Source organism: Mytilus californianus, unplaced genomic scaffold, assembly GCF_021869535.1.
Source record: "Mytilus californianus isolate M0D057914Y unplaced genomic scaffold, xbMytCali1.0.p SCAF_3, whole genome shotgun sequence".
In the NCBI taxonomy this organism is placed as follows: domain Eukaryota; kingdom Metazoa; phylum Mollusca; class Bivalvia; order Mytilida; family Mytilidae; genus Mytilus; species Mytilus californianus.
Genome location: NW_026262679.1, coordinates 41,092,867 through 41,237,045, shown reverse-complemented (window position 1 = coordinate 41,237,045; position 144,179 = coordinate 41,092,867). Strand labels below are relative to the sequence as shown.

Sequence of the window (144,179 nt, the reverse complement as noted above, 5' to 3'; positions counted from 1 at the left end):
GATAAAAAAAGTCAAATGTAATGTGTAATTTAATTGAAGATTTTGTAATTGTAATTGAATGTAATTAATCACTTTCAAAAGTAATTGACCCCCTGTCTGATGTGCTCTGTATCAAAAATTCAAAGTATCATACCTTATATACCTGTGTATCTTACATACTAAGAAACCGTGACATTTGATCTAAACATTCAGTTTATAATCTCTTGTATAGACATGCCTGTAGTGCATGTGTGTATCTTACAATGCTTTTAATTTCCATCATGATGCCTTTGACTTCAATCGTGATGCTTTTAACTTCCATCGCGATGCTTTTGTTAAATCAATTGCATCGTGATGCTTTAAGCAAGTATCATGATACTTAAGACTTGTATCATGATACTTTTAATAAGTATCACGATGCTTTTGACAAGTATCATGACATGAACGGCCACTCATACTTACAAGCCAGGATTATGATAGTTGTATTCCATTTGTTCCGTTAATTGATAAAGTCTAATGTTTGATTTTGTGAGTTTTAATGTACTTCCCCTTTTTGAATATATCTTAGAGTTCGGTATTTTTGTCATACTTTTTTTTACATGTTTTGCCACTTATAATAAAAACAAATATGCCATGTTGCCATCATGTAATTTCTCCTCATGTGAACATACAAGTGACCTGTCAGAATATAACACGTGATTTCGTATCTTACCATTTGGACAGACAGGACAACATTTGTCAGGGTGTTGTACAGAATCCACACATTCAACTATAAAGCAGTCAGCAATAAGACACTGTGGTTGTCCACTCACACAGTCACACCATTCACACGGAGACGGCTTCCAGTGACTGCCTTCTGGATGCAACTTTCCATCCCTGAAACACCCGGATGGTGGGGTCGCCAGATGAGGAATAGTTAAAGAGTTAACTACCGTAACATATACGATTACAATTACACTCTGAAGTAATTTCTGTGCATACATTATAGAAGATTATTGTGAAAAAAGAAGGCGTGTAGAATCCTTATCAGCACGTCGTCAGGTCAAGTGTTACAGAAATGATCCAACTTGTGTATGGCCCTTGTATTGATTAACTAAACGAATTTTAGAAAATACCAGTAATAAACATAGTACTTTTGTAAGATGTAGGATCGACTTGCGCTAAATTTATTTAACGCTGATGCCATTTTCAAAACGTTCCTCAAACTTAATTGAATTTTACAGTATACCAGTTGCATATTATTATGTACTTTGAGGTTACACTATTTGTCTTCTAGTTATAAATGCCTGAAGCGAGGACTAAAAATTACAAAGTTTAAAGATTTGGTCAAATCTGAGTTTGTTTGAATAGGAATGATATTCTTAACCAAAATCGAAATTATATCGTAGCTATGAATTGTTCTTCGAATACAAACTAATTCATTTTGGTAGGGAAGTACTTCGCTGCAAACTATTAAAAAAAATAAAAAAAACCTGTTAAATTTTCACTATTTTGTTGGTTTTTATTTAGAAAAAGCAAATTTATAGGAATTATGAAAAATACGTAGTTATATTATTGTTCCATTTAATAAACAATTACTTTTTGTGTAATAATAAGAGACCATTCACATATCGTTTCGTCCAGCCCTTTTCACAACCTTGCTGTATGAAATCTACTCCGAAATAAATTATCTAATTTCAAAGTGTAGTTTTTAAGATGATTTTCATTATTTTAAATACTGTTTTAACTTTTACATGGGTACCTATGTTTATGCTGTATCTTAAGTGTTTTTCTAAACTTATTTTAATTGTATGTTCTTTTTTATACCATTTCTTATTCAAATTACCAAGATTAAAAAATTGAGGATTGCGCGCTCATAAAACTGGTGATATCCACCACATATTCATATACTTGAGGCGGTTTATAGCTTGACATATGGTATATACTTTTGTTATGGTTAAGGACCGTATGTAGTTCTCTATATGTTTATTTGCTTTAATGACGTTGAATGTTATTGTAAATTTTTGCATTGGAGGACAACCATTTTGTTTCGGTATTGGTAAAAAAATACTCCTTCATAAATACTAAAAATCTGCCCCAATCTTTTAAAGTTGCCCTTTCCACATTTCTGTATGCATCTATAATTTTAGTTACATGTTCAAAATTATACGAGATATATTGTTACACACATAGAGTCGTGTTATCGTAAATTGTAGTAAAGATTGAAGATCATTTTGAAATGTTCCTTGTGTGAAATACATTCAGGGGAAACATCTATTTATTAGCCCGGTTTCACGAAGTTCAAGACAGGCTTATAATAAGTACGTTGATGACTTTAAAAAATATATGTGCCTACTAATATAATTAGTGTAATCAACTCCTCCCTAAATTTTCAACCAATTCTCTTAAAACTTCATCTTTCTGCAATCATATTGGTTGATTGCTTTTTGCTTTAAGTCCAGTGGAAAATATTGTATGCATGTTCAAGGCGAGCAACCATATTGAAGTGTAATGTGTAATGAATGCAATTATCTACAAAAAAAAAACGAACGACAAGGATGTCAACAATTACATGTCACCATAGGCCTTCAACAATCACCAATGAGTAAAAACCAAAGCATAAAGTACGCTATAACTCCGACACCCTATTAGTCCTACAAAGGCAACCAGCTGTGGTAATAGAAAATATAGGTTTCGAGGCTGATGTTGTATTTGGGCAAATAATTCATGTGATTATGTTAACGCAACGGGTAATATCATATTATCTATCTGCTACTACATATAAAAAAATATATTGATGAAGAAAAATCACTAAAGAAGATGTAACAGCACCAAATCGGGCCCGGTCAAAAAAGAACAAAGTAGATATTTTTAAAAACAAAATAGTTCCGACGCATGCACAGGTGTAAATATCAAACTTTGTAGAATAAATTTTAGTAATTAAGGTATCAAATGAAAGGTGAAGGACACTGGTGATCCTTGTAGTACACATGTTGACTGATAATTTTGATTAATCCAAAACCTTAGGAATGAATTTTAAAATTGAGGGCATATATATTGCCTGTTTCTCAGATATGAAGTACCTGCTTTGGTGTATCCAGTACGGTCTGATGTGTAAATAATGGTATATTGATCCCGCTTCCCCCTACATGTTTGGAAGTGAAAAATTTAACGTGGATAGGAATATGGTGGCCAAGAATTCTGTTGTTTGCATTTGTATTGGTCCTAAAACAGCTTAAATGTTGTTTTCAATGCACATACATTTTGCTTACAAAACCTTAGACTGAACTGATATTGTTTCAATGGACTGACTGGGTATATAAATAGATCCGGCTCAATGAGGTACCTTTTTGAATGTGCTGGGTATATAAATATTCGGTCAGAATTTGGACTTTAAATTCAATGCATCGTGTTCAGAGAGTACCACACGCTGCATGTAAGGGATTCCTTACAACAATTACTTAAATGACATGAAGGTAATTGTCTAAGGGAGCTACCATTTGATTTTTTTTGGGAGGGGGGGGGGGGGGGGGGTAGGATGAAATTTGAAAAAAAAGGCAGGACAGGAGTTTTGAGTAAAAAAAAAGGCAGGATGACAATTTATGTAAAAAAAGTCAGGATAAACTAATAAAAAAAAGGCAGGAACGAATAGAGTGAAAAATAAAAAGGCAGGACAGAGATTACAACTAAAAAAAATGCAGGACAACATTGGTAGCTCCCTAAAGATAAATTTCTGCACCATATCCTATTAATCTAGTGGTAGTCCAAATTTTCGACCCTTCATCCCGTCGCACACTTTGCACAAGCTGCTTTTTTATATTTTTAATTTGTACTCGCCCTGAGACATATTCTCAACTAAACGTGGATAAAACGACAAACAGTCAATCATTCAAAATTCCTTTCCAACTGTCTTGTTTTGGGGGCAAAATTTGGTGCTTTTGGTGTTTGTTTTTGTGTGTGTATGTGTAAAGTAGGACTGGAGAATTCGAAATGGTGCCAGTTAGTGACTACATTGTTTTGCCCTGTAATAAAACCCTCAGGTAAGTTCAATTGTAATTATGAAAATACCTGCTTATAGACTTTATCGCTATTTGTCCGCAATTACTCGACATCACTGCCGTAAAAAGTAAATGTCTGACGCAATAAAAAAAGTGAAACATTTCGCATATTCTCGGATCAAGTATCGCAGATTTCCAAAAAAGCGATAAGGTCTATTTATTAAAATATCTTTCAAACCAACTACATCACACTATCATGTCATCTTCAATTCCCGGACCAACTGACATAAACTAGAAAATATTAAATATTGGCCACAGCAGTTAAAATCAGTATATGAACATTAAGTCATATTTATTTTCCCGATTTCTGTAATGAACGCCCATATAACCAAATTGACAAAAGATGAGACCACGAACAACTAGTCTTTAATTTATATCACTTGAGTAAATGATGAAATAATATGGATGGCGAGAAGGCAACATTGTGTAGCGTGTACTTAGAATTTAACACACTCTAAATGTGTATATTTGACAAGTATGTATTTTGTAGTGGCTGTCTGATTGACGTGTTTCCCATATCTATTTTTTGACACGTATGGCAGTATTATAATCACGGAGTCTTCCATCTTCCAAGCAAGGACCAACGCTTCATTGACGCAGGACTTCGGGAAAGTTCGGAGAGCCGACGACTTTGCTTCGGAGGTTGGGAGTCGTTCGTTTCTTGATGCACTCCGGCCTTATTCGTGGCTAAATACAGGAGTGTTGTTTGCTTACTATGTAACGTGATTGAAACAGAATAAATATTGATAAAGCTCAGTTATTTTAATCAGTTTACAACTTTTACAACTTTAGTAGTCACACTGTTGACCTTGATTACACACACAGCTCTCAAAGCGGTCATTCCAAATCCAAATCTGGTCGGACAGTGACATGTAGTATGATCATTTATTTCCACAGGCTTATCTCCCTGGATAACTGTGTTTCCTGCGTAGCAATTTCTACCTGCAATCACAAGAGTAAAGCTTGAGTAAAGACATTGCGTAATCGTAAATGATATAGAAATTTACCGAGAAATGACATACAGTCGAAATTCCATAAATTCAAACGGAAACATCATTGGTTCATGACTGTGTAGTCGCTGCAAATGTAACCAGAGGAACAAGGAAAAGCAATATAACTTGTCGAAGAACTCACTAAGGGGAAAGACTTTTTTTCTTTAAAAAGCATGCACACCATGAATAACTGGGTTTTTATAGAAAGAATGGTCTAATGAATTGTTGCATTTATTTATATGAGTAAGGTGCTTTATTTTTTGAAATAATAAGCATATCATCTTATATTTTTGAACTTAAACGATCGAAGTAGCTCAGAAATTTGTAAGTACGACACATTTATTACTACATTTCTGTAATCCTACAGTGTTAATTCGCTAACAAAAGTCATAAACGTGTTTTGAAAAAAAGTTAAAATAGTGAAATGAATAAAATAGGACGTAATTGTAAAGACATGAGACAGCAATCTTGAAAAAAAATGTGGACTTCTAGATTAATTGATTTAGTGCTGCTGCCTCGTCGACGTTGATCCTACATTTGAGACGAGTCTTTACACAAAAGTGGACACAAAATCGCCCCTATCGAGACAAATTACAAACTATTGATACTGCCAAGAGCCATCATTAAGTCAATTTCAATATAACTTTTTTCAAAATGTACGAATTACTTTAAAGCATTAAAAGAAATTCCTATCAAGTAATTTTCACTCTTTTGTAACACCAAAAGAACATTAAATGGGAAAGCTAAGCAAGTTATGCTAATGATTCGGAATGCCAATGTCAATTTCGCAAAGTGAATAGAAATTGATGAAGTTTAAATATTCAAGGGCGTAAACGATAAATTTTGCTTTTCCCCCACAAATATTCAAATAATCTAAATGTTATTTAGCGCTAAAAACTTTGTAAAATTTTGCATGGAAAGAAAGCATCTTGAACAAAAATGAAAAGATTTTTTGTCTTTCTATTGAAAAGATTCCCAGATATTTATAATAATTACCCTGCTAGAAAATTTTCGATAACGCTTTAAAATACAGTCTAGTCTAATACTCTCAAGAGAAAGAAATCGTAAAAGAAAAAAAATGAGCATGTATGTTTTGCAATGGTCACTTCAACTACTCGTTAAAATGCATTTCAGATGTAGTATGATATATGTAACTTACCATTTGGACAAACAGAGCAACATTTTGTGGGATCATGTACAGCGTCCACGCACATTGGCATGAAACAGTCTGCAATCGCGCATATTACTTTGCCTCCATTACAAAAGCAATGCTCACACGGTGTTGGCTGGAAAGATGCGCCTTCTTTGTAAAGTTTACCATCCTTACTGCATCCAGACACTACACTAATGGACGGTAAAGGATCAACAGCATAAACAAGTGGAAGAATAAGGACACTGAACGACAGGAAGTTCAGCATGTTCTCGATAGGTTCCGATGTTATGTAATTGTGGAGTACGTATAATCTTATCAGTTGGATTTGATCCACAGTTAAACTTCTCTTGATAATGTTATATTAAATAGTAAAATTATGAATTGCCAAAGACAAAATTCTGATATTACAATAATATCTTTGTGTTCCATTTGTTCAATCGGATATAGATATTTATTGTAATCTACAAATTTGCTGAAATGTCTAATGTTTTAAAAGGAGTTCGTTGCGGGTTAAAGTTCGATTATTTATTTTGAAATTTGAAATAATTTCGCAAATTTTCTAAGGGGTTTTTGGAATACAGAAAAGTGTAATTACGAACAATACCTGGTATATAGACCTTATCGCTATTTTCCCACAATTACTACACGTGACAGCCGTTCCCGTAAATACTGACGTCACAAGAGAAAATGTATGACGCCAGAGAAGAAATGTGAAAGTTGTATATGACATCAAAAGATCAAATGTCGCAAATTCTCGGTTAATGTACCGTAGATTCCCAAAACAGCGATAAGGTCTATTCATTATGCACGGTTTTTAAAAATATTTTGATATCACGTTTACCATCTTTTCTGTAACAACGTTGAAGAATAAAAACAGAAGAAAAATCGTATAAAGGGACGATACAATTAAGAACTTCATTTTCCAAGAACAAAACTTTGAAAAGTAGTCCAAATTAATGATTATAGATATGTTTAGATACTTTATTTTTTTCATAATATGTAAACAGGAATAAGTGTAATTTTAGTAAGGCAACACAGAAATAAGGAGATGTCAATAACGAGTATTAAGTAAACTTTAAAAGTAACTATTTTACCTATTGAATACAACGTTTATAATTGACAATTAAATTTCCCCAGTCAAACAGATGGCAGAAAACGGATATTTGAATCGATCAGTTTGATAGAAAAAAATTCATCTAGTAGGTAAACATTATCTAGCAAACCAACTACATCACGCTATCATGTCTTCATCAATTCCCTGGCCAACTGAAACAAACTAGAAACATTACATATTGGCCACAACATTTTGAATCAATATAGGTATATTACGACATATTTATTTCACCACTTTCTGTAATAAACACCAATACAATGAAACTGATATAAGATAAGACCACGAACAAATAGTCTTACATCTCTATAAGTTGAGTAATTAATGAAATGGTATGGATGGCGAGTAGGCAACATTGTGTACTAAGTAGCTTGTAGTTAGAATTTAACACACTCTAAATGTGTATATTTGACAAGAATGTGTTTTGTGGTGAATGTCTGATTGACGTGTCTCCCATATCTAATTATTTACACGTAACATGAAATGACGTGTAAGTAGTATCATCAAGGAGTCTTCCAACTTCCAAGCAAGGACCGAAGCTTCATAAACTCGGCAATCAAAATGTATGCGTGCGTAACGGATGACTCTTGCATTGTGAGTGCGGCTGATTGCAAGGGTGTTAAACGCATGATTTCGGGAAAGTTTGGAAAGTCGACGAACGTTTCTTGATGCACTCCGTAGTTAAATACAGCTGTGTTGTTTACTTACTATGCAAATGAATGAAAAATAATAATTATTGATAAATCTCAGTTATTTAATCAGTTTACAACTTTAACAGTTACACTATCGACCCTAGTTGCACACACAGCTCTCAGTGCTGTCATTCCAAATCCAAATCTGGTCGGACAGCTGCATGTAGTATGATCATTTATTTCTACAGATTTTCCTGCCTGGATTATTGTGTTTCCTGCGTAGCAATTTCTACCTGCAATTACAAGCCTGAGTAAAGAAATTGCGTAAACTTAAATGATATGCGGCAATCGAACAAGAAATGACATACAAAACAAGTAAACAGATGACTTTCCATCAATTCAAGAAACAATATCATTCATTTGTGATTGTGTAGTCCCTACAATTGTAACCAAAAGAGCACGGAAAAGCACTAAAACAAGTCGAATAACGCACTGAGGGAACATAACTGTTTTTTCTTCAAAAAGCATGCATACCATTAACGACTGAATTTTTATAAAAAAAAGCACAGTCTAATGAATTGTTGCTTTTATCTAAATAAGTAGTAAGGTGCTTTATTTATTGACATTTTACACACATAATCTTAAATTTGTTCTTAAATTTTCATTGTAGTAGCTCAGCAATATGTAAATAAGACGTATGTACAGTTCTGTAATCCTTTTGTGTAAATTCGTTTAATAAATCATATACGTGCTTTGAAAAAAGTAAAATCCGTGAAATGAATAAAAGGACCCGTTAATTGTACAGAAATGCATCTTCGCTAGCCAAGGGTTACGATCCAGTCCCCTTACTAAATATTTGATGCTGCGTAAACCCATTATTTAGTCAATATCAATATAACTCTTTCCAAAATGTACAAATTACTTTAAAAGTGTTCTAATAAATTTCTATCAAGTAATTTTCATTACATTGGAGCTAAAGTATCTCATTCCTCAAGTAATCGTCCCCTATAACCTAATTATTATCTTAAAACTGTTGTATATTTGACTTCAATAATCACTTTTTTACTGATTTAAGTATTCTTATGGTTAAAATTCGAAAGGCAAATGTCAATATAGCAAAATGATAGAACCAAACGAAGTTTGAATATTCAAGGTTTTGTCCCACTACTTTTCTACAAGTATCTAAATATAGAAATGTTATTTAGCCCTAATGTTTAAAACGGTTTGGTAGAAGTGCATGTCTTTTGCATTAAAGGAAAGCTGGAACAAAAAATTAAAACTCTTTTTTTTTCATTTGATTAGATTCCCAGATAGTTAAAACAGATTTCCCGGATTTGTACTTCCACGAGTAACACGACGGGTGCACATGTGGCACAAAAACTGCTTACCCTTCAGGAACACATGAGTTTTTGGTGGGGTTTGTGTTACTCAATCTTTAATTCTCTATGTCGTGCCTTATGGATTTGTCCGTCTTTTTGTCGTTTTTCGTTTTTGCCATGACGTTGTCAGTTTTTCTTTGACTTGTGAGATTTGAATGTCCCCTTGGTATCTCCAGCCTCTTTTTTACTCCGTGAGAAAATTTTCGATACAGATTCGAATACAGGCTAAAGTGATGGATATATTGTAAAAGGAAAGAAATGCATATGCAGATGTAATATGATGTTTGTAACTTACCATGTGGACAAACAGAGCAACATTTTGTGGGATCACGAACAGCGTCCACGCACATTGGCATGAAACAGTCTGTAATCGCACATAATACTTTGCCTCCATTACAGAAGCAATGCTCGCACGGTGTGGGCTGGAAAGATTCGCCTTCTTTGTACAATTTACCATCCTTACTGCATCCAGACACTACGGATATGGACGGTAAAGGATCGACACAATCAACAAGTGGAAGAATAAGGACACTGAGTAATAGGAAGTTCATCATGTTCTCTCGATAGGTTTCGATGTTCGTCTATGTATTTTTGGAGTACGTTAAGTCTTATCAGTTGAACGTGATCCACAGTAAAGTTCTCTTGATATTATCTTTGTGTTCCCCATTAAACAGTTTCATCGGATATAAATATTAATTGTAATCTACAAATTGGCTGAATTGGCTAATGTTTGATAAAGAGTTCATTGCAGGTTAAAGTGCGAGAAGTTTATTAGAAATTTGAAATTACTACGCAAATTTCCCAATGGAGTTTTTGAAATACAGAAACCCGTATAATGGGAAAAATAGTGAGGAAAAATGCTACACATTTTTTTTTGTAAAATGATTATATTCTCGGTCCTTACTCATAACAATTACAAGACAAATCTTCTGAATATTTGTCAAAATACGAATTAATTATGAAATTGAAACATACAATCAGATTTTATATATGCACATGTGCACACAAATTGTACCTTTACTTCAACCAAGTTTAAAGTTTTCACTATAAAGTGTCATGATTCTAGCAACAATGCCAAGTCTGTATGCACAACCGTGTACGCAAAGTGCACATTTACTTCAACCAAGTACGGAGTTTTCACTATATAGTGTCATGATTCTAACAACACTGTCAAGTATATGTGCACAACCGTGCACACAAAGTGTACATATACGTCAACCAAGTACGGAGTTTTCACTATATAGTGTCATGATTCTAACAACAATGTCAAGTCTATATGCACAACCGTGCACACAAAGTGTATATATACGTCAACCAAGTACCGAGTTTTCACTATATAGTGTCATGATTCTAACAACAATGTCAAGTCTATGTGCACAACCGTGAACACAAAGTCTACATATACGTCAACTAAGTACGGAGTTTTCACTATATAGTGTAATGATTCTAACAACAATGTCAAGTCTATGTGCACAACCGTGCACACAAAGTGTACATGTTATACGTCAACCAAGTACGGAGTTTTCACTATATAGTGTCATGATTCTAACAACAATGTAAAGTCTATATGCACAACCGTGCACACAAAGTGTACATTTACGTCAACCAAGTACGGAGACTTCACTATATAGTGTCATGATTCTAATAGCAATGTCAAGTCTATATGTCAACCAAGTAGGAAGACTTAAGGATGTTCGCTACTATGTTTCCAAATAACAAGCTTTTTAAGAGACTGTTATAAATTGATAGTATATTAAAAAAGGAAATAAAAAAGCAGAAAAAAATTAAGGGTCCGTGTGCTTGTTTTCGAGATATAAGCCATTGAAAATTTGGCGGGAAATGATTCTCTCTAGATTTTTCGTACATTTAACATTGACCTCCTTTTTTTCAAAAACAATGACAAAAATAACAAGGATTTTTCAAGATTTTCAGATATGGCTTTTTAAACTATATGAAATAAAATTATGAAAAGAAAAGTAGGGGTTAGCGGGCCAAATTTTTAATGGCACTACATGGAAAAAACCCGGGACTTCCGAATATCTGGCAAAAATTCAAAACAGGAGGAGCGAACATCCTTAAATATATGTCATGATTATGTCTTCACTGTATAATCATGATTATAACAACAATATCAAGTCTATATGCAAAAATGTGCACACAAGGTATACAAGTGTAGAATCTTCACTGTATAGTGACAAGTTTCAAACAGCAATGTCATTTCTATATGCACAACCGTGCACACAAAGTGTACATTTACGTCAACCAAGTATAGGCTTCACTATATAGTGTCATGATTCTAACAGCAATGCTTGATCTATACGTCAACCAAGTAGGAAGTCTGAACTATATAGTGTCATGTTTCAAACAGTTTATACACAAAGTGTACATGTATATATGCTATCACTTCTATGTTCACCAAAAGAAACTTCTGTTTATAAATACGATTACCTAGGAGTAAAATGTCAGAGATTTAGACAGTTTTCTAAAACTTAATTCTATTGACACCAATTATCCGTTTTCCATAAATCAGTACATTCAGCATTTTAATCATAACTATATGCTTTGTTTTGCATAATGTCAAATTTAATGAAAATAATTTGTTTAAAAGTATTATGGTTAGTTAAGTTTGAGCGTTCCTGATGAAGGTAAATAAAGAAAAGCGATTCGGACGCAAAGTGTTTTTTTTTATAATTTTTTACAGCACTGGGTCGATACCGCTGCTGGTGGGCTATCAGTCCCAATGGTATCATCAGCTCAGTAGTCAGCGCTTCGATATTGAAATGATTTACAACAAATCGTTCTTAAATTGTCCGTTTATAAATTTATAAATTATTAAGAAACTACGGTTTCAACTACCTCGGGCAAAGTTGACTTACATCTAGATGGATTTGTTATTATCTTCAGATCCTTTGTGGTCATATAACTCTTCAGCTGTATCGATTCTTATAAATCCTCGGCTTTCACACATTCGGCTTTAGGCGTTACTGATGCAGTTAATCCAGAAAAGCGCTTCGGACGCATGAATTTTATAAAGTGTTGTTTTCATTTTTATAGTGACTCAGGCTATTTCAATCAGAATATTCTTTGAAAGAAAAGAAGATATATGGTCATTAATTCATTAAACAAAATCCTTACAACCACTTAATTGACAAAATAAAAAGAAAACAAAAACGTTGTTATTGCTGTCCTCCATCTAAAATTCACAGTGCTTAATGCTAGTTTAAGACGGTTTGGAGTTGAACATTCGATTTCGAGTTTTGTCAACACTTTGGTGAAAATATGCATCTTGTCTAAATGCTATGATTATGATAATTGTATATCCCCTATAACTTATCACAGCATTTTGAGCTTTTGAGAAAATGTATAAATACAAAAAGGGAAATATAATACCAATAAATTTTCAGATTATGAAACAGCAAAGGAAGTAGGAACAGTTTGATTTATATAGAGTCGTTTATATTCTAATTCAAGTAAGTTTTGAGTACTTTCGAATTTTGACACTATTAGTGATTTAAATTCAGAAGAAGCAGGCCCTCTTTGATCTACGTTTGTTTGATACAGTATAATATATTATTGTTTTAGCTGTACTCACGTTTTGTTGTCCGTCATACCGATATAAAAGAACAGTGCTTATCTGAACTCATTTTTAATTAACGTATTTTACGTGCACTTTGCTATTCCACTGATCGAAGTAAAACAGAAAAGCTAGAATTCTTTAAAAAAAAAATCTCAACAAAGATGAATATGTATTGTTCTAATCTAAAATAGGCCATGAGCGTTAACATGACACTGACACTAAATATGACCAAATAAAGCAGTTATACAATATGCAACCATAAGCTGTCGTGAGAATTATTGATAAAACAAATTTACCAAGACCTATAACTTCAGTTTTTATTTTTATTTTCCAACAACCTTGTGAATAGGAAGACTGTCTACAGTTTGATAACACGTTGCCACCAATACTGTCATGTCGAGAGTTATTCTGTCCGGACACTGACAGACTGTATGCTGATTCAGGTAAACTTTTCTACCGGCTGGTATAATTCTATCTCGTGCCAAACAATTACGTCCTGGAATTAAAGATACATACCAGTCAACAACTTAATAGTTTACAGAATCCAAAAGAATTTGTTGACAAAACTATTTATATGAAAAGTATTTTTTTATTTTTTTTACAAAGCACTGGCCATATATTGAAAATTAGATAAATAAAACCAACTTAAATCCCTCAATGATACTGAACCGCACTAAAATCTGTGTTTTATCAACCTATCACCAAGTTTGTACTTGGATGAGCATCGCGGTCGGTGCCACATGTGGAGCAGGATCTGTTTACCTTCCGGAGCACATCAATCGCTCCTGGTTTATGGTGGGGTTCGTGTTGATCATGTTGTGTTTTGCAGAATGAAGTTTGTCTATTGGTCGTTTTGTGTTTTTTGACATGGCGCTGTCAGTTTGTCTCGGACATGTGAGTTTCAACATCCATTACAAAGAAAGTCTTGAAGTAAGAAAACAATCCGTTCGCTTCTTTATATTATACGGGAACATTTATTGAAACCTCAGGAGCTAATTTTGTACTTTCATTCATTCATTCAGTTAAATTAAAAGTTATCTTACTTGCCATGCTATTTTTTTTACGTTTATAGATTTGTTTGAACTGCCAAGGCACTACATTAACATATGTACGTTGACACACCTTAGGTATAAACTTACCGTTCGGACAAATAGGACAGCACTTGTTTGGGTCATAAATTGGATCAACGCAAAGTGTCACCAAACAATCATCTATGGTACAACTAAAATTTCCTTGGTTACAGCTACAGTGTTCACATGGTCTGGGCTGAAATTTTGATCCTTCTTGGTAATATTTTCCATTCTTATAACATCCTTGACTTTGTGGGATAGCATTCACAAATAATCCAAGAGGTATACAAAAAGACGTTAGAATACAGAGAAACTTCAACATTTTGTCTAAGTGTGGTTCAATAGATATAGGTAACGAAAGATAAGAGTAACCAATAATTGTATAACACTTCTGTTGACTTATTATGAAGAATTTATCCTAACTTTTGAACAAACGGAAGTAAACAAAATGATCTGTTGTTCTTAAGTAAAAAGTTTATGTATGATGCATATGGATAATAATACCACACCCGTCCATACCAACAAGATTAATGGTTGGTTGCAGCTCGACAAAACAAACTGTTCGAAATGAACATAACTTTTTTAAAAACCAAAAGACATCTATAGAAGTAAACATACGGTCTTCCATAATACACAATATATCCAGCTCCAAATCGCAAAAAAAAAAAAAAAAAGGGAGAAAAGTGAACATATTTAACAGAGATTGTTAAAGATTTGTTGTCCACAACAAATGACTCAAAATGGCCATAAACATAAAGATATGACAAAAGATAAGTTCTGACGAGATTCCTGACTTGGGATATGCCAATTATCATGTGGCGGTGTTAAAGTAAATTTTTTTAGACCATCTGCTTCGGGCGCATGCAATTATAAAGTGTTGTCTTCATATTTTACTGTCAACCAGTGGACTAACCAAAAGGTTAGCAAAAGAACATCTATACTACTAAAGGAAGAGACCGATTTCATTGAGCCGCAACTCATCTGAAACCATACAAAGTCGGAAATATTTGTGATATGACGTATAAATGTAGTGTTTTGTACTTCCTAAATTTGTCTTTGAAACTATCTTTTTTCCACAGAGAAAATATCCAGATTCGGAGACCGTTATCGATCCGTGTTTTATACGCTTTCGCGCATGCTCAGTCGACGCGTACTGCCCGACAACTCGGCCCACGGCCAACTCGCACCACTCAAACACTCTCACTAATGATTACAACTTGCATCACTTTATCAAACTCGCACCACTAAAAAAAAAAAGAAATATAACAAACTCGAAGAAATGTGTTTAATCATTAGATTGTTTTCTTCTTATCTTAGTAAATTCCTCCTTTCTCGGAGCACGCGTGTCACACAGAGACAGAACTCGCACCACTGAATAAATGTTTTAAATCATCAGAGAGTTCTACATTGTCTTCTTCTTCTCTGAGTTATTTCCTCAACATAATGCATCAGTGCATAAAAACTGTTTGAGAAACACGAACCCAAGCTGTGCATCACCATAAACATTTCAAGTAGTCTTCAAGCCGCGCACGCGCGGGTTTTTTCTTGTATAATAAAAATCGCTGCAGGAAAAGTACTTAGCCTTGAAATGTCAGTATAATAGTTAATCTTACCGTATAAAAAAATGCTCGCAGTTAGTGAAAGCAAGCTCAAAGTATATAACCGGGCTGATGTGAAATCATGCCACCCTACGCTTTAATATCGTTATCTGTATTTCACTGAAGATTTCACAAGTAAACGTCATAAACAGTAACAGATGACCTGATTGAATGTCCAGACCGAATTGCAATGCAGATGAATAAAAGAAACAGTGTTTCAAACTATCGATAAGCGAATTGATGTTAATTCAAAGACATTAATAAATACCAGATTCAAAGATTGAACAACAACAGTATAATTATAACCTTTATGAATAGGTCTATCAAGGGGAAAAAAAGATTTGATGGACAATTCCTTAACTTGTTGGCTTTATAAATAATATCATGTGACGAAGTTAATTCAACATATTGAAATGTTCAAAGTATCGGCAAACAGGAAGTTGGTGTCTGACAGATCCGGAAAGCGCATGCACGTTACAACTCATTACTGACAAGCTGCCGACAAAATTTGAAGTAATTTTGTTCAAGAATAGAACATGAGAAAAGTGTGAAGACAATATTTTTTTGACGAACGGACGGGCAAGGGGACTCGTAGTGAGGATATAATAAACTCAAGTATTTACAGTCAATACAAAATTTTCTAAGTGAAGGATAATACATTGTTGAACGTCATTCATCATTGGTCATGAGTAATTGAATAAATATTTACAATTGTAAAAAAACTTGAAAAACAAATACTTTTCACATTTTAATAAAATAAAAGGAAGAAATAAATATAACATAACAATAATGAAAACATTTAAGTACATAAAGTTTACATGTAAGAGTTTATGTAGATTATGTACACATACTATAATGATTTGGTTCCGACTGCCTGTTATCCTGTAACAGTAGGTAAGAATTCCCGGTACCATCCTGATTGGCATTAACACTTCTAACTGGAAGCATTACATTGTCTGTTGTCAATTCTAAAATTTCTTTGACTTTGGTATTGTCACTGATCATTGTAGTGTCAATAGTGGTGCTATTTATTGTCTTTTCTCTTCTGTTTTCCACGTCTCGGTTTGTATTGATTGAAACATTTTTATCAATAAGTTCATAAGCATCTATTCGGTCGTCGTTATTTTCGTCGTTGTAATTGTTTGACATCATAAGACAATATTTTCCCGTATGAAACCTTCTTGTAACACAAAGATGTATTACTGTTGCAATGAAAATCACCAAAAGAATTACACTTATCGAAGTCACATATGACAAAATCGTTCCAAGTGTTATATCTAAAAATAAAAGTATCGAGAAACATTACAGTGAAAAATGGTTCAAACATGTAAATTTTGCAAATATCGTAAGTCTCAGAGAAAAAAAAAGATTCTTCTAGTCTTTTTTCTCTCGTAGATAAGACAGAAACAAAAAATGTTAAAGTTAATGATTAATATAAAAACGAGGAGGTGTGGAATGATTGCCAATGAAACAACTATAAAAAAACGGACAAACTATACGTCACCGTACGTAACATTTAGTACAACCGATACCGTAGAGTAAGTTATAAAGGCTTTTATGTATTAAGTCTGATTCACTCATTCGTTATTCTTTCGTCACAATCTTGTACATTTTTAGGATATTTTACAGATTTTGGTAAAATAATGTTTTAGAATATGCTCTTAAAATTGCCCAGGTTTACCGTTACAGACACATTCCAATTTATAATCTATCAAACATAATTTAGTTTTGAAAAACACGCCCTATTTATAAAACCTACATCACCAAAAAGGATGTAATTACCTGCATCAATATTGGTTTCTGCTAATGTTGTTTCTGTGACAATATAAACTGTACTATTGTCTGTTATACCATCAATGCTATCTATTAAAAATAATGGTAATATAATCATTATAGAATAATTATAATTTTCATTTTCCACAACAGCTGATATCACTCCCAGTTTTTATTGGTGGTCGTGTTGCTAAGTCTTTATTTCTATGTAGTGTCTTGTGAAGTTGTATATACATCTTTTCGTCGTCTTTCATTGTTTTGCCATAAATTTGTCAGTTTCTCTCGACTTATGAGTTTGGAATGTCCCAATTATATCTTCTTCCTCTCTTTTTTTTTTGTTATTTTACTCTGTACCTGGGAGTTAAAATTTGAAACAATAAAGATGACTTCAAGTTCCATTGTAATTTTCTACGTTTGTGTAAAATCATTCCAACAGCAGAAACTTCACAGAGTTCATTTTCCCATGGAGTGGATACAACACTCCATTTAAGAATTTCTTCAAAAAGATAGACTCGTAAATAACTAGGATATGTCACTCCAAATGCTGGGATTTATGTTTGTGATATATAAAACAAGGTCACGTTTTAGATTTTGACCTTTAGTTAGTTATTGATACTCCCCAGATACTTAAAGACATATCAGCAAAAGTTTTTTTTAATGATATAATGCATTGTCACATGTCGCATCTCCAATACACTTGTGTCGAAGAAGTCCATTGCCTCCATATAGGTTTCTCTCCATAAGCATTTGAAATAAGCCATAGGCAATAGCATGTTACTCTTAAACCTTACACCATAGAAACCTGATTTTTTTTCATTTGCAATTCATGGCATATGACCTTGAAATTAAGATTCATGTTAAAGGTCAACAGAAAGGTCTGTGTTTTAACACTAATTCTTCAAACCGAAATTAGGACTCATAATTTTTTCAGGACTTCTTTGGTTGAAACGAAATATAACAACAGTCATAAGTATTTTCTTTGTGTGTGAGAAAATTTAAAAGTAGGGCATAATTGGGACATTAATCTCTCAGCTCCGTTTTTAATCTCATCAGAATCACATGTAGATCCTTCGCAGAGTAACCTTTCCTACATCATTCATAACACTTCGTATTGGATATGCAGTTGAAAGAAAATAATGAAAACATTGTCCGTTGGATTTCAATGGAAACTATGTGCCACGAATGTCACTATATATGCCAGCCGATCGATCGAATGAAAAGGGTCACTCCTCGTCATCATTCGTGTTAATTCAAAAACATTTCGTCTTTTACTACCGAAAAGAAGAATGTTGAAAATTGGACAATCAGAATCAAAAATCAATTTGCCTCTGGTAGACATGTTGTTCGTCCAATTAGAAACAAACGAGGATCATTTGTAGAGGACCTCGCATACATCAATCCTTTAATTGACCAAGTGTGTTCATATAGTTTTAGAAACAGTGATCAGAATGATTTCTTCTGACACCGTTTTTTGACGGCTTAGAAAATAAAATTGTAAACTTTAGATAAGAAACAATTGTGAATTTGAGGGTAGTGATATCTTCACTTGTTCTATAAACAATTACATTTGAAATCGTAATAATCGTCAAAATACTAACTGCATTCAAATGAGTTATATGCGTCAATATAAACTTTAAAAAAAACTATAGATTTTGGCATGAAATGTTAAATTGATATGTAAGGGAAGAAATGAATGAAAATCGGCTAAAAAAAAAGCTTCAGATTTAACGCCTCCTTTCCGATTGAACGTGACTGAGTATTTAAACACCATGCACAGTCAAACGAATGCCCCCTTAGTATGTAATAAGTCTAATTCAAAATATGTCTATACCAAAGTCAACATAGGGGTTCAAAATAGAAGGAAAACATGGCAATGGGAGAAGCGAGCACCCTTGATTTTAAACAAAATATTTATGATTAATTGGCGAAGACCTTATGGGTTTATTACTTACTGTATCGGCGTTAGTTGTGGTCACTTATGTGGACAATTAAAACTTATCATGGGATTAATCATAATAGGCCTCAGTCAAAACATAAGAAAGTAGTACCTTGTAACCATTGATAGTCGTACAATTCTAAAGGACACATTAAATTATTATCATAATGTACCTAAGACTAACAGTTTCTGAGATTAGAAGAATGGAAAACGAACCAAAGTTGTAACTTGATGTCTCAAACTTTTCTAAAAATAAATATTTTCTCTAAAAAAAAACGGTCTCCAATCTTCAGCATTTTAAGGTTGGCGGAAAAAAAATCTGAGAATTATGAGGTCAGCAGTAGGAAGTAAAACATCAACAACTACACAAAGTTGAGAAGTGACTAATTCAATGCTTAAACAAAAATAAGGTTCACATTCAAGAAGATCATTTTCGCACAAAGATGCAAGACTCGCTGAGTACTATTATATTTTATTCTACCAGTACAATAATATCTTTTATAGTAAGGAGTTGGCAATATTTTTGAAGGTAAGAAATTTAGGATTTTAACAATAATTTATAATTTGTTTATTTACAACTTATGTCGACAACAACATTTTTTAGGCATTTATACGTTTAGTAAAACATACCATTAATTATGACGTGCATTTATCAGATATAGACTGACATAGATTGACATGAATTCAAGTGCAATGTAATTGTTCAATGCATTTATATATATATATATATATATATAAGTTTTACTAAAATAATAATTTTGAACTTTCAATCAAAACAAATCAAAGTATGCATATACAAACCAACGATATTCAAAAGGACTTCAGTAGTATTAACTTTTCTATCTATAGTTTTGATACACCTGTATACTCCAGCGTCTGCTCTTGAAACAATCTCTATCTGCAAATTGTATTCTCCCCTTTGTATGTTTCCCACTATCTTTAACTTGTCTTTGTTATGTAAATTGATATTAATATTCCTTCGATCACCGTAAACAGTATTCTCCCGTATCCATTGACTTTGATTCCCGAATGTCTGACATTGTAAGATAACCGTTTCTCCAACTCGTCCTACGATTTCTGTCCTTGCATATACTAGTAACAAGAAACCTGAAAGATTTCCAATATGTGTGAAATATACAACTCGTGCCATACATGACGAGAAAATGACAATTTGGCACCCAAATGTTTAAGATATTGGTCTGTAATGTTAGAATTTTCAATAAAGGAGAAGTCCATATCATAAAAATTTTGCTGCAAAACGTCTAACACAAAGTTGTTATTGTTGGTTAATTATTGGATAAACCTTGGCTCATATATCAGTATACCAAACACTATAAGTAAAAAGGCCATTTTAGGTCATATATAAAACTTTCTGTATTTTTATGACATCATAAGTGACATTTTAAACCCAACTAAATTTTCCAGATAGTTTCTTCCCATTTATAATTCTGCAGAGATTGATTTTCATTCAGCTTTGGGAATTAGTGATCTTAGCTAACAATGGAGACGTTTTTGCATTTCATCATCTAATACGTTACAAAATAACAGTATAAAAAAAGGAGATGTGGTATGATTGCAAAAGAGACAACTATCCATCAAAGTTCAAAGGAAGTAGACGTAAGCAATTATACTTTTATAGGCAACCGTACGGCCTTCAACAATGAGAAAAAACCCATACCGTATAGTCGGCTATAAAAGGCCCCGACAAGAAAAATATGAAACAATTTAATTGAGAAAACTAACGGCCTAATTTATAACAAAACAATTTACGAAAAACAAATATGACAGACATGAACCAACGACAACCACTGAACTACAGGCTCCCGACATTGGACAGGCACATAAAGAATGTGGCTGGGTTAAACATGTTTGTGAGCGTTCAACCCTCCCCTAACCTGGGACAGTTGTGTTACAACACAACATAAGAACAAACCATAAAAATCAGTTGAAAAGGGCTTTCGAGCATATTGTTTTTCTTATATTGTTTAACATTTCATACCGATATAACATGTTACTTTTATCATTCTTCCCTTAGTTTATTTATTTTGTATTTACATTGTATCATAGGTCAAATTTATTTGTTCAGTGTATGTTCCTTGGTGTTAATATGTCCTCTGATTGAGTTAAGCTAATTCAGTTGATATCTTATAGTGTGTCTTTCTATGTTGTGATGTTACACTATTGTTTCAGAAAAAGGGTGAAGGTTTGGTACCATTAAAACGTTTAAACCCGCTGCATTTGTTTGCACCTGTCCTAAGTCAGGAATCTGATGTTCAGTAGTTGTCGTTTGTTGATGTGGTTCTTAAATGTTTCTCGTTTCTCGTTTTTTATATAGATTAGACCGTTGGTTTTCCCGTTTGAATGGTTTTACACTAGTAATTTTTGGGGCCCTTTATAGCTTACTGTTCGGTGTGAGCCAAGGCTCCGTGTTGAAGACCGTACTTTGACCTATAATGGTTTACTTTTATAAATTTTGACTTGGATGGAGAGTTGTCTCATTGGCACTCATACCACATCTTCTTATATCTATTAACTCATCAGATGCTCATTGAAATCCAAAACGCCACTACAGACACGGGCATAGCGAACGAGTTGGGATATATATACTGTCCAAAAAAGGAAAATTAACAATAGGGAAAGAAAAATTATCCCTATTGTCGTAAATTTTAGTGTAGAGTTTCTGGTGTAAAACTGAAATATCTAAATCTAGGAAAGGACAGTTATTGCTGTTAATATTTGATTTATTAAAAGTAAGTTCCTTTGGATAAATTTCGGCAATATATTTAGAGAATTCTTGATTATTTAACGAAAATATATCATCAAGATAACGGTATGTGTTGTTGAAATTATCAATTAAATGGAATTTAGACGGGTCTTAACTGAGTTTGGTCATAAACTGTGATTCATAACAGTATAGGAACAAGTCTGCTATTAAAGGGGCACAGTTGGTGCCCATAGGAATACCTACAATCTGTCGATAAACTTTATTGCCGAAACGTACATAAATGTTGTCAGGAGAAAATATACGGCTTTAATCATCTCATCACACCTCCAGTAAGTATATCTATCATATTTACCTTTCTCATTTGAGAAAGAGGCTTTATATGAGTTGCAGCAAATAAATTTGCAACCAGATAGGAGAACTTTTGTTTGATAAGATTGTGTGGAAGTGTAGTATAAAGAGTGGAAAAGTCAAAACTGCCAACCGAATCAAAAGGACCATCAAAAGCACGTAATTTATTTAAAACATCCAAAGAATTTTTTACACTCCAAAAATGGTTAATTCCACTATTTTCAAATGTTTTATTACAAAAGTTAATGATAAGATCTTTGATAGTAGTTAAGGAACTCGTTAAAAGCACTGAAAGATTAGTAGTAGAACACTTACTAGAGGCCGAGATCAAACGATATTCTACGTTCTTTTTTGGTGTAGTTTAGGTAACCAATACATAGTGGGGACCTTCAAATGTTCAGAGGAGGCCTTTAGCTGAGATGTGGTAGTGACATGATTATTTACTATATGACTCTCTGTGGAGCGTACGGCCTTGAATGTAGTTGCATGTATAATTTCATTCTTAAGGACTTCCGTATAGTATTTACGTCATACCACCATCACATTGTTGAGTGCTTTGTCGGTCGGTACGAACACAAAACGCTTTGCGAGTACTTTTGTTTTTAATCCTAGAAATGGGCGTACTACTTACTTTTTTTTTTTTATTTCTAAATTATTTTTGAAATGTGATATTCGAATATCAACAATATTCAATCATTTATTTAAATAGGAATTAAGTGACTTTTTTTGTCAGATTTCTCCGTTTACATCAAGTTCTTTAGGCCTCTAGGACTTTTTTTTAATATCTGCCTAATTCTTATTCTAAATTGTGATCACGTATACGGAACTTTGTAAGTAACTAACGAGTTTGAAAGTTTTTCAAAATTCTTAGGTGATCTTCTAATCTAGTTTATGTTTCAGTTTACTACAAAGAAATAGTTTTGAACTGTTATCCATGTTGAAACAAATCGTCTTTTGTTATATTTTCCTACTGATTTTTTAGTTCTCTTGAAGGAACTTTTTAAAGAAGTTTTGAAAAGTATGAATGGTTATCAAAATCTACTTAAGTTTCTTTATCGAATTTTAATTAAGAAAATACATCAGTAGCAAAAGTATATATTCATTTCAAATAAGCTTATCTGTATTAAACTTCCTTTACTTTATCAATTTCCAGCTAAATAACCAGTACTTCGGTACTTAAATAAAACAATATCCGCATTTTTATGGCAATACCGAAGTACTGGCTTCTTGGCTCGAAATTTATAATATATCGGTAAAATACGTTCTTACGTGCACCATACTACCGTATTCGAAAAAATTTTTCTCGAAAAGAACATATGCCACTCCAACTTATAACGATTTCGAATAAAAATTACCCAACACCCCGCATGTGGGGTTCTGCACGGTGTTATTTAAATTTTATTTTATTATTAAATTTTAAACCTTTGGACCCCCCCCCCCCCCCAAAAAAAAAAAAAACAAAAACAAAAACAAAGAAACAAATTATCAATATGAATATTTATATAGATAGATACCACTCTGGGATTATTCATCCTTCCCCTAAAAAGTTTTTTCAAAATATATTCAAGGAGGCATTTGCTTTTAGCGTTTATATTGCTGTGATCAAATTAAGCAAAACAAGCCTTATATGCCATGTATACTACTTACCTTGATAAGATAATGCCATAAACAACAATACGGTTTTAGCTAGTTTGTACATTTCTATAAAAAGGTGTAAAATAAAAATTTATGTACCAACTTTACTCAATATTCCTATAAATAATATAAAAATCGTGTCAAGGAAATAATTTAAGTTGCGTTAAGTACATAACATAATTAAAGCAAATAATGACACATATAAAAACAGAAACACTTATTATGCATTCAATAAACCTATAAAAGACAAATCCAGAAATATGAACAAGTTCAAGTACATTTTGCGTTTAGATAACGGTGTCTTCCTGGAATACGTACATTTGATAAAATATCTATTCCTCGAATGTCAACAAAATAAATTGAATAGCTATTGTTTAGTGAATGGGTGTTGTTTAAGAACAAAATTCAATTATTAGGAAAAAGGTAGTTTAAAGATATACATTATTTTGCACCTTCAAAATATCATTTCTTTCAATAAAAAAATAAATAGAAATGGAATGGAATAGCAAGGAAAATGTTATGAAAACTTGAAATTAAGGGGGAAAATAGCTTAGTCTTCCTATTAAAACTCAAGATTATATTACCATCGTTTTTGCAATGAATGAATATCTTCTTTTTTTCTGCTGTTTGTTTTAAATGAGAAAATCTTTCTATTTTCTACCTATGAGTTTGAATGTTCCTCTGGTATCTTTCGCCTCTCTTTTAAAATTTTTATCATCATCTACCAAATACTAGTATCGAACAAAATGAGCGAGCATACACACCTTGCTTTATAAAATAAATAGATGTGATATGATTGCTAATGAGACAACTATCCAACAGCGTCCAACATGAAGCGGATCCAGAAACTATAGGTCATCGTACTGCCTTCAACAATGAGCAAAAACCACACCGTGTGGTTAGTCATAAAAGGCGCAGACATGACAAAACATGGAATGTTACTGGTTAGCTCTTTGTAGGAGAAATAAATGTTGAATCATCTATTTGTTCAAGACATGTTGAGAAATCTGCTCTTTAAACATTAGCCAGCCTTAACTTGACAGTTTCTTCTTTTCCTCACTAAAAAGACTAAAGACACAAAATACAGACCTTAGAGGACTCGCAGTTCAAAGCCAATTACAACTAATAAATAAATCATTACACAGCAAATGTTTTTCGTGTAAAGACGTCATAAACAGTGTGTGCAAAACATAACCTTTTGCAATGCCAAAATATAAGTATCGACAGGATGTAGGACCACACGTGTTCATTATTGTGTAGAAATACATATTCAGTTATGTTTTATCAAGTTAGTTACTGATTTAGGTTTTGGTTTGAACTCAACTGATGAGTCTTATATGGACAAAACACGTGTCGGACATACTTGATTATAAACCTAGTATCTCACTGTGTATCATCGCCACCGGAAATTGGGTACCAACGAGCGGAGAGAAAGAAAGAAATAAATAAACAAGGTAAGAATTCCTTTAACTTTAACCATTTCTACAGTCCCGTTGGCCAGATATTCAACTGTTTTCTGTACGGCGTCTTGCAATATACTGTTATGTAAAGATGATATTAATCACTATATAGATAATAACAAGGGGTAATATGGTGAACATATCAATGCGTTACCAGCTTACAGATATACGAAATAAACTACATAGCAAAACATGTTAAAAAATATTTAATTTCTCATTCAGATGTCATCAAAAATGGTTTCTTCGACCTAATTATCCTAAATATATCATGATGTCGTTATATGTAACGAACAACTGTTGCTTTTTTTTATTATAAGGAAACATTTTCGAAAGTTCAATGCAACACCTACCATTCATCTTTTGTGGGCTGTTTTTTTTTAAATACATAGTTTGATTTAAAATGTCTTGAATACATATTTTAATTAATTCCTTGTTTAGGAGGAAAGTGAACAAAATACTTTGTTACCAGTGAAAATTTGGGGGAAATAAATAATACATTGTGTTTCGAACTAAATTTCTAGTTTCTGTATGTTATTGAAAATTTAAATTTTTTTTTTTATTTTAATCAAGAAAAAGTTTCCATGAGAGCAAACTCATGCCCCCTCAAAAGATGAACGGTCAGTGCCTAAAATATATGATTCTATTAAAAAAATCCGCAAAGAAACCGCCGGCTGAGGGGATTTAGTTCTTTTGTAGAACGTTAAACATCCAAACAACTAAAATAAACTAGAAACAGACAATACGCAATAATTGCCGTCCTTTTTATATTTGATTCATACATTTTTTCATTATTCAAAATTATTAGTCAAAAGGTGTTCTACAAGGAGCAGCAGTCCTTTGCCTTTCATTTGATACCTAAATTACCAATATATTCTATATAGTTTGATATTTACAATTATGGGTAGGAACAATTTTATTTTAAATATGTACTGCCCCTGTTAATTTCAAATGGACTGATGACTCTCAACTTAAATTTCAGCAAGCACTTTTGTCACCAGATACCCAGCTGAAAATTTCATTTTTCCTTATTAATGATAGCAATTGTTCTTCAGAAGACATTAACAAAAAGGCACAGGATTTATTTGATATTTTTCTATCAGCAGCCAAAATTTCCCTGGTAACCCCTAAAAAGATTAAGAAGGGCTCCAGACCCCAGAAAAAATGGTTTGATAACGATCTTTTTCAAATGCGCAAAAATGTTATATCTTTAGGTAACATTTATTCAAGATATCATAAGGATCCTGCTATAAAAGGCAATATGATCTGAAGTTCTGTCATTCTAAATTACATTGGTGTCGAGTAATGAACGAGACAAGCTCTCATTTAGTTATCTATGGCATGACATTCTCCTATTTTACAAAATATTTACAGATTGATAATAAATTGATGAAAAGTCGACCTACCCTATCTATATTTTTTGATATTTTGTACCAGAAAAGCTCAACAGGAAGTGCCAGTAAACTTTTTTCTCGCTTAACCATTTGGTTGAGATTTGATGGTTTACCAGGCGTGAAATTGCTTATATAAATTGTTTAATTTATGCCTCAAGAACAGTGTGTACCCAACGATTTGGGCTGATGGTTATATTATATTTCGCCAATTTTCAAATCTGATGATCCTTGTGATCCATCTAACTATAGAGGTAATACTATAACAATTACTAGTGCCATTGGTAAACCTTTTAACAATATTTTAAATACAAGAATTGACAAATGTTTGTACCAAAATAATTTAATTCATAATTCTCAGATTGGCTTTACAAAAAATGCCAGAACTTCAGATCATACATTTATACTAAAAACACTGATAGACAAATACTGTCACAGTAAAGAGGGTAGATTATATACTTGTTTTTGTAGACTTTCATAAAGCATTCGACAGTGTAATTCATATAGGTCTAAAACTGAAGCTTATCAATATGAAAGTTGGTACTTGTTTTATAATATTATATCAGATACGTATAAGAATCGTAAAGCATGTGTAAGAGTTGGGGCTTCTCTCACTGACCCATTTAGCATTAAATTAGGTGTAAGGCAAGGGGATAACCTGCGTCCTTCTTGATAAAATTTTTTATAAATGACTTTCCATCTTATCTTTACTCCTGTCTGAATGCAGTTTCTTCACTTAGAGAAATTGAATTGTTTGATGTATACAGATGATATTGTGATTATCAACATCAGCCACAGGTCTCCAAAGTAGACTAAATCAGCTAGAAAAATATTGTGCTGACTGGTGCCTGAAAGTTAATATAAGAAAAACTAAAGTTATCATTTTTAATTAGGCTGGAAGAAAAATTCAGGCTGATTTCCTGCTACAGAATAACTTGATTGATTGTGTCTCTCATTACAAATACTTAAGTGTTCACTTCACTGCATCTGAAGTTTTCATCTAGCTAAAACTTAATTATATAATAAGGCTCTTAAGACCTATTATAAACTAAGAAAGGATTTTATAAATATGTCTCCTGGAATAAAAGCCTGTGTTCATATTTTTGATCATACCCTTAAACCCATTCTGTTATATAATTCAGAGGTATGGGGAGGTTATAATGTTTCTTGTAATAAATTACAACCTTTCTTATTTAAGGTAGTTCAGGGGTATAGAAAAAAAATGACAGAATTTTCTTATACTTTGTGAACTTAAATTTTGTAGCATGGTAATTGAAAAAATCCAAAAAAAATTGGGGGTCACCGGCCATCTAAGAGATTTTTTGACCTCTGAAAATGAGTGCAAATAGGCTATATGGATATATAGGGAAAATGGACATAAAACCTCTTTGATTGAATTTTCACAGCAAACAAAATGACAGAAGTTGCTCATTTTTTCATACTGAAAAGCTTGATGTCCCTATTTTATGAAATTGGAATAAAATTTGGGGGTCACCGGCCATCCAAGAGATTTTTTGACCTCTAAAAATGAGTGCAAAAAGGCTAAATATAGGGAAAATGGACATAAAACCTCTTTGATTGAATTTTAACAGCAAACAAAATGACAGAAGTTACTCATTTTTTCATTCTGAAAAGCTTGATGTCCCTATTTTATGAAATTGGAATAAAATTTGGGGGTCACCGGCCATCCAAGAGATTTTTTGACCTCTAAAAATGAGCGCAAAAAGGCTAAATATAGGGAAAATGAACATAAAACCTCTTTGATTGAATTTTCACAGCAATCAAAATGACAAAAGTTGCTCATTTTTTCATACTGAAAAGCTTATTGTCTCTATTTTATGAAATTGGAATAAAATTTGGGGGTCACCGGCCATCCAAGAGATTTTTTGACCTCTAAAAATGAGTGCAAAAAGGCTAAATTTAGGGAAAATGGACATAAAAACCTCTTTGATTGAATTTTCACAGCAAACAAAATGACAGAAGTTGCTCATTTTTTCATACTGAAAAGCTTGATGTCTCTATTTTATGAAATTGGAATAAAATTTGGGGGTCACCGGCCATCCAAGAGATTTTTTGACCTCTAAAAATGAGTGCAAAAAGGCTAAATATAGGGAAAATGGACATAAAACCTCTTCGATTGAATTTTAACAGCAAACAAAATGACAAAAGTTGCTCATTTTTTCATACTGAAAAGCTTGATGTCTCTATTTTATGAAATTGGAATAAAATTTGTGGGTCACCGGCCATCCAAGAGATTTTTTGACCTCTAAAAATGAGTGCAAAAAGGCTAAATATAGGGAAAATGGACATAAAAACCTCTTTGATTGAATTTTCACAGCAATCAAAATGACAGAAGTTGCTCATTTTTTCATACTGAAAAGCTTGATGTCTCTATTTTATGAAATTGGAATAAAATTTGGGGGTCACCGGCCATCCAAGAGATTTTTTGACCTCTAAAAATGAGTGCAAAAAGGCTAAATATAGGGAAAATGGACATAAAACCTCTTTGATTGAATTTTCACAGCAAACAAAATGACAGAAGTTGCTCATTTTTTCATACTGAAAAGTTTGATGTCTCTATTTTATGAAATTGGAATAATATTTGGGGGTCACGGGCCATCCAAGAGATTTTTTGACCTCTAAAAATGAGTGCAAAAAGGCTAAATATAGGGAAAATGGACATAAAACCTCTTCGATTGAATTTTCACAGCAAACAAAATGACAAAAGTTGCTCATTTTTTCAAACTGAAAAGCTTGATGTCTCTATTTTATGAAATTGGAATAAAATTTGGGGGTCACCGGCCATCCAAGAGATTTTTTGACCTCTAAAAATGAGTGCAAAAAGGCTAAATTTAGGGAAAATGGACATAAAAACCTCTTTGATTGAATTTTCACAGCAATCAAAATGACAGAAGTTGCTCATTTTTTCATACGGAAAGCTTGATGTCTCTAGTTTATGAAATTGGAATAAAATTTGGGGGTCACAAGAGATTTTTTGACCTGTGAAAATGAGTGCAAAAAGGCTAGATATAGGGAAAATGGACATAAAACCTCTTTCATTAAAATTTCACAGCAAACAAAACGACAGAAGTTGCTCATTTTTTCATACTGAAAAGCTTGAAGTCTCTATTTTATAAAATTGGAATCAAATTTGGGGGTCACCGGCCATTCAAGAGATTTTTTGGCCTCTGAAAATGGGTGCAGTAGGCTAATTTCTGAATGGATATAGGGGAAATTGGAAAAAAACCTTTCTTTTTGAATATTCACAGGAAAAAAATGACAGAAGTTGCTAATTTGTATGCCCCATCGTAGCTGAGGGGGCATTGAATTTTACCCTTGTCCGTATGTAAGTCTGTTCGTCCGTATGTACGTCCCAGATTTGATTTCCGTTCTCCAGCTTTTATTTGCCTCAACCAAATGTTATGAAACTTTATCACAATGTTTTTACCACACAACACACACCAAGTTTTAATTTTGTTGGTGTCACTTTAACCGTTCTAGAGTTATGCCCCTTTACAAATTGAAAAATTGCTGAATTTTTCCTTTCCTTTCTCTAACTTTAGTTTGCTTTTACCAAATATTATGATTGATATCTTGCAGTTTCCTTTGCATTTTCTTATCAAACTTTGAAGTATTATTAAGTATCATGTGCAGATTTCGGTGTAAATAGGCTGTGTTTGCTTTATATATAAGACTCATTTCTAAAGGAGCACCAACATAAAATATTATGTAAAGGAAACATGGCATTTTCTGTTTATTTTCTTATTATGTTATGAGTTAGAATGTCCCATTAGTATGGTTAATCTTTCTTTTATCACACATTAAAGATTCAGATAAATGTGAGCATTTGTTCTCGTTTTCTTTTCATTTCTTTTTAATATTAAAAAAATACATTCCGAATAAATTTGACAAAAAATAGACTTACCATCACTACCACACATAATCAGCACAGTAAGTGCCCCTCTTTTTCCACTCCATTTGATTATCCAGTATTATGTGGTGATGTGCAAGTTATAATTGTTTTTTTTGTGTGTTACCGAGTTGATTTAGGGAATTAACATGACTAAACATATTTCTTGATAGAAGTGAAACAACAACATGTGATCTAATACATTTATTTTATTTTCAATGGATATCTATTCTTACGTTTGTTTGTACATATATAATTAAATAAAGATGCCAAATAAATTACATGTTTTTCTCAGTTAGAAATACTGTTTGTAGTAACTAGGTTAAATAATTTCACTGAATAAAATTTGCAAAGGCCTTGCTAATAATATAAATTTTTAAAAACATATTAAGACATTTTGCTTTGGACTTCAACATGACAAATTCTAGATTTAACCCTAATTTGGTTTATTATACAATTATTTGCAAAATGTAGATCATAATGAATATGTGTAAAATTTCATTAACTATGTTCAGCGCAAACATTGACCTGACCAATACCTGAATACATGTATCATCATGTAAACATCAAATAGTCATGATTGAAGTCATCAAAATACTGTTTGTTTGAATATATTTGCCGTAACTTGTATAAGTCTTTCTGATATCATTTTATCCCATATTCAATCTTTTAAAGATGGAATTCTCCTTCTTTCCCATCCACAGAGGTAGGAGTATAATTATGCCAGACATCTCATTCAAAATTTTACTTTTTGAATATACAGTATTTTGATACTTCTGTACAAATAGATGAAAGTATGTTATCTATAGATAGCTTTTTAAAGTTTCAACAGCAATAACATTTCTAAATAACCTTGGATGTCTTTTTACTAATATAAACACCTGAGAGAAAAGACTACAATTGTTCCTGCAGCTTTTTTATAATTGTTAAGCTATTTTCCAAAAATTTCTATATACTTGTTCTAATTGCCTGTACAAGCAATACAAATAATCCACCAAAATATATATAAAAAAACACAGAAAAGACTAAGATTTATAGAACTGTTAATTCAACATATTTTAAAACTCTTATCACAAGTTGAACTTTTTTTCAAGAAAGTGTACAGTCAAAATTTACCATACTATGTTCATACAGTCTATCTTTATGAACAAAATTTGGGTTATAGCCGGATAAATTACTTCACTGGATTATGTATGCATTAAAAACTCAAATGCATCTCATCCAGTAAGTAATGGTTTTCCAATCAACAATAAATTATTACACAAACTTAAAAAAATTGATATCTAAAAAAATTCAAGGTTCATATAAAGTTGTATAACTATCAAAACAATTTGGTTTATATCATGAAGATATGTCTACAATACATATACAAATATTACAGCAGGGCTCACGCTACCATTTACAGTAATTTACAGTACACATTAATGTATATCTCTGGTCATGAATTTCAACAAAAGGTTAGTTAAGGTAAAGTTCTGCATAACAACGATCAATTTTCTAATTCTTATCATACAGGAGGAATAATATTTTATGTTAAAACTTCATGACCTCCCCTGTAACTGTATCATATGCTCTTAAAGTATTACCACTGACTGACTACCTTATATAACAAAACATATTTTTCCTTTACTTTTGACTAATTAGATACTCATATACTCTTTGTATAATTTTTTTGTTTGATGTCACTCTAACTACCCCAGTTGAAGACTTTTCTGTCATTAAAGCTTTGAGTCCTGCCATGTCATTTCGTTGTACTGCTAATTGGAAATGTTGAAACCTTAGGTTAGACCTCGCTGTCTTTAGTGCCATAGCTTTTGACAGACATTTTGATTGAACTAGCTTTTCAAAAGTTTTCAAGTTGGCCAATTGCATCTGGTATAACTGAGGGTAGCTAGGTGAAAAAGCAAGTTCACTAATAAATTGAGAAACATTACCTTTCTCAGTGACTAAATTAAAAAGTAATTTTGTGTCATACACAGCATTATGAGATTCATACTGTTGACCTAATAGTTTGTCAACAAGAAAAGACTGGCTATAAGATGACAAGCCAGGTGAAACAAGTTTAAACAAATTCAAAGAGTCTAAAAATGCAACAGTACTTGCACATAGTTCACTGTACATATTCATACATTTTAAGGTATGAAATAAAACATGGCAGTCAAATCGTTTTATATTATGTCCTACCAATACAGGTTTATCTGTGAAACTTGACAAATAAGTTAAATAAAATGCTTCGCTGGGCGCAGCTTGATACGACCGCAGAGGTCGAACCCTGAACAGTTGGGGCAAGTATGGACACAACATTCAAGCTTGATACAGCTCTGAATTTGGATTGTGATTAAATATTTGACACAGCATAGGTTTCTGACACAGAAAGAATGTGGTCTAAGAACTTCAATTTTTTTAATTTACCTATTATGGTCCAATGTCCAAAATCAAAATACATGGTTAGATTCAGCATATCAAAGAACCCCATATATTCAATTTTTGTTGAAATCAAACAGAGTTTAATTTTGGACCCCAACTTGGACAAACTTGAAAACTGGTCCCATAATCAAAAATCTAAACACATGTTTAGATTCAGCATATCAAAGTACCCCAAGAATTCAATTTTTGTTAAAATCAAACTAAGTTTAATTTTGGACCCTTTGGACCTTAATGGAGACCAATTTAAAAAACGGGACCCAAAATTAAAAATCTAAAAACACGGTTAGATTTGGCATATCAAAGAACCCCAATAATTCAATTTTTGATGAAAGTTTAATTTTGGACCCTTTTGACCTCAATATGAACCAATTTGATAGCGGGCCCACAAAATAAAAAATCTAAATACATGGTAAGATTCAGCATATCAAAGAACCCCATATATTCAATTTTTGTTGAAATCAAACAAAGTTTAATTTTGGACCCCAATTTGGACCAACTTGAAAACTGGGCCAAAAATCTAAAATCTAAATACATGTTTAGATTCAGCATATCAAAGAACCCCATATATTCAATTTTTGTTGAAATCAAACAAAGTTTAATTTTGGACCCCAACTTGGACCAACTTGAAAACTGGGCCCATAATCAAAAATCTAAACACATGTTTAGATTCAGCATATCAAAGAACCCCAAAAATTCAATTTTTGTTAAAATCAAACGTGTTTAATTTTGGACCCTTTGGACCTTAATGTAGACCAATTTAAAAAACGGGACCCAAAATTAAAAATCTAAATACACGGTTAGATTTGGCATATCAAAGAACCCCAATAATTAAATTTTTGATGAAATCAAACAAAGTTTAATTTTGGACCCTTTTGACCTCAATATGAACCAATTTGATAGCGGGCCCACAAATAAAAAATCTAAATACATGGTAAGATTCAGCATATCAAAGAACCCCATATATTCAATTTTTGTTGAAATCAAACAAAGTTTAATTTTGGACCCCAATTTGGACCAACTTGAAAACTGGGCCAAAAATCTAAAATCTAAATACATGTTTAGATTCAGCATATTAAAGAACCCCATATATTCAATTTTTGTTGAAATCAAACAAAGTTTAATTTTGGACCCCAACTTGGACAAACTTGAAAACTGGGCCCATAATCAAAAATCTAAACACATGATTAGATTCAGCATATCAAAGAACCCCAAGAATTCAATTTTTGTTAAAATCAAACTAAGTTTAATTTTGGACCCTTTGGACCTTAATGTAGACCAATTTAAAAACGGGACCCAAAATTAAAAATCTAAATACACGGTTAGATTTGGCATATCAAAGAACCCCAATAATTCAATTTTTGATGAAATCAAACAAAGTTTAATTTTGGACCCTTTTGACCTCAATATGAACCAATTTGATAGCGGGTCCACAAATAAAAAATCTAAATACATGGTTAGATTCAGCATATGAAAGAACCCCAAGAATTCAATTTTTGATGAAATCAAACAAAGTTTAATTTTGGACCCTTTTGACCTCAATGTGGACAAAGTTGATAACGGGGCCCAAAAATCAAAAATCTAAATACATGGTTAGATTCAGCATATCAAAGAACCCCTATATTCAATTTTTGTTGAAATCAAACAAAGTTTAATTTTGGACCCCGATTTGGACCAACTTGAAAACTGGGCCCATAATCAAAAATCTAAATACATGTTTAGATTCAGCATATCAAAGAACCCTAAAAATTCAATTTTTGTTAAAATCAAACTAAGTTTAATTTTGGACCCTTTTGACCTTAATGTAGACCAATTTGAAAACGGAACCAAAAATTAAGAATCTAAATACACGGTTAGATTCGGCATATCAAAGAACCCCAATAATTCAATTTTTGATGAAATCAAACAAAGTTAAATTTTGGACCCTTTGGACCTCAATGTGGACCAATTTAAAAACGGGGCCCAAAATCCAAAAACTTAATACACGGTTAGATTCAGCATATTAAAGAACCCCAAGAATTCAAGAATAAAACCCCATTGAAATTGATCAAGAAATAAGCAATTTATACGAAGTATCTTCTTTTGCACAATACTGTGCAATTGAATATTTCTTGCTATTGTGCAATACTGTACAATTGACAATTTCTTGCTATTGCGCAATATTGTGCTATTGGATATTTCTTGCTATTGCGCAATACTGTGCAATTGAAGATTTCTTGCTATTGCGCAATACTGTGCAATTGAAGATTTCTTGCAATTGTGCAATACTGTGCAATTGAAAATTTCTTGCTATTGCACAATACTTATTATATAATAATTTACACATCCTGTTTGGTGTGTATCTCCTACCATATCATTATTATTTGCTTTTAAATATTAATCAGAAATAACCAACTTAAAATGGAAAATTTTAAAAGAAAAAAAAAAGGAAAAAAAGAAAAAAAAATTTAAAAAAAAAATCCCCCCCCCAAATTTTTTTAACCTCCTTATGATTCATCACCCCCAAACTCAATCCCAGCCTTCCCTTTGTGGTATGGTACCTTGCAGTACAATTTCAGAGAGATCCATACACTTGAACACAAGTTATTGTCTGAAAACTAGAAAAATGCTTATTTTTGGCCCCTTTTTGGCCCCCTTTTCCTAAACGTTTCAGGCAATTACCCACAAACTCAATTCCAGCTTTCCCTTTGTGATATGGAACCTTGTAGTACAATTTCAGAAATATCCAAACACTTACACACAAGTTATTGTCATGAAACTAGAAAAATGCTTGTTTTTTGCCCCTTTTTTGGCCCCTAATTCCTAAAATTTTGAGGTAATTACCCCCAAAATCAATTACAGCCTTCCCTTTGTGATATGGAACCTTGTGGTACAATGTCAGAGAGATCCATACACTTACACACAAGTTATTGTCTGGAAGTTACAAAAATGCTTATTTTTGGCCCCTTTTTGGCCCCTAATTCCTTAACTGTTAGTACCATAACCCCCAAAATCAATCCCAACCTTCCTTTCGTGGTATTGAACCTTATGGTAAAATTTCATGGAGATCCATTCACTTAAACTAAAGTTAGAGTGCGAAAACCAATGTGTCTTCGGACGACGCCAGACGACGACGACGACGACGACGACGACGACGACGACGACGACAACGACGACGACGACGACGACGACGACGCCAACGTCATACCAATATACGACCAAAAAATTTTCAATTTTTGCGGTCGTATAAAAATCAGTCATTCCTTCATGTTTATGCTTATAAACAACAGCATTACCATTGTAATACATTTTTTGTCCTACAATAGTGATTTTTGTTATTTCTGATGCTTCTCTTGAAATTTGTTGGTCTGGAAATATATATCGACTGAAGGAACTGTCTTTGGTGCATGCAGCTATCTGGGTTATATCAGAATATCTACCTGAAGTTAAACATTTTGTTTATTATTGTGCATCTAAACTGTAAAAGGTATTTCGAAAAAGCAATTAATTGTCAAAAAATTATCAACAGGACTTAGTCTTCTATCCCCCTTATTTGAACTTTAGTTGATGGTCTTATTGGCAATTATACCACATCTCCTTATTTAATATCTCTCTTCATTGAAATAACTAAAAAAAATTAGTTTTGCTCCACTGGTCTGTAAATATTTTTCTAAAATTATCATCTTTGTATTTTATCTCACCTCCAAAATAAGGTAGATGCAAAGTGTAAATTGCTAAAAAAAAAATGAAAGAGTTATTGCCCCTTAAATGTATTGTTTCAGCAATTTTCAGTTTTTGGTTTTATTTCAACTAAAAGAAAAAAAGAACATTAGAATAATCATCAAAATCAAGCTAAATTATCAAGGTGAGTCATTCATGATCCTCTTAATATACTTTATTCATAACGCAGCCTAATATGCATTGACTTTAAAATTTGGCTTAACACAGTATATACAGACATTGATAATGTGTTTCTGTAGATATTGTTATATCTTTGATGTCATGAAAAAATGCAGTTCTTTCAATTTTAACGTTATCCACTGAAATATTTTTTTATAATTGAGGTAACTCATTTCTGAAGTTTAATTATGTATAACTTACTTAAACCAGTTGTCTCTAAATCAAAACAAACTATTGGTGCATCATCTATGTTTGTAAAGGTTTCAGCTTCAGGAATTGCAGGTATTTCTTCTATGTCTATTGTTGCAAAATCTTCTAACCCTTATTAAAATAAAATATACCAAGTCTTTGAAAGAAAATAATTTCAACTTTATAAAATATCAAAATTTACTAAAATTCATTAATATTTTGTGACTAAATTGTCCCAAAAATTACAATACTTCAGAAGTCTGGTAAATTTCATGATTACATCTTCATGTTAATTATATAACTTTAATGTCTGGCTGAAATCTCACGCATTTTCACAGTTGGTGATTAATTGCACAGTCACTTTATAATTTGAAAACTTTTTTGACTTGGGGACATAAAAATATATACATGAATATTACATATGCATGGACCTGATGGTGTAGCATTCTCCTATTTGGATATAATGATCACATGTATCAAAGGTTATTTTATATATCCAAAGCCTTGTTTCTATTTTAAAGTATATTGATGCTATGTTTCTATTATAATAATAATTATGTATATTGACCTCTTCAAAAGTAAAAAGCACATCATACTTTCTGTCAATATAAGAATTATTACCGATTGAACTGTGGTATGTTCTCCCTTCTTTGACTTCAGCCACTGTTGTTTTTTGGAGGCGTTTCTTTTTGAGAACTTTACGTTGTCTTTTTCCCTGTTTGCTTTTGAATCTGTTTTTGTTGCCCTCTCTCTTCTTGTTTAATTTATTACCCCTGCTTAGGGTCTCATTTCCAGGTGACAGGCCTATAGATGTGTTTAACTGAAAAATCAATTCATTTAAAATCATGCAAGTCTTTATCATCTTTATAATAATTCCTTAAAAAAAATCATATTTTGTATGTTTTTGCAATGAAAGTTGAAGGCATTTTGTAGTATGAATATTACATTTTGAGCAGCAATAATCAATCATTGAATAGAATTCGGCAAAATTGAGATTAATCTTGACCTGATGTAGAATAATCAGAATATTTACCCAGGAATCTTTAACAGTTGATATCATAATGTATTGTTTTTTTTGCTCATTTTTAAAGGCTGTAAAAGTAAGGGCTTTTCCAGAATTAATGGTATTTGAGGGAGGAAGGCACTTTTATTAAAATTTGATGGGTGGTGGTTATTTAAGAAAGATTGCCTGAACATTTATATGAAATATCCAATTTAAAATGTATGCATGGTGGGGTCAAATAAAAAGTGCCTTCCTACCCACCCACCCCCCATGATACATTTATTTTTGGAAAAGCCCTAACATAGTTGCTTAGATATGTCTTTTTGTCTTGGGTAAATAGATGTCTCATTTGCAATCATACCGTATTTTCTTATTTTTATATTTTTTTAGTTTATTTTTTTTTAATAGAGAAGTATATATATATATGAAGTAAGATTGCATTTATTACACATTCATTGTGATTATTAAAGCCTTAATGTTAGTTGCTAATTTCTGTTCAATTGTCTTAATTGCAATTAAGTATAGGATGTTTATCAAATAATACCTCAGCAATGTAATTATAACCCTCATTCTTTTGGAGTACAGCTGAGCTGACTCTGTAATTTAAAGATGCTGATGTGGAGAAATGTTTGGTTTTTGGAGCTTTGAGAGCAATTAAGTTATTAAAGCTTTCATTTGCCTGTGATGAGCCCAAGTTAGATAGCTTTTTAGACTGTGGAACCATTTTTTGAATAAACAGTTTCTAAAGATCTGATCTGAGTTCAGACGAACATAGGTCTTTTCCACGGGGAAGATTTGAATGGATATAAGAATCCTTGTCTTTAAGGTATCCGCACCAAGTTTCATTGCAGTTATCATGTTCGCCAAATATGTGTTTTATTGATGCATGTAGGCCGTCCTCAATACCACTCGGATTACCCACATTCTGGTTGACAACGTATGTAAAGTTTTTAACAATTGCGTCACAAACCATTCCAGTTAACTCTTTGTGTTTTGGCTTTAGTTCATTTATCTTTGAAATAATGTTATGTTTGATATGATTTCTATCACTTATTTTTTCCATTTTTGAATTGGGCATTAATTGCTTGGCTCGGTCAAACCCTGTGGAATCATCATCTCCTACTACTTCTAATATATCCACTCCTTTTTCATCTAATTCCTTTAACATTTCGACTACCATATCTGGTTCCATACCCTGAAATAGTTTTTAAAATAATGTGTATTCAGTAAACATTTAGATGATACCACAACCCCATATTTGATTATCAAAAGCCTTAAACTTTGCATTGACAAAATTTTGTAAAAATTCCTCAAAAATGAAAGCTTACACGGTTTGATTAATTCAACAGTTGTATCTAACAATTCTAATAATCTGTCAATTATTTGAAATTGAAATGTTTTGGAAACACGAAAGAATGAATGGTCCTCACATTCACTTTTATCAACTAAACATTGAATATGCCAATTCAAAATTACAACTTATTGTCAAAGTAAATATTGAAGTGTTGTTTGTTTTCACAATGCAAAGATTACGGGACGTATTATGGGATATCGTTATCCGTCTGTTCTTCTGTTGTCAACATGTAGGACATTAAATTAACTCAAAAACGCTTTAACTAATTTGCATAAAACTTTGATGAATTGTTATGTATATTGATGTGAGATCCCTTTGGTTTTTTATAAATTTTAGATTTTACATTTCCGAGTTATGGGGTTTTATTCATTAAAAAAGGGGTGATTTTCCAGTTTTGGACAATGACTCAAAAATGCTTTCAGCAATTCTCATGAAACTTTAGTGAATTGTTTATATCTATTGATGTAAGCTCCCTTTTGATTTTTATACATTTGAAATATGACATTGAGAAGTAATTGAACTTTTTCTTTGAAAATGTGACGGGCGTATCATGTGCTCATGGCGCAGCTGTTTATTACCATTGTTATTGCTTTCATATGGTAAATACCTTTGCCGAACCACTCCAATTCTTTCTACACTTATGTTGTCGTGGTAAGACACCTCTGCTCTTTGCCCTTTCACAAATTCTACAGCTTGATATGCGAACCTTATGGTTTACAACTTTGCCTGTGGTTTTTCCAATCAGTGTTGAAACTCCTTCAAAATGCAACATATTGAAGTTTTATATCTAAATCACAATGTTCAAGCCAAGATTTGAAAAGAACAGGTTTATATTGAGCATATCAAAGAACCCCATATACTAAAATGTTGTTGAAATAAAACAAAATTTAATTTTGGACCCCAATTTCGACCAACTTGAAAACAAGGCCAAACAAATCAAAAATCTAAATACACGATAAGATTCACCATATCAAAGAACCCCAAGATCTCAACTTTTGAAGAATCAAAAAAAAAATTTGACTCCTTTACACCTTAATGTGAAATTATTTATTTGAAAATTGGTACCAAATTCAATAAAATGCTCCACTGGGCGTAGCTTGATACGACTGCAGAGGTTGAACCCTAAACAGTTGGGGCAAGTATGGACACAACATTCAAGCTTGATACAGCTCTGAATTTGGATTGTGATTAAATATTTGACACAGCATAGGTTTCTGACACAGAATGAATGTGGTCTAAGAACTTAAAAAATTTTAATTTACCTATTATGGTCCAATATCCAAAATCTAAATACATGGTTAGATTCAGCATATCAAAGAATCCAAAGAATTTAATTTTTGATGAAATCTATATATAAATCAGAAATAACCAACTTAAAATGGAAAATTTTAAAGAAAAACAAAAAGGAAAAAAAAAAGGAACAAAAAAATCCCCCCCCCATTTTTTGAATCCCCTTATGATTCATCACCCCCAAACTCAATCCCAGCCTTCCCTTTGTGGTATGGTACCTTGCAGTACAATTTCAGAGAGATCCATACACTTGAACAAAAGTTATTGTCTGGAAGTTACAAAAATTGCCCCTAATTCCTGAACTGTTGGTACCATAACCCCCAAAATTAATCCCAACTTTCCTTTTGTGGTATTGAACCTTATGGTAAAATTTCATAGAGATCTATCCACTTAAACTAAAGTTATTGTGCGAAAACCAATTTGTCTTCGGACGACGACGACAACCACGACGACACCAACGTCATACCAATATACGACCGCGGTCGTATAAAAATCTAAATACATGGTTGTATTCGATATACCAAAGAACCCAATAATTTAATTTTTGAATTTTTGAAAAATTTTAAGATTTTAAAAAATTTTGACAGCTTTGGATATTTTATGTGGACTTATCTATTTGAAAATTGGGACCAAATTAAAAATCCAAATATATTGTAAGATTGGGCATATCAAAGAATCCAAAAAATGCAACTATGAATAAAGTTTTATTTCAGACCCTTTGGATCTCAATATGCACCAATTAAAATACAGGGTCCAAAATCCAATAGATTCAACATATTAAAGAACCCCATAAATTCAAGCCTGTGAATTAATCATAATGAAATCGGTCAAGAAAAAAGAAGTTTATACAAAGTATTAGAAGTATTGTTTTTAGCCTGGTGAGCATTTTTAATTTCCTATGGAAATTCATATTGGAAGGGGAGATAACTCCGCCAAAAAAAAAAGAGTCTTTTTTTTGTCAGTTTTTGGTTGATTTTCTTAAAATTTATGTAAAGTAAACTGTATGATACTTAGATGTGGTTATAAGTTCATATTTGACTATATTATATAATCTTCAGCTCATGAAATGTACAAAACCAAAGAGTTATGGGTATTTTTATTATGCCCCCATCGTAGGGGAGGGGGCATTAAGTTTTACCCTTGTCCGTCTGTACGTACGTTCTCTAACTTTAGTTTGTCTCAACCAAATGTTATAAAACTTATACACAACCGTTCTAGAGTTATGCGTGTTTACAAATAGAAAAACTGCTGAATTTTTAGTTTCTGTTCTCTACTTAAGTTAGCCTGAACCAAATGTTATGAGACTTACACACAATGCTTATTACCACAAAACTGAGATCAAGTTCAAATTTGGGTAGCGTCACTTTTACCGTTCTTCAGTTATGTTTCTTTATAACTATATGATATGCAAGCAGGGTCATCATCTGTGTCCACATGTGGACACTATCCACATTTTTTTTGTTTTTTTCATTTAACAAATTGCAAATTTGTGGCTTTGTGACCATTTTGAAAAAATAATGTGAAAATTTGGTTTAGTTTATATCTGTATATTATATATTTGTTCAGCATCTACCTTGTTTAAAGAAACTTTAAACCACAAAAAGAAGAATATATAAATAAATGGTCAACTAATGAATGACGAAATCTAGAATGTAGCTTGATAAAAGATAGGGAAACACCTTAAGAGTTGTTTGTTATACTCTAAAGAAGGCTAAAATATCAACAATCAATACATTCTATTGAATAGAAGCGGTAAAGTTATAATTTTGTATCAATTTTAATTGATATTTCTGCCTTTTTTGCAGAGTTATCTCCCTTTTTCAATGCAAATCTCCATAGGAATTTTAAATCATGATTTTTTAGTCTTCCTCAAGTAAGAATATATGGAACTTTTTGCTGTGTATATTTGGGGTATAATGCTAAAGATTAAAACTTAAAAATCTTCTGTTGCAATTACTTTAAGGTTATGGTCAAATTTATGCTAGATTGACTGGACTAATGGGTATGACTGTGCGGTATGGGCTTTGCTCATTGTTGAAGGCCGTACGGTGACCTATAGTTGTTAATTTCTGTGTCATTTTGGTCTCTTGTGGAGAGTTGTCTCATTGGCAATCATACCACATCTTCTTTTTTTATAATGGGGTATATTCCAAAAAGAAAGCAACTAATATTTAACAAGCAAAATGCATTTCTATAGATCCACCCCACCAGGTGATCACACTGAATGGACATGAAATAAGCACTGTCATTTTTACCTGATAAGCTGTTGTACGATCGGCCAGATCCTTTTTTCTGCCAGCATGTATCAGTACTTATGCATATTCCACTTCTACTGTCTGTTTGATCTTCTAATTTAATAGGAAAAAAATGCACATATAATATATATATATATATATATATAGAAATAAGCAGTAATAATAGATCACTTCTGTACTCCACTTTGGTCTTGACTGTCCTTAATTAGTGTGATTAATTAATATCAATCTTGGTATAGTCTGTATAATTGATTCGACAAATGCTCCTCTAGTCTTGACTCTGTCTCGACCTGTGTCTACAATCATGATTTTCAAATTTAGTCTAAACTGGTCTGAATGAGCCTATCTAACTATATAATGAATTTTATATTAATCTTACAAAATTTCAGGTTATTTGGTAGTTTGTTCATTGCTGTCAAATTAAAGGCTTTGATTAATAGGTAGAAAAAAATAGAATTTTCAGTTCTGATTAAATTAATATAGTGACCTTTAATTATAACTTTAAATTTTTCCAATTAACTTAGATTTTCATAAAACTTTGCAGCTATCTCAATTATATATTGATCTTACAGAATGCCATATTGTTTGGTAGCTTGGTGTATTGCTGTCAAATTGAAGGATTTCATTAATAGGTAAAAACAGCAAGAATTTTCAGTTTGGACTAAATTCTGATTGTCACCTTTAAATTTTTATAAAACTTTTCCAAATCAACTTGGATTTTCATTAAACTTTATAGCTATCTGAATTATATGATGGTGTTACAGAATGCAAGGTTGTTTGGTAGTTTAGAGTGTAGCTATCAAATTTAAGGACCTAATTAATTGGTTAAAAAAAGCTAGAATTTTCAGTTTGGAGTAAATTCTGATAGTCACTTTTAAATATTTTCATAACTTTTTCAAGTTATAATTTTGATTTTTCATCAACATCTTTAGCTATCTCAATTAAATATTGATCTTGCAAAATACCAGGTTATTTGGTAGTTTTCAACTTTTTTTTATTGCTGTCAAATTTAAAAATTTAATTTATAGGTATCATTATGAATTTAGACCCAATTGAAAATTGTGACTTTTTTTTACCTATTAATTAAATCCTTAAATTTTATGGCAATCAACAAAATAGCCACATTACCTGCATTTTGTAAGATCAATATATAATTAAGATAGCTGTATAGTTTTATGAAAATCTAAGTTGATTTAGAAAAGTTAGAAAGAAAATTAAAGGTGACTATCTGATTTAAGTACAAACTGAAAATTCTTGCTTTTTTTTTGGTTGAGATTGTAGAAGCTGAGTCCAGACTGGTTGAGCATTTGTCGAGACCATATTCAGACTATACCAATATTATCAAGTACTCAATCAGGCTTATAAAGTAAAGTATAAGAAAATGTATATAAATACAAAATAGCCATAATTGTTATCAAACCTGTTGTGGAATTCAATATTTCCCTTTGCAAGTGTCTTTGTTGTGACATGATGGCCTGATTCTCAAGAACACTGCCGGCTTCATTTTCTCTAATTTTCAAGGTCTTTGCATCTATGCAATGGACATTAAGTGATGACAAAAAGTTGTTGAGCTGAGTCTCGCCAATACCAGCATGTATCATTCCTGTATTGTTTATTATATAATTAAAAGATGTTTAATAAAAATGAATTGTGAATACATCAAAAAAATTGGTTCAATGTGTATTTTTTAACATGTTTAATGAAGTGTTTTTCACAAGGCCTTTCATGACCTTTCATCATCACTACAAATTCTGTAATTGAGGCTATCAGAATTGTTTTTTAATGTAATATATATGTGAAACCTAGGTGGTCGAGTGGTCTAACGTGTTGGATATAGTGCAATACGATTTTGTGCCACGATATCTCAGTAGTATGAGTTTGAATCCCGGCGAGGGAAGAACAAATAAATTTGCGAAAGCAAATTTACAGATCTATAACATTGTTCGGCTGATGTTTAGATGAATTATAAATATATACCAGTAGACAAATGCTGTTATAAATGTGTTTGATGCTATAATTTATATATTAAATCCAAGGTATAATTAATGATTTTGTACATGATGTGTTTTTTTTTTTCATTTTTCTCAATCAAGTAATTCTTTCTGTCAGTATTGTTCTTTTGTATTGCTTTAATTGTTATTTTCTTATTATGTTGCCCCTTCAAAAGCGCCTCGTTGTTTCTATAACTTGAAATAAAGTATAATTTATATGTTATTCTTCTATACATGTACAGATGTACAGGGTTATGTTCTTCTCATATATTTTATGATAGATATAGGAAGATGTGGTATGAGTGCCAATGAGACAACTCTCCATCCAAGTAACAATTTAAAAAAGTAAACCATTATAGGTCAAGGTACGGCCTTCAACACGGAGCCTTGGCTCACACCAAACAGCAAGCTATAAAGGGCCCCAAAAATTACTAGTGTTAAACCATTCAAACGGGAAAATCAAAGGTCTAATCTATATAAAAACGAGAAACACGTATGAACTACATAAACAGACGACAAATAGTATGATACTAAACCCCTAACGGAAGGGATAGTGTTGATATTCATATGATGAAACATAATCTTTCAATCAGTTTAATTGAGGTCTGGGGCTGGCATGTCAGTAACAGTTGGTAGTCATTTGTTAATTTATATATAATTGTCATTTTGTTTAGTTTCTTTTGTTACCTATTTTGACATCGGACTCAGACTTCACTTAAACTGAGTTTTAATGTGCATATAGCCATTGGCTTGAGATCTCACAAAACATGTTTAACCCTGCCGCATTTTTGTGCCTGTCCCAAATCAGGAGCCTCTAGCCTTTGTTTGTCTTTTATGATTTTTAATTATAGTTCATATTTATATATTTCGGTCTTTCAGAGTTTACATGTACATGATGTAGCTATATATATATATATAGTATGACGTCCTTATTCAATGAACTAGTACACATTTTTGTTACGGGGCTAGCTGAAGCATGCCTCAGCGTGCAGGATTTTCTCATTGTTGAAGACCCATCGGTGGCTGTTTTCTGCTCTTTGGTCAGGTTGTTGTCTCCTTGACACATTCCCCATTTCCAGTCTCAATTTTACAACCAAGAAAATGTTATGCTATTTTATAAATAACAGATTTATGATGAGATGAACATAAAAGAAAGTCAACAGACACTACTATTTTTCCAGAGGACTAATAAAAATGTCAGGTGACATATGTGGGGTTGGGAAGGTTAGAAACTCTACATGAAAGAAACCTGTTGCAGCTTTCGTGTTGACATCAAAAATTCCAACACCTTTCTTTTCTCTCCCAAAGTGGACCTTGCCTAGTTTAATTCTGTTTAAGGTTTGACATGACGAGTTTTGACAAATAATGTACACTATGCCGGTCAGACCATAGCACCGGACTCCCTTTGCATCATGCTGTAAAGGTATACTACATTCTCTGCAACCTTTTAGCTGGTTAGCCAATGTGTCCAGTTCAGTCACTAGTCTACAGTGACTTAAGGGTACAAGATCAGGTGGTATATATGTTAAGTCATCATCAGTTAATGTGCTTGCTGTAATGTTCTCTGTTGGTGTTACGGGGTTACAAAATGTAGCATAGGAATGATCTGATACTCGGTTGTTGTTTTTATGTTTTTGCTGAACTCTATCTAGAATTAATTTTGTTATTTTTTTGACAGATTTTGTTTGTGAGAATTGCCCCTTGTGGTTTCTGATGGATGGCATAATTTCTTTAGAGCAGACTATTATTTATTGCGATTGTCGCATTGCGAAATTAACATCTTACCTCCATGGCCATTTTTTTCAAAGGGTGCTCCGTCACTTTCAAGTCCAGTTTCAGTGATGTTAATTTGTGAACCCGCTTAATAATACACCAAAATGATTCTCAATATGTATTATTCCTGAGAATCAAGTCAGTCATCTTAATAAGCGGTTCACTTGTTTCATATCTTCTCTTTTTGTTGAGATTTTTTTCGACTACTCACCATTCACTTTTACCGGAAGTAAACATGCTACATTTCGTCTTATAAAAAGATAAATTAAACACATTCGTTTCATTGAATGATTGCAAAAAATATTATTCAAAGTAAGTTGTCCGCTGAAAAAAATTGTTTACCAATGTTTTTTGTATTTATCGGGTTATCGTAAAAATATTTGTTTACGACAAGAGAATGCGCAACTTTCTGCGCAGAAGGCGCGAAAATTTAAACCCCCGAACTACCTTAATCTTGAAAATATTTATAAAAAATCTTCAGTGTGAGAAACTTCATCTCAAGTTCTCTAAATTTATACTTGGTGTACACAAAAGGAGTGTAAATTTTGCTCTTTTATCAGAACTGGGGCGTTTCCCCCTACAAGATGATATTGTAAAGTCAATTGTTAAATACTGGTATAGATTTGAAAATCTTCCGACTGAATTCAGTCTGTTGAAAGACGATTATAAATGCAGCCAAGAGTTTCACAAATCTAACATAACTTCTTGGTTCTCATTTGTTAAAAAGTTATTAGAAGTTTTTGAAATTAAACAAGAAGTAAAACATTTTGGACAATATAAATTTTTAATATATCTAACAAATTAATTCACACTAAATATATTAACAATTATTATGTTAGCCAAAAAAAATGCTTCTGATGGAAAATTGTTCAATTATTTGAAATTTAAACAAAATTTTGGTTATGAAAATTATCTCTCTTTGGTTAAGAACTTTGGTTTTAGAAGAGCTATTTGCAAACTACGTATATCTGCTCATAAGCTTCTAATTGAATTTGGCCGTTTTTCAAATATTCCACGAAATGAAAGAATTTGCAAAAAATGCTCCCCATGCTGTGTTGAAGATGAAATCCATTTTTTAACTTCATGTGAAAAATTTAACTCTGATAAGAGATTCTCTCTTTGAATTTGTTTGCCAAAAAATTCACAACTTTTCTTTACTGGACAATCAGCAAAAATTCATTTATTTATTAAGCTGCGAAGACAATCAGGTCCATAATGCTGTTGGAAAATTTATTAAAGTCAATATCACTTAGATCTATTTATTTTTCATGTAACTATATTATATACTATAAACCAAGGGCTTTATAACAGTCTAATTGTATTGTTATTGTGTATTTAAATTCTATGTATCTATGCTAATCAATGTTCTTTTTCCTTATACATGTATTCTCTTTATGCCCCTTGTGGGCCGCAAAGAATTCCGATCAAACCGGTACCAGGGGCCGTCTTAAACTTGCAGTGAGGTGAAAATTTTGTTCTGTGTTGAAGGCCTCACTGTGACATTGAGATGAAGCACAGCAATAAAAGTGCTATGTCATGGATCGATACCCCATATACTTTCTCTTTTATTATATATCTTTTTTTTTTAAATTTACAACTTTTTATTTTCAAGATAAAAAAATTAAAAGACTGTTGCTAATGCTGTTTGGCCTAAATTAAAATAAGTTAGTGGAGAGGTAGTGTGTGTGGGGCGTGGGGAGGGGTTTATTCGCCCGAGTTCTCTTTTTGTAGTACTTGTTCATGTATAAGATGTTTAATTCATGTATTTCTAAATTTTATTTGTATATTGTGTCAAATGAAATGATATAAATCAAAACAAGTGAGACCAAAAATAGCATAAACAGTTATTGCAGCATGTAGTTAGTAGTTAGTTTGTTTTCAAACACACATTCTGTTTTTAAACTTATACAGGTATGGAACTCGACTCGATTTGAAAAGGAATAACTTGGCCTGGGAAGAGCTGAAAATAAATATTCTGCAACACAAAATGCAGGAATCAATTGTTTACAAAAAAGAAAGAAAAAAAAAAAAATCCCAGGAAAAAAATAAGCATACGTAGCAACGGATATAAATAAATATTCAATTCGGATAAAATCCTCCTAATTATTCATTTGTTCATTGTTAATTGACTACATTACATGCATCTCATATCTGAAGTTAACTCGGATATATAGATGTAATGCAATCTATAAAACAAATAGATACTAGAAGTTAGTAACAATTTAAAAGTGTATTTTATGGACATTTCATGGATTTTTTTTATGTTGTAAAGGTAAAATATTGACATAATATGTATACATCTTGAAAAACATATATTTTTTGTATGATGCTGTATAGATCTAATACGAATGTGTAGCATAATATTGTGTGTACCATGATCTACAATGCCGTCACTCAAGCGAATTGTATTTCTATCAAATGTATATAATTAGGTATACATGAACTTATAAGACTATTTCTTGAAAAGGATGGCATATAAATATTATAAAACTAGCAAGTTGCTATACAGTTCGAAAACAAGTTGTCGTACTGTAAATATGTCAACAGGAGCAAGTTGCCGTACCCTAGGCTGGGTTAGCTTTTACCGATATTCTTTAGAAAACATCTTTTTGATAGCGAATTTCAGTAAATATGAAGTCACACTATCATAATCTAAAACTTTGTCTGGAAAAACAATGAATATCTGGCCAACGGGGCGACGGAGGGTGATCGACCTCGACATTTTCTGGTACCAATTGCACAGTTTTGGAGTATAACACAAACTATTGTCTTTGTTTGCTAGTTGTTGGCATAAAAAATTAAAGCTTTGTATATCAGAAAATCGTTTCAAAAGCGGTAACCTCATCGAAACGGTAGAAATGGTCTGCTTCGTTGGTACCACTGTGTGGCGATGATACACAGTGATCTTTAGTGACTTTTTACAATCAATTTCATCTTTTGATTGGAAACAACACGTACACACACATGATTTCTCAGATTGTTGCATCAGTGAAAAAATGAATTTAAAATATTTGACCACTGTGTATCGTACAACAGATTTATTTTAGAGACTACTTTTCTGTTAGTATAATTGGACAGTACATTAAAAAATAAGTTATCTTTCAGAATTATCCATATAAATAAAGGTAGATTACTAGTATATACATTTCTGACTTTCCAAACATTTGGTCTAAAATGTATTCGATGAAGGATAAATAAATCCAATTACAGGTGGTCTACGCACGGAAATCATATCTTGCATGCGTATTTTAGGCCGGTACTGCAACTGGCGGAATATCAGTTCCCGCGGGTATAATTCGACAAGTAACCAGTGCTTCGGTTTTGGCATGACTAATGTGATGCATACCCAGTATCAATTAATTTTGAGTTTATAAAAATATTGTAGTTGTTATAAAACTAAGATTGCAACTCATTCAGGCAATGCTACAATTAGACGGTGCCGGTCAGCTCTTTTTGATTTTATATTCTCAAAACTGTTTTAGTCTTATATACTTGATTTTTTTATTAGTTGTTACTGGCTTTGAACTAGCTGTTAGTAACTGCGAGTATTCTCAGATCTGTATTTAGTGTCTTTTTTGTTGTGGATATGTATAAATACCCTGCCACGTCCGGTCTGTGTTTTTGTTACTTGTTTTTCTGCTTTGTTTTGATTTGATGAGTTAAGCCCTTTTTAACTGATTTTTTTAGTTTGTTTATATGTTGTGCTGGAGCCTGTAACTCAGTGGTTGTCGTTTGCTGCTGTATATGATATTTGTTTTTCGTTCATTATTTTGTACATAAATCAGGCCGTTAGTTTTATCGTTTGAATTGTTTTGCATTTGTCATTTCGGGGCCTTCTATAGCTGACTATGCGTTATGTGTTTTGCTCATTGTTGAAGGCCGTAAGGTGACCTATAGTTGTTAAATTATATGTCATTTGGTCGCTGGTGGAGATATGTCTCATTGGCAATCATACCATCTTCTTTTTATATTTATATTTCGAATTCCAAAATGTTGATCTTCAGAGTACTTGATTAAGGTTATTCAAAACACATATGTTGTGCACACGGTTACCGTATTATACGTCTTTTTTTTTTTTTTTAGCTCACCTTGCCTAAAGCATCACTTGGCGTACGTGGTCTTCTCTGAAACCACTTCGCCAAATTTAACCAAACTTCGCCACAACCATTATTTGGGTATCTAGTTTAAAACATGTGTCCAATGAACAGAAATGTTCAGAATGTGGCGATCTACCTTCTGATAACATAAACAATTGTCAAACGACTTCCTAATGGAGTTATCGCCCTTTTATGACAATTTTGTTCCTTTTTTGACTAATATCTTAAATACTATAATAGATAGATAGAAACTTTGAACATAGAAAATTATCAGCAAGTGAAGATCTACAAATAAGTCAAACAGCCGTAATCGTCAGACGACTCCTTATTATAGTTATTGCCCTTTAATGACGACCCCCCCCCCCCCCCCCCCCCCCCCCCCCCCCCAATTGTAGTATTTTTGCCTATTATCTTGAAAACTATATAGGATAGATAGACACTTTAAATTGCAAAATTATCAGCGAGAAAAGCTCTACAAACAACTCAAATCTTGCCGAATCGTTAGTAGACACTTCAAACCTCTAGAATGATTGCCCTTAAATGAAGATTTGTTTTACCCTTTCTTGAGTTTTAGACAAAAAACTAAAGATAGAGAGATTCTGTAAACGAAAAAAAATAATCAGCAATACAAAATCTAGAATAACAAGTTTTTGTCATGAATTCTATTCTAGTCTACAATGTTGGAGAGTGTCCATTGTTGAAGATGCAAATAGACCAAGGTGAGTGATACAGGTTCTTTAGAGCCTCTAGTCACATTACAATTTGGTTGGTAACGCTGCTGGTGGACTATCATTCACCCAGGGTACCATCAGTGTTCTGGTATTTATTTGGCATACTTCAAACGATGTCAGTGAACTTCATTTTCAGCTGATAAAATTATGCAATTGTAATACAACTCTAATACAAAGTTGATTTTAAACGGTTTTGACTTTTTTGTTGAGACCTTTTAGGTTTTTATTCTCCAAATTATATTTTTATATTTTTGGCTTTCCAACCTTGTGGTCTCGAGTGACCTGAAAATGGTTATTCCCAAAACATGTGTTGTGCACACAGACATGATATATTTTTGAAGTAAATATCAATGAGAAAACAACACAATAACTTAAGCTTACCAAACATAGCCATGTTAGGACACTATACGGTCTTCATCCATATACACGCATCAAGCCATTTGACAAAGTGCAAGTCGCCGTCAGTCTGGACATTTATCGAATGAATAAAATTTAAAAAAAAAAAACGAGGGAAGATCTAAAATGGACATTAAATTTCATAAATTGAGAATTAATATGAGGAAACAGTGAAAACCTTCTAATTTAATAATTTTATTCAATAATATATTCAAAGTTATTCGTTTCATGTACATTACCCAAATTTCAAAATGTGCGAAGAGACGCCATTGTTGACTTGATTTGTATACCACTACACCAAATAACAAAAACTGACTTTGTTTGGCTATGGAATTGCCAATGTGCCATTTGATTGAGAATCCAACAACAAAAACATACAGTACACCACAACCAAATTACTTGTCAGCTAAATAAATTCTTGATGGCGATTGAACTAATCTATTTCAAAACTGGGCAACCCAAAGCTGATGTACTGAAGGGCGGTCCAGTCAGCAATATTTCACGAGTAGCAGCTGGGCTATCCATTGTCTGCATACTTTCAAGTAAATTTTGCTCGGACCTCCTGTTGTGTAACTGTTTTTCAAGATGTCACCATAATGGATAGAGGTATGAGGACAAGAGCATCTGAAAATAAGATCAGCAACAAACAAAGCTCAAATTTTAAAGTTTAAATTTAAAATTTTTCCCAACGTCTTCTCAGCTAGGGTTTCAAAGTAAAAGTGAACTATTAAAATCCACATAGTTTTACGGCAGAACTCTAAATGCTCAATCAGCATAACAGTAGCAATAAATAACGATTAGATTTGCCAAGTCTGTCGGTTCAATGGACGATTTAATTTTAATTCAAATTCCATTATGTATTTGTTTTTTTTTTTCATCAATGGAATTTCAAATATTATGTAAATTATCTGCAATTTTCTAGAAAATTCCCAAATTTTAATCAAACAGATTTTACTGCACGTAATCCCAAAAGATGTGCACTATACTCTCCATGGCTCAACCGAAGAGGTTATCAAGTGTATTTCTTGTAATCCTCCATTGCACATATAAGAATTTGTTCCAATAATTAAGTATTAAAGATTAAACATGCGTAAAAATGATGGGGAAAGCAAACAAGTCTTCAATCCATTTATTCCGTGACTTCAATGGACATCTATTAATAATGTGTAAAACTTATGTGTAAAACTGCTTGAATAGATTTAGTTACTATGCGCCGATTGTCGGATTTGACATTACTTAAATAATACATTTTGTCAAATTTGCAAAATTTCCAGTTCATAAAGTCCGAAAACTAACAACCAGACTGGGAATTTTCTCTCTCGTGATTGTTCAGTCATGTGTTTGCGTAAACCAATCACAATTATAAAAATATTTACATATACTAGTTTGTCTGCTGCTAAACACAAAGAAAAGGCCTTTGAAATGTGCTTCAATATCAAACATGATGGTTAAGACCGAATGGTTGATACCTATGAGGTAGGGTCAATTTTATAATTGCTTTAACGCGAAAAAAAATCTTGAAATATGATATAAAATAAAAACTACGTTTGGTTTGCAGATTTCAGTTAATACAATCAAATGAAAAAATAAATTCATACTATTTTATGTTGTTACATTTACAATACTGCTGTTAAAAATTATTCAAATATAACATTGCACTTCTGGAATTATATTTTTTAATAATCAAGTGTGTTACTGTTTACAAACAAAACCACGTGTCTACAACAAGGAAGTAAGATCGATAAGCACTTCGGATTATTGTTCATCATAAATGAAAGTGATTAATATGTTTTGCACCGGAAATTTCGAAATTGCTTTTAGACGTAGCAACCTTTTACGAGATAAGGCACTTATCTTGTTCCTGTGGTTGGTGGCCTATCATGCATCTTGTTGACATGAAAAGGAGCTAAAATTCAACATACCGGATTTCCAAATGCTAAGTAAGATATTTTTGTTAATATTAATCCGGATTTGGCTACAATTTAAGTCCTTTTTAGTTTAATCATCACGTCAACGTTTGTATGAGGTTTTGGATTTTCAAATGTTTTGGTCTCAACCATCGCCGAAGAGACATTAATTGTCGACCTGCTCAGCTAAAGATAGTGCAGTAAAATTGGTACCGTTTATGTTATCAACTTATCTTTACGCTTCTTTTTTCTGTTTCGCAGGTATCGTGTTGTCTTAAGTATTTTGCTGTGGTGGCAGATTTCAACACAGGTGCTTGGGTATGGTACGGATTTAAAAAAGAAAATTTTTTTTACTTAAAATATTCAATTTTCTATCTTTATACCATCTATCTATCATTACTGCGCATGTCTCACCTAGTTTCGAGTGAATTTACCAACTCTGATACAACCCCTCATTTTACTATTACGGTCACGGTTTCATACTTTACAGAGTTCAAAGGCAAATTTCGTGCATCTTTCATATAGATACGGAGTACATGAATTATTTCATTACGGATCATAGGTGCTTGGGGAGTGGATCCCCTTTTCCTGAATCTTTTTTTTTTGTGTTTTTAACTTTTTTCCAAAGTAAATATTATACAATTACTGTCTTTTGATGAGGTAAATGTGTGGTTTTATTGACTTTTGAAAAACTGATATTCACTGAGGCCAACGGGCGAAGTGAATGTCACTAGGTTTTTCAAAAGTCAATTAAACCACATATTTACCGAAACAAAAGACAGTAATTGTTTTATTCCATGTTCCGAGCGAGAAAAATATGTATAAAATAACAGTTATTTACCAAAACCAACTAAACGTCAAACATTGTATCGTTATTATACACGTAAAAGCACGCGACGTTTTGCGCGGTGAATATACTTTTTCCGCAGGTGAATACATGCTTATTTATTCAAAATCCCATTCATATAGAAAACCCTACTAAAGTTCTATCAATATGGAATAATCTTTAATATTCCAACATATGTTCATTTATTTATATATGATGCCCCTCTATTCTTATTTTCCACGTGGAAAATGGAAAATATTAATAGAGGGACAACATGTATATACTAATATCTTTTGGATAAGCGCAAGAATATATCAAATAAGTGAAAATAGGTTGAAATATCAAAGAATATTTTCTTAGTAACAATTAAAATATTTAGAAAAAGGGGGATCCATTCCCTAAGCACCTGCGTTACGGACGGGATAATCTATACTTGCGTACTATAATATTAATGTCACCCAAATACATTGGATTATAATAGTCCCTAAGCGGTCTATTGCTACACAAATTATTTATACTGCTCCCTAAATAAATATATATAGGTGGCGGTCGTATTTGTTAACAAATTAACTATAATAGAATATATCATAAAGTTAGGACCATCCTAAGACCATCTTAAGACACTTAAATAGGTGTCCTAAAGTTAGGAAGATTCTAACGAATTTTCCTAAATTATGACATGTTTGATAATCCCACTTAGGATAAAGATACGTACAACGATGACCTAAGAACATGTCCTAGTCATAAGAGCGCTTCGATTAACAGGCTCCAGGTCTATACCAGAGGATTCGTTAAATATTTATGATTTTTTAACGGCGAAACATTGAATCTAGAGAAAAAACTTATAACAGACGATCATTATACGTAGAGCGTAAAAACATTGAATCTAGATTGAAGAAGGTCTTAACCTGGAAACATTGAATATATAGTCCAGCCCTGACCTCAGTGACTTATTTTCATTTTTTTTTGTCACTGAGTCCAGCTCGCCCTCCATTACCTTCAATGGTGCAAGCTCCCGGGAAGATTACCCGGGGACGATTGGGACATGGCCAGAGCGCTCAAATACGAAAAATGTATAACAAATGTTAAAGCTTGATAAAATAAACAAGTTACATACCTTAAATACTTGTACACTATATGGAAACTCATCTTAACAGGAGGAAATCCCTTGCAGTCGGAGCTGTGGAAATCTTGTTTACATCAGTAACGTTATATTACGGAACGTAACGTTTCTACACTATAACGTAGACGAAACAGGAACCAAAAGAGCGAAAAAAATATATTGGTCCGTGTGCTTGTTTTCGAGATATTAGCCATTGAAATTTTGACGGAAAAATGTTCTCTCTTGATTGTTCATACTTTATCATTGACAAGTTTAAGTTCTCAAAAACTATTAAAAAATAACAAAGATTTTATAAGACTTTTACAGATGGCTTAATATTATGCATGTAAAACATTTATAAAAAGAAAAATGGGGGTTAGTGGGCAAAAAATTTTTAAGGCATTCAAATGGATAAAACCAGAGGATTCCGAAATTACAAAACATGACAAGCGAACATCCTTAAATCAACGACTTTGCACCTCATACTTTTTGTACGCGGACTTTACAGGCACTGAATGCCGCTGGTTAATTCTATATTAAATGTTTTCATAACTATAAATTACTCCAGCTTTTTTAAGTTTATTGCCTTGTAAAGTGAAGGAGAAAATTGACTATGAAGCGCTTTCACTCTACTTGTTCAATATTAAGAAGGAGGGACATAAACCAAATCAGTTTTAACTTTTCCATATATCATGGTTCCTTTCGTCGACGATTTTTCGTTTTTTGTGTTCTTTTTATGTTCTTATTATCATAATTAATATTTGATGCATTGATGTTTATAATTCAGATAGATTATTTGTATATGTGCCGACCTGCAGACAGGCCGAATTGTGTGGCATTTTCCCTTCGGTGTAACAATAAAAAATAAGCAATACATCATAAAATCGAAATAATTTAATTTATAAAATAGGCTTCCTTCTACCTATTTTTTTTGACAATCTTTCAATTTTTGTTAACATGAATCCAATTGAATTACATGATTTTAAAGTAAATTTCTGAAATGATTTATAAGTTCTCCCCCCGTGATATTTAAACAGATCTTCTTTTTTTAAATGAGTAATAAGTTTAATTACGTCCGTTCGTCTTTTATTACAACCCCCCACTGCATGCCATGTTTTTTGACCTGTCATGGTGTCATATATACTGTTAATTTCATTCTTCAGTCCGCCTACTATCTTCCCGTGTCTGTCAATCGTTTCGTCCGTCATTTTCCCCGTCATGTGTAATGAATTTATAAATCTTTTGTTTAAAAATTCGTTTACGAGGTCCATTTCCAAATTGGACCCTCTTCCTCCAGTGTAATTCACAGTTCGATTCCAAACCATATCCTCTCGTAATTTTGAGGGTAAAAAACCATTCACACCTGTAAAGAAAAGTTATCATGGTTGACCATCTCTTCTAGGACTAAAAAACTGATATCTATAATCACATGATTATTTTGTCCATGTCTTCGTAAATTTTCAGTAAATGACGGGACCATAAGAAATCTCTTCATCAATTAATCATCACCCCTTTATTTTTTGAACGAATTTTCAACCCGAATTTCAACGGAAAATTCCGAATATTGATTTGGGGTTGTACGGCGAATGGGCGGCTCTGTCCATTTCCTTGCGATAACTTATGAACCGCCCATTTAAAGCTTTTTGAATGTGAATTTAATTTTACTGATGACAGAATGGAGGTCAAGTTCAATACTGACGATTTTCACTTTCTCTCTTTTTTTTTTTGGACAGCTCTTGTTAATATTTCAACTGAAATTCCTGCCGCGTTAAGTTTTTTTTCTACTGAAACAGCAAAGGGTTGGTCTTAAATTGTTTTTCACTTTTATATCTTAGTGTAGTCAATTTAACATTGCAATTTAATGCATCCTTTTTATTCAGATTAACGATACTCATACCTGCTAATAATCTATGGGCCAAAGTAAAGTATTTTGGATGGTGCTTAACCCTCTTGCTGCCAAAGGGACATTTATGGCTTCTACACACAAATCTTGTTGATTGTGTAGAACGTCAAAGGTCCATGGTAACGTCACAATACTGAGGGGCACTGACAACGTCAAAGACGGCGCCAAAAGGACGATTTTGGCGGGAATGAAGCATTTTGAATAAAATGCATTATTTGTATACTTAAAACGGATGTCAAAAAATGATACAGGATCATAAGCTTGTTAGTACTATAATACCAATTTATTTAACGTGTTTACTAATTATCTAGTTCGTCATTTTCATGTAAAATGTTGCATATACTTTCGAGAAATTTGTTAAACGTTTTTTTCATACATCTTTCAATCAGAATATCTCATATAATAATCGCATTCCTAATAAATATTCATAGAAAAGGTAACTGTTATACTTGATTACGCGAAATATATAATATTCACAATACACGCTTTATTTAAGAGAACTGGAAAATTTCTTTAGGGCTCAAATGCCGCGATTGAATTCTCAGTGAAGATTTTCTTTTTGTAAAAGTACACAAATGTTACCCGATATACTTGTATTGCCATACGATATTTCAATACATTTTATTCCCGTTTCACCATTGAAGCACTAATCTAAAAATATTTATTTTCATCCGAAATGGGGATGTTAAATTAGTAGGTGACCCAATGATTTCTTTTCCTATCCTACATATCATCCTTTCCCAGTGGCAACCTCAATTTTCAGCCATTCATCACAGATCTTTTACTTTGTAGGACCCACTGAGCAACAGATTTATTGTACATTAAATTTCAGACGTCCTTAATATTGCATGAAATACTTGCCACTGAACGTTGAGAAGAGAACAATTTATCAATCAACAGATTTTAAAAGATATTTCGTGTATGCCAATTACAGTGTGTACTTCATCATAGAAAATGGAAATGAATTATTGATTCAGGTTCACTTGTCATGCTTGTAGACAATAGAAATTAATTTTAGAGAATTTCTTCCCTCGTTTTTCTGTTGTTTTTTTTAAATTCGTATTTTCAAACATTTCTCTAAAATTTTGAGCAATAAGTGGTCAACAAAATAATAATAAACATCATTAAAAAATAAACAAAATGAATATGGATAGTTATGTCTATAAAAATTATTTTCTCGCCTACCGAAACAAGGCTTCGGTGGAATGAAAATTTTAATCTGACACGTTTGATACTTTACAACAAGAAGTAGTTCATAGAATCGGCTGCTCGGAGTTTTTATTTATTTTTATTTGTACACGCATTGTTTTTATTTTTATTTTTATTGGGGGCCGTTGTTTTGTTAATTTGAGAGATTTTTTACGGTATTTATCAATTATAACAAGGTTTACTAAGCTAATCGGATAACAAGGATAAATATATTTTAGCATTTTAGAGGTGGTTAAGAATCAGTTATGCATTTCACTTGACAAAGATAAACAAAAGCACTTATAAAGCTAGTAGCACTGAATGGGTATATTATTTTCATTTTTTTTAAAGACGAGAAAGATAAAAAAAAAACTACATTTCAAGATTAAAAGTTGTATTTTTAAATAATATTGTATTAAAAACATCGTTTATAACAATCTTAGAGCAATAGTTTTCATAAAATTACTTTATCGCTCTTCATAATTACGGCTACATTGACGCGGGAAAAATAATGGACGGCGGGAAAGCGCTGTTCTACAGAGAGGCACAAGTTTTGCAACGTCACAGATATGAAACGTCAAGAAGCTTTTGGCGCGACAAAGCAAGAAAAAAACTCGGCAGCAAGAGGGTTAACGAGTTCTGTGCCACAGGGCCGATTATCGGCCCAAAGTCATACTCCTGTCAGTGCCAAAGGGCCGATTCATCGGCCAATTCAAATAATGTTATGAACTACGTAATGTACTATGACGTCGCCGTTTTTGCGCTAAATTTAATTCCTCCATCTTGTAATTTTCGCGCGTTTTTTACCAATATTAAAAAATATGGATTATGAAATTTATGAAAATAAAATTTTGTGAGGATTCTTTTATAAATATTATAGAATAATAGATATAATAATTTTATTATATTTAGAAGTATAGAGTCTCAAATTTATTCTCTTTTTTTCGGCGCTTTTGCAGTATATTTTATATATGCATTTTAGGCTTACTTTTCTGAAATTTTCGAGGGTTTACTTTAAAAAATGTATCATAGTAAAAAGAATATAAGTAAAAATGTAAATACATAAAATATAGAAGATAGAAATTATTCAAATAAGAACAAAATACCTTTACAAAGAACGGGTGAGAAAAAACGCAAGTACAAAAATAAAAAAAAACCCTCAAAAACGTGAAAAGATGAAAAGTTCGCAAAAAAGTGCAGTACACATTAATGACGTAATTGAGCTAATGACGTCATCCATTAATGCATCCATCGGATTATGGCTTATCCTAACCCTTGGTTTCGAGTTTGATTCTGTTTAATTATATACCGGTTGACAGCGGCAAATATTTCATAAGGTAACTGAATAAAATGGTTTAACTGACATACTGATAGGTTAGCGTATATTTTTGTTATGACTATTGCGATTGTATGGGTAGGAATTGTGACAACAGCAGCCTATTATGGACCCCTCAGAAAGAGTTGCTGTAAGGGTCCTTTAACATGCAAAGTGCACAACATTTTCAGAACTCTGGGCTTCTCATTGTTTATCAGTGGGTTTAAACATTCCGCATAGTCAAAGCTGTATCCACCCTCCATGAGTTTTACTGTAATATATTTATAAGAAATGATTTTCCCAATATTTCTGACTTTACATATTTTCATCAGACATCGGTTTCATCGTCTTCTTCTTCAGAAATTGCTTGTTGAGTTGGATGATTCCTACATCCCACAGACCCTACACATGATTAAATACTTGTACAAGCTAAATACTGTGTGTAGCATACTCAACTTTTATTTCAAGCTCTTTACCTTTGCATGTTAAAATAATTTGTTGAAGGATATCTGAACACAGAAAACGTATTGATTTTCGAGTTTCAGTTAATTTCATGTATCTAGGTGAACAAATATCGAAGGTACAATACAAAAATTGGACAAATATGCCATTAAAACATATGTATGTGACAAATCAACATGAGCTTGCCCTGCATTACATGTAACAGTATTCGTCCATACCAATTTTAAGCAAATTAAGTCGTCTCGCAGGCCTTCAGATTTTTTTGAAAATTTAGTGTTCACCCCAAGAACCGGTTTGGCCACAGCATAACAATTTCAAGTTTATTTACAATTTACACAGTGTGTATATGTTAAGTATGTTTAAATGAACATATGTTCTCATAGTTTAGGACTTTACTTATTATAGGTTGAAAAATACAGGCAAAGTTTAGATGTTTATGAAGTGTCCTATATTTTGACTTAAGTGGAACCTTAACATTGATTGTATTGTAACTTACGGACTTTCAGTCAAAAACTATTTAAAACATTGTTCAATAAACCTATGATGCAAAAATATCAATCTTTACATATTTAATTGGCTCAAACTCGAACAATGGAATGATGCAGTGCTGAAGGATTCGTCAATAAAAAGTAAATATACTTCGTATCGGTAAAAGAAATAAATCCGGAAATTCACTGAATTATAATGTCGATCAAAAATATGTAGAAAAACGTGAATTTATTAGAAAAACTGAGCCGGAGTGGTCTCATAACTTTACGTACTGAAGTTATATTACCTTTTCACACAACAAATTTTGAAAATATCGATGTACTGTAAATTTACAAATGTTGTAACCACTCAGGGAAATAAAATAGTGTGCATATCTTTAAAACTGGGTGAAAACGAAAAAATAAGGCTAAATAGAAGGAATTATAGTTTTATCATATGAATTAGCACTTAAACTTTCATAAAATGCCAAATCAAGAGTTTGAGGACTATAAAAAAGAAAGAAAAGTAAATTATCTTTTGAATAAAATAAAAAATTTCAACATGTCTTTTTCTTTCCATTTTATGAAAAACTGCAACGTAGGAAATGGCTAAGACCGGGTAAAAAAGTAAGATTAAGGTATTGGCCTATGCCAAAAAAATATTTTTAGCCTGCAGTTATGCCGGTCCATTAAAGTCGTGAAATAAGCACATTGTTCTTGATTTGTCACTCCACTACAATATTTTAGCTTTACATAGACTTCATATATCATAAATAACGCGCATTGATAATAAAATATGGTGCCGTTTGTACATGTGAGTATTTAATCATGCACTCCCAACAACAATTTTATTGAGATCTATAAAATAATCAAAGGTTGAAATATTGTAAAAGTGGTTAACCTTCTGGATTTTGCGCGATTATTTCAAAACAACAACCTTATATATAGATAATAAAAACAACAGACTCAGTTTAACTTTGTCAACCTTGTAGAAATTGATAGGCCTACAGGGTATCAATTTTTGTCCAATGAGACAGGAATTAGTTCTGCTAAATTTTTGACCAAAGAAGATTCAAATTGTTGAAAGAATTCAAAGTATCCTTAAATATTCAATTCTGAATCGAGTGTTTCTTATCTATTTTATTTTTCTATAAGTATTATAAGTATTATAAATATCGCTATTATTAGTGACTATTAATAATTTATATTCAAATAAAACTGAGAATGGAAATGGGGAATGTGTCAAAGAGACAATAACCCGACCAAAGAGCAGAAAACAGCCCAAGGCCACCAATGGGTATTCAACACAGCGAGAAAATTCCGCACCCGGAGGCGGGCTTCAGCTGGCCCCTAAACAAAAATGTGTACTGTCTAGTTCAATGAAAATGGACGTCACACTCAACTCCAAAACATAAATGAACTAAAATTAAAAAAAACCATACAAGACTAACAATGGCCAGAGGCTCCTGACTTGGGACAGGCGCAAAAATGCGGCGGGGTTAAACATGTTTTGTGAGATCTCAACCCTCCCCCTATACCTCTAGCCAATGTAGAATAAACAAATACACAGCAATACGCACAGTAAAAATCAGTTTAAAAGTAGTCCGAGTCCAATGTCAGAATAGGTAACAAAAGAAACTAACCAAAATGACAATGATACATTAATTAACAAAGGACTACTAGCAGTTACTGACATGCCAGCTCCAGACCTCAATTAAACTGATTGAAAGATGATGTCTTCATCATACGAAAACCAAGCACAATCTCTCCCGTTAGGGGTTTAGTATCATACCATCAAGCATTTTTCATTAGAACTGATGACAGAAAAATTTCAGTATGCAAATTAATATGACATAGCTCACTGTTCAAAATCATCCCAAAGTCACCAAGATTTAGGTAGGAAGAAGAGCAAAATGTTTAAAACAAAATCACTCTTATTGTGCTTATTTTTATAAATAACTAGATGGTTACCTGCGCAAGCGCGGGTACGAATGACACTCAATAAGTTAATTTTTTCATCGTGTTACGTACAAATTGGTTTAAGAGCAACGTATTTACATTTTTAATTTTTCGTTCATTATGAATTTTTTAAATTTATTTCCTGTTAGTCCTCACACGATACCATTACCCTTTTGAGACCCTGTTTACTTTTGATGAATTCATTAAAAAAAACGCACAAAAGTAACATTTCTAAATAAAAACGAAGATTTTTTTTAAAGCTGTAATGTAAATCCGAGAACATCCTGTATCATCTTATCTATATCTATTTTAGTCTGAGACAAACGTTTCCCTGAAACCCTAGCAAATGAAAACTCAATGACACCTGGAAAATTCTGCACCTTTAAAAATATTAAGAATGTAACCTGGAGAAGAAGCATGCGTTTGTGGAATTCTTGTGGATAAGGTTCCAACCCTTCAAGTCTGTCTTCCGCCGTTCTTCCTCCAGCCCGGGGATTGTGAGCATCATTATGTCTTTCACAAGTAAGCCCATCACCGTACACTACACATGCGTTTAATTTTGCGTTAGATATCGGGACATACTTGTGCAATTTCTCGAATATTGCGATTGTTCCAGCAGTGGAAGATGGATTTTCTTGAATTATTCCTAAGTTTATCTAAAAAGAAACGACTTTGGTTTGTATCTTTAATCATGATTTTTCAAACTTACAGAAAAATCCTTGAACTTAGCAATCGGCTTAAAAAAAGGGTTTTATGAAGAAAAAAAAAACAGAAAATTCTTTACGAGAAATTTATAAATAAAATTATATTTTTATTCTGCTGAAAAAAAAAGAATACTAAAACAAGTGCTTTTCAAAAAAAGGTGTATGTCTATATATTTTTTCATCATCTTTATCTTACTAAATGTGACTTTTTATCCATGACTGCTGTATGCTGATGGGTAAAAAGTTTAGGACTATGGGACTTAAAAGCTTGAAAATATTCTGCAGCAATAGATTCAACCTCAAATATCAGTCGTTGTTTCAAATCTATAATATCTTCATCAGATGGTAAGAATCTCGTCAGTGGTATTGTCGATGCCGGAATATTGTCATCAGTAGGTAGATTGGTAGTTTGAACCCTATTCACAGCAGCGTACGCGAGAGCCCACATATGGTACTTATTTTGATGATCTGTTGTTTGCTGTCTAACTGTCAAGTGCCTACCAATATTGTCCCAACAGAACGAGTAGACAGGATGGTGTTCTGAATATGAGTAAGAATAGAAACGATGTAAATGAATATTCAGTTTTGTGTTTTTGTAAACGTCAATCAAGTTTAAAATATGAAAAATGTAATATAACCGCGAATGAGACAACTCTCCTTTTGAGATCAAATGGCGCCGGTATTACCGAACGGACTTAAGATGCCCGTCTTTACTTTCAAACCATTAACCACAGGCACTTGTCTCCGAAAAGAAATACCTATATACTTTAATAAAAATTAATGTAAATAAGTATATTTTTAGAGACCAGTGCCTATGCCATTAACGCCTTAACATTTCTATCCCAAAGACGTACATGTACGTCCACGATGATCATGATTCAATATAAAGTTTTAAATGTAAAAATATCAACATTTTTTTCATTATGCTTTGAATTGCTTTATAATCAATTATTGAAAAGAAATCGTTTGCCGACAACTTGTTTTAATCAATATCCTGCAAGTGAACAAACATTATGAATCGCTGTTTGTTATAGGGAAATGTCTTTGTCTTTTCATTTACATCAACTCAATTTCAAAGTTGCAGATATATATAATCACCACATTATTACCCTTTATTATATACTTAGTAGTAAATACAGATAAATTGTATGTGTAATACAATCATTGGCAAGCGTGCTGTATCAGCCACCCGTGATGATATCGATATCAGCACGGTTGCAAAGGCTTTATCACACCTTTAATCTGTATGACGTCATGTCATCGATTGCAGTTACTGTTGCAAAGGCTTTATCAAACCCCTAATCTGTATGACGTCATGTCAAATCTATAATCTCTATGACGTCATTTCAAACCTCCTTATCAGTATGACACATAAAAAACATCTACCTGAAGTAAATGTATATAATAAAGTGTATATGATATGGCTTTTTCAATATCACACACCGTATCAACCCTCAACCAATAAAATCCATCGAGCAGAGCTCTTGGGATTATATTGGTGTCTCGGGTTTATACGGATGTGATATTGAAAAAGCCATATGATATTCTCTATGTATGTCCTGGTTTTGTTCTGTTATATTGGAGACGTCAAATAATCTCTTTCGTACATTTGTTTGGGTTAACTCATTTTGTCCACTAGGCGACAAAACATTCCTGCTAGACGGTTCACTATTTTGAATACCCTCTTCTTCATCTTCGTCATTCATACTTTGACTCTGTTCCTACAGAAAAAAATTTAAGGTTGAAGATGATTGAGCTCTAAAGCTTCACACACTGTGTTGTAGTTTGACCATCGTAATTGACTTCCATCCTCATAATCAATTTATCTATTTTGTTTTTTTGATTATTGTAACAGATCCGTGTTTTACCCGCTTGGCTTATGATAATTAGATACTATATTTGTGTTATTATTTTCTTATTTTATAAACTACATGTATATACATTAAAACTTAAAGCTACAAATCAACAACTTCCAGTTTTAGCTACACGTGATGTTCTTATCTATAAAGTCATGTATATTCAATAGCTATGTATGCGTGTCAAAATCGTAAAATACGGGAAAACATCGATAATGACCAGCCAGTACACACTGTTCTGATTTCATTTACACGTATAAAAAAAGATAAATGTAACTTTATTTATCTACTGAGAAAGTAACAAGCTAAACATTACATCTATCAGCTAAAAGGATTTTCAGTTTTATTTTTTACTGAAAGATTCATACAGCCTCTGTAAACTGTGATCGTAGTTGATATATTTAACAGGACGATTGTTTAATTCTGATCATTCCTCAATTAAACTTTTAGCCTCATTAATTTCTTTATCAAAATCTTTACATATGACATCAATTGCCTTTCTTATGGCAGTGGGTCCAAGACACCATCCCATTCTGTTAAACTGAGTTAAAACCTATTATTGTTGAAATACGCAAGATATCAATTTTATCAATCGTTATGTACAATTGCCATGTCCGCAACGAATACAGTTAAAAAAAAATATATTTGAATTTTCGTCTTTATTACTATAGATGAATGTTTTTTTATTGAAAGTTTCTACTAGTATATATATAGATTTCTTAAATAGCTCTTTTTTGAATATGTAAAACTTGTCTAACTTCAGCAATAGCTTCTTTTCTTTCACTTACAGTCGATTTAAATCCTCCTGACCATAACTGTATAGAGTTCAAAGTCTGGAAAGTTTTACACTGCGTGTTTCTCTTGAACATGACATTGAGTACACTGTATGATTTATGAGTTTAGGGTTTGGGGGTAAGTTTTCAGTTCTAAAACATGAGTGATACATATGAAAACATGTGCATATATATATAGTTATTTGAAAACATTAGTTTACATTTATAATGATAAGCGCAGTTGTCGTGAAATGTGAGGAAAAGGTCACAAGTTCCAGCTCCGATTGGAGAGGAAGTAACAAAAGATATCTACTCTACCAATTTTATGTTGATTTTCTAGGCAATGATATATATATATTTGCAATTAGTAACAAAAATCGTGTCAAACATTGTTCAGATTATATTGTATTGAATGAAAATGTGTCGTATGTAGTCGCCACATAAAGCTTAATATATTCTGTCCACAATTGACATATGCACAGCTTGACGGAAATAGAGCTCTGTTTCCTTTTTTGTTACTAATATTTGCACTATTTTTTTTAATATTGCTTATGTATAAGTGATTGCTTGTAATTCACTAAATATATACAGAAATGAACATCGTAACATTACCTATATTGGACTTTTTGGGGCGAGAGCATGGATGAAAAAACGCCATAAAGAGTTGGTGCCTTCAATTTCAGTTCTGACACTACTGAACTCCATTTTATCTGCTGCACTGTTTCTATTAAAATAGAAAGTGACAAAATGTTTTTCTCAGATTTTTTTGAAATTTCTTTCATTTCCTTGAAAATTATATCAAAACAGCATTCTCTTATAGCTCTACGCATACCATCAGTTCCATTTGCAAGTACGCTGCCACCTTTTCCACAATTCCGCTTAAAAAACTTACAGCAGTGTGTAAATGGCTGTTTATAGTATTTCCCTGTTTAACGGTATCCTTTAAAAAGACAAATTGATGTTATCATTATGTCCGTTGACAAATAGTTCATTCACCAGGACAACAGTAATAAAGACATTTATTAAAAGACTAATAATTTTCATTTTTATTACTTTTTTGTTATTATACTTAGTAGTAGTCAAATTTTACAAATTGTATTATCATAATTGCTATATCCTCGCCTTTAACTTTCAATGGTCTATTAAAATAATTTACATATAATGAATTGATATTATTCAAACGGTTGATACAATTCAGAAATGGGACGATCATTTGATATTCGGGGGGGTATGAAAATGAATAATCTGGCCTGGCAATAGATGATAAAAAAGTTGCCTTTGACAGGATTAAAATGAAATAGTATCCCCATACTAAAGGACAATGCGAGAATTGGTGAGGGAATGAACATCAATGATTTGGAGGCATTTTTTTCTACTACGGAAGATATCAATTGAAACTTGCATGTCTGCTTTAACTTCTTAATCGACCTTGGAGTGTTGATGGGAGTGGTGCGCCGTCTTTTGTTTGATATGTAACCATCACTAGACTCCTTTTCACAAAAACTAGTTCTTGCCGCGATAAAAGAATAAAAGTTCCCAAGAGAATTAAAGCAATCTGTGCTGATAAATAGTTCATTGCTGTGATACAAAGATGTCTGTAGACAAGTGTTGATAGCCTGGAGAACGGTTACTTTCCTACCTTTGTAAAGTTTTGCTGTAAGCGAATGTCTCAAATATCCACGCCTATCTTTTCATTCCTTAAATGGGGAATTACAATATATGCACTTCATTTCTAGTGTACATACAAACGGTAGACAAATAAACGTTTTAATAGTTATTGTATAGTTGACGGTATAAAGCATCCTGTTATCCAGTTTCCTTGAGGGAACGTTAATGTAACAATACTTTACGTAACAACTCATTTTGGAGTCCTCTCTGCGGTGCGCGTTTATCAATGTCGATGGGTAAAAACTGCAGTTAAAAAAATGTAAGACGTTAGGCGTCAGTTCCAAAATATATTGTATATGAACTGGAATGAAATCCATACATTCACTAGCTTGGAATAAATATATTTGTGTGTCGGAATGGTACGCATATATATGTATATTATAGATTAATTAAAATACAAAATTCATGGCAATCAAGATAATATTGAAATTGAATCTCGAGAACTATAATTCGACGAAGTTTAACATATTATTGTTATCTGTAAATTTGATATCTCAAGCATTTCGGAATAGATTTTTCTTAAACTGACATGGTAAAAATATCTGTTTTGAATCAAATGTCTCTATTTTCTACATAACACATCATACATTTTATTTTGTTAAAATTACATTCTGATTAATAACAATGGGAATATCGCCCGAGTTTGTTGTTTTATTCGGGATGTCCTGTTGCAAATGGCAAATGTCGTTTATTAAAATTTGTCACTTACGGCAAAAGTAACAACAAAGGTCAAATCAGATATAGAAAAGTATCTTTATATTAAGGAAGATTGTAATGTTATAGCAGCTATTCCAGACAGGTATATACGTAGTATTCAAACAAAGAAATTGCATATTTAAAATCAGGAAATTAAGAATACGTTTAGAATTCGACTATAGAAGTAGTCAGCTGTTTATGAGACTATTAAATGGCCGATTTTAAAAGAAAGAGTATTATTCAATACGGATTCAGTTTATTTATACGATTAAATCAAGAGATAGATAATACTAGTTTCGTAACAATAACATAACGGTACCAATTTTATTACAGCAGATGCGCATTTCGACAATTTATGTCTCTTCAGTGAAGTTCGAGGTAAAAATTTTGAAAACCATAACACTTATACAAACGTTGAAGAGCAAATCAAATAAAAAATGACCTAAAGTATAGCCAAACCAGGAATCAGAGGTTTGCACGAGATATATATTCCTTGATTTTGAATAATTTCCAAAAGTAGTGTCGATTTTTAAATGAAATCTGTTATTCCTATTTTTAGTTTTTCATATTGAAGAAGAAAATCGTTCAGAAACACAAATAACAAATTTTTATTAACATGAAATAAATTTTAAAACATAAAATTAGAGCGAAACATTATGAAAGGATTATCTGTAATGTTCATAAAAAGGGCGACTTAATTGTAATGAATTATTTCAGACCAAATATTCACCTGCAAGTGGAGAAATCTTCATGTGATTTTGAAATAGAGTTAAAGTGGTTATTAGGTTCATTGGAGAGAGATATGTCTGTGTCACCACAAACACTAATTTTCTGCAGGTAAATGTCTTAAATTCCTTTTTTGTGTTTCTTAAAGCCGTAATGAGGTTGGATTAAAAGTGAGGATTTTACAAGAAGCTTATATCTTAACCATATTCGAACGTTTTATATGTCTCTAGTACCGTTTAGTCAATGATATATGTCTGTTTTTAAAGGGGATCCATAATAAATAAAAGCGAGTCATGGTTTATATTCGCATATACAGTTAACTCGCTTGGTTAATTTCTTCAACATTCCCTATTAAATATGTAAACTTTGTGTTAAAATAAAAATCGCGTAAATATTATCATCAGGACAACTAAAAGCTGGTGATTTCAACTACAATCAAATATTTAAATGGTTTACGTTTCCAAATAAACTGACATATGTTTTAGATCTATCCCAACAGTTGCAGAGATCTTTTTGCTGTTCAATGATGAACTTGGGTGGGTGGGTGGGGGTGGGGTTGGGGTTGTGGTGACTATCGTTTTGTAGTGACTATCGTTTGGTGGAAATGTTTCACTCTGCAATTCCAGAGGATAGAAAGAAATATATTCTAGAGGAGTTTAAAAAGACTGATAGCAAAATCAGATGTGTAATAGCAACCGTTGCTTTCGGTATGGGTATCGATATACCTGACATTCGTAATGTGGTTCACTGGGGTGCACCAAAATCTATTTTGAGTTATTGGCAAGAAGTAGGTCGTTGTGCACGTGATGGAAAAGACGGCGTGGCTGTCTGTTATGCATATGCAAGATCTTTGCATAAAAATATAACATCATCAGATGTTGTTGATATGGTTAAGAGCACGTCATATGTACGACGAGCTACTTTTGCCAATTTTGCAATTCCTGGAGTCACCTCAGTGAATCATATCGTAAATTCACGGTGATGTTGCATCTGTGACATGGATATCTGGAAACATTGATCATTGTAAAAATAATTTTTATGGGATGAATAACTATTCGTATATCCCTTGGGCAAATCAAATAAGTGTATAATACCATTAGAAAAGTGACTATTGAAAATTATTCTCGGTAGAGAATTTCAATTAATTTTTTTTAACTATTGCTTGGTATTCACAGAAAGAACATCTATTCATTTAAATCGGGGTCGGAATTTTCATGCTTTATATAAAAAATAAAAAATAATTATCGTGTGATTCAGTTGGCTTAATGTTAACCATAATTGTATAGTGTCATGGAAAATTGATAGAAAACAATGTACGTGGAAAGTTAATCCTCTGTTACTGTATAACATTATAACTACTTGTTGTACCTTGGAAGGAAAAAAAAATCAGTAAACCCCAACTAAACAACAGAAGGTACACATAATTTTAAGTGTCATAATTTACCAGCAGCATTCAGTGCCTGTAAAGTCCGCGTACAAAAAGTATGAGGTGCAAAATCGTTGATTTAACGAGTTTAAACGTTGACAATCTTTATCGATATATTAAATTCGTTTCGTCTACGTTATAGCGTAGAAACGTCATGTTCCGTAATATAACGTTACTGATGTAAACAAGATTTCCATAGACTGGGATCCAGCTATGTATAATCACCTTGTGCTCTAAATACAGTGTTCCCGGTCAAGACATTTTTTATCTCTCTAGTTTCAATGTTTCACAGCCTTTTTCATTAAACTTTCATGGCCATTGGTAGTTTTACTGTCGCAAATATCCGTCTACCTGTCTCCGCTACGCGTCGCCAGGTAAACTCAATTTTCCGACAGTAAAACTACCAATGGCCATGTCCCAATCGTCCCCGGGTAATCTACCCGGGAGCTTGCACCATTGAAGGTAATGGAGGGCGAGCTGGACTCCGTGACAACACTGAAAAAAAAAATTGAAAATATGTCACTGAGGCCAGGGCTGGACTAATTGAATATATAGAGAAAAAAGTCTTACTCGAGAAAAGTTTAATGAAAAAGGCTTAACTGTGAAACATTGAAACTAGAGAGATAAAAAATGTCTTGACCGGGAACACTGTATTTAGAGTTAACATTGTTAACAAATATTTCTAACTGGAAAATATTTGCGACAGTAAAACTACCGATGGACGTCCGCAAAGCCTTAAATACAATACAGTTATCTCTATTCTAATGCAAAATAAATACATAATTCAATTTAAGTCATTATTTGAGCCGGTGTAAAATGTTCATTATAGAAAATTCCGCGAAATGATGTTATCTTCTTTGGCCCCTAAACTAGGTGACGTCATAGGTATGCTTCCGGCGTCAAACGTAAACACCGGGCGTTTTCCGGCTTCTTGACCGCCTCAGAATGTAATAAAATTGCTAAAAAGAAGATTTCTATGTGCTAAACGTGAGTTTTTTTGCTTATTATTGGAGAAATTACATGTCAATAGATTCCGGAATTCAAAATGTCGGCTTCCTTAGTTACAGACAAGGAGATAGAGAATTTTACGCTTACTGTCATCCAATCAGAACCATTGATACAAAATAATTGCATTAGAATACAATACAGTTATCTCTTTAATCTAGAGTCAATAGTTTTCACCGGGAAACATTAGATCAAGTGAAAAATGTGTTAATCTGGTAAATTTAAATCTGCGCAGTTTATTGGGATATGTTTTATTAAAGAAATAAATCTATGGCTTCCATGAATTATTTCGGACAAATAAGTTTATTTCAAAAACTTTAAGCGAGGATGGGTATGCCGTGTGTATGGCTGTTCTATTTTACCCCCTGTTAGATAAAGCTAAAAATTTCCATTACAACTATAGCTTGCATGAATTATTTCTTAAATAACCGCTAGAAAAATGTGTTTAATTCTTTTAAATCTCAACCCCAACATTTGCCATTTTCAATTTACATTTTTTTCTCGTAAGCTACCGTTTAATCCAAAGTTACATTTCGAAACTAAGGAGCCGCCATGTTGACGTTCTGAAATCAGTAAATGTGCGAATAATGCAATAGCATAGAAAATAAAACAACACCTACCTCAAAACTCCATTTTAATGCAATATTATCCAAATTTGGAGGGTTCACGTAACGGAAAAACATTCAGCTTTAGCGTGTTCATTCGTATGACGTCATGTTTTGAAATGACTTTAACGCGCCAAAAGCATTATTTCGCGGAATTTAATTGAATTTTGATTTTGTACATTTTTCCCGAACTCTAATAAATTTCTTCTTTTTGATATGCATCAGAATAAGTATAAAGGTTTCGTATTATTTTTTTTCAATTGCAATTATTAACACTGCGAAATCGGCATTGCGTTTGCACATAGGTTACGATACATGTGGATTTACGTGGGAGGTATATTGTTATTATTATGTACATCTCTGAGTCTGCGCTAAGTATAGATATATCGAGAACTTTATCACGGTGTTGTTTACAAAGCGAAAGAAGCACGTCATATTAGAATTGCTTATATTTTCACCATTGCCCTATTGTTACTGCACATTTATTGCAAATTTACTCGTCATGATTAGAATATGAAAGTTTGACAGCCCATGGAATAAAAAATTGAAATGTACTATAGTAAAAAAAAAATTGCAGAATAAGGCTATGTTTCTTTCCATTGAAGGTGTGTTATGCTGCAGCATAGAAATTAAGCCGACTCTGTTGTTTGGAGAAGATGTGAACATAACAGCAACAGTATCGGAAGTAACACATGCTATAGGACGTCGTTGGACTAGGAGTGAGTTAAACGCTGAACGTCACCATGAATATGATTTGATGTATGACGGGTTACATGTTGACAGCGACTTTGAAGATAAATTCACCGAGCTGATAGGATCAGATGTGTTCACTCTCACCATACACAATCTGACAGATACAGATGTTAATAAGACGTACAAATTGTACTTTGGATTTGATACGTGTGAAGTGAATCTTACTTTTGTACATGTACTTGTACTTACCAATAATGGTAAATAATTATTATTTACTCCATTGATACTAAAATGGACATCTCAGTCAAACGTTCTTACGATTGAAAAGAGATACACATTTGATGAAACATCATTTTATGGAAACTTGGATTTGGTCTAAATACATGCATATAACATTTTATGTTTTTAGTTTAAAAAAACGGTCTAGATAGTAATGCAACATTCAAATGGCAAACATAGCAAAATAATGCAAAGTTTTCAGTTATTTATAACGGGTGTTTTTATTTGTTAAAAAGTAAGGATGGTAAAAATGTGTCTATGATTATACAATGGACAAATAATAATAAAAAATGCATTATTATGTTTACAGTCTTTTCTATAACAATAGAAATGCAACAATCTACGACGAAGTCGAAGGGGACTTTAGGTTTGCACTCCGTCTGTCTGTCTGTCTGTCTGTCCATCCGTCAGTCCGGCAAATCAGTTTTCCACACTTTTTTCTTTGTGCTTAAAGATATTGATTTGATATTTGGTGTATTGTTTTATCATGACAAGTTTACAGACCAAATGCGAATCTTGTTCCGGTCTGATGATTTTGTGCAGAGTTATGGTCCTTGGAGTTAAAAAATTCACTCAAATAATCAGTTTTCCTCACTTTTTTCGTCATGCTTGAAGATATTGATTTGATAATTGGTATATAGTTTTATCATGACAAGTTACAGATCAAGGTCGAATTTTGTTCCGGTCGGATGATTTTGTGCAGAGTAATGGTCCTTAGACTTAGAAAATTCACTTAAATAATCAGTTTTCCACACTTTTTTCGTCATGCTTGAAGATATTGTCTTGATATTTATTATATAGTTTACGCCATGACAATATACAGATCAAGTAAGCATTTTGTTCCAGTACAATGAATTTTTACCGGTAGGGGACTATGTCTTGCCATATGCAATACTCTCAAAAAGCTTGTTCTATTTCATTTCCAGACAAGTCTGCTGAAAATAGTAGACCATCAAAGGTTACAATGATTGCTGTTATCATAGCAATTGGGACTGTTTTAGGCTTCTTGGTATTGCTTGTCGTGAAGATCTGTAGAAGAAAACGCCACCAAAGAAGAATGTTGAACAAGATAGAAGGTAATTGACATTTTCTTAGTCATTGCATTTTACTGAGATTTTATTAAATAATTAATTGAAAACGAAAACCAATAAAACGAATTTAACTCCAACATTTATAGCGCCTTTACCGATTCTTGGTGTCCAAACTAAGACGCTTTCCCACATTTTACCATGATGGGTAGTTAGTATAGTATAATTTAGTGACATTCCCTAATATATTTTTACATGAAATTAAAATGCAATTTTGATACAGATGATTATAATGTACACTAAAGTGTGTCAAAATAATAGGGAGATGTGTTGAATGCAAATGATAGAACTATCAACCAAAGAACCAAACCGCGAGAGTGATTATTTATATGTCACCTTACGGGTGTCAACAAAGGACACATACCTATTTCATGTCTAAAGGCAAATGGTAAAGCAAACATAAAATAATTCCGTATTATATTGGTTATCCAATGATCGAAAAAACATAATGTTGGATAGTGCTTTTTAGGGAAAATGTCGAATTAGCCAATCAATGGTTAAACCTCCAAATCTGAAAGATGCAACACAACTACCAAAGAATAAAATAAACCCAACAACAACTGATAAAAGACAAAATGATAGTTGAATATTTTGACCTAAAATAAGTGTTCTTCAATTGTGCAAAGGAATGTTTCCAATGTTTGTCGTACAACCAGGGGCTCTTTTCACAAAATATCTTACGACTGAAACTGATTGTTAGCTACATGTATACTGAAATGTTCATGACATGTATTTTTTCTCGTTTTTCTGTGAAATGAGTATCTTGTCTTTTAATTTAATTTATGAACCGGATTCTATAGTTTGATCCATTTTCTGGATTGATCTATATAGGTATTACAAAAAAATAGTTTGAATGTCAAAGATGCAAAAAGATATGAGGCCAGATTTTATGATTCAAAAGCATGAAAGTCAAATTTGTATTTTTCGAGACAGTTAGAATCTTAGTTTTGAATTTGTAAAAATACAAAATAATCTGACCACTCAGATTTGATCAAAATGTGTGCAATAAATTATATTGTTTTCATTTTCTATTTTAAGATTCACTTAATGAGGATTTAGTTGTACATGAACAAATAATGGTAACAGAACCGCAACATCGACTAATTTCGTCGTCATGGCCAGTTTGTGAGAAGACCACAAAGTGTTCAAGTAAAATCCTAAAGTCATGATGATGTTTTTTTTGTGACGTACATGTGCAGCAACGTTATATATTAAAAATTTGTGTATTAATCAATAAATACATTAAGTAGAATAGCTATGATAGCCAGTGCCTTATTTATGACAATGGAATTTTACTGAATCAGATTTTGAATATGCAATAGAACTACATAAAAGAGTAAGACAATCAATATATTCGTCTTTTTACTTTGTTACTGCACAATAAGGGCATACATGATGTTGTTTATACATCATTGACTTTTAACTGGAAGAAATAAGATCAAACTTTAATGGGTATTATATATGTAAAGCATAATTTTTATATATTTATTTTTCAGTATGTATTTTATAACGCATTTTATATATATCTTTTATTTATTTGACTAACAAAAAATCATAAAAACGAACGATATTCCTTATTAGAGCAAATTTTACGTTAGACGAAGTCCTTAAATATACATTAGTAAAATTAATTTCATTGGTTTATAGGACATGAGTTTTTGGTTACGTCCTGAAAGGTCATAAAAATTTTAAAAAATCCTGACAATTTCAGGTTAAAAAAAGAACAAGAACCATTTCAGACTTTTTGTAGTTTATGCACTGAATGTTCAAATGACAGTCTTTTATTTATAGATTCAACATAACAAAAAAAGTTCCAAAAACAAGAAATGATTATTCTACTGATGTCTTAGAATACCAAAGTCATGTTCAAATTTATCCTTGAAATAAGAAAGAAAAACTATTTGAAAATAAATAAAAGGAGACGATGGGTCCAAAACCTGTACAGATTTTATTTATTTAGAGTATTTAGAATCATTATTGAATTTCCTTCTATTTTTAACCATAATTCAATCAATCAATCAACCAATAGACCAATCAATCAATCAATCAGCCATATGTCTCCTATTTCGTAATGACAAAGTTATTTCCACATCAATGACATAGGACATCAAACATTTTGTATCTTGAGAATAGTTCAAGTTATTAGTTTCATGTACAATGAAAAGTGTGTGTGCTTTTGTGAACATTTAAGATAGTGCTTCTAAATTTTACATCTAAATTTCCTATATAGCTTGTAAACATTTCTGCAATATAATTGGGAAAAAAATAGATCTGAATATTATTATTTATTTTTTGACAGTGTATATTCAATATATCAAAAAAGTGTTTTATAATGGTCTGAAAATACCACAGTTTGTAATTTGGTATTATACTTGAATTAAAGCCAAAGTTAAAATATTTACCAGGAGTTTATTTTTGCATATTTTTTTGCAAATAAAATCACAAAAATTCTTGACCGTATTTTGATCTCTAAGGAATATTAGAATCAAGGAAAAGAAGAATTCAAACGTATAACCTTGTGAACTGGTTTTGTGAAAGAAATTGCAAAATTTAAACTAAAATGTAAATTAAACCTTTACAGTATCAGAGAGAGGATTTTTTATTCCGTTAAAGTCCACAATTTTTCTATTTGTTTTTTTACTGGATATAAATGGCAAGGGCATATATATATATATATATTTAGCCTTGTCCATATATTAGTGTTAAATTAGGATATTCAGATATTTCTATTATATCAGTACAGCTGAGATTTTTAGATAAACTTGTTTCTTTCTATTAAGTGATGTGGAAACTCTCATAAAGCCTAAAATTTCTGCAGTTGGATTTGTTATGAAATTAATGTTGCAATCAGACATGTTACTCTTTTTAAAATGTCTTGAAGATATGCTGGGCTGTATTTGAAATACATATAGCCTCAATTGTGATTTCACTTTTCTTTCCGGTGTTCCTCCCTGTAATACAGTTGCTGTGACATTTAATAGGAATAATTTCATTCAACCACCCCTCTTTATTTCTTATAGAAAGAGTCAATTCGAAGTTTATGAGATTAAAAGAGATTGAATGTTAAAATTTTGTTTTGTAACCAGCAGGTAAAAAATGGTTTGCTAAGACTTACGTAACTATTGGTTTCTTAGGTGCATATGTTTACAATTGATATAGACAGGTGTATAAGGATTTGTAATGTTTGTATTGAAAGTAAAAGATGAAATTGAATTGCCGGGAAAGACAATATGTAATTAAACCATTCATTTCAGTTAGTTGGATCATCATGTTGAAAAAAAGTATGATAAGGGATATGAGTAAATGTTCAGACATCAGTGTGAATTATAAAAGAATGTTAGAATCATTTTGTTATACATTGAACAATATAGTAACATTTACATCAAAACATAAGGAAGGTAATAATGTTTTCTTTCAACTTTTAAAAGGGTGTGTCTTTTGGAATATTACCTTCAGTTGTTATGTACTTTTCTGTCTGTTGTAAACAATTTGTCTACTGTATGTACCCTTTTAAAGTCAACACTAAGGAAAGCTTTTTGACAAAACTTTAAAGAAAACCTTTGAGCTCCCCTGGCCTCTTGTGAGTTATTGCCATCCCTTGGCATCAGTCTTAGTTACTGTCATCACTTGGCATCTTTGCAGTCCATGTACTTTTCACATTTTCATGTTTCTTCTATACTATTTGGCGGGAATGATATATAGAAACCCCTTTACACAATATCCTGGTTTGGTTCTGAATAGATGGAAACCATGGCTATGAGAAACAATCATTGATCTAGAATTGATCATTTTTAAGAATATGAGGGGACATGCTTTGAAATTTACGGGGTTGATGATTGGGAGATTTTCTACAGCCATTTGTTATTTTATTATATTTTATTTTCAACCAAAGTAGTCACATTGATATTTGGATCCTCTAGCTTCATCTGTAAGTTACACAGAAAAACAGCCAATATTGAAAAATTGTTCTTTTTAAAGTGTATTACTTTCTCACAACTTGTAGATTGTAATTACATATAGATAAGGCTTTTGAATTCAGATCTTACTCTTGAAAAAAAAATCAATACTTTAAAAGCTACCAGTTCTATATTAAGTAGCATGCCATATTTAATCATGCTATTTATGAAAATTGTGATTCACCTGGGAAAAGTGAACACATTTTTAATTTTGATATTTTACTAACTTATTGGTGTGCAGCATGAAATGAATAATTATTCACCCCATACTGTCTGATCATGAGAGAAAATTGACCTGATATATACACTTTACTTACTGCAGTTTATTTTAGTTATTTCCCCTTTCAGACTTTTCATAGTGCATATCATATAATTAATATCTTCAATGACCATTGGTAAAAGTAGAAATTATTGGTAGTGTTTAACATAATTCTAAATTCAGGACAATATATCAAAATTATAAATGTGTAGACTTTTCACCCATGAATCACCTTTTTCATGATTTTTAGGTGGACTGGTACTTACAACACTTCACCTTTCCTAGGTATGTTTTGTCTGTTCATGTTTCTTACATACTTTTCAGTAGAATGAATGTGACATGTTTGGTTTCTATACTGTCAAATATTTGATATATTTTTATCATGTCCATTTGATTATACATTCATGTCATAAAATTTTTCATACTTTATTATATGAGTTGTCATTTTTACAAGTTAAGAGCAATTCCTTTCAAGATAAATTTGTTTATAGAAATATATTTGATAATGGAAAATAACGTTTTTCCTTAGCAGTATTGCCAATAGTGAAAATATCGGCTCGGTTCTTTTTATCTTTTTTATTTGTGCATGCATCTGTCTGTTTGTCTATCCATTAGTCCGTCCCTTATCAGGTTAAAGTATTAGTTCAAAGTACTTTATCATGATGGTGTGGTCACATCAACTTTTAAACTTAGAAAATATGTTCATTATGATGTGAACGTTTTATATTACATGCTTATTTGGGTTTGACTCTGATCACATGGGTTGCTGAACATAGAAATGTGATAGTGGGAAATAAGTACATTCTCAGGTTAAAGGTTGTAGTCACATCAATTTTAAACTTAGTACATATGTTGATTATGATTTGAATTTTTAAAATTTCATGCTGAGTTAAGATTAAGACCACAATTTCATGGTTAACTTAACATGGACATCAGAGAGTAAGGGGACATGGTGTCATATGGACACATATTCTTCTTGAAATTTGTCTAGACCTATGTTTATATTAATATAGTGGCTACTATGACACACAATTAGTAAACGGGAAATACTCAATTTACACGTGCGTTACATTTAGTATCCCACCATAGATTTGATAGCCTTTGTCATTGAAACACATGTCTTGCCATGTCATGAATCTTAACATTGATCATCGTTTGTCGGGCTTTACATAAAATGCAGTATCTTATATTTTTTCCCGATCGAGACGCTCTTAATTCAACTGTTACGTCTAGTCGTTGTTATGTTAAAAGTGGCATGCGTTGGACATGACTTAAGGTTCATCAGGCCTTTTGATAAAATTGGCCGTGATTACACACCAAAATCTATTCTTAGGACAGACAAACCTGTGCAAATGAAAAAAGTTTTAAGGCTGCACTTAGATATATAAAAGATGGATGTTTTTTTTTGTGTTTCAGAAAAGTAAAAACTGTCCTGGATTTTGATGTGCATTTTTTTTCTTGCTACACAAGGCGTAAACAGCATTGAGATGTTGCCTCATATAATAATTGTAATTGTATTGCATTGACTGAAATAGTTAGTATTGTGACAATAGATATCAGCAAAAACAAATGGTAACCGAAAAAGTGTGAGTGGAAAATTAAAAAAAATCATCTTTAAATCCCAATATTTTCTGGAACATGAATTTTAAATAACCTTCTATCCTAAACTATCTAGGTAAAGCCATTACTTCAAACCTCCCCAGGTGCACATGTTTATCTGTACTTAAACAATAACTGGCCACAAACTCCGAAATAAATTTGGCAGGATCCAACAAAAAAGGAAAGGAAGATCTCTTCATACACTCGTACTATAATAAAAAAAACATTTGGCAAAGAGAGCCTCGCTGAATTTGAAACAGATGTAAATAGAGCTTCATTAAATAATGCGTGATTACTGATCGGGTATGATTTCAACCTACCACGATGGACTTTGTAAAAAAAAAACGTACGCCAAGGAACACAACATGCTGAATAACTACCAAATCCCAGACATTCTTGATGACAATGGACTAATACAATTAGTCCAAGAGCCAACCAGAAATAAAATCACACTGGACCTTATTATTACCAACTGACCAAGTAGAATGATGAAAACAGATGTTATACAGGGAATTTCAGTCTATGATATTGAGTATGCAGAAATGAACAACAATCCAATGACAAACAACCAAACATCGAGAAATCTCCAACTATATAGAAAAGCAAAATGCATAAAATATATGAATTTGCTGTCTACCTAAATTAGAGAAGAAACCCTTAACAAAATAACAAACATCGATACTCTCTGGAACATGTTTTAAAAATACCTTGAAAGCAGAAAAAAACCAAAATATACCTTCCAAAACATGCATGACAAAAGACAAACAACATAGACAAAATCGAAAAGTGAAAAGACGAGCCACACGATACGTAACAAGCCGGCATAGAAATAGTGTAAAAAACATGATAAATGAACTAGGATAGAAAGCTTTCAAATGAGGCGTAAAGAAACAATGCTTATCATGTGTTACAAAATAACAAATCATCTGGTAGCTATAGACAAGGATAAGTACTTAAAAAAACGAACAAGAAGCTCCAGTCGTACAGGAAATCATCTCTAGTTTACCAGCAATCGTTTTTAACCATTTTAAACCTGTATTTATCATGCGCAACTTGCCAGAATATTCAACATGTTGAATGTGTGCAGTATTTGGAAGAAGAAAATGATAAATGAAGGGATCAATGGTGCGCTGTTGATTGACGCCAAATGACACAGCTTTGGGTTAAATAGTTCATATAAGTCTACTTTATAAAGGACACAAATTGCAAAAACAAAGAGACACAGCTTTGAGTTTCGCGACGTCACGGGACGAAAGTTTGAGAAAAGAACACACATTTGACTCTTAGAAAAATGTAGTGCATGTATGAATGTGAAAGGCAATCACGATGAATGTTCTTGGCATCAAATCTCACAAAGGATTTCCATGTGACATTTGCCAGGATAGAGATGATGATAGATGTTCCGTGGTGGAAATAATGTTTGATAATGTTCGAATTAATTTTTCCTTAGCCGCAAAACTTTCTGTACAAGAGGTAGGCATGAAAAAGAATACGTCGTAAAAATGCTGAGTGCATTAGCATCTAACAGATACTTCGACTTTGTCGGCAAACAAAATTCAAAGGAAACACTGTGCAGAGGACACGCAGAATGATACACCCGTTGCGCAGTACGAAACAGTTGTATTCATTGCTGAACAAGTTCCAATTCAACTTAATTAGTTGTTACCACAGGGCATTAGTGAGATTCAGTTGGAGCAAAACTCAATAGTTTCTCACATAGATAGTTTCATGCTTCTCGAATTATATAAATTCCAATAGTCATTCTTTTTCAAGGCCAAAAGCTCATTGCAGTAAGTTTGTACCCACTGGTGATCAGATCTCTGTAAGATCACAAGATACTAAAATAAGTCTGATTGTTTTAATAAATTTGGATGACAACAACAATGAAACTCATAGCCAACCAAGTCATGAGTTTTGTCTTTAAAGTGAAGGTGCACCAGGATCAACTGATCCAATTCAGTGGAATAAATGTCTACATTAATTGGCAGACAAGTTAAACATTTATTGTTCAGATGAGGCGGGAAAAGATGAAGAACGAACTTCATATTTATTTTCACGTCTAAATCATTGTGATCAAGACAAGGCAACGCAATTGAATTTACCATTTTAAGAAATTCATGTAGAAAGCAAGTTATGTTTAGTAGACCGAAGAAAAGACCAGTGCGCTTGAGATATGGACAGTAAGACAAAAAACTTTGCAGACCGTTAAAAGATTTCTTATTCCCTAGCTACAACTTTGTTGAAAAGAGCTACCTTTATCGATGAAGTGGAATCTGAAGAAGATAGAGTAGAAGCATGTCCAGTTTTGGTTGCATGTTTGAATCTAAGGAAGACATGGCTTTAAATATGATTGTTAATTCTGTTATGACCTGAAGACAAAATATTTATTACACGGAATATTTCAGTAACAAAACCAAACCAGGCAGGTTGTCGAATTTACCCTTCAATAGTTGACAACTGTTTGGTGATAAATATTTTGAAGCTTTGCATTCTCAGCGGAAAATGTTCGGGATGCTAAAGAAACACTGAACGTTTATTGTTCTTCCTTTGTCCCTGTCAGGCAAATTTAGTATGCCGGGGGCTATATCATGGGCTCCAGAAGGGTAAGCAGATCCTGCTAAACATGTGGCACCCGTCGTGTTGCACAACAAAGAACAAACCCTGTGATAAGTCTTATTCGGTAGGTCACATTCGACGAAAAGAGGACCAACTGATGAAATAACAATTTTGCTATTTTCATATCTTAGACCATTCTGTTAACCGCATTGAAACCTTCCCCCTGTACAGAGCATCTGTTGTGACATTCTTTTTACCTTAAATGTGAATTGCTTGAAATCTGACAATTGTTTCATAGTCTGTTCTCACTAAAACAATCTTGCATATTATTTGCGATATAAAGGTTTGAAGTGCTAATTGCAAAGCTTTCAGTTTGAACCACTTGTTGTATTTGATATTTGTACTAGCCAAACTTCTGCTATCTGGAAACCTTTATATGTGCTCCCCAAACCGACATCTGTCATTAGTCATTTGAAGATTGTTTCTGGTTTAACAACCACACCAGATGTTTTTGAAGTGGCTGGCACAATGATATTTTGTGATTTAAACCATGTTGTGCTGGTTACCACCAAGGTTGGAGGTAAACCTGAAGTGGTCTCATATGCAGCCGGGCCCATATAACCAGATACATCTTGAATTCTATCCTAATTCTATCCTATTTTGGGGAAATTTCAGAAATTCAAATGTGACGTCACCTTTTTTTAGCGTTGATCTCTTTGGCTTACTCGGCTGTGAATTTTTATGTGCTGGTTTATGTTGTTTTATGTATCCGTTTTTATTCTGTAGTTAGTCACCACTTCGGTGTTATCATGTATATCTATTATATAGTCATTTTTATAAATTTACTGTTTTCAAAAGTATGAATTATTCTAAATACTAAGGATTTTCTTATCCCAGACATATAACCTTTGCCGTATTTGGCACAACCTTTTGGAACTTTTGGTCCTCAGTGCTCTTCAACTTTGTACTTGTTTTGGCTTTCGTACTTTTTTTATCTGAGCGTCACTGGTTTGTCTTGTGTGGACAAAACGCAGGTCTTACGTATTAAATTTTAAACCTGGAAGCTTTTGTTAGCTATTATTCGTATGTTTCTCTGTCCTATATGTTCTCCAATTTATTTGTATTGTAGTCCTGTCATGTTATGTTTCATTTTAATGTTATATTTAACATTGCCATAAAGCGGGAGGTTTGGCTAGCCACAAAACCAGGTTCAACCCACCATTTTTTTCTTAAAAATGTCCTGTACCAAGTCAGGAAAATGGCAATTGTTATCGTATATTTTGTTTCTGTGTGTGTTGCATTGTCGTTTGTTGTTTGTTCACGTTAATGTTTCTGTTGTTTCGTTGTCCAAATGTACTATATTGTATTGTTTATTTGCGTAATTCTCTGTCCGTAATGTTGTACTGTATTCATGTCATGTACAAGTGTAATTTTAGTGTTATATTTAATATTGCCATAAAAATGCGAGGTTTGGCTAGCCACAAAACCAGGTTCAACCCACCATTTTTTTCTTAAATGTCCTGTACCAAGTCAGGAAAATGGCCATTGTTATATTATAGTTCGTTTCTGTGTGTGTTACATTTTAATGTTGTGTTTCTGTTGTGTCGTAGTACTCCTCTTTTATTTGATGTGTTTCCCCCAGTTTTAGTTTGTAACCCGGATTTGTTTTTTTCTCAATCGATTTATGAATTTCGAACAGCGATATACTACTGTTGCCTTTATTTATATGCATGTATTCAGACAAAGTGGTCTCAACTTTGAATGTGCCTCTTCTTTTGATGAACGTATAGTTATGTAAATCATCTGGTTTTTTATTTTTGAAACTCTAATCTGACGGAAAAACAATGCCATCTTTCTTCGAAAAATCCCTGTACTGTACCAAGTCAGGAATAAGACAATTGTTTTTCACTCGTTCCGTTGATTGATAAAGTTTAATTTTGCCAGTTTTTTTGGACTTCCCCTTTTTGAATATATCTTCAATTTATACATTTAATTTTTGTTATATTTTTTTTTCAGTGAATAACTGCTCATAAATACTTTATAGTTTGAGCTTGGATCAAACATGATTTTTTCACACGTAATGTTAATGATTCTTGTGTGTAATAATTGTTTTGTCAGCATAACTTTGACATCAAGTTGTTTAGATACATGAACATATAAAATATTTGTTTTCTTGGAAACGCACCTTCTAATTTCATTACTTTCATAAATGTTCTTGGAACTGATCAGAGTCCAAACGGCAGAGCTCTGTTTTTTTAAAATAATTTCCCCCTAAAACGCTGAAGCCGAGGAACTGTCTGTAATGCTTGTGAAAACTATTATAGAATAGACCATAGAATTTTCTCTTTGAAGTGTAGAGGGACGATTTTCTGGTTTTAAATTTAGACTTGTTCTCCGTCGTTTTGATACGATGAATATTGAGCTATAATATCCTTGATTTTCTATCCCTTTCAGTACTGGCTATAAAGCACAACTTTTTAACAAAGTATCTACCTCTCCTTAAATAGAAATATGCCTTTGTATCTTCTTTGGATACAATTGTCTCTTGGAATTCTTTAAAAACTGGAACTATGACAATTCTAATATTAAACCGTTTTTCACCGTCAGAAAGAGTAACTTGTCCAGAGTTATTGAAGCCCACTGACTGGAAATGTCACATGCGAGCTCCTCCATGGAACTTACTGAAGGCAAATAATTGTTCGTTTTGTGTAACTTTTCTTTGAGAAATCCTCTATAAAAAAGATTTTTTCCCTCCTTGTTTTGTTGGCAAGGTACGAAAATAAGACAAAATGTCAATGTCATGGCGTTCATTAGAATCATGTTTATCTATTCTGGAATTCTTAACAAGTTTGACATTAATAATTTCTAGATGAGTTTTTTGCTTCTTGATTCTTTCCTAAAATTTGCCTGAAAGGGACAAAAAATAAAAAAGGAAAGAAAGAACGATAAACGTTCAGTGTTTCTTTTGCATTCTGAACATTATCAGTTGAGAAATGCAAAAATTCAAAATATTCACCTCTAAAGAGTTGTGCACTATTCAAGAGTTAATTCAACAACTTAGCTGGTTCGGCTTTGCTAGAGAAATCTACTGTGAAATAGTAATCAATTCAAGAAACAATATCATTCATTTGTGATTGTGTAGTCCTTACAATTTTAACCAAAAGAGCACGGAAAATCAATAAAACCAGTCGAATAACGCACTAAGGGAACATAACTGTTTTTATTCAAAAAGCATGCATGCCATTAACATCTGTGATTTTATAAAAAAAGCTCGGTCTAATGAAATATAGCATTTATCTAAATAAATAGTAATGTGCTTTATTTATTGACATAATACGCACATAATCTTGTTGTTCTTAAATTTTCATTGCAGTAGCTGAGCAATAAGTAAATAAGACGTATGTATAACTACAGTTCTGCAATCCTATTGTGTAAATTCGTTAAATAAGTCCCATACGTGCTTTGATAAAAAGTAAAAACAGTGAAATGAATAAAAGGACACGTTATTTGTACAGAAGTGCATCTTCGTTAGCCAAGGGTAACGATCAAGTACGCTAACAAAATAGTTGATGCTGCGTAAACCCATTATATAGTCAATATCAATATTACTCTTTCCAAAATGTAAAAATTACTTTAAAAGTGTTCAAATAAATTTCTATCAAGTAATTTTCATTACATTGGAGCTAAAGTATCTCATTCCTCAAGTAATCATCCCCTATAACCTAATTATTATCTTAAAACTGTTGTATATATGACTTCAATAATCACTTTTTTACTGATTTAAGTATTCTTATGGTTAAAATTCGAAAGGCAAATGTCAATATAGCAAAATGATAGAACAAAATGAAGTTTGAATATTAAAGGTTTTTTCCCCCACATTTCTACAAGTATCTAAATATAAAAATGTTATTTAGCCCTAATGTTTAAACCGGTTTGGTAGAAGTTCATGTCTTTTGCATTAAAGGAAAGCTGGAACAAAAAATTAAAACTCTTTTTTTTTCTTTTGATCAGATTCCCAGATAGTTAAAACAGATCTCCCGGATTTGTACTTGCACGAGTAACACGACGGGTGCACATCTGGCGCAAGAACTGCTTACCCTACAGGAACACATGAGTTCACCCCGGTTTTTGGTGGGGTTTGTGCTACTCAATCTTTAATTTTCTATGTCGTGCTTCATGGATTTGTCCGTCTTTTTGTCGTTTTTCGTTTTTGCCATGACGTTGTCAGTTTTTCTTTGACTTGTGAGATTTGAATGTCCTCTTGGTATCTCCAGCCTCTTTTTTACTCCGTGAGAAAATTTTCGATACAGATTCGAATAAAGGCTAAGGTGATGGGTATATTGTAAAAGGAAAGAAATGCATATGCAGATGTAATATGATGTTTATAACTTACCATTTGGACAAACAGAGCAACATTATGTGGGATCCCGAACAGCGTCCACGCACATTGGCATGAAACAGTCTGTAATCGCACATAATACTTTGCCTCCATTACAGAAGCAATGCTCGCACGGTGTGGGCTGGAAAGATTCGCCTTCTTTGTACAATTTACCATCCTTACTGCATCCAGACAATACGGATATGGACGGTTAAGGATCGACACAATCAACAAGTGGAAGAATATGAACACTGAGTAATAGGAAGTTCATCATGTTTTCGATAGGTTTCGATTTTCGTCTATGTATTTTTGGAGTTCGTAAAGTCTTATCAGTTGAACGTGATCCACAGTAAAGTTCTCTTGATATTATCTTTGTGTTCCATTAAACAGTTTCATCGGATATAAATATTAATTGTAATCTACAAATTGGCTGAATTAGCTAATGTTTGATAAAGAGTTCATTGCGGGTTAAAGTGCGATAAGTTTATTAGAAATTTGAAATAACTAAGCAAATTTCCCAACGGTGTTTTTGAAATACAGAAACCCGTATAATGGGGAAAATAGTGAGGAAAAATGCTACACATTTTTAATTGTAAAAATGATTATATTCTCGGTCCTTACTCATAACAATTACAAGACAAATCTTCTGAATATTTGTCAAAATACGAATGAATTATGAAATTGAAACGTGCAATCAGATTTTATATATACACATGTGCACACAAAGTGTACATTTTTTGTAAACCAAGTATAGAGTCTTCACTATATATTGTCATGATTCTAACAACAATGTCAAGTCTATATGCACAACCGTTCACGCAAAGTGCACATTTACGTCAACCAAGTATAAAGTTTTCACTCTATAGTGTCATGATTCTAACAACAATGTCAAGTCTATGTCACAACCGTGCACACAAAGTGTACATATAACATCAACATTATTTCATTTTTCCTTAGATGCTGTTTTATCTAGCACTAATTGTATAGTTTTATTGTTGATATTCACCCCATATGTACCAAGTGTTAGATTAGTTTTATTGATATTAAAGAAATTTCTTGGTATTCCTAAACGGAAGATTTTATACACACAGAAGAAGAAGTATACTTAACAACAAAATTATTTTCATTTACCTGTGTATAATATGACGCAGGTTTCTTCAAAAGTGATGATTTTCTAAAAATTGTTTGACATTTTTCAGTGATATCATACTTTAACTTTTGTTTATACCTGATTATTTACTTTTGACTTTAATTATTTATCCCTTGTAATTTTTTATTAACTGTGTATTTGCATTCAGGTGTCACAGGTCAAATTTATTCGTTCATTGTGTGTTAATTTACGTTTTTTGATTGAGTTAAACCTTCCAATTGATATTTTATAGAGAAGGTTTGGTACCATTAAAACGTTTAATCCCGCTGCAAATGTTTGCACCTGTCCTAAGTCAGGAATCTGATTACAGTAGTTGTCGTCTGTTTATGTAGTTCATACGTGTTTCTCGATTCTCGTTTTTATATACATTAGACCGTTGGTTTTTCTGTTTGAATGGTTTTACACTAGTAATTTTTTGGGGCCCTTTATAGCTTGCTGTTCGGTGTGAGCCAATGCTCCGTGTTGAAGGCCGTACCTTGACCTATGATGGTTTACTTTTATAAATTGTAACTTGGATGGAGAGTTGTCTCATTGGCACTCATACCACATCTTCCTATATCTATATACGTCAACCAAGTACGGAGACTTCACTATTTGTGTCATGATTCTAACAGCAATGCCAAGTCTATATGTCAACCAAGTAGGAAGTCTTACATATATAGTGTCACGATTCTGTCTTCACTGTATAATCATGATTCAAACAACAATATCAAGTTTACCTTCAAAACCGTGCACACAAGGTATACAAGTGTAGAATCTTCACTGTATAGTGACATGTTTCAAACTGCAATGTCATTTCTAGAAGCACAACCGTGCACACAAAGTGTACATTTACGTCAACCAAGTATAGGCTTCACTATATAGTGTCATGATTCTAACAGCAATGCTTTATCTATACGTCAACCAAGTAGGAAGTCTGAATTATATAGTGTCATGTTTCAAACAGTTTATACACAAAGTGTACATATATATATGCTATCACTTCTATGTTCACCAGAAGAAACTGTTTATAAATACGATTACCTAGATGTAAAATGTCAGAGATTTAGACAATTGTCTAAAACTTAATTTTATTGACACCAATTATCCGTTTTCCATAAATCAGTACATTCAGCATTTTAATCATATCTATGTTTTGTTTTGTCTAATGTCAAATTTTAATGAAAAGAGTTTGTTTAAAAGTATTATAGTTATAGTTAAGTTTGAGCGTTCCTGATGAAGGTAAATAAAGAAAAGTGATTCGGACGCAAAGTGTTTTAAATTTTTTTTACAGCACTGGGTCGATACCGCTGCTGGTGGGCTATCAGTCCCAATGGTATCATCAGCTCAGTAGTCAGCGCTTCGATACTGAAATGATTTACAACAAATCGTTCTTAAATTGTCCGTTTATAAATTTATAAATTATTAAGAAACTACGGTTTCAACTACCTCTGGCAAAGTTGACTTACATCTAGATGGATTTGTAATTATCTTCAGATCCTTTGTGGTCATATAGCTCTTCAGCTGTATCGATTCTTATAAATCCTCGGCTTTCAAACATTCGGCTTTGTGCGTTCCTGATGCAGTTAATCTAGAAAAGCGCTTCGGACGCATGAAATTTATAAAGTGTTGTTTTCATTTTTATAGGCTATTTCAATCAGAATATTCTTTGATAGAAAAGAAGATATATGGTCATTAATTCATTATACAAAATCCTTACAACCACTTTATTGACAAAAAAAAAAAGAAAACAAAAACGTTGTTATTGCTGTCCTCCATCTAAAATTCACAGTGCTTAATGCTAGTTTAAGACGGTTTCTTGCACCAATTGGAGTTGAACATTCGATTTCGAGTTTTGTCAACACTTTGATGAAAATATGCATCTTGTCTAAATGCTATGATTATGATAATTGTATATCCCCTATAACTTATCACAGCATTTTGAGCTTTTTAGAAAATGTATAAATAAAAAAAGGGAAATAGAATACCAATAAACCTTCAGATTATGAAACAGCAAAGGAAGTAGGAACAGTTTGATTTATATAGAGTTGTTTATATTCTAGTTCAAGCAAGTTTTGTGTACTTTGGAATTCTGATCCTATTAGTGATTTAAATTCAGAAGAAGCAGGCCCTCTTTGATCTACGTTTGTTTTATACGGTATAATATATTATTGTTTTAGCTGTACCCACGTTTTGTTGTCCGTCATACCGATATAAGAGTACAGTGCTTACTTAGTATCTGAACTGATTTTTAATAAACTTATTTTTACGTGCACTTTGCTATTCCACTGATCGAAGTAAAACAGAAAAGCTAGAATTCTTTAAAAAAAATCTCAACAAAGATGAATATGTATTGTTCTAATCTAAAATAGGCCATGAGCGGCAACATGACACTGCCACTAAATATGACCAAATAAAGCAGTTATACAATATGCAACCATTAGCTGTCGTGAGAATTATTGATAAAACAAATTTACCAAGACCTATAACTTCAGTTTTTATTCTTATTTTCCAACAACCTTGTGAATAGGAAGACTGTCGACAGTTTGATAACACGTTGCCACCAATACTGTCATGTCGAGAGTTATTCTGTCCGGACACTGGCAGACTGTATGCTGATTCAGGTAAACTTTTCTACCGGCTGGTATAATTCTATCTCGTGCCAAACAATTACGTCCTGGAATTAAAGATACACATCAGTCAACAACTTAATTGTTTAAAGAATCCTTAAGAATTTGTTGACAAAACTATTTATATGAAAAGTATTTTTCTATTTTTTTACAAAGCACTGGTCATATATTGAAAATTAAGTAAATTAAACCAACTGAAATCCCTCAATGTTACTGTATTGAACCGCATTAAAATCTGTTTTTTATCAACCTATCACTAAGTTTGTACTTGCATGAGCATCGCGGTCGGTGCCACATGTGGAGCAGGATCTGTTTACCTTCCGGAGCACATCAATCGCTCCTGGTTTATGGTGGGGGTCGTGTTGATCATGTTGTGTTTTGCAGAATGAAGTTTGTCTATTGGTCGTTTTGTGTTTTTTGACATGGCGTTGTCAGTTTGTCTCGGACATTACAAAGAAAAGTCTTGAAGTAAGAAAACAATCCGTTCGCATCTTTATTATATATTATACGGGAACATTTATTGAAACTTCAGGAACTAATTTTGTATTTTCATTCATTCATTCAATTAAATTAAAAGTTATCTTACTTGCCATGCTATTTTTTACGTTAATAGATTTGTTTGAACTGCCAAGGCACTACACTAACATATGTACGTTGACACACCTTAGGTATAAACTTACCGTTCGGACAAATAGGACAGCACTTGTTTGGGTCATTAATTGGATCAACGCAAAGCGTCACCAAACAATCAGCTACGGTACAACTAACATTTCCTTGGTTACAGCTACAGTGTTCACATGGTCTGGGCTGAAAATTTGATCCTTCTTGGTAATATTTTCCATTCTTATAACATCCTTGACTTTGTGGGATAGCATTCACAAATAATCCAAGAGGTATACAACAAGACGTTAGAATAAAGAGAAATTTCAACATTTTGTATAAGTGTGGTTCAATAGATATAGGTAACGAAAGATAAGAGTAACCAATAATTGTATAACACTTCTGTTGACTTATTATGAAGAATTTATCCTAACTTTTGAACAAACGGAAGTAAACAAAATGATCTGTTGTTCTTAAGTAAAAAGTTAACCCGTCCATACCAACGAGATTAATGGTTGGTTGCAGCTCGACAAAACAAACTGTTCGAAATGAATATAATTTTTTTCATAATTAAGTGGGTCGAAGTATGAGTGAAATCAGAAAATTTAACAATGGTAAATTAAGTTAAGGTAGATGGGGTGTCTAAATTATAATCCATAGAATTTTTTAATAATTTGCCAAAATGTAGTTTATATCATGCTTTTTTGGAAAAAATAATAAAAAGAATGGGTCACGGGGCTTATTTTCACGCTACAGGTTGTGCAAAATTGACAGATTTTGTATAGATTATGCATGGAAAACGCAATTTTCTGCTATAAAACGAAAACTGCACCATAGAATTTTGAGATAAAATATGAGAAGATAGCTCTAATATTATACTTTCAGATAAGAAAAAGAAAAAATGGGGTCACCGGGCCCGTTTTCTTGCTACATAATAAAATAGATAAATCCCTAACACAATCTATTGTAAAAGTAACAATATTTGAATTATCTGCCCTTACATTTGAGTTGCCTCCCCTTATGTGGCAAAGTTGGAAAAAATTGAATCAAACAAAAGTATTCTGTTTTTTTGTAAAATACAACCATAAATATAATTAAACATGTCATTTTCTATATTAAAATGTAAATTCTTACACATGAATTACCCACTACTCTCAAAATTTGCACATTTTATTAAAGGTCTAGACCGATTATTTTCTGGTATTTCAAAATCCAAGATGGAGGAAGACACCCTATCTACCTTAATATGCATTGTTGGGATATAAGTTGATAAGACAGAAACACAACAACTAAAAAACCAAAAGACATCTATAGAAGTAAACATACGGTCTTCCATTATACACAATATATCCAGCTCCAAATCGCCAAAAAAAAAACTATTTAACAGAGATTTTTAAAGATTTGTTGTCAATAACAAATGACTCAAAATGGCCATAAACATAAAGATATGACAAAAGATAAGTTCTGACGAGATTCCTCGCTTGGGATATGCCAATTATCATGTGGCGGTGTTAAAGTAAATTTTATAGACCATCTGCTTCGGGCGCATGCAATTATAAAGTGTTGTTTTCATATTTTACTGTCAACCAGTGGACTAACCAAAAGGTTAGCAAAAGAACATCTATACTACTAAAGGAAGAGACCGATTTCATTGAGCCGCAACTCCTCTGAAACCATACAAAGTCGGAAATATTTGTGATATGACGTATAAATGTAGTGTTTTGTACTTCCTAAATTTGTCTTTGAAACAATCTTTTTTCCACAGAAAACGCCAATTTTTTGAGAAAATATCCAGATTGGGAGACCGTTATCGATCCGTGTCCTATACGCTTTCGCGCATGCTCAGTCGACGCGTACCGCCCGACAACTCGGCCCACCGCCAACTCGCACCACTCAAACACTCTCACTAATTATTACAACTTACATCACTTTATCAAACTCGCACCACTAAAAAAAAAAAGAAATATAACAAACTCGAAGAAAAGATTGTTTTCTTCTTCTCTTAGTAAATTCCTCCTTTTCGGAGCACGCGTGTCACACAGAGACAGAACTCGAACCACTCGAAAAAAAAATACTACAAACTCGCACCACTGAATAAATGTTTTGAATCATCAGAGAGTTCTACATTGTCTTCTTCTTCTCTGAGTTATTTCCTCAACATAAAGCATCAGTGCATAAAAACTGTTTGAGAAACACAAACCCAAGCTGTGCATCACCATAAACATTTCAAGTAGTCTTCAAGCCGCGCTCGCGCGGGTTTTTTTCTAGTATAATAAAAATCACTGCAGGAAAAGTACTTAGTCTTGAAATATCAGTATAATAGTTAATCTTACCGTATAAAAAAATGCTCGCAGTTAGTGAAAGCAAGCTAAAAGTATATAACCGGGCTGATGTGAAATCATGCCACCCTACGCTTTAACATCGTTATCTGTATTTCACTGAAGATTTCACAAGTAAACGTCATAAACAGTAACAGATGACCTGATGGAATGTCCAGACCGAATTGCAATGCAGAAAAATAAAAGAAACAATATTTCAAACTATCGATAAGCGAATTGATGTTAATTCAAAGAAATTGATAAATACCAGACTCAATGATTGAACAACAACAGTATAATTATAACCTTTATGAATAGGTCTATCAAGGGGAAAAAAGATTTGATGGACAATTCCTTAACTTGTTGACTTTATAAATAATATCATGTGATGAAGTTAATTCAACATATTGAAATATTCAAAGTACCGGCAAACAGAAAGTTGGTGTCTGACAGATCCGGAAAGCGCATGCACGTTACAACTCATCACTGACAAGCTGACGACAAAATTTGAATTAATTTTGTTGAAGAATAGTACATGAGAAAAGTGTGAAGACAATATTTTTTTGACGAACGGACGGGCAAGGGGATTCGTAGTGAGGATATAATAAACTCAATTATTCACAGTCAATACAAAATTTTCTAAGTAAAGGATAATACATTTTTGAACGTCATTCATCATTGGTCATGAGAAATTGAATAAATATTTACAATTGTAAAAAATACTTGAAAAACAAATACATTTCGCATTTTAATAAAATAAAAGGAAGAAATAAATATAATATAACAATAATGAAAACATTTAAGTACATAAAACTTACATGTAAGAGTTTATGTAGATTATGTACACATACTATAATGATTTGGTTCCGACTGCCTGTTATCCTGTAACAGTAGGTAAGAATTCCCGGTACCATCCTGATTGACATTAACACTTCTAACTGGTAGCATTACATTGTCTGTTGTCATTTCTAAAATTTCTTTGACTTTGGTATTGTCACTGATCATTGTAGTGTCAATAGTGGTGCTATTTATTGTCTTTTCGCTTCTGTTTTCCACGTCTCGGTTTGTATTGATTGAAACATTTTTATCAATAAGTTCATAAGCATCTATTCGGTCGTCGTTATTTTCGTCGTTGTAATTGTTTGACATCTTAAGACAATATTTTCCCGTATGAAACCTTCTTGTAACACAAAGATGTATTACTGTTGCAATGAAAATCACCAAAATAATTACACTTATCGAAGTCACATATGACAAAATCGTTCCAAGTGTTATATCTAAAAATAAAAGTATCGAGAAACATTACAGTGACAAATGGTTCAAACATGTACATTTTGCAAATATTGTAAGTCTCAGAGAAAAAATAATTCTTCTAATTTTTTTTTTATCTCGTAGATAAGATAGGAACAAAAAATGCTAAAGTTAAAGATTAATATAAAATCGAAGGGGTGTGGAATGATTGCAAATGAAACAACTATCAAAAACGGACGAACTATACGTCACCGTACGTAACATTTAGTAAAACCGATACCGTAGAGTAAGTTATAAAAGGCTTTTATGTATTAAGTCTGATTCACTCATTCGTTATTCTTTCGTCACAATCTTGTACATTTTAAAAATGTTTTACAGATTTTGGTAAAATAATGTTTTAGAATATGCTCTAAAAATTGCCCAGGTTAACCTTTACAGACACATTCCAATTTATAATCTATCAAACATAATTTAGTTTTGAAAAACACGCCCTATTTATAAAATCTACATCATCGAAAAGAATGTAATTACCTGCATCAATATGGGTTTCGGCTAATGTTGTTTCTGTGACAATATAAACTGTACTATTGTCTGTTATACCATCCATGCTATCTATTCAAAAATAATGGTAATATATTCATTATAGAATAATTATAATTTTCATTTTCCAAAACAGCTGATATCACTCGCAGTTTTTGTTGGTTGTTGTGTTGCTAAGTCTTTATTTCTATGTAGTGTCTTGTGAAGTTGTATACATCTCTTCGTCGTCTTTCATTGTTTTTGCCATAAATTTGTCAGTTTCTCTCGACTTATGACTTTAGAATGTCCCAATTATATCTTCTTTTTTTTTTATTGTACTCTGTACCTGGGAGTTAAAATTTGAAACAATAAAGATGACTTCAAGTTCCATTGTAATTCTCTACGTTTATGTAAAATCATTCCAACAGGAGCAACTTCACAGAGTTCATTTTCCTCATGAAGTGGATACGACACTCCATATAAAAATTTCTTCAAAAGATAGACTCGTAAATACCTAGGATATTATGTTACTCCAAATGCTTGGATTTGTGTTTGTGATATATAAAACAAGGTCACGTTTTAGATTTTGAGCTTTAGTTAGTTATTGATACTTCCCAGATACTTAAAGACATATCAGCAAAAGTTATTTTTGATGATTTAATGCATTGCCACATGTCGCATCTGCAATACACTTGTGTCGAAGAAGTCCATTGTCTCCATATAGTTTTCTCCCTATAGGTATTTGAAATAAGTCATAGGCAATAGCATGTAACATTACATCATAGAGACATGAAGTCTTTTCATTTGCAATTGATGGCATATGACCTTGAAATTAAGATTCAGGTCAAAGGTCAACAGAAAGTTCTGTGTTTTAACATTAATTCTTTAAACCGAAACTAGGACTCATAACAGCCAGAATCGCTCACTTGGATTTCTTTGGTTGAAACGAAATATAACAATAGTCATAAGTGTTTTCTTTGTGTGTGAGAAAAGGTAAAAGTAGGGCATAATTGGGACATTAACCTCTCAGCTCCGTTTCACATGTAGATCCTTCGCAGAGAAACTATTCCTACATCATTCATAACACTTCATATTGGAAATGCAGTTGAAAGAAAACAATGAAAACACTGCCCGTAGGATTTCAATGGAAACTATGTGCCACGAATGTCACTATATTTGCCAGCCGATCAACATTTGATAAAGATCGAATGAAGAGAGTCACTCCTCATCATCAATCGTGTTAATTCAAAAGCATTTCGTATTTTACTACCAAAAAGAATATTTTTGGAAATCGGACAACCAGAATCAAAAATCAATTTGCCTTTGGTAGAAAGTGTTGTTCGTCCAATCAGAAACAAGTGAGGATCATTTGTAGAGGACCTCGCATCAATCCTTTAATTGACCAAGTGTGTTCATATAGTTTCTAGAAGATATCTTCTGACACCGTTGGCTTAAACCGGTTTTCATTAGAAAATAAATTGATAAACTTTAGATAAGAAAAAATTGTGAATTTGAGGATAGAGATATCTTCACTTGTTCTATGAACAATTATGTTTCAATGTAATAATCGTCAAAATACTAACTGCATTCAAATGAGTTATATGCGTCAATATAAAATATGAAAAAAATATAAATTTTGGTATGAAATGTTTAATATGATATGTAAGGGAAGAAATGAATGAAAATCTGTTAAAAAAAAGCTTCAGATTTAACGCTTCCTTTCCGATTGAACGTGGCTGAGTATTTAGTCAAACAAATGCCCCCTTAGTATGTAATAAGTCTAATTCAAAATATGTCTATACCAAAGTCAACATAGGGGTTCAAAATAGAAAGAAAATGTGGCAATGTGAAAAGCGAGCACCCTTGATTTTAAACAAAATATTTATGATTAATTGGTGTAGACCTTATGGGTTTATAACTTACTGTATCAGCTTGAGTTGTAATCACTTATGTGTACAATTAAAACTTATCAAGGCATTAATTATAATAGGCCTCAGTCAAAACATAAGAAAGTCGTACCTTAAAGCCAGACACATTTTCCATTTTCTTTTTGTATCTATTACGGTTTCTTAGTTTACAGAAATGAAAATTTATGGTCAAAGGTCAATGTTCATTTGTAACCATTGATAGTCATGTAATTCTAAAGGACACATTAAATTATTCTCATAATGTACCTAAGACTAACAGTTTCTGAGATTAGAAGAATGGAAAACGAACCTAAGTTGCAACTTGATGTCCCAAACGTCTCTCAAAATTAACATTTTCTCTACGAAAAAACGGTCCCCAATCTTCAGCATTTAAAGGTTGGCGGAAAAAAAATCTGAGAATTAAAAGGTCAGCAGTAGGAAGTAAAACATCAACAACTACACAAAATTGAAAAATGACTTATTCAATGCAATTGTGACTTGGATGGAGAGTTATCTCATTGGCACTCATACCACTTCTTCTTATATCTATTCAACATAAAAAAGGCTCACATTCAAAAAGGTTAGTTTTGCTCAAAGATGCAAGACTCGCTGAATACTATTATATTTTATTCTATCAGTGCAAATATATCTTTAATATTAAGATGTCGGCAATATATTTGAAGGTAAGGAATTTAGGATTTTAACCGTATATATGATTGGTTTATTTGCAACTTATGTCTACAACAACATTTTTTTTTGCATTTATACGTTTAGTAAAACAAACCAATAATTATGACATGCATTTATCATATAGACTGACATGGACTGACGTGAATTCAAGTGCAATGCAATTGTTCAATACAAATATATATATACTTTTTCATTTTTTTGGTCTTTTGGAAAAAGTTGTTTGTGCTGTATTTAGACCCCTCTACCAAGAAATTTGTATTGCATGCACACGTATAAAAATTGCGGTTTTTATCCAACGCAATCATAGGTTTGAACGTTGTTTTCAATTTAGACTTGTATATATATATAATGTAATGTAATGGCCGAAACGTATGGAAAATTGTGTTATAGTTTTTATTATATATATATATATATGTATACATATATATAAGTTTCACCTAAAACAATCATTTAGTACTTTCAATCAAAACAAATCAAATTATGCATATACAAACCAACGATATTCAAAAGGACTTCAGTAGTATTAACTTGTCTATCTATAGTTTTGATACACCTGTATACTCCAGCGTCTGCTCTTGAAACATTCTCTATCTGCAAATTGTATTCTCCCCTTTGTATGTTCCCCACTATCTTTAACTTGTCTTTGTTAGGTAAATTGATATTAATATTCCTTCGATCACCGTAAACAATATCATCCCGTATCCATTGACTTTGATTCCCGAAGGTCTGACATCGTAAGATAACCGTTTCTCCCACTCGTCCTACCATTTCTGTCCTTGCATGTACTAGTAATAAGAAACCTAAAAGATGCCATACACGATGAGAAAATGCCAATTTGAAACCCAAATGTTTAAGTTATTGGTCTGTAATGTTAGAATTTTCAAAAAAGGAGAAGTCCATACCATGAAAATTTTGCTGCAAAACGTCTTACACAAAGTAATCAATGTGGGTAAAATATTGGGTAAAACCTTGGCACATATATATAGATTCCATCACTACAACAAGTGTGTTACGATATTTCTCCACTCGAGACAGTTAAATTTTAATATTTAAAGCGCGAGGCTTGCCGAGCTTTTTAAATAATTACTGTAAAATTTAACTGTTGAGAGTGGAGAAATATCGTAATACACGAGTTATAGTGGTGGAATCTGTTTCTCTAATGATTTTTATCCTTCCTTTACGAAGATTTGCAGAAAGTTGTGTTCTTTATATGAGACGTCATCACTGACATCAGGCAGGGTCGCCTTTTTTCATGACGTCACAATAGGAGTTTCAGGAGAAATAAAAAAAAATTAACGTCATAATTAAATTTCGACCAATCATTTGCTGAGAACAGATATTTCACTAGTGAGGAGAAATATTTTTCTCAGGAAAAGTGAAAATAGCACAAAAATTAGAGAAATTAGTATTCAAAACACTATAAATTAAATGGCCATTTTAGGCCATATATAACAATTTCCGTATGTTTATCTTTTCCAGGTAATTTCTTCCCATTCATTTATCAATAAATAAAACATGATTCTGCTGTCTTGATTGTTTTTGATATATCTGTATTCAGCTTTGAGAAATCGTGATCTTAGCTTACAAAGGGGGACTTTTTTGATTTCATCATTTAAAATTTACAAATTAGCAAGTTCTTAGACCTCTAGGATTTTTTTTTATATCTGCCTAATTTTTATTCTAAATTGTGATCAATCATACGGAACTTTGTTATTAACTGACGAGTTTGAAAGTGTTTCAAAATTCCCAGGTCGTTTCTTCTTCGCTTCACATCAATACTTAGTTTTACAAATTGTGACTTGGATGGAGAGTTGTCTCATTGGCACTCATACCACATCTTCTTATATCTATTAGCCAGCACCGCCGCATTTGGTGTTCTTCACAGTGTTATTTAAAGTTTATCATTATATCTTAAAATTAATTAAAAAAATATATATAGATTAATACAACTCTGGGTTGATTTTTACTTTCTATAATAGTTCATCCTTCTCTTTAAAAGTTTGTTCAAAATGTAATAAGGAAGCATTTGTTTTTAGCGTTTTTTTTGGTGTGATCAAATTAAGGAAAACGAGCATTATGTACCATTTATTACTTACCTTGATAAGATAATGCCATAAACAATAATACGCTTTCTGTTATTTTGTGCATTTCTATAAAAAGGTGTAAGATAAGAATTCATGTACCAACTTTACTCACTATTCCTATAAATAATATAAAAATCGTGGTAAGGAAATGATTTAAGCTGCGTTGAGTACATAATATGATTATAGGAAAATAATGACACATATAAAAACAGAAACACTTATTATGCATTCAATTAATCAATTGAATAAACCTGGATAAAGTTCAAGTACAGTTAGCGTTCAGATAACAGTGTCTTCCTGGAATGCCTACATTTTATAAAACATAGAATGCCAACACAATAAATTGAAAAGATGTTGTTTTAGTGAATGAATGTTGTTTAAGAACAACATTTAATTATTAGAAAAGGCAGTTTAATATTATTTTGCACCTTAAAAATATCCCATCTTTCAATAGAAATTTAAATAGAAATGGAATGGAATAATAAGTGAAATGATATGAAAACTTGAAATTAATGAGGAAAAATCGCTTAGTCTTCCTATTAAAACTCAAGGTAAAATTACCATTGTTTTGCAATGAATAGATATCTTCTTTTATTTCTGTTTGTTAGAAATGAAGACATTTTTGTTGTTGTTGAAAGATTGGTAAAAAAAACCCAATCAGGTCTCGATGACAGCTCAGTGAAAGCATATTAAAAAAATACTAGAATTAGGAGACCTCAAGGGTGACTGGCGAATAGAAATATTGTCACTCTTAGTTTTCTTCAGAACGGCAGTAAAACCCTTGCCAAAGTGGGGCGTCCGTTTGCTTGTGCTGGAAGTATAAATTCTCAGTCAGACGTTAAATCCGATGCCTCGTTTAGAGAGAACAGTTCCACAAAATTGAACAACACCTAAAAAATGATTGTTGATGGTCTCTTTGTTTTTGTTTTACAGGCCATTTGAAATAATTTGTGCTCTTATCTGCTCGGGTTCGTCTCGTATATATATGTTCATCTGCTTATACAATAACAGGACATTTGTTTGTTGTTATACGGCACCGTATTGTCCTGATTACTGTTCCATATTTATAGTGTACGTAAGGTATCATATCATAAGCTAATTATCAAATATTCAATCAGGTAATTTGGCGCAAATGAATTCCGAATTCTGGCGAAATTGATACCTTTGATAACTAAAATTTGGCGCAAATTATATATCTAAGAAATAGCAATTGGCACAAAAGGTCTACTGTCCAAGGAATAAACCCAAATAAAAATACCCGTAAATATGTATCAAAGGTAAGAATAAACGAGACAAACATTATAGTGCTTAGGAGTCTTAAATAATTGTGACATTCATTTAAATTAACCACTTCATAAAGTTTTCACAAATTGTGAGACAACATTTTAATTAAGTGTCATCTCTTATAAAACAAATACACACAATAGAAATTCAAGAACCACTCTTAAAAGAGTTATATTACTAATACACATATAAACATAATACATATAAAAAGCACAGTTTTAGATTATAATATACATTTTAAAAATAAGGAGATGTGGTATGATTGCCAATGAGACAACTATATATGATCAACTATCCGCCAAAGTTCAAATGAAGTGTATGTAAGCAATTATAGGCAACCGTACGGCATTCAACAATGAGAAAAACCCGTATCGTGCAGTCGGCAATAAAAGGCATGAGAAATATGAATAAATTCAATTGAGAAAACTTACGGCCCCATGATTTATAACAAAACAATTTACGAAAAACAAACATGACCGACATGAACCAACGACATCTAAACTACAGGCTCCTGACTTTGGACAGGCATTTACAGAATGCGGTGTGGTTTAAGCTCAACTCTCCCCTAACCTTGACAGTGGTTTTACAGCACAACATAGGAACAAACTATAAAGATCAGTTAAAAAGGGACTAACTCATCAGATCGATTCAAAGCAGAAAAAACATTTAAGAAAAACACAAACCGGACGTAGCAGGATATTTATACACCCATAACAACAAAAAAGACATAAAGTACAGATCTGAGAGTACTCGCAGTTACTAACAGCTAGTTCAAAGCCAATTACACAATTAATTAAAAAACAATTATGTATCAAAGACTAAAGAAATCAATCAGTACACATCCAACACCCATTGGATTTAGTATAAAGACGTCATTACAAGTCAGAGAAAAAAACATGACCTTGTGCAATGCCAAAATATAGGGATCGACAGATTGTAGTACCGTGAAAGTGTATATATGTATAACAATGATATTAGTGTGGTTTTAATTTACTGATAACGAAAGCAATATTTATATAAATAAAAACAATATTCAAAGATCTAATTACAGTATTGAATTGGTAACCTTTAAGAATAAATTTACTTAAAGGATTGTGTGTTTACCAATATCGTATCTAAATTTTCGGGTTCGGTTAACAACACCACCGTAAAAATTAGGATGTGCTATTCCGTTTGAAATAAGTTTTCTAAAGGTACAGCCAAACTTGCAAACCAAATCTTTGTATCTATGGAAGAATTTGGTAAAGGTTTTAAGTAATTTGTGGTAACGGAATCCCTGACTGAATTATTTACCAGTTATACATATATTACGCTCATTGAAATCCAAAACGTCACAACAGACACGGGCATAGCGAACGAGTTGTGATATATAAACACCGTAAGATGGTGTCAAAGGAACATCACTGTCCAAAAAAGGAAAATATACAATAGGGAAAAATCGTCCCTTTTGTCGTAAATTTTAGTGTAGAGTTTCTCGTGTAAAACTGAAATATCTAAATCTAGGAAAGGACAGTTATTGCTGTTAGTATTTGATTATTTTCCAGTGAGTTCCTTTGGGTAAATTTCGGCAGTGTATATAGAAAATTCTTGATTATTTAACGAAAAATATCATCAAGATAATATTTCCTCCCAATAAAAGATAAAAGAAGATTTCGGTAGTGTAAAAATAAACATTTCATCGCTGAATAAAAATATAAATTTATTTTTTTCTGATATAAGTATAAAAACCATGGCAAAAAGATTCAACATGACATTAATATAACATTTGTATATTACGGCAACTCAAAATAACATGTTTTTCATATCCTCTATTCTGTATTAGTTTTACAACGAAAGCACACTCCTGATACCTTCCCGTTTGAATTTTAAAGATGCGATACCATATACTGGAACTTTGCAGAGAGCACTCGTAAACTATTTCCCTCGGAGTATTTTCACAAACATAATTTTCCACTTTAAGGATGTAGTTATGTGAAATTAAAAAAAATCTGGAATTTGAAATTGATACTATAAATCAGAAGAGCATTAGTTATGGAACAAAATAAGCTAAAAATATTGATAGATTATGGAACTCCTTTTCGAGATATTTGATTTAAACAGAATGGCGGGAAAAGGCTGACTCAGACTTGTACCTTATATTTGGGGTTGGCATTATTTGGGTCTCAAATCGGAAGAAAAGAAATCTAGAATCTGCTTAAATTTTAGAAATGACCTTTTATGAGCTATTGAAATCTTCTATGAAAAGAAAAGCGGGTGATATGGGGCAAAATATTTTACCCTGTATCGTAGGGAAAAACCCAAGGAGTCAGAACATCTGACAAAATTTCTAAACCTGAAATGACTACATCCTTAAATTCGGTTTTAAACAGTTTATCGATCTAGTTTGACATTTTTGAAGCCAAATTATTAAACTACTCATCTTTATATAAATCTAAGCTAAATATTAAATATCCTTGAATATCTTTTGAATTCACGATATATTACAGTTGCATTAATGTTTATATTCTTAAAACTTTGCCATTACTGTAAAACACCCGTCTTTCATTTTTCTAGTTTTTTTATACATATATGACCACATAAATTATTCTTTGTTCACTTTTTCGTCATCTATTTGATAAAATTTTGGCAATGGTCTTAACACAGCTGTCCATTGCTTTAAATTGCAGTCCACTTAGTCACTATCTTCATGAAGAAATAAGTTTGGTGTTTATGTTCATACACCCATAAAAAAATCGCATTGCTTTATTTTTAACCACATTTATGCAAGAAATGTCTCTGATTTCCCAAAATGGAAGCACCACAATCTTATGACTGACAATACAAGTGTGTCATAAACCTTTATACACGTAGATTGATAATAAAAAAATATATTTGATTTATATCTGGCACTCAACAAATCAAGAGATCTGCTTGCAAACTTGCATTTTGCCATAAAATCATAATATAAAAAACCTTGTAAGTAGTAAACTAAATAGATTATATAGTGAAACAATTTTATTGTCATCATTACCAAACATTAACTCATATACTCATCGGATCGTGGGAATGAAAGTGTTTTTAGAATTAAAATTTAGTTTTGTAAATTAAATACTCACCTTCATAAATTTAGATATCAGTCCACTCGCTGCATTATTCAACTGGAAACCAGCCAGAAAAAAGAACTGTACCCTTGTGACAACCTCCCCCACCTGACGCATGCGCGCCATAAACCTTCATCATTTGTTCCTTGAATTGCCAGGCACCAAGGGGGATGAAGGGGAGGGGGCGGGACCTCTGACTGATGAAGGTGAGTATTTAATTTACAAAACTAAATTTTTATTCTAAAAATTCGATTTTTATTACATTAAATATCTCACCTTCATAAAACAGAATTTAACGAAGCACTGAATCCCCCTCACTAGGAGGAGAAAAAACAACCTGTTAAGCAGCAACCAAAGGTCCTAAAGAATAGAGGTTGTCACAATGAAGAGGCATAGATCGTAAATAATGGTTCTAAAAGGCACTATCTGACCTCCAAAAACCAGCTGACATGATTTCCGACATAGAGGAGGAATTAAAAATATTCCAAGAAGAGACTAAGGCTCTGACTTCATGAGCTTTAACTTGGTGTTTAGCTAAAACTTCAGATGAAGCAGACTTATAGGGCAACATAACAATATTGCAAATCCAGGTAGACATGGTTTTAGCAGAAATGTCAGAAATTGTTTTTTTAATAGGAATGAACAACCTAGAAGAACCGGCAGGTTTTAATTTTGCTGACGAAGCTAGGCACAAAAGCAAAGTTCTCACAGGACACAAAATCTGATTACCTGTAGAAGCAGGTAAGGCAGGAATAGTGATTAACCCAGAACCTTTATCAGGTAATTGATTCTTAGCTAGAAAAGAAGGATCAGTAAGAAGTGTAACTGAGGTCTTAGCAGACACAAAGCAGAGGCAAGACTCAGAAATAGACAAGGCATGAATCTCGCTCCTTCTACGACCAGTAGCCAAAGCTATAAGAAAACAACATTTATAAGATAAATGTTTGAAGGAGGCTGAATGCAAGGTTCAAAAGGCGGAAACTGAAGAACCTTCAAGACTAAACCTAAGTCCCAAGAAGGAACCAAACGCCTTTGACGAGGTCTATTAAGACAAAAGTTTTTAATCAACAAGGACAAAAACTCATTATCACCAAATTCTGAGCCTCCTGAAAGACATATAGTTCTGGCTATGGCAGATCTATATCCCTTTATAGTAGACGGAGTATAACCTTTTTCTTCAAAAAGATAAACGAAAAAATCCGCTAACTGTTGCACAGTAACTGAGAGAGGATCAATCTGTTTCGACTGACACCAAGAAGAAAAATAGACCATTTGGAGTAATAAACGGCTCCTGTAGATTGCCTGGGCTGACCCTGCAATACGCTTGGTTGCTCCTTCAGAAAAGCCTCCCTTTCTGAGGGAATTCTTGACAGTAACCAAGCGTGCAGATGGAGATTCTTTAGACCCTGATGAATCTTTCTTCCCTTGAACTGAGAAAGTAGATCGTACCTTAGAGGAAGTCGAAACGCAGAAGAAGTAGTTCTGGAAACCAGGACTGCCTTGGCCAAGCCGGAGCAATAAGAATGGTCTTGCAAAGATCCCTCTGAATTTTGTGCAAGATCTTGGGAAGAGGACGAAAGGGGGGAAACATGTAACTGAACATCCCCTTCTAAGATAGGGTCATAGCATCTACGGCCAAAGTTTTTGCGTCTGGAATGGGGGAAACGTAAGTCTCCAACTTATGATTCAGACTGGTGGCAAACAGATCTATATGAGAACGATCCCAACAAAGAGTGATCTCCTGAAACACTGACGGATGAAGTTCCCATTCTGTGTTCACTGGAACACGCGAACGGGAAAGAGTATCCGCCAGAAGATTTTGACTGCCTGGAACATTCTCACTGACAGAATTATATCGAGACTGTGATACAGAATGAGAATTTCCTTGCTCAGATGACACAGAGAAAAGGAATGAGTTCCCCTTGATTCTGAAGATAAGCACTACTGTGGAGTTGTCCGTGGCAACCAGTATTGACTGACCCTGAATCACAGCCTGAAAATGAAGGAGAGAAAGTAAGACAGCTCTCATCTCTAGAAGATTGATGTGTTCCTCCAACTGAGCACCTGACCAAAGACCTGAAGCTATTCTGCCCTCCAGATAAGCTCCCCAACCCATCAACCTCGCATCTGTGAACAGAGATAGACTGGTGTCTGGAGGATCCAACAAAACTCCCTTCAGAAGATGTTTCTTCTGAAGCCACCACTGAAGATGAGGTAACAACCGAGGCAGAATTGGAACAGGTGCCTCCCACAGCTGAGAAATTGGGTGCCAAAACTCCGTCAGATACTACTGGATAGGACGAATGTGTAGACGTCCTAGTGGAATGACGTCCATGATAGATATCAAGAAACCCACCAGCTGAAGAAATAGACGAGCTGGAACAGTTGAAAACTGCATCAGAGCACTGACTAACTGATGTACCTTGAATACCTTCTCTTCTGAAGGAAGAACTAGACTCGTATCTGTCCGAAAATGTTCACCCAGGAAAATGAAATTTTGACTGGAAATTATCTCTGATTTTTCCCATGAAATCAAAGAACCCAGTTTCAGGAGTCATTGGATAGGCAAAACGGTGTGTTCCTCCAGAAGAGATCGGCAATGATTTTTGATTAGAGAATCGTCTAGGTAGGAGTGAATGAGTACCGCGCCTGAGTATGAAGATAAGACACCACGGCCTGAAAAGCCTAGTAAAAACTAGGGGGCAGTAGAAAGGCCAAAAGGCATAGCCTTGAAACTGTACACTTTGTCTGCCCAAACCAGTCTCAGGAAATGACGAAACTTGGGAGAAATCGAGATGTGAATAAAAGCATCCATCAAATCTAGAGAGATTGTCCAAATTTCTGAATGAAGTGTCGATCTGATTGACCTGTTGGTTTCCATTTTGAAATGTGGGACCACCCGATACTGATTCAGAACAGAAGGGTAGAGAACCGGTCTCATTTTCCCGTACTTCTTGGGAACAAAGAACAGCCGGGAATAAAACCCTAGATGAAAAGTAGGTCAGGAATTACCTCCTCCAACGCACCCTTCTGAATTAGAATGTTCACTTCGTCTTGTAATAACTGATTCTTTCGAGAGTCCTTTGTCACTGACAGAATGATTGGAAAAGGAGAAAGAGGAGGCTGTTCCAAAATCTGAAGCTCCAATTCCCTCCGTAAAATCGAAAGTACCCACTTGTCTGAGACCATTGATCTAGAAAGTAAGAAAGCCTGTCCCCACTGTAAGATGAGGAAGAGGAGTTGTAAAATTTTCCTCTTCCAGTGGGGATGGATTTAACGGAGGGGACAACACATCACTTACCCTGCTTCTTACCCTTTACAACTTTGGCTTTCTTGCCATCTGAAAGGTTAGGACGAGAAACAGCTGATCTCTTCATAGGCTGTGAAGAAGAAGAGGAAGAAGAAGCCTTGGGCTGATGAGAGGAAGAAGGATTGTTAATCTGAATAGTCTTGACAAATCTTTTCCCATCAGTGACCTTAACATCCACCTTGACAACAGGAGGAGCCTTATTCACCTCCTCCTGTAGCTGATCCAAGGAAACAGAGAACAACTTGTCCTTAGACAGAGAATAACTCAGAAGTCTCTGCTGGAGAGCTTCAGTGATAGTCGATGATGCAAGAATCGCCTGTCTCCTAGCAAGAGTAAAATTGGCCAAGGTGCCATGAAGAAGGAATTGAGACATTCCAAGACTCTTGTCTACCTGTAGAAGCATAGAATTCAAGTCTGAAAATTCCTCCCCTTTGTCCTTTAAAAGAGACCCAGCTGCCGACAAATAGTGTTCAGCTGTCTCAAGAACAAAAGTAAGACACCTCAGATTATTCTCCGACTTGACATATGAAGCTTGAGAAAGTCTGAGACCGTCCACAGGTTTCAAACCCAGTAAACCAGAATAAGCCTTATCACAGTAGGAGCCGACATTCCAAAGGAAGATCCACGAATATCAAAGTCCTTAGATCTACATCTCCCTGGGTAAGAGGCAGGTCCGAAACCAGAGAACTTATTACCACCAGTTTTGCTAGTGTAAGCATGGTTCTCAACCAAAGACGAGTTAACAAAGACAAAGCTGTTGTGAAATGACCCGACTCTGGAAAAGAATGATACCCCTTCAAATTTGGTTTGACTAAACCAGAGCAAGCCATAAAATCTGAAGGGGCAGACGAAACCCTTGGTGGAGAAGACTAGGGTATATCCGACATATCCCTACGAATAGAATAAACTAGACTCCTAAGACATTCAGAGGGGTTGCCTGAAGAAGGCTCCTTCGAAATCATAGCATCTCCCTCTGTGCTCCCAACACTGTCATTATCAGAAGAAGCACCTTGGTCTTCAAGAAAGTTACCTTCTTGGCTTCTGGAAGCCAAGGAAACAGAATCATCTTCCACCAGATGTCTAGAAGGTCTGGAAGGGTCCTGTGGAGGATCCTGAGACAGACCCCTAGACTTCATAAGGGTAATTCTGTTACCAAACTCAATGAATTTTGCGTTAACAGCAAAATTCATAGGCCACCTAGTCCTGGAAGAGGGGTCACTCCTGATGCCAGCTGGTAGCGTCTCCTGGATACTTGTCGTGCAAGAAACAGGAGAGATTGGTATCTCAGCAGGCCTAGTTACGGTATGTGATACCCTGCTAGGCCTAGATAACCTCAACTGACTAGCACCAGAAGTGCCAGACTTACACCAGACACACCAGGGATAAACTCCATACTTCTATCCCAAAACTCATCCGAATGAGTGGCCGAACGCCAAGGGGACAACAAACCACTGGCACTTGTGTGTGTGTGTGTGTCACTTACCTCTTGCGTTGACAAAGTTGGTGTTTTATCAGCCATTATACAGATAAATTATCCGAATAAAACAAATAAATAATACAAAATGATATTACAAAATAATATAACTATAATTTTTCTATTAAGAAACAACGTGGTTAAGCAAAAAACGTTTTCCTTCTCAAAAGCGTGCAGCATGAACCATGGAACCGGAAAAAAGATGAAGGGTTATGGCGCGTTTGCGTCAGGTGGGAGAGGTTGTCACAGGGGTATAGTTCTGTTTTCTGGCTGGTTTCCGGTTGAACAATGCAGCGAGTTGACTGATATCTAAATTTATGAAGGTGAGGTATTTAATGTAATACAATGAATAATCTTGGATTTGATTTAAATAGGCACATAAAGAATGTGGCGCGCGGGTTTGTGAGCGGTCAACTTCCTAACTTGGGACAGTGATGTTACAGCTCAAGACTAGAACAAATTGTAAACATAAGTTGTAAATGGCTCGACTCCTCAGATCGGCAAGATGCACAAACACACACACACACACACACACACACAAAATAAAAGCTAGGATTTAACGCACCCGTTTCGAACAGACGAGGATGGGTATTTGAACCCCGCACAGCAAAGTTGATGCCTATCAGCATGGGTCTTTCTACCGGACGGGGAATTCCAGGTGACCATATTTCTATATACAAAGGTTAAATTAAGGGTTGGAAAGCAAATACTGTAGACAGCAATCAAATACAACCAATGACTTACAGACTACTTTGGAAAAGCACAGACTGACAGTGGCGGGTAAAACATGTTTGCGAGCGCTAATCCCCCTAAACTGAGACAATGGTGTAACAGCACAACATAAGAACAAACTGTAAAAACCAGTTGAAAAAGGCTTGACTAATTAGATAGACCTAAAGCACAAAAAAAACCCATATAAGTGTATTGGAATATATATTAAATAATGTTTTAACAAGTGAGTTAATGATTTGATTTACATACTGTTGTGATTCGAGCGCCACTCATGAGTCTTATATGGACGAAACACGTATCGGGCATGCTTGATCATAAACCTGGTATCTTTGATGGCTTTTTACACATCAATACCTAGGACATCAAATCCCTGATTTGATTGGAAACAACACACGTCCACCCACACTATTTCTCAGTTTGTTACATAGTGAAAAAAATTCGACCACGGTATCTCGTACAACAGATTTATTCAAGGGAATCCTTTTCCAATATTAGATTCGACATAACATTAAAACACTAAGTTATCTTTCAGAATTATTCATAGACATAAATTTAAATTATATATACTTCAAACTTTCTAAAATTTTGGTCTCGAGTGTACCTGGTGATGATAAAATAAATCCAAATACAAGTGATCTACGCACGGAAATCATGTAGTTCGTTTTTACTTCCTTCTAGGTTAGTATACTGCTGGTCAACTATCAGTATCCCAGAGAACCATTCGCATAGTAACCAGTGCTTCGGTTTCGACTTGATTTATGTGCTACATAACCAGTATCTATAAGTTTATAAGAATAATGTAGTTGATATAAAAGATAAGATTGCAACTCTTCAGGTCTTTTGGTTTTAATGTTCTCAAACTTATTACAAGTATATATTTCGCATTCGAAACTTTTGATCTTGAGAGTACGTGATTAAGGTTATAACAGGAGCATATGTTGTACGCACCGTAATCGTATCATGCGTCTTTTATTAATATTACAATTGGGTCAGTTTCGCTGCTGATAAACTTTTAACATTACTATTGGTTCGGTATAGCTGCTGGTGTAAATTTTTTACATTACTATTATTTCTGTATCGCTGCTGGTGAACGTTTTACATTATTATGTCGGTATCGGTGCTGGTGAACTTTTTTTACACTACAACTGGTTCGGTATCGCGACTGGGGAACTGTTTATATTACTATCGATTCGATATCGCTACTAGTGAACTTTTTACATTACTATTGGGTCGGTATCGCTGCTGGTGAACTTTTGAACATTACAATTTGGTCGGTATTGCAGCTAATGAACTGTTTACATTACAATTGGGTCATTATCGCTTCTGGTGAATTTTTTTTTTACATTACAACGGGGTCGGTATTGCTTCTGGGGAACTATTTACATTACAATTGGATCGGTATCGCTGCTAGTGAACTATTTACATTACTATTTGGTTGGTATCGCCGCTTGTGAACTTTTTACATTACTATTGGGTTGGTATCGCTGATTTTGAATTTTGTACATTATTATTAGGTCGGTCTCGGTGCTGGTGAACTTTTTACATTACTGTTAGTTCGATATTGCTGATGGTGATCTTTTTATATTACATTTGAGTCATAATCGCTGCTGGTGATTTTTTTACATTACAACTGGGTCGGTATCGCTTCTGGGGAACTTTTTACATTAGTATTTGGTCGGTATCGCTGCTGGTGAACTTTTAATATTACAATTGTGTCATTATCGATTCTGGTGATCTTTTTCACATTACAGCTAGGTCGGAATCGCTTCTGGTGAACTATTTACCATGTTTACATTACAATTGGATCGGTATCACTGCTGTTGATTTTTTTACATTACAATTGGGTCGGTATCGCTTCTTGTGGACTATTCGTCAAGAAGGGCACCATAAGTGCTTTGGTATTGGCTTGAATTAAACGATACATTCTGTATGTCGAATGACTAAAAAACAAAAACGTTTGCAGATCTAACATGATTACGAAATTTCTTAATTGGAGAATAAATACAAAGAAACAGTGACAAAGTGTGTATTTGCTAATCATGGTATATAGAGATAGCTTCACAATGAAGTTTCAAACATTATGTAAATTAAATCTACAATTTTTTATCAAAGATATTTTCACTATACACAGTTCCAAAAGATGTCAGGCGCGGGATCCAGCCATTTTGAAAAGGTGGGTATTGGTTCCAATCCCCGGAACAAAATTAGAAAAGCGGGGTTCCTACCCACGGACCCCCCCCCCCCCCCTTGGATCCGCCAATGGATGTGCACTATTCTCTCCCTGGTGTCAGCGGAAAATGCACTAATTATATTACTTGTAAATCCTCATTAGCATATAAGAATTTTATGCAATTATTTAATAGACAAGATTAAACAGAAAAAAATACAGTTGTATGCATACTGGGAAAAACAGAGACGTCTTCAATTCATTTTTCCGTGACTTTACCGGACAGTCTATAAATATTTTGTAAACATATTTGCTTTGATTGTTTTTACCATGCGCCTATCTTCGGTTTTAACTACATTTAATGTATCTTTTTTTAAATTTTCATTTTTGTAAATTTCCGGCAATTGAGCTGGGAATTTTCTGGATCGTGATTGTATAAAATAAACCGATAAATATATTTACATACTTAGGACTACGTAAACAGATAGTTAGTTACTGTTGAACACTGGAAAAAGTAATTTAAAATGTGCATCAATGTTAATCATTATGATTAAGACAGAATTTTTGCGACTTAATAGGTAGGGTCATTTATCCAATAGCTTAAACGCAAAAAAAATATTTCGAAACATGATATCACATAAAAACCACGCTCGATTTGCAGATTTCGGTTGAAAATATTGAAGAAAAAAAAACATAGCGCTTGGGTATATGCTACGGACTTTTTTTTTGTTGTTGCTTAAAATATTCAATTTTCAATTTTATCACTACGGCGCATGTCTCACCTAGTTTCGAGTGAATTTATCAACTCTGATACAACCCCTCAATTTACAATCCATACTAAAAATTTATTTTTTTTCATACGCCCAAAAAATGCTTAACAAAAATAGTTAAGTGCTAACATTGCATTTTTCGAATGTAATATTTCAATATTGATAAAAATGCAGCCAAGCGTATCACTGTTTACAAACACAATTACGTGTATCAAAACAAGGAAGTTAGATTATAGCACAAGGGATTAAATATTATTGTTTATCATTTATGACATACATTGATTGCATTTTTGCACCGTTAATTCAAGATTGCTTTTAATCGGCTTACCCATCTTGTTTCTGCTGTTGGTGGCATGTTTATGTTGTCGACATGACAAGGAGCTAAAACTTCCACTGAGCTAAGTACCTGACACCCGAAAGCAAAGTAAGATATTTTTTTTGATAAACATATTTTAAAATTCATCCGATGGCGCAGTATGCAGTTATAATATAGACGTAATATAAATTGCAGGGCGCACAACGCATGTTTAAACAGGTACGTTCAAATCATGTATGAGGCCAAATATACAAAATAAATCGTATGCACAATGTGATTATGCTAATTTCTTAAAATATATTTTTCTCGCCAGTTGTATTAACCATGTTAACGTACGAAACCGACTTTAGTGCGCGAACATTGTAGGACAAAATGTTATTCGTGACTTTAAAATTTCTTTTTTGTTGAACTTATATTGCTTATGATTAAGGTCTTTCCTTTTCCAAAAGGGAAATACCTTACTGTATTTCTTCTGATTATTATTATTCTTTTTCCGCCAAACTTTGACGAAGTTACCAGCCTTAACCGTAAGACATGTCGCTTTCGGGTTCACACTTTGTATCGGTGTCATAAACACCTATCCGGAACTCACCCTGTGAGTCGTTAAATTTTGTCGGTCCGGAGTTATCTGCCCGAAACCTATAAACCTTGTTATGGGATGAACACCGTAACCGTAAGAGGTAGAAAAAAAACGAACGCTATTTGTTCAGGACCAGAGCCTGGTTCTTTTTACATTTGGATCGAAAAGATTCAATGACTCATTGGTTGAGTTATGCCCCTTTAAAAATTAACCGATGTCGGTTGGCCACTAAAACTCAGAAACCGTAAGTCGTAGCCACCTAGGATTTTCACTAATGATCATCAATTCATGCGACCTTGAAAATGTCCTAAGGTCAAATTTGGACGTTGACCTTGACCTTTTACCTTACACCTTGTTGTGGGATAATCTCAGAAACCATTATACTTACAGAAGTCTTGAATAGTGGAAAATGTTTGGGTCATTAAGGCGCAACTTTGTTACATTTTGACCGAAGAGATTTGACCTTGCCGTAAGGGGCATACCCGCCCCCCCCCCCCCCCCCCCCCCGTTAACGGTTTCTGAAAAGACAAAATTAGGTTTTACTTTTAAACCAAAGGTCCTAGACCCATGGGGTTTTTAGCAATGATATTGGGCACCAATGACCTTGACAAAGGTCACAAGGCAAAGGTCAAGGTCATGTCCCAGATAGCAAATTATGTGTTTTTGACCTTATTTAAAGGGTTTTATGTGTGTTTAATGCTTTTCAATGCATTTTACATCTATTTATACATATGTTTTCCATTTCGAAAAGGAAAGACCTCTCAATTGTTCACGAACAATTGCTATTGTTCGTGAACAATTGACATTTTAATTTTCTCTGTTTACAGTCTTAATCTTATCGATAGTTTTTGGCCAAAACACCAAAATGAGTAAAAAAATATATCGTCATTTAAGGGCAATAACAACATTAGAAGACAACTGACCGATTTACAGATCTTGTCTTGATGATCATTTTTGGTTGTTAAAATTTCTATCTATCTATTATAGTTTAATTTTCAAAATAATAGACAAAAACTCAAAGAATTGGTAAACATTGTGATATAAGGGAACTTACGCATATAAAGAGTAGACCAACGATTTTAGCTTTATCAGCTTATTTGTTGATCTTGCCTTGTGGATCACCTTTGCTCTCTAAAATTCTCTCTATCTATTATAGTTTCAAAATAATAGGCAAAAACGCAAAAACTGGTAAAAATCGTCATTCAAGGGCGATAACTCCTTTAAGGAGCCAACTGACGATTTCTGCAATATTGACTTACTTGTAGATCTTGTCTTACTGATCATTTTTACATTTAAAGTTTCTATATATCTTTCATAGTTTTCAAGATAATAGGCAAAAGCGCAAAAAAAAATAGAAAATTAATATCGTCATTAAAGGGCAATTACTCCAATAAAGAGCCGACTAAGGATTTCTGCCATGTTGACTATTTTGTAGATCTTGTCTTGGTATTCATTTTTGCAAATGAAGTTTATATCTATCTATTATAATTTTTGAAATGATAGGCAAAAATGATAAAAAACATAATTGGTAAAATCCGTCATTTAAGGGCAATGACTCCTACAAGTTAGGCAGTTATGAGGTAAATTGAAAGAAGATAGATCTCATCATTCTGAACTGTTTTGCCCTCTCAAACTTTCTATATCTATAGTGGTTTTCAAGATAATATACAAAAGTTGCATTTTACTCCTATGTTCTATTTTAGCCATGTTGGCCATGTTAGTTGGCAGGCGGGGTCATTGGACACATTTTTAAAAACAAGATATCCCAATGATGATTGTGGCCAAGTTTGGTTTTTGGCCCAGTAGTTTCAGAAGAGATGATTCTTATAAAAGTTAACAAATAAAACGGACGACTGACCACGACGACAGACGCCAAGTGATGGGAAAAACTTACACTGGCACTTTGGGCCAGGTGATCTAATAAAATGGAATAAGCCGAATAACTAAATCATCTAAAACTGGCTTACAGAGTTCCTTCGTTTACAATTAGCAAATTACCAAAATCAGTTTGATAATAAAATGCATCAGTGGGTCGAAACTAGTTAAATCCATTATCATTGAAAGCGGAGAAGCAACAAACCGAAAATAGCACAAAAAAAACCCCACATACACCACAATCGACTTGTAGATCGAGAGAGAGGACAATCTTAGAAGTTGAAAAGTAAATATAACTTAATTTTTTTGAAGCAAATAAACGTTTAACTTTGTGACATTCAAGCTCAATTGACATAAACAGAGCTAATCTTTTTACCTTTATTTCACGCCATAAAGGTTGTTGGATTTCATTTGTTCACACGATTTCTGAGTGTGACAGTCACAATAGAGAAGTTAACTACTGTATACGCTTATATTTTTTTGTTGACAGGAATCATGCTGTCGTCAATATTTTGCTGTTGGTTGTTTCAATCCGAAAGATGGACTGTGGTAAGTTTTTCTTGTATCTTCAAGTATAATTGAGAGTGTAAAATTGTGTATAAGATACCCAATTATTTTCACAATTACTGATGTTTTCTTGACTAAAAATACTCCAACTGGGTTTGAGGGTGAACTTTTGACATGGAGATTATCCTTTTTATTCAATATCACACAAAACTTTAAGAAACCTGAGACACCACCAATTTGTTTAACCCAATATTTTGGTGGAGATGTGTGTGGAGAGAGAGAGAGAGAGAGAGAGAGAGAGAGAGAGAGAGAGAGAGAGGTCTTAACCGGGAACACTGAATTTAGAGTAAAACAATTCTGAAATCTAGAGTGAACCAGGAAACATTGAATCAAATGAAAAAGTTTTAATCTGGTAAAAAATGAATCGCGCATATATTGAATCAGGCATCAGATGGGATTACAAGTGCAGTATCTTTGGAATAAGTTTTATTTTACTCACATTTTCACCATTGTCCTATTGTCGTTGCACATTTATTGCATATTTACTTTTCTTGATTTAAATATTAAATTTTAATAGCCCATTGAATAAAAATAAGAATGTACCATAGTAAAAAAAGTCCTGAATAAGGATATGTTTCTTTCCGTTGAAGGTGCGTTATGCTACAGCTTAGAAATTAAGCCGACTCCGTTGTTTGGAGAAGATGTAAACATAACAGCAAATGTATCAGAAGTTACACATGATATAGGACGTCGTTGGACTAGGAGTGACTTTAAAAATACTGAACATCAAAGTTTGATGTATGACGGGTTACATGTTGACAGCGACTTCGAAAATAAACTCACCGAGGTGATAGGATCAGATGCGTACACTCTCGTCATACACAACCTGACAGATACAGATGTTAACAAGACGTATAAATTGTTCTATGGATTTGATACGTGCGAAGTGAATCTTACTTTTGTACATGTGCTGCATGTACTTACCAATAATGGTAAGTAATTATTATTTACTCCATTAATACTAAATTGAACATCTTAGTCAAACGTCCTAACGACATATGATGAAACATCATTTCAGGAAACCTTGATGGGTCGTGTAACTCTTATCAATTTAAAATTTAAAAAAGTTTTCAAGTTTTAGATTTTTGGAATTTTGATCAAAGTTTTAAATTTAAAAATTCCAAATTTTCATCAAATAATTAAATTATAAAATTCTAAATATCGTTTTTAAATTTGATAGTTTAGATATTTGATCAAACTTTAAAAGTTCTAAACTTAACGGGCAGTTTTGATTATTTCGCTTTTTGAAAGTTTGATTTTTCAGAATTTTGATCAAGATATCAAAAATAGAAAACGGGCGAAAACAGGGGTACCTGTAAAGTGCGAAATGGAATAAAAGCGGAACGAAACGAAACAAAACGAACAGAAACGAAAATGAAATGAAATGAACAGTAACTATTATTTAAAAGTTAATGTATAAAATAAAAACAGAGGCAGACAGTTGTAAGCAGTGAAAAATTGGATAGCAAAATAAATTTTTCTCAAAAGCGGAGAATTCATTTTAAAACAAGAAACACGGCTCTGATTATGATCATTCTTAGTTAGGAATAAAAAGCACGAAATATATCAAATCATTCTAAATTGCAAAATAAATAATTTAAAGAAGAAGTCGGTTTTTTTTTTTAAACAAATGGGACATCAATTGCGATAACAGTATCCTGAAATTTTTAAAGTTTTGCATCAATTGAGAAAAAAAAATAAATTTAAACCTATTTAAACCTGCCTCAAACAAGTTGATTTACGGTTAAAAAAATCTCTAATATAAGCTTAGCGTTTCAGATGAATAATTCAAAACTATTTGGTTTCCCCAGCGCCAATCATTTAGAAGTAACAGTGAATACTGACCAACTCGCAGTAGGCCAATTAGTATGGTAGGGTTGAGTATGTATATATTTTCTACTGAAATTTAAGCAATAAAATGGCTAAATACATGTGTATTCTCTCAAATTTAATTTCAATTTTTTTTTTTTTTTTGCTTTACGACTTCTTATTATCTGCAATCATGTCGGCAGATGAAATCATTGAATGTACATTTTGAACGATCATCTTTAACCTTTTATCAACTATTTCGGTTGTTATAAATTGTTGGCCTTCAAATATTCGGCTTTGAGCATTCCTGATGAAGTTAGATTCAGAAAAGCGCTTCGGACGCATGCAATTTTTAACGTTTTGTTATCATTTTTTATCGATTGCATGACGATCATATATTGCCTTGCATCATTGATTTCAGTTCTAAGTATTGGTACGGTAGGAATACTGAATTCATGGTGTCGCAATGAACGTTGCACTAGCCTCGAATGTGGGAGGTTGTTGATATCTTTTTTACACTGCTACCCGCTTTACACGCTGAAAATTACAACGTTAATTGCGACACCATAAATTCAGTATTCCTACTGTATCAATACTTTGAACTGAAATCAATGATAAAAAGCAACATATGATCGTCATGCAATCGATAAAAAATGAAAACAAAACGTTAAAAATTGCATGCGTCCGAAGCGCTTTTCTGGATCTACCTTCATCGGGAACGTTCAAAAGCCGAATATTTGAGGCCAACAATTTATAACAACCGAAATAGTTGATAAATTTTAACTGAGATGATCGTTCAAAATGTATGTTCAATGATTTCATCTGCCGACATAATTGCAGATGGTAAGAAGTTGTAAAGCAAAACAAAAAAAATAAAATAAAATTTGAGGGAATACACGTGTTTTGAGCCATTTTATTGCCTAAAGTACAGCAGAAAATATAAACACAACTAACCCTACCATACTATTTGGCCTACTGCGAGTTGGTCAGTTTTCACTGTTACTCCTAAATGATAGGCGCTGGGGAAACCAAATAGTTCTGAATTATTCATCTGAAACGCTAAGCTTATATTAAAGATTTTATTTTAGAGTAAAACAATTCTGAAATCTAGACTGAACCAGGAAACATTGAATCAAATGAAAAAAGTTTTAATCCGGTAAAAATTTTGAATCGGGCATATATTGAATCAGGCATCAGATGGGATTACAAGTGCAGTATCTTTGGAATATGTTTTATTTTACTCACATTTTCACCATTGTCGTATTGTCGTTGCACATTTATTGCATATTTACTTGTCTTGATTTAAATATTAAATTTTAATAGCCTATTGAATAAAAATAAAAATGTACCATAGTAAAAAAAGTCCTGAATAAGGATATGTTTCTTTCCGTTAAAGGTGCGTTATGCTACAGCTTAGAAATTAAGCCGACTCCGTTGTTTGGAGAAGATGTAAACATAACAGCAAATGTATCAGAAGTTACACATGATATAGGACGTCGTTGGACTAGGAGTGACTTAAATACTGAACATCAAAGTTTGATGTATGACGGATTACATGTTGACAGCGACTTCGAAAATAAACTCACCGAGGTGATAGGATCAGATGCGTACACTCTCGTCATACACAACCTGACAGATACAGATGTTAACAAGACGTACAAATTATTCTATGGATTTGATACGTGCGAAGTGAATCTTACTTTTGTACATGTGCTGCATGTACTTACCAATAATGGTAAGTAATTATTATTTACTCCATTAATACTAAATTGGACATCTTAGTCAAACGTCCTAACGACATTTGATGAAACATCATTTCAGGAAACATTGATGGTCCGTGTAACACTTATCAATTCAAAATTTAAAAAAAGTTTTAGATTTTTGGAATTTTGATCAAAGTTTTAAAATATCAAAATTTCAAATTTTCATCAAATAATTAAAATTTTAAAATTCTAAATATCGTTTTTAAATTTGATAGTTTAGATATTCGATCAAACTTTAAAAGTTCTAAACTTAACGGGCAGTTTCGATTATTTCGCGTTTTTAAAATTTGATTTTTCAGAATTTTGATCAAGATATCAAAAATAGAAAACGGGCGAAAACAGGGGTACCTGTAAAGTGCGAAATGGAATAAAAGCGGAACGAAACGAAACAAAATGAAACGAAACGAAAATGAAATGAAATGAACAGTTTCTATTTTTTAAAAGTTAATGTAGTTAATAAAAACAGAAGCAGACAGTTGTAAGCAGTGAAAAATTGGATAATAAAATAATTTTTTCTCAAAAGCGGAGAATTCATTTTAAAACAAGAAACACGGCTCTGATTATGATCATTCTTAGTTAGGAATAAAAAGCACGAAATATATCAAATCATTCTTAATTGCAAAATAAATAATTTAGAGAAGAAGTCGGTTTTTTTTTTTTAAACAAATGGGACATCAATTGCGATAACAGTATCCTGAAATTTTTAAGGTTTTGCATCAATTGAGAAAAAAAATTTTTAAACCTATTTAAACCTGCATTAAACAAGTTGATTTACGGTTAAAAAAATCTCTAACATAAGCTAAGCGTTTCAGATGAATAATTCCGAACTATTTGGTTTCCCCAGCGCCCATCATTTAGAAGTAACAGTGAATACTGACCAACTCGCAGTAGGCCAAATAGTATGGTAGGGTTGAGTATGTATATATTTTCTACTGAAATTTAAGCAATAAAATGGCTCAATACATGTGTATTCTCTCAAATTTGATTTCACTTTTTTTTTTTTTGCTTTACGACTTCTTACTATCTGCAATCATGTCGGCAGATGAAATCATTGAATGTACATTTTGAACGATCATCTTTAACCTTTTATCAACTATTTCAGTTGTTATAAATTGTTGGCCTTCAAATATTCGGCTTTGAGCGTTCCTGATGAAGGTAGATTCAGAAAAGCGCTTCGGACGCATGCAATTTTTAACGTTTTGTTATCATTTTTTATCGATTGCATGACGATCATATATTGCCTTGTGTCATTGATTTCAGTTCTAAGTATTGGTACGGTAGGAATACTGAATTCATGGTGTCGCAATGAACGTTGCACTAGCCTCGAATGTGGGAGGTTGATATCTTTTTTACACTGCTACCCGCATTACACGCTGAAAATTACAACGTTAATTGCGACACCATAAATTCAGTATTCCTACTGTATCAATACTTTGAACTGAAATCAATGATAAAAAGCAACATATGATCGTCATGCAATCGATAAAAAATGAAAACAAAACGTTAAAAATTGCATGCGTCCGAAGCGCTTTTCTGGATCTACCTTCATCGGGAACGTTCAAAAGCCGAATATTTGAAGGCCAACAATTTATAACAACCGAAATAGTTGATAAATTTTAACTGAGATGATCGGTCAAAATGTATATTCAATGATTTCATCTACCTACATGATTGCAGATGTTAAGAAGTTGTAAAGCAAAACAAAAAAAATTAAATAAAATTTGAGGAAATACACGTGTTTTGAGCCATTTTATTGCCTAAAGTACAGCAGAAAATATGAACACAATTAACCCTACCATACTATTTGGCCTACTGCGATTTGGTCAATTTTCACTGTTACTCCTAAATGATGGGCGCTGGGGAAACCAAATGGTTCTGAATTATTCATCTGAAACGCTAAGTTTATATTAGAGATTTTTTTAAAAAGTAAATCAACTTGTTTGATGTCGGTTTAAATAGGTTTAAATATTTTTTTTTTCAATAGATGCAAAACCTTATAAATTTCAGGATACTGTTATCGCAATTGATGTCCAATTTGTTTTAAAAAAAAAAGACTTCTTCTTTAGATTATTTATTTTGCAATTAAAAATGATTTGATATATTTCGTGCTTTTTATTCCTAACTAAGAATGATCATAATCAGAGCCGTGTTTCTTGTTTTAAAATGAATTCTCCGCTTTTGAGAAATATTTTTTTTCTTTTCCAATTTTTCACTGCTTACAACTGTCTGCCTCTGTTTTTATTTGACACATTAACTTTTGTATAACAGTAACTGTTCATTTCGTTTTGTTTTGTTTTGTTCCGCTTTTATTCCGTTTCGCACTTTACAGGTACCCCTGTTTTCGCCCGTTATCTATTTTTGATATCTTAATCAAAAATTTAAAAATTCAAACTTCCAAAAAACGAAATAATCAAAACTGCACGTTAAGTTTAGTACTTTTAAAGTTTGATCAAATATCTAACTATCAAATTTAAAAACGATATTTAGAGTTTAAAAATTTTAATTATTTGGTGAAAATTTTAAAAATTAAAATATTTAAAAAATTTGGAATTTTGATATTCTAAAACTTTGATTAACATTCCAAAAATCTAAAATTTGAAAACTTTTTAAAATTTTGAATTGATAAGTGTTACACGGACCCTTGATTTGGTCTAAATACATGTATTTTACATTTTATGTTTTTAAATTTAGAAAATGGTCGAGATAGTAATGCAACAGTCAAACGGCAAACTTAGCAAACATGATGCAAAGTTTTCAGTTATTTATTATAACGTTTTTTTTATAATTAAATAATAAGGATGATAAAAATGTGTCTTTGATTATACAATGGACAAAAAATAATAAAAAAAAACATCATTATGTTTACAGTCTTTTCTATAACAATAGAAATGCAACAATTTACGACAATTTGATTCAATTTCATTTCCAGACCAGTCTGCTGAAAGTAATAGACCATCAAAGGTTACAATGATTGCTGGTATCATAGCAATTGGGACCGTTTTGGGCTTCTTGACATTGCTAGTGTTCGTGAAGATCTGTAGAAGAAAACGTCAGGTGGACCAAAGAAGAATGTTGAGCAAGATAGAAGGTAATTGGCATTTTCTTAGTCATTGCATTTTACTGAGATTTAATTGAAGAATTAATTGAAAACGAAAACCAATAAAACGAATTTAACTTTAACATTTATAGTGCCTTTACCGATTCTTGATGTCCAAACTAAGACGCTTTCGCACATTTTACCATGATGGGTAGTTAGTATAGAATAATTTAATGACATTCCCTAATATGTTGTTACATGAAATTAAAATGCCATTTTGATATAATAGATGATTATAATGTACACTAAAGTGTGTCAAAAGAATAGGGAGATGTGGTGAGTGCAAATGATAGAACTATCAACCAAAGAACCAAACCGCGAGAGTGATTATTTATATGTCACCTTACGGGTGTCAACAAAGGACACATACCTATTTCATGTCTAAAGGCAAATGGTAAATCAAACATAAAATATTTCCCTATTATATTGGTTATCCAATGATGAAACAAAATAATGTTGGATAGTGCTTTTTAGGGAAAATGACGAATTAGCCAATCAATGGTTAAACCTCCAAATCTGAAAGGTGCAACACAACTTCCAAAGAATAAAATAAACCAAACAACAACTGATAAAAGTCAAAATGACAGTTGAATATTTTGACCTAAAATAATTGTTCTTTACTTGTGCACAGGATTGTTTTCCAATGTTTATCGTACAACCAGGGGCTTTTTTCACAAAATATCATACGACTGAAACTGATTGTTAGCTATACTGAAATGTTCATGACTTGCATGTATGTTTTTCTCGTAAGAATTTCTGTGAAATGAGTCGCTTGTCATTTAACTTATGAACCAGATTCTATAGTTTGATCCATTTTCTGGATTGATCTATATAGGTGTTATAAAAAAAAATAGTTTGAAAGTCAAAGATGCAAAAAGATATGAGGCAGTTTTATAATTCAAAAGCATGAAAGTAAAATTTGTATTTTTCGAGAAAGTTGGAATCTGAGTTTTGAATTTGTAAAAATACAAAATAATCTGTCCTCTCAGATTTGATCAAAATGTGAGCAATAAATCATATTGTTTTCATTTTCTTTATCAAGATCCACATAATGATGATTTAGCTGTACATGAACAAATAATGGTATAACAGAAACGTAACATCGACTTATTTCGTCGTCATGACCAGTTTGTAAGAAGACCACAAAGTTTTCAAGTTAAACCTTAAAGACATGACGATGTCTATTTTGTGACATACATGTGCAACAACTTTATATTAAAAAATTGTGTGTGTAAATCACTACATTATGTAGAATAGCTATGAATTTTCAGTACCTTATTTTTGACTGGAATTTTACTGATTTTGCATATGCAATAGAACTACATAAAAGAGTAAGAAAATCAACATATTCGTCTTTTTACTTTGTTACTGCTTTATAAAGATTGGGTTTGCTCATCTTTTTTTAAAACGTTAAACGCACACTAAGGGCATACGTGATGTTGTTTATACATCATTGACTTTTAACTGGAAGAGATAAGATCAAAATTTAATGGGTATGATATATGTTAGGCATAATTTTTATGTATTCATTTTTTAGAATGTATTTTTTTCAAGATGAACGCATTTTATTACTTATCTTTTATTTATTTGACTAACAAACTGAATCATAAAACCATAAAAACGAACGATATTCCTTATCAGAGCAAATTTTACGTCAGACGAAGTCCTTAAATCTACAGTAGTAAAATTAATTTCATTGGTTTATAGGACATGAGGTTTTGGTCAAGTCCTAAAAGCTCACAAAAAATATGAAAAATCCTGACCATTTCAGGTTAAAAGAAGAACAAGAACCATTTCAGACTTTCTGTAGTTCATGCTCTGAATGTTCAAATGACAGTCTTTTTTTTATAGATTCAACATGTCACAAAAAAGTTCTAAAAATAAGAAATGAGTAGTCTCCTGAAGTCATGTTCAAATTTATCCTTGAAATAAGAAAAAAAAAACTATTCAAAAATGAATAAAAGGAGATGATGGGTGAAAAACCTTTACAGATTTTATTTATTTGGAGTATTTACAATCATATTTGATTTTCCTTCTATTTCTAACCTTGTATCAATCAATCAATCAATCAATCAATCAATCAATCAATCAATCAATCAGCCATATGTCTCCTATTTCGTAATGACAAGGTTATTTCCATATCAATGACATAGGTCATCAACTATTTTAGTATCTCGAGAATGGTTCATGTAATTAGTTTGTGTGCTTTTGTGAACATTTAAAATAGTGCTTCTGTCGTTTTACATCTAAATTTCCTATATAGATATAAAAAGATGTGGTATGAGTGCCAATGAGACAACTCTCCATCCAAGTCACAATTTGTAAAAGTTAACCATTATAGGTCAAAGTACGGCCTTCAACATGGAGCCTTGGCTCACACCGAACAGTAAGCTATAAAGGGCCCCAAAAATGACTAGTGTAAAACCATTCAAACAGGAAAACCAACGGTCTAATCTATATAAAAAAACGAGAAACGAGAAACACTTATGAACCACATCGACAAACGACAACCACTGAACATCAGGTTCCTGACTTAGGACAGGTGCAAATAAATAGCTTGTAAACATTTCTGCAATAGAATTGGAAAAAAAAATTAGATCAGAATATTATTATTAATTTTTTGACAGTGTATATTCAATATATCATTATATATATATATATGGGTCATTATCAAAAAAACATGCAAAACTATGTTATTTGGTCTTTTCAAGTCAAAAGACATGAAACTATATCAAAATGTATCAAAATAACTATTGCATATGAAAGATATGAATGTTTTGTGATACACTTTACACAGTTTACAGTATGAAATGTTATAAAAACATTCTTAATTTTTTCTCAAACCCTTTGATATAGCCAGAATCAACTGTTATTTCAGACCTGAAATAGGGCTATTATTCATATCATTTGTTATTAGAAATTATCACTTTTTATTGCATTTGATACATACAAACATTTTTTTAATGATTTGGAAGGTGTATGTTGGTTTTATAATAAAAAATTTAACCAAAAGGAAAAGTCTCATTTTTTAAGTCAATGGTGTAACCAAAAGACAAATTGGTAGGGTAAGAGTTATCTTTCTCAATATTTCAGCATTTACAATAGTTTCTTCCTTAGCAATGTTACCTGTAAGCATGTTATGCAAAAGAAAACAAACATTTATGTTGAAAATTTAGTAAAAAAATATTAAAAGTAAGTACAAGCTATATCGTAATTGAAAATAGTGTCCATGGTGTACCCTTATAAAAATCTTTTTTTTTTTTAAATTCCTGAACTTTGAATTATGAAATATATTGATTGTAGAAACATGCACCAGGAACACCATATAAAATAGGGGAATGGAGCCCTTATTTTGTAACTAAACCTTAAAATACACCTGAAAATCAATGGTGTTACTGTCAATGGTGAGACCATTTTAATAAAATAACACCATTGACCAGCTTAGTAACACCACTGAATATATTATGACAATCAGCATTTTTTGGTGTTTCTTTCATGTTTAACAAGCGAAACATCATATTATTTATAACAAACAATACTTATTTAACAATGTTTTAACAATATCATGTATTACATATACAAAGTTTTCAAAAACTGGTGTATGCTGGTAACACCAATGACACTATTTAGTAACACTACTGACATTTTTAGTTATTGATATTATGTTATATAATTTGAGATTTTTAAGCCTAAGAATTATTTTTCCTCTTTTTCTTTTGCTCAGTGTTCTCTGTTTTGTGTTCAGTATTTAATAAAAGTAAAATTTGAAATGTGTTGTCAATGGTGATACTTTTGTGTCATTGGAGTTACTGAAGAGTCCGTGGTGTAACTATATAAAAATGCGATACTTTTTAATTTTTATTCATAAATGAAAGCGTTTTTAGGTTGTATACGAAGGATTAAGCATATTCTTATCATTTCATCTTATACATTATACATATATTCAATTTAAGTGTATTTTTTAGTATTTACAACAGCCACAATTAGAACAGCCAACTTTTTTACGACAATGTATTCTGAAATTTATGTTTAAAAAAGAATGTATAGCTAGAGGAATAATGTCAATAAGTAGTAATTTAAACCTTAACAACAAATTGGAACAGTTGTTTGATGTTTAACAATAATATTTAGTACCTAAATGCATGTTTTAAATTGGTAACACCATTGACACGATTCTATCAAAGGATGACCTAAAATTGTTAAAATTGAAGGAACCCTTCATTTTTCCCATTGCATATTTCTGAAAATAGTTGCTACCATACTATAGAATAGAGGGACACATTTAAATGTTTTAAACAATGACATCGTTTTTCCAAATATTACTTCATCGAAATTTGCATGTTTTTTTGATAATGACCCACATATATTTTATAATGGTCTGAAAATACCAGAATTTGTAATTTGGGATTATACTTGAATTAAAGCCAAGGAGATTTTTGAATGAACAGCTTTTCCAAATTTTGTTAATACTTAGGAAGTAGAAATAAGGAATATGTTTACAGGTTTAGATTTGGATTTATTGTAAACTTTCAAAACATGTAGCTTTTAATCATACATTATTTCCAGACTAATAAGAAAATAATCCTATGTCAACGGATAGGTATACCTTTTTGCGTCTTTACTTGTCATAGAAGGTTTACATTATGTTTACATTTATATAGACTTTTTGAAAGAACTAGTCAGTTTTTAGAATTTTTGCCGCCAATTGGTCTCCGACAGCCCCCATCGGTCATCTCACTCAAACAGATTGAGCATGGACATTAAAATAAAACTTTACAGAATTATTGACTTTTCACTTTTTACTATTGTTAACTGCATTTTAGTTTCAAAACGTATGTACCAACTTATTCTCAAAATACCTATATAAACATGCTTATTAGATTTTATCTATTGTTAGAAAAGTTTCCTGATAATGTCCGTTTTATTTTGGTAATAAAAAATCCGGTATCTTGTTTCCTTATAACCATGTAATTTTCCGGTGTAAAAATATTGTTAATTTTTGGATTTTGTTTATGTTTAAAAACGGTATCTTTTCTCTGACTTTATACACCCATTTTATTTAATAAATGCTCAAGGTTTCAATTCTAAGATCTGAATTTGTGTGTTTTTAACCGGCAAGATTTAAATTAAGAAGAACCATCACTGCCATTAAATGACGTAGTTTTCTTCTTGAATATTTGTTTATAATATAAATGTCAAACAGATCTCGATTCGCCTCCATAAAGTGTTATTGTTATTCGTTATAGTCGTCATTATAATCAAAACCTACGTCTTCAGCTCAAAATAGTCAATCTTTTTTTCTTTCCTTTTTTCTTATTTATAGTTTGTATCATATCCAATGAATTGTACTTACATGTAATACGGACGCCCATTTAGGACTTCCCAAAAATATATATTTGAATTCGAAATCACGAATTCAAATCGTTATCACGAATTGAATAATTCGTTATAACAGATTAAATTCGCGATAACGAATTTGCGGAATTAGTTATAACAGTTTTTGTAATTCATAATTACGAATTTAATTCGTTATCACATTTTTTTGTAATTCGTGATAACGGGTTAAAAATCGTAATAGCGAATTCTATGTATCGTGATAACGAATTGTATAAATCGTTATAACGGATTGAATTCGTTATCATGAATTTGTAGAAATAGTTATCACAATTTTTATGTTATTCGTGATAACGGATTAAATTCGTTATCACGAATTCGCAGAAATAGTTATCACGAATTTAATTCGTTATTACGAATTATACAATTTGTTATAACGATTTTAAACCGTTATCACGAATTACAAAAATCTGTGATAAAGAATTTAATCAGTAATCGTGAATCACCAAAAAGCCTGTGATAACAAATTTTACGCATTCGTGAGATAGAATTTAATCCTTGATTACGAAATATACAATTCGTTATCACGTTTTTAATCCGTTATCACGAATTTAAACTGTGATAACGAATTCTACAATTCATGAAAACAATTTTAATTCGTGATATCGAATTCAAATATATATTTTTGGAGGTCCTAAATGGGCTTCCGTATACATGCATGCTCATATTGTTATACATGTATATATATTTTTATATTGTAGTCTGCATTTTTTGGGTTTTTTTTGTGCCTTATCCATTTTGATTAAATTTACCAAATAAAGTATGTTTAGACTAGATTATCTTTAGCCATTTTAAATGGATGTGGTATTTTTAATGGTAATCTAAAAATTGTAAGGTATGTTTATGACCTGAAGTAAATTGTATTACTTTATTCAAAAACTAATGGATATAATTTAGTAGTGTGCCCAGTCAACGAATTCGAAAGTTTTAGGTTAACTGAATACATACGGTTGTATTTTATATCATTGGAAAGAGGAGAACAAGCTGCATCGAAATATTGATGTCGTTGTTATCTACAGTGGTCCGGTCTTTTCTTAAATTTAGGTCAAAGGTCAAAGCTAAAATTTCAGGGAAAACGCAGAGTCACATTTAGACAGCTTGCCACCCCTACTTATATGCGTTAAGAGTGAAATAATTTCAATTAATTAAAGGATTATTACTATTGTTTCTATATTTAGAACTAATTTGATATTTAAGATGCCAAATATGATTCGAGATTGACGTTTGTACGTATGGGGTGAACATTTACCATTTTCCTTCAGCTGTTAAATAACAGTGACCTTGGCCCATTTCAACTTCAAAATTTGAAATTTTAAAGATTCGATTCAAATGAACTCTAGAGATGTTTTTAGATATCAACATTTTTAAGTTGCCCTACAAAAATTTTGTTTTTGCCCGTCTTTTGATAGTTTAAGTAACAAAATGATTAACGACACGAGATAATCCGTGTTGGATCAATGCAAAAATGTTCAAGATTCCTCGTACAATATAGTATCTGGGGGTACCCTGTAAAACACGAAATTTAGAAAATCGTGACCACGACAAGTTATGACGACAATCATGATTGTAAGATATAATGATTTTCCTATGATTTGCAAAATCATTTAGCCGTGTGTTATTTCGTTAACTTAAACTCGTTAACTTGAGGCCTTTTCTAACACTGGGCACCTTACTAATTGTCGAGTTTCTGTACACAGAATAGTAATATATATTAGCATTTTTCTTCTGTTGCTGAAATTTTTTCCGTTCACTGGTAAAATGGCCTTTTTAAAAATCAGTTTTATTATCTTTATAAGTTTTTGTTGTTATTTAATTTGTGAATTTCTCATTTTTTTATTGATACATTTGAATGTACTTTTATTTACCAAAATAAACCAATTCTTAAAAGCTTCTATGAAAATTGTTTTTTGAAGCCTTTTTACAAAATCTCAACTTATAACAAACAAAATCATGCAGGTATGCATATACAACGTCATATTCCTCGTCAGAGGTTGTCTATAGTATATACATATAATATATCATATCTATTATTTTGTTATTTGGAGTCTTTGGCATCAATGGGCTTTTGGCAGATCTTTGATAGTTCCGATCCTGATCTTGAACTTTTGTTTTTGACACTAAAAGATGCTTCAGAGCTTGCCAATTTTGAAATATGATTCAGAGCTAACCAAATTGTGTAGACACCTGTTTATTCTTGAAGACTGTCTGTTGACTACATTCTTGCTGACATTTCGCATTGATTATACCCAACATTGCCTTTTATTCATATCAAATTTGCGTACACGTTTTATATTGGAGAATCAAATTAAAATTGGTCATGTGTCGAAAGTGGGATGCATATATAATGAAAAAGTCCTGAAATTTAATTGAAGAAGATGGGATTTGATAGAAGCCCCACAAGACAATAATTCTTTTAGTTACATGTACATTGTATATTGAAATATACAATAAGCAACATGAACATATTTCACAATTGCTAGATGTATCCAAAAAAATTGCGATAATACACATTTTTACTTTAAAAAAAGGTCACCACCTAATCATAAGCCAAAAACTTGAAAGTTTTAAACAGTGTTATGTTAAGGTTTATAGAAAATTATCATCAAACTATGATGGATTTAATTATTTCCGAACACTCACGATATTTACAATAAGATCAGATAGTAAAATGTACTATCTGAAACAATTTATTCGTGACTAAGTTATACAACAATACGGTCTCAAAAGTAACGAATTATATACGGGCCAGAAACGAATAGAGCAATAAAAATAAAATAAATAGGTGTTTCTATTTGAATATTATTATGATCTACTAATATTAATTATGTAGACTACAGGTCATGCAGTTATACGAAACCAATATTAGGAAGATAAACAATACAATCTCAGATCACATTACACCAACAATATAATTTAAAAAATATATCAAACCCCTTGTATTACCATGAAAGAAGCATAACAGAGAATACTTGAAACAAAAGCTAAAGGCAATACGAATCCTGGTTTGATATATCATCATCAAGAGAAGGAAAATCATTCCATGTAATCACATTTACTTCATACCACCTCGGTGGTCTCGTGGTAGCGTGTTGGCTTCGAGTGCGGGAGGTCGTGGGTTCGAACCCTGGCTGGGTCAAACCAAAGACTTTAAAATTTGTATTTGTTGCTTCTCCGCTAAGCACGCGACATTAAGGAGTAAGAAAAAAGACTGGTCGGTTCGGAGTCAAAATGATGTGTCCGGGTTAAGGTGACATGTCTTCCTGTGGACTGTTACTTTGTGAACTAGTACGTTACAAATCCGACTCAGCGTGTCGATCTAGTACGAAGCAGGGTAAATATTCATATTTATATTAACATGTTCTCGTCCTGAATATGCATATTAATTTGCCACTGGACGTTAAGCAGCCATCCATCATCATCACCCCATTTGCTTCAATGAGACATCCCTCGTACTGCCTAGTGGCAAAAGCCGATGTGAATTTGGTAAATGTTAAGTTAGGAAATGGGGTGAAGCACTTAGGGAAATATGAATACAAAAAATGTACCTTGGATCAGTCTATTTATTTGAGATGTGTACCGTAAAAATCTCACGTTAGGTTAAATAGAAACTTATATGAACAGTTTATGTGTATTGTTAAGTTGATTGTGCAGGTCCACCGCTAAAAAATGCCCGCTTGTTTAAAACAAAATGCAAATCGTACTATCAAGTAATTTTATCCTAGTGAACATATATTGTATATTCATTGAGAGTAACAGTTGGATGATCTAAACAGGTTCTCTTCTTCTTTGCACCGCAGTTTCCACGTGAGGGCACATATTCATATAATCATTTAATTTGTTTTTTTATTAGATGTAACTAGTACGTACGCAGCTTTAATATATCCATTATATTATAGTCTCCGTATTGCAAGTACACCTATACAATCCAAACTCATCTTGAATCAAACTTTTGTTGGGTCATTTAGTTGCTAAGTTGACACGGGATACATTTTGCTCGCACACATTTTCTGCTCCATGCAGGTTTCGCTCTAAACAGGTTTAATGCTATATTGTTTTGTGTTTGTTTTTCTCATTTTAAATATGTTTGAAAATGCTCATTTTCTGGTTTTTTTATATAGATTTGAAAAAGTCATTTAGTATATATATGGATAGGTTTTTATTAAAAAAATCATATTCCAATTTAGCATTTAGAATGCAGTTTGAATACCTAAATAGCGGAAGAGAATCTTGAATACAAATTTATTTTATAGAACATTACACAAGATTAATCATCAATTATTTTTTTAACAACGTGTTTTGTCGTTTCAACGTAACAGGAACAAAATCTTTTATCGTTTTTTTTGCATGGTAGTTCTTTGAGTTGTGATTGTCATTGCTACCCATCTTTCTGTATCCAATCCTTTTTTCAACATATATAATTTGTTAAAATGTAATTCCTTTTTTTCTATCCAGGATTTATAATGTTGAAGGCTTTACTTTGGCCTATAATTGTTAACTTTTTAAAAATTGTGACTTGGATGGAGAGTTGTCTCATTGGCACTCATACCACATCTTCTTATTTATATTTAAGTAAAGATACGGTAGATTCAAAGGAAATTACAAAGAATAGACGAACAATGATCATGACAAAACAAAACAAGAAAAAATAAATTAATACCACCCTTATGAATTGTAGTCCTCATAGAAGTATACACTCATGTGATGTTCGTTGTTGTGTATTTGTTGTTGGATGTTGGTGTGTTCTGTTGTACTGCGATGTTCGTTGTTGTGTATTTGTTGTTGGATATTGGTGTGGTCATTTGCACTGTGATGTTAGTTGTTGTGTATTTGTTGTTGGATGTTGGTGTGGTCTGTTGTTCTGTTTGGCGAGTCCTGTTACATTATATTTGTTTTCGTTTACCATAATGGCACTTTTTGTGGATCTGAATAGCTTATAATCAGTAAAATAGATTTGTTCATTTTTTATATTTAGATAAGTCAAACGATTTTTTTAAATTCTACTTATGTTATGTAACAATAATTGTCCTTTCATCATAAAACTCCATATGTTATGTTTTTATTAACTCTTTAATATCCAGCTTATGGATAACCGTCTACTCCACTACAATGTTCCAAACAGTTACATGCAAACTTTTGCCACGCACATCTGGCATCTCCTACAGGTTCACAAATACCTATTGCAAAAATACAAACAAACATATGTGATGAATAAAGTATTTACTTTGCAGATGTATCCACATACAATATACTTCAGATTAAATGTTAAATCATTGTGGCAAGTAGCTATTGGTATTATTTTATTTTGTTTTGCATAAGAGAGGAATAAACAAAACAATTTTGTCAGCAGTGACTTAAGTCATGAAACAAATGAAATTCATCAATTAATCATAGCTGCAAAATTTACAACAAATATGTGCCATGCATCAAATTTAGTACATACAAATGTTCTCTGTGATTGATTGATTGATTTTTTTCTTCCTGTATGTCCTATATCAATTATTTCAGGCATATTCTCGACGATGATCAACCATTAATAGGTAGGTTCAGAAAGGTAGGTCGACCGGGATAAAACGCGATAAATTTGGATTGCCACTGGAAACTGAGGGTATGTTTAATGATGACAAAAATATTGCCTTGCAACAGGCCAGAGAGTTGCTTTAATGAGTCCCATTCAGGCTACCCATTTGGGAGTATAATAACATGTCTATATTAGTTATTGAATGAATACTTAAAACTATAGACTATCAACAGTATTAGTGACAAATGATATGATGTACATTGAACAACATTCCTTATATATATACTAATCGCACCTAACGAAATTTTAAAATAATGAAACTCTTTCAATGTCTGTGTTATGAGATTCGGTCAACAACTGTTGCCTAAGAGGTTATATTTACATATTTTTTTTATTTCTTCGTAAGCATAAACTAATTGATAAGCAAAATACGTTTATCAGTAGTTTTTACAAGAGATCTAGTTTAATCTAGGTATAAAGGTCAATCTTTTCCCCTCTAAATCCCTTTTTATCGGCGTCTTTGTCAATATACTATCAACTACAAAACTTTTTTGTTGGCGTTTTTTTAAATTTACTATCAACAACAACATCGTTTTTATTGGCGTCTTTGCTAGATTTGTTTGTATGTTTGTTTGAAATTTTTAGTCAGTTGTGATGTATGTTTACACAATTTTGGCTGCTGGATCCCAATTATTGTCACATTTACCTATTATGTCTGTTTGGGTTGCTCACCCAATTTTGTCAATATAACGGAACTATAAACCACTGTTATACACGAGGGTTGTTCAGCTAGCTATAAAACCGGGTTAAACTCACCATTTTTTTCGTAAAATGCCTGTACGGAAGTCAGGAATATGACAGTTGTTTTTCATTCGTTCCGTTGATTGATAACTTTTGATGTCAGTTTTTATGGACTTCCCCTTTTGGAATTTGTCTTGGGTTCGGTATTTTTGTTATACTTTTTTTTTATCTCGAATAAAAAAAGTTTTTTGAATTTCTAAATAAATTATTCCTAATGAACAGAGACATATGTCTGTTAGATTACAATATATTTGAGCTTTTTTATTTAAGTAATAACAATGGCAGCTTCCTTAATTGCCTATTTTAAGACAATAGCCAAGCAAACAGGTTAACAAAAATTACGTAGAGCTTCAAAATGAAGGATATCAAGCCAATATCTATTGTATTCGCCATTTTCAGCGTTTCTATTGCACTCGCCATTTAAAATAAGGAGATCAGGTATCATGGTTGCCAATAAGACAACGATCCACCAAAGTTCAAATAAAGTAGATGTAAGCAATTATAGGCAACCATACGGCCTTCAACAGTGAGAAAAACCCATAACGTATAGTCGGCTATAAAAGGCCCCGACATGAAAATTATGAAACAATTCAATTGAGAAAACTAACGGCCTAATTTATAACAATTAACGAAAAACAAATATGACAGACATGAATCAACGACAACCACTTAAATACAGGCTCCTGACTTGGGACAGGCACATAAAGAATGTGGCGGGGTGAAACATGTTTGTGAGCGCTCAACCCTTCCCCTAACCTGGGACAGTGGTGTAACAGCACAACATAAGAACAAACTATAAAAATCAGTTGAAAAAGGCTTGACTCATCAGATCGACACAAAGAAGAGAAACATCATACATACAGACCGGACGTTGCAGGGTATTTATCCATCCCTCATCCCTAACAACAAAAAGAACACGATGTACAGATCTGAGAGTACTCGCAGTTACTGACAGCTAGTTCAAAGCCAATAACAATTAATGAAAACAATCATGTATCTAAGACTAAAATATCAATCAGTACACATCCAACATCCACTAGATTTAGTGTAAAGACGTCATTAACAGTCAGAGAAAAGCATGACCTTGTGCAATGCCAAAATAAAGGTATCGACAGACTGTAGTACCGTTAAAGTGCATATGTGTATAACAAAACTATTTAGTATGATTTTAATTTACTGATTCAATGTTCAGCATTTCTGTTGCATTTGCCATGTTCAACATTTCTGTTGCATTCGCCATGTCTAGCCGAGCTATTTCATTCAGCCAGCTGTATATATGTATTTGTAAACAAATGTACAAAAACGAAAAAGAAAAAGTACCTGGATGACCAATGGCATTGCCGTCTGGTGTTGCCCCAGGTTGCCAAGTACAATTCGGATCCCCGAGCTCCTCACCATTTGATTTTCCATCCTTATCCGAATCCATTTTACAAAACGCTTGATTCCATACATATCCATTCGCTCTAAATCCCTACGACAAAATACAAATGTAACTTTAATATTTCAAAAATTGAAGAACATTTTGCATGAAATACTACATTTAACTGCTCAACCAAATATTGAAAACGTTTCAGTTTTGAAAACATTTCCGCTCCTTTTGCTATAATATAAAACCGTCTGTATTATTATACGCAGTTTTTTTAATTTACTGACAATCTGACATAAGAATCATGACTTCTCACACTGTACCCTGATATACATTGTATACATTAAGTTGTGTCCAATGCAGGAAAATACGATCTTGGGCAAAGCACAAGAAAACAATGTTGGTACATATTCAAAATCTGACGGAAAATATAAGCAAAGAAAGCTGTGTTTCCAAAGTTTCCAAATGTTAGTGAACGTGTTGATAGGTATCTGAATAAAATAAGACACAAGGATTTAACGGAAGTATAATAATTATAATCCATTTAGTTGATGCAGTATCATGACGATCTATTTAATAAAATCCCTTGGCAAACGCTTTCAAGTATCGTATCATATTCGACGGACACCTAATTTATGAAACTTTATATCATCGGGTTCAAGCTTTTATGGCACAGGTTATTCAATTCACCAACCGAGAGGTGTCGGTGGACAAATGTAGAAAGATCAGAGAGAAATTGCACTTTTTGTGACATATCAGAGTTGGTAGAGGAATTCAATGATATTTTAGAATGTCCAGCATTGAAACACAAAAAGGAAATTGTATTTAAACCATATTTGTCATGTCACTCAAATGTATTACAACACGAGAAACTTTTTAACACAGAAACAATTCTCTCTTGATTAAAATAATAAACGAGAAAATCGGTCCTTTTAGCTAGACCACATCACAATGTTTTTTTTCATATTGTATCTCATACTACGCCAATGTTAACTCACTTCTACCAAACTATGTATCATTTGTATATTGTTTTTGCATGTCATTCTCTGTATCTTTGGTTTTATTGGTTTTTTGAGAATAAAATATTGTATTGTATCAAAATAGGCAAACAATCAAGTTACCGGTAGTCAGATTAGGTCACTGGATTATAAAAGAGGCGAAAGATACAAAGGGACATTCAAACTCATAAGTAGAAAATAAACTGACAACGCCTTGGTTAAAAGACCAACAGACAAACAACATTACACAAAACACAACAATAAGTTACAAGTGAATGTGAAAATTTGATCCTGCTTTACAAAAGAACGACGATTCATTTCTGGTAGGTTTAAACTAACCAAAATGATACGAAAATAATGATACAAATTGGACGGATGAACAGTTACTTATTTAGTTTTTCTTATGAAAAACATGATCGTTGGACTTTTGTCACCAAGTGAATTGTTTTTGGTTCTATTATAATTGTTATTGACTTTTTATCGAATGAAAATTTGCAAGATGTATATTTTGATTGTTTAGTTGTGGATTGTGATCACTTTTATAATTGATAATAGTAAGCTTACAATTTTTTAGTACTTAGAGATTCAAAAAAAATAAAAATAAGGAGATGTGGTATGATTGCCAATGAGACAACTATCCACCAAAGTTCAAAAGAAGTGGATGTAAGCTATTATAGGCAACCATACGGCCTTCAACAATGAGAAAAACCCATGCCGTATAGTCGGCTATAAAAGGCCCCAACATTAGTTTAGTGTGACTTGAATCAAACACGTACACTCCGTGTTTTGATATATCAAGACAACTTTCATGAAGTATTTTAAATGATACATTGTACTTACGTTACCAAAGATATTTTTCAAGTTTGTGTGGTGAAATGGATTGAGATGTCCTACTGGATTCCAATATTGAGATGTTCCACATGAGTTGGGTACGGAGTGACCGTTTGGTATCCTGTTTCGATAGGTGCTGTGGGCAGATATCACACCGGCAACAGTGAAGATGATTATTATTTTATTCATCATCCTTATTCACGTCTTATATTCTAAGCAAAAGATAATTTGGTATATTTTAATAAATAAAAAAAAAAAAAAAGATATCAAACAAATTATCAAAACTTACAAGATGATACCAAAGCCAGAAAATGAATACCTGTGAATTCGGGAAATAACCTTAGGAAAAACCGAGAGTTTCTTTTTTGTCAGTTAAAACATATTTCAACTATCAATTTCAAAGTAATTTAATGTCATGGCAATAGGTTTGGGAATCTTAGTCCACCAGACATGCTACGACTGCATGAGTGTAAGTAATAAAAAAATATAAGATTCACATTTCAATTTAATGGATTATACTTCTTTTTGAAATTGTATTTTTCGTCATTGGTTCTTTAAAATTTCATCAAAGATGCATGGCTTAAATTCCGGTTTGCAAGACGCGTTTTTTGTTTACATAAGACTCATCAGTAGAGCTCGAATAAAAAAAAAAAATCGGAAAAAAACAAAAATGAGGTTAACAAACTAGCTACGAGTGATTATCTTAGAATTACAAAAAAAAAATCAAACATTTTCTGTAATGCCAGTACAAAAGCACCGTTCATATGGTTAGTGATACCAGCACTGACATCGACTCCGTGGTAGTAGGCAATTACACGATATCAAATTTAATTTGATGCCTCATAGTTCCGTTCTAATAAGTAAAGTCTCGTCTGTGGTACTCGAATCAAATCAATGTATGCCTGCCTTTAGAACTCTCGATATTGATAGTAGCGCAAAGTACTATTTTTCTAGGTGCCTGATATGCGTGTATAATCTGGCTAGTATGTTCGTGTTTTGTCATCTTTCATTTGGATTTTAAATTTCTAATCGGTAGTTTGGTATTTTCTACCTCTTATTTACACAAATTAAAAGAATGCAACAAAGGAGGATGTATCATTCAGGTAAGTGACATTATTTTAAACCTGAAATGGCAAAAATATTAAACTTATTCAAGCCTTTCAAAATAATGTTAATTTTATTGACAAATGAAAAGGTTAATAAAATCTAGACTCTTAAGTCTTAGAAAGGCCACTTGTGACGATACTATGACGTCATAATCATGTCGAAATTTACGCATTTTCTCTATAATGGTCATTTACGGATAGGTTTTGGTAAAAATTTATATGAGCAAATGCTTTACCCAAATTGATATTTTATACACATTTACAGCTTTGTAAAATACATTTTGCAGCAAAACGTCTTTTGGGGTAAACCTATTGCTCATATCTTAATATTAACGACAAGAAATCAAAGTTACGCTATGTTAACAGTGTGCGGTTTTGCACTAAATGTAAAAATTTGAAGTCCTTATATTAATATATGAGAAAATGAATACTGATGTCTGACAAACTTATCTCGTATGAAAATCGGAAGGATATATATTGGTTGATTTATAATACATTTTGATTTTTGAGTTCAAGAAGCCCAAAAAGTGGTCTTATCATACCTTCTCATTTATGTAAGTAATAAACCCAAGAAGCCTTTCAAGGCTTTAAAGTAGTTTTACTAGTATCCAACCACCCATTTTTTTCCTTTTCAGTGGAATACCAGAAAGTGAAGGGAAAAGCTTACAAAGCCAAAAATAAGTTCAAAATGTACTTAACTCTACAATATTGGTACTACAAAGTACTAACACATAACCGAAACAATATTATAATGTACGAAACAATATTATAATGTACGAAACAATATTATAATGTACGAAACAATATTATAATGTACGAAACAACATTATAATGTACGAAACAATATTATAATGTACGAAACAACATTATAATGTACGAAACAATATTATAATGTACGAAACAATATTATAATGTACGAAACAAAGGATATTTGCATTCATTGAAAACATACTCAAAGTATCGTATCTTTTGATAAAGTCAACGTTTGCTTACATTAACCGATTTTCTTCTAGGTAGATTTCAGACAGTAATGACATGAACACGCAGCAACGGTGCTCAAAGTAAAAAGGTGCACAGAATTTCATCAAATTTCACAACATAATTGATTAAATACTTATCAATAAGACTATTATGCAGCGCACTTCTTTGTCACCTTCAACTAAATTTTCGTCCATGTGTACCCAAAATGTAGTCAATTAAAAAAACTTTAAACGGAAGAAAGCATTAAATTATATATTTGTTTCAGCCTGTTATTAGGTTTTGACAATTTTATCGAAAACCTATCAATTTCTTAAATATTATATCTACAGTAATGTATTATTTTTGGCATAGAAATAAATGATGATAAAAATAAAATTTACCTTACGCAATAAGTGCAAATTTCAAAATGAGATAGTTAAGCAAAAGTACAGTAGTTATAAACCTTGGCCCAAAACTAAATTTAGATAAAATCTTATCTCATAATGATGTGCACTAACGTATACCTGCATTTTCAAATTTCAAAGACAATTCACACAAAAAGCCGATCAACAGATAGAGGCAGGATTAGTTGCTCCAAATTTTGAAACTTATGAAGTAACATGATAGAAGAAGTAGAATAAAATAATTGTCATAGTCAACCTCGGACATAATATATTGACCCAGAGTCAACCAAATGCTACAGAACAGTCTTGTATCTAGACTTACATTAATTTTTTAGATACGAGAAATCGACAGTATACGAATCGCATTAATATTATCAAATTTATTTTCAGAATTCGCAATTTCAACTTATAAATTACAACTGAGATTTGAGTTTACCTATTTTCATTAGATACCTTGTCTGCCGATATGGTGCACGTGTTTCTTTAAAATCGGATTATCTTCTCAGTAATTAGACAACAGAAAACAACAGATAAGTAAGCAGAATCTTAGCAGCTGGGCTGATATCACTTAAGGTGTACAACATGGCTCCATTTCGGGACCTTTATTTTTAATGATTTCATCAACGATATAATTTTGATAGTTATAGTTCCCTTTATAATTATGCAGACAGCGATATGTCTGTCTTTTTGTAAACCGGATTTTGATACATTAATATATATATAACTAGGATGAGCCCCAAAGGGTCACGTGAGGTATTGCCATAATACTTATGATTAATCGTCTGAAAACTTTTCATATTTAATCTTCTGCAAAATCTTCTTGCCAACTAAATCCAAAATTGGAAAGAATTTTCATATTTGTAGGTACTTCACAAAATTATTTTTTGGTGTGGATCTGAAATTTATAATAGTTGCAAGGGTCAAAATGTATTCTGATTACATGAAATTGCAAATATCTTGGAACGTGTTTGCATATTTATTTAAAATATTTTAAAAATGATCCATAGATAACCTTAAACCAATTTTGAATTTTTGTTGCCAATCAAAATTCAAAATTCATCACTGAACACAATTTAATGTATGACCTTTCTCGAAGATTAGCACTACTTTATTTAAGGAAAGGGTTTCTGTAGGTGTAAGAGACGCATCAGTATACATTGTATATCCCAGGTAAAGCACATGGGTATTGGAAAATAGTTTTATTCCCAGCATTTTCTTCGGATAGAGAGCATTTAATGTTCCTAGATAACAGTCATGAGCTGATCTGTTATAAGAAGACACGGCAGCTTACTTTATGGAAGTTTTTCGGCAGAAAAACAGAAAGCTAATTTTACGTCATCTTATATCTGGAAATAGCAGTTAGAAATTTCATAAGCAAGTACAAAATTTCAGCAAGTCGTTGTCTCTTTCAGACAAGTATTATAGGTTGGTCACTTGAAAAACGGGCAAGTTGTTTAAAAACAAACTTATGTCGAGCCCTGCACAGCACCAATTTTAAGCTTTTGCTTCTTATCAAAAAAGGCAAGATGACCATCACAGTCGAACACAGTTTAACATAGAACCCTATGTGAAAGACAAAAAAATAGCTCAAACAACATCTGGAGGGGGAACAACAATACAGAAACTCGGCGATGATAACACTATCAAACATACTAACACAAATTTAAAAATTACTATCCACGCTGATTTGTGTCCACACTTTTATATATTTAATAAAACTTTTAAAAGCTGATTCGAATACGCTAATCGGGATATGCCAATACTTATATAACTGCATACGAAATATCAAAGACTTACCATAAGTGGTTCCCCAAAAATGACTTAATCACAAACTTTAATATGTAAACTATACAAAAGATTCCGACCGTGCGAGACCCTCGTGGGTAGTCAAGGTCGTTAGAACACACCCTAGTCAAAAGATTCAAAGTCAATAGAACATGACTGAAGAGACATGGACAGCTTCATGGAAATGTGATATGCCAATGCTTATACAACTGCATACGAAATATCAAAGACTTACCATAAGTGGTTCCCCTTAAACTGATCTATGCAAAAGTTTCAAATTCAATGGACCATGACTGAGGGGTTGGGGCCAAATAATCTCCATGATTTACCTTTAGTGGTTCCCCATAAACTGACCTAATCACAAACTTTAATATGTTACCAATGCAAAAGTCAATAGACCATGATGAGGGGTGGGGCCAAATAATCTCCATGGAAATGAGATGTGCAAATACTGCATACCAAATATCATTGATTTACCTTTAGTGGTTCCCCATAAACGGACCTAATAACACTGAGTCTTTTACAAGTTGTTGATGGTGCCGTCGCCGCCACCGCCGTTGGAAACAGCACACCTATGTCTAGCTTTTTGACTCCGTCTAGGCGAGACAAACATTATAAACTTACATGTGATATTCGTGACTGTATAACATCTTTTATCACTGAACTGAGTTTTGATACACATGTTTAATCTACAAGAAAGCATCAAAGAAACTAGATATACTAAATCGTTTGGACCTTATATAAAGAGCTCGCTATAAAGTTAAATATTTTTCATACTTATAACTGAATAATTTTGATTCTTGTTCTTTGGCATGGCATTTTTTGTATTAGAAAAAATAGCTCTGTGTTTTGTCTATGACTACCAGTTGATATGAGGGTCTTCCGAATCGTGACCCCCAACCAGTTTCTTTTATCCAGAAAAAGTACCAAGGTGTGCTTCTAGTTTTAGCTAAATTGTAAAACTTCGAAAACACGTTTTTCGTAACGATTGATCGATTGTTGCTTCTTTAATCCCCGTGGCAAATATTTCATGCATATTCAGGACTAGTAGAACAAATTAAAACAATTAAAGAACCAATTATAGAAAAAAAAACAAAGGATAGAGGGTATTCATCCACGACACAAAATCAGTACATGCACAGAAAAATACACACAAGAAGCAAAGGAACAGCTCTTTGATTGCATTTCTTCATCTCAAAATCACAGTGAGGCGTTCAACACGGAGCAAAAAAAACTATCATCTCACTGCAAGTTTAAGACGCCCCCTTGCACCGGTTTGAGCGGTCGGAATTCTTTGCAATGTGGCGTGGTCAATTACACCAAAGAGTTGATGGTCAATACTTAATCAGTTTAATTATCTTTCATCTTGATTAATGTGACAGTTCATATGGTACATGGAATGCACAGTTGAGTTGCAATAACATTGATAAGTTTATCAAAATATACTAAGACCATAAAGCAGTGTTTAGTCTAAATAAAGAACAGATGTAACTAGCACGATCTTGTGAGAAACTTTATATTGGTCAGTAGTTTTTTTAGATGAGTTTGATGATTGATTGATTGTTGATTGCTTAACGTCCAGT

The 144,179-nt window shown here is 32.7% G+C and overlaps 5 protein-coding genes across 12 annotated transcripts; 1 reads left to right on the top strand and 4 right to left on the bottom strand.

Annotated features, from left to right (window-relative positions):
* Positions 1 to 4,759: 4,759 nt before the first annotated feature.
* On the bottom strand, positions 4,760 to 9,942 carry LOC127733480 (kielin/chordin-like protein). Its single transcript, XM_052242836.1, has 4 exons — positions 9,579 to 9,942; positions 8,040 to 8,197; positions 6,168 to 6,507; positions 4,760 to 4,958 (listed from the first exon to the last, which is right to left on the bottom strand). Exons 1-4 carry the CDS (start codon positions 9,835 to 9,837, stop codon positions 4,783 to 4,785), a joined length of 933 nt encoding a protein of 310 aa, XP_052098796.1. The 5' UTR covers positions 9,838 to 9,942; the 3' UTR covers positions 4,760 to 4,782.
* A 17,049-nt stretch (positions 9,943 to 26,991) lies between these two features.
* LOC127733479 (uncharacterized) lies at positions 26,992 to 38,935 on the bottom strand. The gene is made up of 5 exons (XM_052242835.1): positions 38,743 to 38,935; positions 37,817 to 38,015; positions 37,208 to 37,327; positions 36,347 to 36,546; positions 26,992 to 27,039 (listed from the first exon to the last, which is right to left on the bottom strand). The coding sequence occupies exons 1-5, from the start codon at positions 38,920 to 38,922 to the stop codon at positions 26,992 to 26,994; spliced, it is 747 nt and encodes a 248-aa protein (XP_052098795.1). The 5' UTR covers positions 38,923 to 38,935.
* A 5-nt stretch (positions 38,936 to 38,940) lies between these two features.
* LOC127733478 (uncharacterized) lies at positions 38,941 to 45,064 on the bottom strand. Its single transcript, XM_052242834.1, has 5 exons — positions 44,518 to 45,064; positions 43,098 to 43,190; positions 40,160 to 40,308; positions 39,249 to 39,393; positions 38,941 to 39,017 (listed from the first exon to the last, which is right to left on the bottom strand). Exons 1-5 carry the CDS (start codon positions 44,696 to 44,698, stop codon positions 38,941 to 38,943), a joined length of 645 nt encoding a protein of 214 aa, XP_052098794.1. The 5' UTR covers positions 44,699 to 45,064.
* An 8,096-nt stretch (positions 45,065 to 53,160) lies between these two features.
* Positions 53,161 to 130,717, top strand: LOC127734586 (uncharacterized). Of its 8 annotated transcripts, XM_052244537.1 has the most exons (7): positions 53,167 to 53,561; positions 54,254 to 54,315; positions 73,279 to 73,623; positions 117,355 to 117,696; positions 119,970 to 120,308; positions 123,266 to 123,424; positions 124,476 to 130,717. In XM_052244537.1, exons 1-7 carry the CDS (start codon positions 53,527 to 53,529, stop codon positions 124,520 to 124,522), a joined length of 1,329 nt encoding a protein of 442 aa, XP_052100497.1. In that variant the 5' UTR covers positions 53,167 to 53,526; the 3' UTR covers positions 124,523 to 130,717. The 8 variants fall into 8 exon arrangements, 6 of the variants coding, with proteins under 6 accessions (XP_052100500.1, XP_052100497.1, XP_052100499.1 ...); XM_052244540.1 differs by lacking the exon at positions 119,970 to 120,308 and having other exon boundaries at positions 53,161 to 53,561; XM_052244539.1 differs by lacking the exon at positions 54,254 to 54,315 and having other exon boundaries at positions 53,243 to 53,561.
* LOC127734590 (uncharacterized) lies at positions 94,894 to 113,835 on the bottom strand. The gene is made up of 5 exons (XM_052244546.1): positions 113,755 to 113,835; positions 100,622 to 100,726; positions 99,020 to 99,325; positions 95,941 to 96,021; positions 94,894 to 95,435 (listed from the first exon to the last, which is right to left on the bottom strand). Exons 2-5 carry the CDS (start codon positions 100,671 to 100,673, stop codon positions 94,996 to 94,998), a joined length of 879 nt encoding a protein of 292 aa, XP_052100506.1. The 5' UTR covers positions 100,674 to 100,726; positions 113,755 to 113,835; the 3' UTR covers positions 94,894 to 94,995.
* Positions 130,718 to 144,179: the final 13,462 nt, after the last annotated feature.

Bases quoted from the DNA above. Each gene is read 5' to 3' on its own strand.
- LOC127733480 (XM_052242836.1), bottom strand. From the start codon at position 9,837: ATGATGAACTTCCTATTACTCAGTGTCCTTATTCTTCCACTTGTTGAT. The intron at 8,198-9,578 runs GTAAGTTACAAA...TTGTAATTGCAG, and splicing joins TTGCTCTGTTTGTCCACATG to GTAGAAATTGCTACGCAGGA. The intron at 4,959-6,167 runs GTAAGTTACATA...TTGTGATTGCAG, and splicing joins TTGCTCTGTTTGTCCAAATG to GTAGAAATTGCTACGCAGGA.
- LOC127733479 (XM_052242835.1), bottom strand. From the start codon at position 38,922: ATGGTTCCACAGTCTAAAAAGCTATCTAACTTGGGCTCATCACAGGCA. The intron at 38,016-38,742 runs GTATTATTTGAT...TTGATTTTTCAG, and splicing joins GTTATAATTACATTGCTGAG to TTAAACACATCTATAGGCCT. The intron at 27,040-36,346 runs GCAAAAATTGAA...TTACCTCTATAG, and splicing joins TGACTGATTTTTATACGACC to TTAGATGGATCACAAGGATC.
- LOC127733478 (XM_052242834.1), bottom strand. From the start codon at position 44,698: ATGATACATGCTGGTATTGGCGAGACTCAGCTCAACAACTTTTTGTCA. The intron at 43,191-44,517 runs GTTTGATAACAA...CTATTAAATTAG, and splicing joins AATATTGAATTCCACAACAG to AAGATCAAACAGACAGTAGA. The intron at 40,309-43,097 runs GTAAAAATGACA...TGCATTTTGAAG, and splicing joins ATCGTACAACAGCTTATCAG to GAGTTTCAACACTGATTGGA.
- LOC127734586 (XM_052244537.1), top strand. From the start codon at position 53,527: ATGATGGTTAAGACCGAATGGTTGATACCTATGAG. The intron at 54,316-73,278 runs GTACGGATTTAA...TTTCCATTGAAG, and splicing joins AACACAGGTGCTTGGGTATG to GTGTGTTATGCTGCAGCATA. The intron at 123,425-124,475 runs GTAATTGGCATT...TTCTTTATCAAG, and splicing joins AATGTTGAGCAAGATAGAAG to ATCCACATAATGATGATTTA.
- LOC127734590 (XM_052244546.1), bottom strand. From the start codon at position 100,673: ATGCACAAAATAACAGAAAGCGTATTATTGTTTATGGCATTATCTTAT. The intron at 96,022-99,019 runs GTTTGTATATGC...ATTTTTGAATAG, and splicing joins AGTCCTTTTGAATATCGTTG to ATAGCATGGATGGTATAACA. The intron at 95,436-95,940 runs GTAATTACATTC...TTTTATTTTTAG, and splicing joins CGAAACCCATATTGATGCAG to ATATAACACTTGGAACGATT.